At 46.0% G+C, this 143,838-nt stretch overlaps 7 protein-coding genes across 8 annotated transcripts; 5 read left to right on the top strand and 2 right to left on the bottom strand.

Moving 5' to 3' along the window:
• The first annotated feature begins 23,753 nt into the window (after positions 1-23,753).
• LOC138649332 (microtubule-associated proteins 1A/1B light chain 3A-like) lies at positions 23,754-30,652 on the top strand. The gene is made up of 4 exons (XM_069739633.1): positions 23,754-23,823; positions 25,575-25,630; positions 27,142-27,248; positions 29,755-30,652. The coding sequence occupies exons 1-4, from the start codon at positions 23,754-23,756 to the stop codon at positions 29,912-29,914; spliced, it is 393 nt and encodes a 130-aa protein (XP_069595734.1). The 3' UTR covers positions 29,915-30,652.
• A 1,860-nt stretch (positions 30,653-32,512) lies between these two features.
• ZBTB3 (zinc finger and BTB domain containing 3) lies at positions 32,513-38,314 on the bottom strand. Of its 2 annotated transcripts, none has more exons than XM_069739631.1 (3): positions 37,785-38,314; positions 37,590-37,706; positions 32,513-34,970 (listed from the first exon to the last, which is right to left on the bottom strand). In XM_069739631.1, exon 3 carries the CDS (start codon positions 34,966-34,968, stop codon positions 32,884-32,886), a length of 2,085 nt encoding a protein of 694 aa, XP_069595732.1. In that variant the 5' UTR covers positions 34,969-34,970; positions 37,590-37,706; positions 37,785-38,314; the 3' UTR covers positions 32,513-32,883. The 2 variants fall into 2 exon arrangements, with proteins under 2 accessions (XP_069595732.1, XP_069595731.1); XM_069739630.1 differs by having other exon boundaries at positions 32,666-34,970; positions 38,021-38,314.
• Positions 38,315-38,316: 2 nt separating this feature from the next.
• Positions 38,317-50,875, top strand: POLR2G (RNA polymerase II subunit G). Its single transcript, XM_069739632.1, has 8 exons — positions 38,317-38,454; positions 39,893-40,002; positions 40,639-40,798; positions 41,081-41,131; positions 43,242-43,307; positions 50,143-50,214; positions 50,410-50,443; positions 50,695-50,875. Exons 1-8 carry the CDS (start codon positions 38,443-38,445, stop codon positions 50,706-50,708), a joined length of 519 nt encoding a protein of 172 aa, XP_069595733.1. The 5' UTR covers positions 38,317-38,442; the 3' UTR covers positions 50,709-50,875.
• A 12,947-nt stretch (positions 50,876-63,822) lies between these two features.
• Positions 63,823-67,050, top strand: LOC138649823 (mRNA decay activator protein ZFP36L2-B-like). The gene is made up of 2 exons (XM_069740531.1): positions 63,823-63,900; positions 66,026-67,050. The coding sequence occupies exons 1-2, from the start codon at positions 63,877-63,879 to the stop codon at positions 66,800-66,802; spliced, it is 801 nt and encodes a 266-aa protein (XP_069596632.1). The 5' UTR covers positions 63,823-63,876; the 3' UTR covers positions 66,803-67,050.
• A 5,392-nt stretch (positions 67,051-72,442) lies between these two features.
• TAF6L (TATA-box binding protein associated factor 6 like) lies at positions 72,443-101,861 on the top strand. Its single transcript, XM_069739908.1, has 11 exons — positions 72,443-72,541; positions 75,903-76,063; positions 78,463-78,549; positions 90,604-90,754; positions 90,832-90,882; positions 90,962-91,056; positions 91,142-91,216; positions 92,414-92,631; positions 99,441-99,573; positions 99,698-99,826; positions 100,491-101,861. Exons 2-11 carry the CDS (start codon positions 75,917-75,919, stop codon positions 101,115-101,117), a joined length of 1,713 nt encoding a protein of 570 aa, XP_069596009.1. The 5' UTR covers positions 72,443-72,541; positions 75,903-75,916; the 3' UTR covers positions 101,118-101,861.
• Positions 101,862-101,901: 40 nt separating this feature from the next.
• Positions 101,902-104,625, bottom strand: TMEM223 (transmembrane protein 223). Its single transcript, XM_069739909.1, has 2 exons — positions 104,221-104,625; positions 101,902-102,243 (listed from the first exon to the last, which is right to left on the bottom strand). Exons 1-2 carry the CDS (start codon positions 104,540-104,542, stop codon positions 101,951-101,953), a joined length of 615 nt encoding a protein of 204 aa, XP_069596010.1. The 5' UTR covers positions 104,543-104,625; the 3' UTR covers positions 101,902-101,950.
• Positions 104,626-122,243: 17,618 nt separating this feature from the next.
• Positions 122,244-132,966, top strand: WDR74 (WD repeat domain 74). Its single transcript, XM_069740263.1, has 11 exons — positions 122,244-122,326; positions 122,454-122,560; positions 124,567-124,688; positions 125,331-125,394; positions 125,741-125,884; positions 128,333-128,434; positions 128,573-128,673; positions 129,899-129,954; positions 130,047-130,189; positions 130,852-130,908; positions 132,191-132,966. The coding sequence occupies exons 1-11, from the start codon at positions 122,269-122,271 to the stop codon at positions 132,377-132,379; spliced, it is 1,143 nt and encodes a 380-aa protein (XP_069596364.1). The 5' UTR covers positions 122,244-122,268; the 3' UTR covers positions 132,380-132,966.
• The last annotated feature ends 10,872 nt before the right edge of the window (positions 132,967-143,838 follow it).

Raw genomic sequence — 143,838 nt, 5'->3', positions numbered from 1 at the left:
TATTTTTCTGTCCAGCTTGCTATTTTTATTGTTGTCTTGCTTGCTGGAAGCTCTGGGACGCAGAGGGAGCGCCTCCGCACCGTGAGTCGGTGCGGAGGGTCTTTTTGCGCCCTCTGCGTGGTCTTTTTGTAGGTTTTAGTGCTGACCGCAAAGCAACCTTTCCTATCCTCAGTCTGTTCAGTAAGTCGGGCCTCGCTTTGCTAAATCTATTTCATCTCTGTGTTTGTATTTTCATCTTTGCTCACAGTCATATGTAGGGGGCTGCCTTTTCCTTTGGGGAATTTCTGTGAGGCAAGGTAGGCTTTATTTTTCTATCTTCAGGGCTAGCTAGTTCCTTAGGCTGTGCCGAGTTGCATAGGGAGCGTTAGGAGCAATCCACGGCTATTTCTAGTGTGTGTGATAGGATTAGGGATTGCGGTTAGCAGAGTTCCCACGTCCCAGAGCTCGTCCTTTATTATCAGTAACTATCAGGTCTTTCCGTGTGCTCTTAACCACCAGGTCCATTATTGTCCTGACCACCAGGTCATAACAGTACAGGTGGCCCAAAGTACTAATGCATCTCAATAGAGGGATAAGAGAAGTTCTGAGACCATTTTTTTTTCTTTGCAGTGTCTTTTGTCTCTCTTTTCCCCTTTACCTCTGAGTGGTTCAGGACACAGGTGTAAACATTGTAAGACTCATGTCGGTGTGGTAGTTGGGGGCAGGTATATCTCGCCCAGGTTTTTGTCCTATGTGAATTAGGCCACTCAGTATCTTCAGGATGCTAATGGGTTAACAAGTGCAGGAATAAAAGATGACCAGCTGGGGGTTTCCAGCGTCAGCCTGGGGCACACAGATTGCCTGTCTGTGTGAGACAAACGTGAGTGAGAGCTGTGCTCAAGAACTGTGTGTTGTTAGTTGGGTGGGAGAAGCCCCCCAGTTGTTGAGATAGCAACGTGTTGGTTTAGTTAGCGCCGGACAGGCTAGGATTTATTTTTATGTTTTTTCTATGTTGCTTTCACGTTAATAAATCTGACCTGAGGTCAGCCTGCTCAGAAAACCTGCTGTACGCCTCAGATTCAATGCACAAACCACGTGGCCTTTGACCCCAGCAAAGGCGATCCCGGAGTGTTGTCACATTGTGGTGGAGAACGCGGGCATACCGTGGCACAGGCGACAGCATGGAAGACGTGGTGAAAGCCTTAGTACAGTCCACTGCCGTACAGCAGCAGGCCACTGCCGCACAGCACGAAGCTAATCGCTTGATGGCCGCACAGCTGAAGGAGTTAGTGGACATGACGGTTGCAGACCGCCAACTTCTCCAACAGGTGGCGCAGCGCCTGGTGAGCATACCTGACGCTGACCCGGAAGCAGAGTCCAGAAGGATCCATGTGAGTCGATACTGGCAAAAGCTGACTGCAGAAGATGACGTCGAGGCATACCTGACAACGTTTGAGCGGACGGCATTGAGAGAGAAGTGGCCGAAGGCACGATGGGCCGATTTGATTGCCCCGTTTCTCTCCGGCGAGGCCCAAAAAGCTTACCATGATTTGGACCCGGAGGTCGCTCAGGACTTTGAGAAGCTGAAAGCTGAGATCCTGGCCCGGCTAGGTGTGACGACGGCTGTCCGGGCACAGAGGGTACATCAGTGGACATACCAGCAAGATAAACCGGCGCGTTCTCAGATGTTCGACCTGATCTACTTGACAAAGAAATGGCTGTAACCCGAGGTACTGACAATACCCGAAATAATCCAGCGGGTTGTCCTGGACAAGTACCTGAGAGTACTACCGCCAGCGCTGAAAAAGTGGGTAAGCCAAGGAAATCCCACGACAGCGGATCAACTTGTGGAGTTGGTCGAGCGTTATTCCGTGGCAGAAGGACTTCCCGACGACACCGCCAGCCCCCGGTCTGTGCCTCCTCCTCGTGGAACCGGTAAGACTGTTCCAGGGACCACGGGTGAAGGAACATTGCTTAAAACTGTGGGAGAGGAGCCCGGGACTGCTCGCACTCCGAGACCAAGAGTATTGGACGGTGGTCTCAGTAGGGGACCTGTTAGGTGTTTCCGCTGCCATGAGAAGGGCCATGTTTCTGCGAACTGTCCTGTTACCGCTGAACCCATGCAGTGCGACGTTATAGACTCTAAAAAACGCATGTCTTTGGTTACACGGCTAGTGAGTGTGAATGCGGGTCAAAATGATACAGCGAAACACCTGTGTGAATTATCTGTTGATGGGAAAAATGTTGTGGCATTACTAGACTCTGGAAGTGTGGTGACTCTGGTGAAAGCTAGTCTGGTGGCACTTCCATCTGGTCCGTCTGACAAGTTTTCTGTAACGTGTGTGCATGGTGACATCTGCTCGTACTTAACAGCGGTCATATGGATTTCCACTCCCTATGGGTCAGTGCAGCACAAAGTGGGACTCGTTCCCGCATTGTTACAGGATGTAATCCTGGGCAGGGATTTTCCCTATTTCTGGCAGTTGTGGGAGAATCAGTTGCTCCTTCACGGTAGCTGTACTCGTGTATCTTCTCCCATGCCATCTGGAGGTCCCGAGTCCCTAGAGGAGACCCCACAGGAAGATGTTGCTGGGGAGGTTAGTGAATCTAACCTTCAGTACCCCTTCTCCGTCATGGCGGGGGAAACGGAGGAAACTGAGGAACCTCAGCGAGAGGCGGAGGCAGACAGCCATCCGGCCCCCTGCCTGCCAGATTTGGGGGTCCAGTTGGATGACTTCCACAGCGAGCAAATGAAAGATCCTACCCTGACTCCGGCTAGGAAAAATGTAAAAATGATAGATGGGGTACCCATAGAACCTGACACTAGGCTAGCGTACCCGTATATGGTTCTTGAAAATGATTTGCTCTACCAGGTAGAAAAAAAAGGGGAAGACACAGTGCAACGGTTAGTGGTACCCAAACCTTATCGGCGGAAGGTACTGGACTTGGCCCACGGACATATAATGGGGGGACATCTGGGGGTACAGAAAACCACAGAAAGGATATCGCATTGTTTTGTGTGGCCTGGAATACATAATGATGTGCGTAACTATTGTGAGTCCTGTCCAGAGTGCCAAATCGCGGCACCGAAACCTCGGTTCCGTAGCCCTTTGGTACCCCTTCCTATCATTGGAGTCCCTTTTGAGAGAATTGGAATGGATTTGGTTGGGCCCCTTCCCCGATCCGCACGTGGGCACCAACATATCCTCGTCATCGTGGACTATGCCACTCGTTACCCGGTAGACATCCCTTTGCGTAACACAGCTACCAAGACGATCGCCAAGGAATTGGTACAAGTGTTTAGTCGGGTGGGAATTCCAAAACAGATACTCACCGACCAGGGGACTCCCTTTATGTCGAGGGTAATGAAGGAGCTCTGCAGACTCTTACAAATAGACCCGTTGCGTACGTCTGTCTATCACCCTCAAACAGATGGCCTGGTTGAGCGGTTCAACAAAACCTTAAAACAGATGCTCCGGAAGGCGATAGACAAAGATGGGAAGAACTGGGATTACTTGTTACCCTATTTGCTGTTTGCCATTATGGAAGTTCCCCAGTCTTCCACATGGTTTTCGCCTTTCGAACTGTTGTACGCCCGTCGTCCCCGGGGACTGTTGGACGTCGCAAAAGAAACCTGGGAAGGTCAAGTCACTCCCTTTAAAACGGTGATCGACCATGTAACACAAATGCAGGATCGTATTGCCGCTGTCATGCCCATTGTTAGGGACCATATGTTACAGGCCCAGGGAGCCCAGAGGCAAAGTTATGATAGAGGCGCTAAGGTCCGTACATTTGCATCCGGGGATAGGGTGTTGGTCCTAATCCCTACGGTGGATAGTAAATTTCTGGCGAAATGGCAGGGCCCATTTGAGGTCCTGGAAAGAGTTGGTGAAGTGAACTATAAAGTGTACCAGCCTGGTAAGAGAAAACCAGAACAGATTTATCATGTGAATCTGATAAAACCCTGGAAAGACCGCTCTGCCCTAACGGCGGATCTGCCCCGTCCGGTTTGTTCACCTACCGTACCGGAGACTCTCTCGGAACAACAAAAATCTGAGGTTAAGCAGTTTTTGTTACAGAACCGACAGTTTTTCTCAGAAAAACCTGGCCGGACTAAGCTAGTGAAACATGAGATTGTCACAGAGCCTGGCGTCACCGTTCATGTGAAGCCCTACCGGATTCCGGAAGCACGCCGTGAAGCCATCTCCCGGGAAGTGATGGCAATGTTGGACTTAGGAGTCATTGAGGAGTCGCACAGCGCCTGGTCCAGTCCAATCGTGTTGATACCTAAACCGGATGGCTCCATACGGTTTTGTAATGACTTTAGGAAACTGAATGCGGTTTCTAAATTTGATGCGTACCCTATGCCCCGGGTCGATGAGTTGATCGACCGGCTTGGTAAAGCCCGATACATTACGACCCTGGATTTAACAAAGGGGTACTGGCAGATCCCTCTGGCCAAGGCGGCCAGAGAGAAGACGGCATTTGCTACACCGGAAGGTCTGTTCCAGTATGTCTATATGCCGTTTGGACTTCACGGAGCTCCCGCAACGTTCCAGGGATTGATGGATCGAGTCTTGAGGCCCCACAGACAGTACGCTTCTGCCTACCTGGATGACATCGTAATTTACAGCATGGACTGGGAAACTCCCCTCCGGAAGGTACAAGCGGTGATTGATGACCTGCGAGATGCAGGCTTAACGGCAAACCCCCAAAAATGCCACATCGGGCTTGAAGAAGCCCGATACTTGGGCTACGTGATTGGCAGAGGAGTAGTTAAACCCCAGATCGACAAAATACAGGCAATTCAGGGCTGGCCACAACCAGTGAACAAAAAACAAGTACAGGCTTTCCTGGGGATTGCCGGCTATTATCGCCGGTTCATACCCAATTTTGCAGCCATGGCTACCCCCTTGACGGATCTTACCAAAGGGAGGGGTTCTGTCATGGTAAAATGGACCTCAGCTGCTGAAGAAGCCTTCCACAGCCTGAAACGGGCTTTGTGCTCTCAGCCCGTACTAGTGACTCCTGATTTCAGCAGCGAGTTTGTGGTACAAACTGATGCCTCTGATACTGGTGTCGGAGCTGTACTTTCCCAGGTGAGGGACGGAGTCGAACACCCGGTCCTCTACCTCAGTCGGAAATTGAATGTGCATGAGCAGAGGTATGCGGTGGTTGAAAGAGTGCCTAGCCATTAAATGGGCTCTCGACTCCCTAAAGTATTACCTGGCCGGTAGGAAGTTTAAACTGGTCACGGACCATGCCCCTCTCAAGTGGATGCACCTCCACAAGGACCGTAATAGTCGGGTAACCCGGTGGTTCCTTGCCCTGCAGGCTTACTCTTTTACGGTGGAGCACCGACCTGGGCTGCAGATGGGGAACGCCGATGCCCTGTCCCGAGTGCACTGTTTCAAGAGTGTTCTTGCTCGACCGGAGTGGTCTGAGCAAGGGGGGGGATATGTAAGACTCATGTCGGTGTGGTAGTTGGGGGCAGGTATATCTCGCCCAGGTTTTTGTCCTATGTGAATTAGGCCACTCAGTATCTTCAGGATGCTAATGGGTTAACAAGTGCAGGAATAAAAGATGACCAGCTGGGGGTTTCCAGCGTCAGCCTGGGGCACACAGATTGCCTGTCTGTGTGAGACAAACGTGAGTGAGAGCTGTGCTCAAGAACTGTGTGTTGTTAGCTTGGTGGGAGAAGCCCCCCAGTTGTTGAGATAGCAACGTGTTGGTTTAGTTAGCGCCGGACAGGCTAGGATTTATTTTTATGTTTTGTTTTATCTATGTTGCTTTCACGTTAATAAATCTGACGTGAGGTCAGCCTGCTCAGAAAACCTGCTGTACGCCTCAGATTCAATGCACAAACCACGTGGCCTTTGACCCCAGCAAAGGCGATCCCGGAGTGTTGTGTCACAACATGGACATTCAAGGTCTGTCCTCTTGGATGGATAATCTCACTACAAGGGTACAAAACATTCAAGATTTTGTGGTTCAGAATCCGATGTCAGAGCCTAGGATTCCAATTCCTGATTTGTTTTTTGGTGATAGATCTAAGTTCTTGAATTTCAAAAATAATTGTAAATTGTTTCTTGCCTTGAAACCTCGCTCCTCAGGTGACCCTGTTCAACAAGTAAAGATCATTATTTCTTTGTTACGTGGTGACCCTCAAGACTGGGCATTTTCCCTTGCGCCAGGAGATCCGGCATTGCGTGATGTTGATGCGTTTTTCCTGGCGCTTGGATTGCTTTATGACGAACCTAATTCAGTGGATCAGGCAGAGAAAATCTTGCTGGCTCTGTGTCAGGGTCAGGATGAAGCGGAGATATATTGTCAGAAGTTTAGAAAGTGGTCTGTGCTCACTCAGTGGAATGAATGTGCCCTGGCAGCAATCTTCAGAAAGGGTCTCTCTGAAGCCCTTAAGGATGTCATGGTGGGATTTCCCATGCCTGCTGGTCTGAATGAGTCTATGTCTTTGGCCATTCAGATCGATCGATGCTTGCGTGAGCGTAAAGCTGTGCACCATTTGGCGGTACTATCTGAGCATGGGCCTGAGCCTATGCAATGTGATAGGACTTTGACCAGAGCTGAACGGCAAGAACACAGACGTCGGAATGGGCTGTGTTTTTACTGTGGTGATTCCACTCATGCTATCTCCGATTGTCCTAAGCGCACTAAGCGGTTCGCTAGGTCTGCCACCTGTTGTGAGTTCTGTTTTTGGGCTCCCTCTGGTGGTTACTGATGGTACTGGGTGACTTGTGTTCTCTGCGGTCTCTGGTGTCCACCTGTTCCATCAGGTTATGGGAGTTTCCTATTTAACCTGGCTTTTTTGTCATTTCCTCGCCGGCTATCAATGTAATCAGCGTGTCTTTTTACCTCTGCTCCCTGCGTCTGTTATCTTCAGGACAAGCTAAGTTTTGATTTTCCTGTTCCACGTTTTGCTTAATTTTTGTCTTAGTCCAGCTTGCAGAGATGTGATTCCTTGCTGCTGGTTGCTCTAGTGGGCTGAAATTACTCCTCATGTTCCATGAGTTGGCACATGAGTTCAAGTAATTTCAGGATGGTTTTTTGAAGGGTTTTTCGCTGACCGCGCAGTTCACTTTTGTATCCTCTGCTATCTAGCTTTAGCGGGCCTCATTTTTGCTGATTCTATTTTCATAACTACGTATGTGCTTTCCTCTCATTTCACCGTTATTACATGTGGGGGGCTGCTATTTTTGTGGGGTGTTTCTCTGGAGGCAAGTGAGGTCTGTGTTTCTTCTTATAAGGGAAGTTAATCCTTCGGCTGGCGCGAGACGTCTAGGAATCATCGTAGGCACGTTCCCCGGCTACTGCTAGTTGTGTGTTTAGGTTCAGGATCGCGGTCAGCTCAGGTTCCATCACCCTAGAGCTTGTTTTGTTTTTGTGCTTGTCCTTTTGTGATCCCCTGCCATTGGGATCATGACAGCCACCATTGGTACGGTACAGTCTAAATTTCTATTGTCCGTTACTCTGATTTGCTCTTTGTCATCATATTCTGTTATGGCATTTGTGGATTCAGGCGCTGCCCTGAATTTGATGGACTTGGAGTATGCTAGGCGCTGTGGTTTTTTCTTGGAGCCCTTGCAGTATCCTATTCCATTGAGAGGAATTGATGCTAAGCCTTTGGCCAAGAATAAGCCTCAGTACTGGACTCAATTGACCATGTGCATGGCTCCTGCACATCAGGAGGATATCCGCTTTCTGGTGTTGCATAATCTGCATGATGTAGTCGTTTTCGGGTTGCCATGGCTACAGGTTCATAATCCAGTATTGGACTGGAAATCTATGTCTGTGTCCAGCTGGGGTTGCCAGGGGGTACATGGTGATGCTCCATTTTTGTCTATTTCATCTTCCACTCCTTCTGAAGTTCCAGAGTTTTTGTCGGATTATCGGGATGTATTTGATGAGCCCAAAGCCAGTGCCCTACCTCCTCATAGGGATTGCGATTGTGCAATTAATTTGATTCCTGGTAGTAAGTTTCCTAAGGGCCGATTGTTCAATATATCTGTGCCAGAACACGCCGGTATGCGGAGTTATATAAAGGAATCCTTGGAGAAAGGTCATATTCGCCCGTCATCGTCATCACCGTTGGGAGCAGGGTTCTTTTTTGTGGCCAAGAAGGATGGTTCTTTGAGACCTTGTATTGATTATCGCCTTCTTAATAAAATTACAGTCAAATTTCAGTGTCCTTTGCCGTTGCTGTCTGATTTGTTTGCTCGTATTAAAGGGGCTAGTTGGTTCACCAAGATAGATCTTCGAGGGGCGTATAATCTTATGCGTATTAAACAAGGCGATGAATGGAAAACAGCATTTAATACGCCCGAGGGCCATTTTGAGTACCTGGTTATGCCATTCGGGCTTTCCAATGCTCCATCAGTATTTCAGTCCTTTATGCATGACATCTTCCGAGAGTACCTGGATAAATTCCTGATTGTGTATTTGGATGATATTTTGGTCTTTTCGGATGATTGGGAGTCTCATGTGAAGCAGGTCAGAATGGTGTTCCAGGTCCTTCGTGCGAATTCCTTGTTTGTGAAGGGGTCAAAGTGTCTCTTTGGAGTTCAGAAGGTTTCATTTTTGGGGTTCATTTTTTCCCCTTCTACTATCGAGATGGACCCTGTTAAAGTCCAGGCCATTTACGATTGGACTCAGCCGACATCTGTGAAGAGCCTGCAAAAGTTCCTGGGCTTTGCTAATTTTTATCGGCGCTTCATCGCTAATTTTTCTAGTGTTGCTAAACCGTTGACTGATTTGACCAAGAAGGGTGCTGATGTGGTCAATTGGTCTTCTGCAGCTGTAGAGGCTTTTCAGGAGTTGAAGCGTCGTTTTTCTTCTGCCCCTGTGTTGTGCCAGCCAGATGTTTCGCTTCCGTTTCAGGTTGAGGTTGATGCTTCTGAGATTGGAGCAGGGGCTGTTTTGTCACAAAGAAGTTCTGATGGATCGGTGATGAAACCATGAGCTTTCTTTTCTAGAAAGTTTTCGCCTGCTGAGCGCAATTATGATGTTGGTAATCGAGAGTTGTTGGCCATGGAGTGGGCATTCGAGGAGTGGCGTCATTGGCTTGAAAGAGCCAAGCATCGCGTGGTGGTTTTGACAGATCACAAGAATTTGACTTATCTTGAGTCTGCCAAACGGTTGAATCCGAGACAGGCTCGATGGTCGTTGTTTTTCTCCCGTTTTGATTTTGTGGTTTCGTTCCTTCCGGGCTCTAAGAATGTGGAGGCTGATGCCCTGTCAAGGAGTTTTGTGCCTGACTCTACGGGTGTTCCTGAGCCGGCGGGTATTCTCAAAGAGGGGGTAATTTTGTCTGCCATCTCTCCTGATTTGCGGCGGGTGCTGCAAAAATTTCAGGCTGATAGACCTGACCATTGCCCAGCGGAGAAACTGTTTGTCCCTGATAGATGGACTAGTAGAGTTATCTCTGAGATTCATTGTTCAGTGTTGGCTGGGCATCCTGGAATCTTTGGTACCAGAGATTTGGTGGCTAGATCTTTTTGGTGGCCGTCTTTGTCACGGGATGTGCGTTCTTTTGTGCAGTCCTGTGGGACTTGTGCTCGGGCTAAGCCCTGCTGTTCTCGTGCCAGTGGGTTGCTTTTGCCCTTGCCGGTCCTGAAGAGGCCCTGGACGCATATTTCTATGGATTTTATTTCGGATCTCCCCGTCTCTCAAAAGATGTCGGTCATTTGGGTGGTTTGTGATCGCTTTTCTAAGATGGTCCATTTGGTACCTTTGTCTAAATTGCCTTCCTCCTCTGATTTGGTGCCATTGTTTTTCCAGCATGTGGTTCGTTTACATGGTATCCCGGAGAACATCGTTTCTGACAGAGGTTCCCAGTTTGTTTCGAGGTTTTGGCGATCCTTTTGTGCTAGAATGGGCATTGATTTGTCTTTTTCCTCGGCTTTCCATCCTCAGACAAATGGCCAAACCGAACGAACTAATCAGACTTTGGAAACCTATCTGAGATGCTTTGTTTCTGCTGATCAGGATGATTGGGTGTCCTTTTTGCCGTTGGCTGAGTTTGCCCTTAATAATCGGGCCAGCTCGGCTACTTTGGTTTCGCCGTTTTTCTGCAATTCTGGTTTCCATCCTCGTTTCTCTTCAGGGCAGGTTGAGTCTTCGGACTGTCCTGGTGTAGATACTGTGGTGGATAGGTTGCAGCAGATTTGGACTCATGTGGTGGACAATTTGACATTGTCCCAGGAGAAGGCTCAACGTTTCGCTAACCGCCGGCGCTGTGTGGGTCCCCGACTTCGTGTTGGGGATTTGGTTTGGTTGTCGTCTCGTTATGTTCCTATGAAGGTTTCCTCTCCTAAGTTTAAGCCTCGTTTCATTGGTCCGTATAAGATTTCTGAGGTTATCAATCCTGTGTCATTTCGTTTGGCCCTTCCTGCTTCTTTTGCCATCCATAATGTGTTCCATAGGTCGTTATTGCGGAGATACGTGGCGCCTGTGGTTCCATCCGTTGATCCTCCTGCCCCGGTGTTGGTTGAGGGGGAGTTGGAGTATGTGGTGGAGAAGATTTTGGATTCTCGTATTTCGAGACGGAAACTCCAGTAACTGGTCAAGTGGAAGGGTTATGGTCAGGAAGATAATTCCTGGGTTTTTGCCTCTGATGTTCATGCTGCCGATCTGGTTCGTGCCTTTCATTTGGCTCATCCTGGTCGGCCTGGGGGCTCTGGTGAGGGTTCGGTGACCCCTCCTCAAGGGGGGGGTACTGTTGTGAATTCTGTTGTCGGGCTCCCTCCTGTGGTCATGAATGGTACTTCGGCTGGTTCTATCCATGGACTTCCTCTGGTGGGTGTTTCTGAGTTTCCTTCCACAGGTGACGAGGTTAATTTGTTAGCTGGCTGCTCTATTTAACTCCACTTAGATCTTTGCTCCATGCCACCTGTCAATGTTCCAGTATTGGTCTAGTTCACTCCTGGATCATTCTTGTGACCTGTCTTCTCAGCAGAAGCTAAGTTCCTGCTTGTTTTTCTTTGGTTTGCTATTTTTCTGTCCAGCTTGCTATTTTTATTGTTGTCTTGCTTGCTGGAAGCTCTGGGACGCAGAGGGAGCGCCTCCGCACCGTGAGTCGGTGCGGAGGGTCTTTTTGCGCCCTCTGCGTGGTCTTTTTGTAGGTTTTTGTGCTGACCGCAAAGCAACCTTTCCTATCCTCAGTCTGTTCAGTAAGTCGTGCCTCGCTTTGCTAAATCTATTTCATCTCTGTGTTTGTATTTTCATCTTTGCTCACAGTCATTATATGTAGGGGGCTGCCTTTTCCTTTGGGGAATTTCTGTGAGGCAAGGTAGGCTTTATTTTTCTATCTTCAGGGCTAGCTAGTTCCTTAGGCTGTGCCGAGTTGCATAGGGAGCGTTAGGAGCAATCCACGGCTATTTCTAGTGTGTGTGATAGGATTAGGGATTGCGGTCAGCAGAGTTCCCACGTCCCAGAGCTCGTCCTTATTATCAGTAACTATCAGGTCTTTCCGTGTGCTCTTAACCACCAGGTCCATTATTGTCCTGACCGCCAGGTCATAACAGTCCTCGCCCCTCTGTATCAGTCTGTAATTGTTAGTTTGCTTACTGTAAGTGATATCTGTAATTTGTATGTAACCCCTTCTCATGTACAGCACTATGGAATCAATAGTGCTATATAAATAAATAATAATAATAATAATAAATACCGTTATACAACCCTCGGGATCGCTACAGTACAAAGGTGGCCGTATACTACCAGTTCATGTGTAGGGGATCCATTACTTTCTCCCCGACAGATGATGTCAGTGAAAATAGACTGGACATGCTCAATTTCTGGTTCCACTAGAGGTGTCTGGGAATAGGTTATACCTCTCTATATAGAAAACGCCTGGTGTGGTGTATAGTGTCATCGGAAGAAATAGCTGTTGACTAAAGAAAACCTCTGGCCAACAGTTCTTGCACATATGAGTAACCTAAGACCAGTGTGTGCTCCGTGCTAACCACCATGTCCTATCTGGTGTGAACCTGTGCTAAGCCGTTACTGCACTTCCTCACTCCAGATTACTATACAGTCGGACAGGTAATTTACCCGTAGTGAATTATTAGCTCGTACATGATAAGACCATGGTTGCCCGTCTTCTGAAAAGTGAATAAATGCTAATAACCAAAGCGTGCCCCCCTATGTATTGGACTAAGGCTACTTTCGCATTTCCGTTGGCAGTCGCCTGTCACAAAGCGTCGGCGCGATGTACCGACGGAAGACTGTTCTTTCACATTTCCTTCTGTATTCTGGGTGAGGGAAGAGAGTGAGTGCGACATTTCCTGCTGGGCATGCGCAGTCTGAAACACTGGATACAACGTACAGAAAAACGTTCCCTTGAATGTTTTTTGCAAAAGACGGGCCGTCACATTCCACAGGATCCAGTGCACAACGGACGAAACGTGTGTCCGTCGTTATACGTCGCTAATACAAGTCTATGGGAAAATGTATTTTCCAAAATCGACGTATTGCGACGGTAGAGGAAAGACGGAAATGTGAAAGTAGTGAGAAGCAGACCAGTGTCTGCACTGGAGGGGGGTGTACTATTATCAGCAGGTTGATGTCATCCAAACTGTCTGTTCTCATTAATGACCCTCCCTCCCCCACAACTCTTGGAAAACAACAGAAATCAGTGGGGAGTAATGACTGGAGATAAGAGGAGTGTTCACCCCCTGCAGTGATAAGAGCAGATGGCAGAAGACCCCCAGCTTACACATGGTAATGCGGGGTCAGCAGGTACCTGCGCTAAGCACCTGACAAGGTGCCCACCTCTAGATATGATAGGATGGTATGGTCCATGTATCTGATGGATTTTATGCATACGTTACATCTGGAGGAGACCTTTGTGTTGCACTCATTTCAATAATTTGCAGTATAATGAATCTCCTTGCATAGGATAAAGCTTTGCTAATGTAGTGATGAGATTAAAGTCATTGTCATCCAGATTGGACCATTACCACGTCCTAATTAGATTCTTATGTGGCTTTACCTAAAGGCAGGGGTGCACAATCTGCGGCATGGGGCCACTTGGTCCTCGATGCCCTTCTCTGCGGCCCTAAAGCTTCTGCTCACAGACATCATGGTCTCTGGCCACGTATATTTTACATGATACGAAGACCAGTGGTGCGTGTCACCATAGGATGGATATTTATGAATGGGGTGCAATGTGGTGATTTCTGGGGCAGCCAAATTTGGCCAAAATTGTGGAGTCCTGACTACTGTAGCACGTACAGGAGTATATGAGGTGAAGAAGTGACCATGCATGAGTGCGACATTATTTCTTGTAGTCTACAGGACAAGGGAAACGCTCGACTGTTTCAGCATCTGGTATATACTATGGGGAGAGCTGAATGCTTAATGCTCTCCCTTGGAGGACAGCAAACCATTCTGAAGGATAACTCTCTAATTTCCTGAACCCTAAAAATGGGAACGGCACCTATTGGATATATACGGCTTGTACGTTCAGTAGGCAATAATGCTAAAGCAAGTGGGGTTGGTTCGATCTGACAATGTGGCCCTTAAGGCCCCGTCACACTTAGCGACGCTAAAGCGATCCTGACAACGATACGACCTGTCAGGGATCGTTGCTGCGTCGCTATGTGGTCGCTGGTGAGATGTCAAACAGTGAGATCTTCCCAACGATGCAGCAGCGATGCGGCGACCTGTACAACGATGTCGTTGTGACCCTGTCACATGGCAGCTATTATGATGATTCAGACCTCGATGAGGGACGTCCTGTGTGACGTTGTAGTCACACAGGCGTGCATTTGCGTTGCCTTTTCTACGCCCATTCAGTTCCGATTGGTGGTCGCTACTGCGTTCTGATTGGTGGCGGCCTTGCCAAATAAATTAAGGAAAAATGAAAACGCATTTGAGACCCCAAACGATACCTACCGTGCACAAAATATAGGTGTCAGTAGAACCGTTGAAGAATAGATAAATCGAAGAGGAGTCGCAGGCCGGAGAACTCTACAACGATCTGCAAACCACCACGCGGTCAGGAACAAAGGATGGAAGCGCTACTATGTTGCCTTCTGTTGAAGGCATGACCGCCAATCAGAACGCAGTAGCGACCACCAATCGGAGCGGAGGGGTGCGGAAAAGGCAACGCAAATGCACACCTATGTGTCGGTGTCTGAGTCGTCAACGAGGTCGTTGGTAAGGTGTCAAACACAGCGATGTGTGCTACCCAGCAGGACCTCAACGATCAAAAAAAGGTCCAGGCCATTCCGACACGACCAGCGATCTCACAGCAGGGGCCTGGTCGCTGCTACGTGTCAAACATAGCGAGATCGCTACTGAGGTCGCTGTTGCTTCACAAAACTTGTGACTCAGCAGCGATCTCGCTAGCGACCTCGCTTAGTGTGAAGGTAGTCTTAGACCCAAAAATGTAGTTCACTAGTGATGTGCTTGAATAAGGTGTAATCCGAGCATGCTCGGGGGCCAAAACCTCCGACTCCGGCTTCGATTCCTCAATTTCCATGACACCGAGTCCAATTCCACCAAAATGGGCTCCGACTCTAACTCCACGACGCCGACTCCGCAGCCCTGCTATTTTTTTTTCTTTATGTTTATTTTGGAAGGAAATTGAATCCTTTGTCTCATATGAAGTACGATCATATTATTCTGCATCAAAGGTCTAGTGAAATACAGATGTAATATATTATCTGTAAACTTCATACTAATAAAACCCAAGATTTATTAAATAAACTAATTACAACGTAGACGACGTCAATACAGCAGCGTATCCATTATGTATTTGTGTAATGGATGCCCTGTGTCTTGGCGTCTTCTGTATTCTTGTAACGAGTATATTTAATAAAGCTTATGTTTTAATAGTATAAGGTTTAGATATATATGTGAGATTAGGAAATGGGAACCTCTCTGGGTGCGTGATACCATCTAGACTGCTGAATGCCCACATCAGAGCTGCCTGATAACACTGGTGAGTGCTGCAAATGGCTTTCATAAGGAACATAGAAATCCATCTTATAGCAAATCATGAGGTCCATGTGCACTTAGCTGTTGGTAGGTAAAGTATTTCTATCTGGGGGCATGAGGGTAATTGACTTCAGCCTCCATTTACACAGCCTCCCACATCCCTTTCCCTAAAGGCCCCTTCACATTAAGCGACGCTGCAGCGATACCGACAACGATCCGGATCGCTGCAGCGTCGCTGTTTGGTCGCTGGAGAGCTGTCACACAGACCGCTCTCCAGCGACCAACGATCCCGAAGTCCCCGGGTAACCAGGGTAAACATCGGGTTACTAAGCGCAGGGCCGCGCTTAGTAACCCGATGTTTACCCTGGTTACCAGCGTAAAAGTAAAAAAAAAAACAAACAGTACATACTTACCTACCGCTGTCTGTCCCCGGCGCTCTGCTTCTCTGCACTCCTCCTGTACTGGCTGTGAGCACAGCGGCCGGAAAGCAGAGCGGTGACGTCACCGCTCTGCTTTCCGGCTGACCGACGCTCACAGCCAGTACAGGAGGAGTGCAGAGCACAGCGCTGGGGACAGACAGCGGTAGGTAAGTATGTAGTGGTTGTTTTTTTTACTTTTACGCTGGTAACCAGGGTAAACATCGGGTTACTAAGCGCGGCCCTGCGCTTAGTTACCCGATGTTTACCCTGGTTACTAGTGAAGACATCGCTGGATCGGTGTCACACACGCCGATCCAGCGATGTCCACGGGAGATCCAGCGACGAAATAAAGTTCTGGACATTGTTCAGCGACCAACGATCTCCCAGCAGGGGCCTGATCGTTGGTCGCTGTCACACATAACGATTTCCTTAACGATATCGTTGCTACGTCACAAAAAGCAACGATATCGTTAACGATATCGTTATGTGTGAAGGTACCTTAAGAGGATAGCAGCTACATGGTGATTTCAGCCACGACACAGGTTGCATAGCTGTTGCGTCATGGCATTGTGCAAGTGAATAGGGTTCTGTTGGTACAGTTAAGGTACAAAGACATGCTTTGCAAAAAAGAAAAAAAAAAAAGAAAAAAAAGAGCATGAACCGCTTCAGTGAGAGCCAAAATGGGCTAGACCCCTTACTTACTTTTTGGCTCTCACTGAAGAGCTGGAGGAAGGTGAGTTTAAGTGCTCCTTTCATTTTGGTGTTGGTGCTGTGTGGCGGCCATTGTTGCTGTGGCTTTGTGCTGGAGGGGCGGCGCGGTCTGGAGTCTTGGGGACTCAGTCTTGCAGCATGGGTGCTGTGGGGCAACAGGCCGTCTGCCCTGCTGGTGCATGGCCGCTGTGGCGGTGGGCGCCGCACGGCTCCGCTCCGTTAGGGCGATAGGACCCACTACGAGGTTTTCCGTGAAGGGGCAGTGGGCTTCATACAGTCTGATCAGAATGTTAAACTGAAAACCTCATATTCAGTTATATTCATTTTTGCCTAGCGGCTTTAGATCAACGTATGATTTTAGGATGTGCGGTTCATGCTCTTTTTTTTCTTTTTTGCAAAGGTACAAAGACAGGCGAGCCTCAAAAAGTCAAAATCATTTATATTTTTTGCACCTCGATTCTCATGGAACTTTACGTGCGATGCCATTCAGATTGATTGTGCTCAGATGTATAGGGACCTTTGGCCAGGCAACCTGTCGCAGCCAAAATCGCCATGTACAGTAGACCCAACCTTATTCTGGAAAACAACTGTATTGACTTCCGCTCTATTCACACAAGCTCTAAAGAGCACTGATGCTAGAGATCAGTGGTGGGCCCAGTGGTTGGACCCCCAGTGATTAGAAAGTTATCCCTTTTGCCATGAATAAATGGTATCATGCACATGTCCTGTTCATTAGAATAGGACCTGTACACAATGCCCGCAGATCATTCACGTTTTGGCAATTGTGTGGGGTGGTAAAGTCATTGGCACGTGAAAGTGCTGGAAACTCCTTTAAAAAAACTGAATTCTAGATGTGAATTAGACTTAATTAACTTCCAGTCTCAACCAGATGGTAAATAATGATTTATTGTCCCGATACTATAGAAGGATTTCCTGGGGCAATTGGCTTCTTCCCTGTCCCTCAAGCTAGGAGGACCCTAGGCTATCCATGTTCCCCAGATTACCCCTGATGGTGGGGATGCCTGGGTCTCGTATGGGACTGAAGTGTATAGAATAACACAAACCTGACAGACAGGGGAAAACAGAGCGGGATAAAAGAGAACCACAATCCTACAAATACACTCACAAAACAGATGTGCAGAATTATTAGGCAGCTTGTTTTCCTCAGGCAAAATGGACCAAAAAAGAGATTTATCCGACTCTGAAAAGTAAAAAAAAAATTGTTACAAGTCTTACAGAGGGAAGCAGAGCTCTAGAACTTGCTAAGATATTGGGGTGTGATCACAGAACTATCAAAAGTTTTTTTTTTTTTTGCAAATTGTCAACAGAGAAGCAAAAAAAAAGTGTTGAGAAACAATCAACCGTGAAGCAACCAGGAGCCCATTACCCTCCAGAACCGCAACGTTCATGAAGGACCAGAAGTACAAGGTGTTCAGTTCTTAGAGACATGGCCAAGGTAAGGAAGGCTGAAACCTGACCACCACTCAACAAGACTCAGGAGTGGAAGCATCAAGACTGGGCAAGAAATATCTGAAGATAGATTGTTCACAGGTTTTATGGACTGATGAGATGAGACCGGATGGATGGGCCTGTGTCTGTATCAGTAGCAGGCTCAGCCCCCCACTTCAACTTGGGCGCCAGCAAGGAGGTGGAGGGGGCTCTGCTATGGGCTGGTATTAATAAAGATGAGCTAGTTGGACCTTTTCAGGTTGAATATGGACTCAAAATGAACTCCTAAACCTACTGCCAGTATTTAGAAGATACTTTGTGACAATGGCACAGGAAAAATTCTGCATCTTTCAAGAAAACCGTAATTTTAGTCAAGACAATGCTCCATCACAGCATCAAAGTCTCCACTGCTTGGCTGCCAGTAAAGGCCTTAAAGATGAAGTAATAATGTCCCGTCCCCTTCCTCACCTGACCTAAACCCTATTGAGAACTTACGGGCCCTTCTTACATGGGAGATTTATGGTGAAGAAAAACAGTCTCCTCTCTGATCAGTGTCTGGGAGGCTGTGGTTGGCGCTGCCCAAAAAGTTGATCGTCCACAGATTAAGAAACTGACGGACTCCATGGATGGAGCTTATGACTGTTATTGAAAAGAAAGGTGGCTATAATGGTCACTGCTATATTTTTTTTATGGAAATGTATTTTTGTACACTTTGAGTTTATTATTCTTACTTTTAGAGATGAAAATAGGAAAATTTACATTTTTCACTTAGTTGCATAATAATTCTGTACCCAGAGATATTCTCATAAGAAAGACAAAACTTCACTTTTTTTTTTCCTTTTTTTTCACAAAATATTCAAGTTTCAGGTTTATTAACGTTTTGTGCTGACCCACAGCACTGCAGTTATTCTAAATTAAAACTAATCATGAAAATACAAATTGCCTAATAATAGTGCACACAGTGTTTGAGATTAAATAGAATTTTAACCCAACCAAATCAAAGACAGGAGATGACATATGCAGAAAAATGATTGAGATTAAAGCGCTGCGGAATATTTTGGCGCTATATAAGGCTTTATTATTATTATTATTATTATTATCACTCTTTTTGCTGCACCATCAGTTCTATAGTTGAATAATTGTAAATAATGAGAGTAAATAGAGTGTGGATTATTTTTCTGAAGGTGCACAATGACTGCTACTAATAGTTTACTACCACTGCACATATGTCCTGCATGAAACTCACCCGCAGCATAAAAAAAGATTAGTTATCAGAATGTGGATTTTACAAGGCATCGTTGCGTTTCTATGAGGTCACACATCACAGACATTTGTAAAGAGAAAATCACCTAAGTGATGGAGTTATATTTACTAAGTCCACTGAATCCACAGGAACATGTAAACCTCGCACACGGGTTTCCAGATGTGTCTGGTCTGGATACACTTATAGTCCCAGCCCCTTTATTGCACCTCTTTATTTATTTGCAGATTTATTTGCAGTTATTTTAATGTATTTACTCTCTCTAAAGCTAGAAGTTGCTTTCATAGTTTTTTTTTGTTGCAGTGTTCGTAAAATCCGCATCGTGCGTGCTCTGAGCTGTGACATTCTATGCTGATCGCCAGATTCGGGCTTCATTAAAGTGGTTACTAATTGGTTTCTGTTTGTTTTCATGTTTACAATTGTAGGAACTAGTTTGAACAAAAAAAAAAATACTTACCCATAGTCACAAAGTATCACACTTGTGAACAAACACTTAAAGGGGTGTTCCAACAATGGATATTTATCACCTATTCACAGGATAAGTGTTAAATATCTGATGATTGGATCCCACCGTTCACTAGAAAATGCATTCTGAGACCCCGGTTTCTAATCATCCATTGAAAAGTCATCCCCTGGGATATGCCCAAAGAGCAGGATAATGTGGCCCTTTTCAATGTATATGGGCACAGTTGCATCGTATGCCTAGACAATATTGAAAAGGCTATGGACGTTTCTGCGGCACCAGTGCCACTTAATTCTGCTGATTTATAGGGGTAAAGCCAAAGACTAATACTGGTTATAGGTCAGCGAAAATTAGTGTAAGACAGTTAACCTATACTCTAAAAATATGTATAAACAATACCTATTTTATTAATTACATGAATCCATAAAACAACCACAAACATAATAACACAGACAACCGTGCTCTCTACCTAGCCCTAAGCAAAGGGCCCTAGATGACCACTACTTGTCAGCAGAGGTTGGCACCCTACACACAATCGAGATTGGCGCCCCCACTCCACGTCGGCTGACCCTGAAAGTCCCTATGAATGACTATATCAATAGGCAGGGAAAAATACATATAACTCTTATTTCATAGAAGTTGATATGTATAAAGACACAATGTGGCAGGTATACTGATAAACTGTTCTTACACAGGGGCCTCTTCTGTTTGTGTCCATCCCTGGATTAGGGTATCTGCCTAAAGGAAACATGGGGGCCATGGATTGGATGTCAGAGGAATTAGGAAGATGCATTAAAAGCAGTAAGACATGACCGGTGACCTAAACATGGCCATTTAGAAAGTGATGGTATAATACAGAGGGTTTTGTATTTAGAGGTTTATTATGATGGATGGCAAGAAGAATGAACAAATCAAGTCAGACATGTCGCTGGAAGTAAGGATCACCAAGCTACGAGTTGTCTACTTTAGACAGATCATACGAAGAGAGCAATCACTGGAGAAGGACATCATGGTGGGAAGAATAGAAGGAACAAGACGAAGAGGAAGACCAGCAACCCAATGGTTTGATACTATCAAGATAATGGCAGAAAATACCTCGCACAAGATCGATCCTCCCACAGATTGTTCATCCGTCAAGTCATCATGGCTCGAGATCAAGCCAAAGGCCATTAAAAAAAAAACAACAACCCCCCCCAAAAAAAAATAATGGGATATAAAACGAATGTATCAGAAAATCCCTTGTAACTCCTTGTCGTGTGGTAACTAAAGAGATAAATTGGGTATAGGGTAAACACTGTGGGAACAGGGTGCTCTAAAAGGTAGCGGACATTTTTGGAGGAATGTAGTCATTAGTTGAGCAGGAGGTATTAAAGTGAGAGGGGGCAGCAGGAGTGAAAGGACGGGGTCACAAGGTGCTGCAAAGTCACAGTGGGAAGGGGGAGACATCATGAGGTTAAAGTGAGAGGTATGCCGCTGCTAAGAAAAGGGCACAGAGGGAGGCCGAGACACGCGGAAAGGGACACGTACACCATGCAGGATGCCAGGGCTGAGTAGTGAGAGAAATAAAGCAGCAATATGGATGAGAGGCAATACGTGGGGGAAACGGGGCATACGTGGGGCTGACAGGCATTACATGGGGCTGACAGGCATTACATGGGGCTGATGCAAACCTAGGCTCATAGTTGATGGAAAATACCTCATATTGGAAAATATTAACTTAAAAAATGTGAGACTGCCGCTATCCGTTTCTTATTGTAATCTTAGATACTGAAGGAAATTGCAGACTGTTACATTAATGAAGACGCAGCCTGAATGCTGGAGTATAGGTTTTGTGCCAAATGTATTATATGCGTTAAACATTTTATTATTTAGACGTACTGGGCGTATAACGCAGAACTTTTGACCGATAAGTCTCCACCAGTGATGTCTGTCTGTTAGCGACTTTGTCAAAGAAAACCTAGGAGGGCTTCGGTCGAGTGAGCGTTCCTGTATATGGGAGAGATGGCCGAGATGGCTTCCAGTCGAACAATCGGCCAAGACATCTAATGTGTATGGCTGGCTTTACTGCAGGGTGGTGATTACGTGTTGCTCTATGCTATGAGCCTTGGGTGGGGCTACTTCCGAATTACCCTACTTCTAGTTGCCAGTTTAAGTTTGTAATTACCCTGCTACGCGGCTTTTATGTTCCTAGTATCCTATATTTTCTGATGCTTAGGGCTTGGCCTCAGGTTGCATTTTGACAACCCAACTGTATTATTTATTTATTTATTGCCCCTGACTTTGACCACCTGGTAATGCCTAGGCTTCACAACACCTCTCTCTGCCAGCTTGCTCCACCAGCCAGCAGTGTTATTCCTCATATATACACAGAACTGCTTGTTCTCAAAATTTACCCGAAAGCTTAGTTCAAGGACCATTTACATGAGCGGATCTTCTCCCTTTAATGAGTTCCTGTCGACTATATATACAAGTGAAACGGCTTTCATTTACTGGACTGTTTACACAGGCTGCCGAGTACTGATGTAAACAAAATGATAATGTAATTGGTCTGTCACAAGACAGCAGCATGTCCCATTTCCACGGGGTGATGCGTTGCCAATAATTGGATTATTTATGCCAGCATGAAAATCATAATCCTCCAACGAATTCATGTTTTGCTCATTGGATGGGTGATCTCTGGCATATGGAGTGATTGAGAACAAGCTTCTTATGGAAGGTCGTTTACGTTTTTTTGTCCCACATCGATGCAAATTTAATTCAGGGCACTGCAGGACCTATTGACAACTGATCAATGGGGGGGTGGAGTGTCAAACCTCTATTGATAATTAATATTAAAGTCCTGAGCAACCCCTTTAAAGTTGGCCAATCTAGCCAATATCGACAGAATTGGCCGGCCATCTAATACGTATGGACGTCTTCCGAAGCATCGGGCTGATTAAATTCAAACTTTTGGGCTGAAGTCTTCTGAAGGGGCTTATCTCATGCCCCCTTGGCATACTAGATTGATCTGTATTGGTATGTGTCTGGGGGGAGTTATCGTCTGTTGCTTGTATAACGGGCCTTACGATATTGATGGCCTATCCTTGAGATGGGAGAGGGGTATTTGGCGTGCACTCAGCCTCAATAAAGCGAAGGTGCCGGTGTAATGGACCAGAGGCCCCGATATAATGAAATAGTCAAATTCACCGCACTCTCTTTAGATAATTATGCAAAAGTTGTGCCAATTTATTAGTGTGTACTGGGAGCGCAACAGAATATTACAGTATATGCGATTAACAACGTTTCGGCTCAACCAGAGCCTTTGTCACGTATTCGCTTGTTCCAGGTACAAGATAGTATGCAGATGGGGAAAAGTCCCAGCGGTGAAATGTAAGTTCTTGGATAATGCACTAAGAATTCTATATGAGGCTCCCTTCGGGTGGTGTGGACCTGCAGTGTCAGGATCAAGAGCGGCGCTCCCGCACACGCTGCAACTGAGCACAGCGCGGGAGCGCCGCTCTTGATCCCGACACTGCAGGTCCACACCACCCGAAGGGAGCCTCATATAGAATTCTTAGTGCATTATCCAAGAACTTACATTTCACCGCTGGGACTTTTCCCCATCTGCATACTATCTTGTACCTGGAACAAGCGAATACGTGACAAAGGCTCTGGTTGAGCCGAAACGTTGTTAATCGCATATACTGTAATATTCTGTTGCGCTCCCAGTACACACTAATAAATTGGCACAACTTTTGCATAATTATCTAAAGAGAGTGCGGTGAATTTGACTATCCTTGAGATGGGTCATACATAACAGGTTGGTGGGGATCCAACATCTGGCTCCAATTATGATGTAGTGTTCTTTGTCGAGAACTGCAGATCGGACAACACACTTGACGTTCTTCTGCTCCGTTCACATTTTTGTATCCGACCGCCTCCGGAGCTGATAACAGATGATCAGTGGGTGGTGTTGAGTGTCAGGTTCCCTCATCTGATACTGATGACCTATCGTACCCCAGGAGTCAATCCTAATCAGGAAAATCTAATGGAAACCTTTATTCTTATTTATTGAATCCATAAAACCAAATGGATCATCATTTGGGTTAACAACTCAAAATGATACATACTGGGGAATCGATGGAGAACGGTTTTCAGATGCATTTAACGCTTGTTCTAACATTGCACGTACATTTATAGTACCATGTAGAAGAGATTTTCCCCCTCTATGTGATTATGAGCCCCGTAGAGGAGTGTGATATTTCAGGACCTCCAGTAAGATGTACGCCCTGCAGTTTTTCCATGATACAGAATGTACAGTCCTGTAAATCTTGGTCACGAAGTGTCACACTGGTGAAGGAGCTGAGGTCAGGTCTACAGCTGGGTGTGAGATGTGGGGGGCAATTCAAGCATTCCTGCAACTTACAGAAAGAGGGTGGGAGCTGCCAGATCTAACTGGTTCCAGCTGCTTGCTACTTATATAAAGTGGGCAAAGGGGTAGAATGACATGAGATTGCGGCCACACACCGTGACGATGCCACCTCTAGTAAATAGCACCAGCCTGGAATTAAACACAACGTCCTTCAAGCAGAGGAAACGACTAGGTAAGAGTATGGCAGACTAACATTGGGCCTGACTGGATACAATGTATATAAGAGGGAGGATAAAATAGCAATACATACATTCTTTTCAAAATTACATTCAGATTTTTTTTTTCCCTCCATGTGTACAAACGTGTCCCTGATCTGTCAGATTAGTCTGACATGTTGATAGTTGGCAAGTCACGGCCAGTTTTAGACTTCAAATTTGACATTACAACATACACCCACCAGCACTAGCTTACTAGGATGCATTTAGGGAGCTAATCACTTGACATCTGGACAATGATCTCTGTAAACATTCATTTTCCTCTGGGCTATGTAATTTAATCCCTACCAGCTGGATCTCCGCTAGGATTATCAGTATCTTCTTCCAAGGGATGCAGCAAAGGCATCTCACACAAAAAAAACCTGATCCCAACTGTGTGCTGATGAGGAGCAAAAACCCTGGAACAGTAGTTTATTAATGGGTGCTTTCTCCAAGTCACATTTCAAGACTTTATAAAGAGATAGATATTGACTCCCAGAGGCCTTAGGTCCCACATGTATCACAGAAGGGTCTTAAGCCTGAGGCAGGAGCGGACATACTATTAGTGCAACCTGTGCACCCAAGATGGAATGGAAGGTGGAATGCTGCATTCTGATCAAATATTGGGTCATATACTGTTCCTGCAAAAGGGGTCTTCTGCTGTCGGAGTTTGCCAGTGGCCTGAAGCATGTGCCTCCTATCTACTTGATGGGCTATCAATGCTAGATTGACTGACTGGGTTTGACCCCTAGGATACTCATGAGTGCAGTGCTTGGCTATGTTCATCAGTGCCATAGTCTTTGATTTGAGACACAGGGTGCAGACTCGACTGCCACTCCATTCAGACTCCTTCTACCAGCAGTCTTCCAGTTGGGGGCAATTTATTTCCCCTGTTCTGGTTATTGGTGGGTGTCCTAATCATCAGATCCCCCACCTAGGTAGCATTTATTACCTTCTAGTGAATGGGTGATAAATGTTTCAGGCTGGTTAGGACCGAAGAGAACCATGTAAGTGGCCGAGATGTGCCTTTTATAAAGCTTAGAATACAACAGGGTATGTGCACACGTTCAGTTTTTTTTTCGCGATAAAACGCATTACAAACTGCAGACATATGCATCCTATCATTTAGAATGCATTCTGCAATTTTTGTGCACATGAGGCGTTTTTTTTCCGCCAAAAAAAAACGCATTGCGGTAAAAAGCAGCATGTTCATTAATTTTGCGGATTTTTCGCGTTTTTTCGCTATTCTACGCATTGGGAAAAAAATGCATCAAAAACGCACAAAAAAACGCGAAAAAAAAACCGCATGCGGATTTCTGGCAGAAATGTTCGTTTTTTGTCAGGAAATTTCTGCTAGAAAATCCTGACGTGTGCACAAAATGTATAAAGTGGGGAACAACAAAAAAAAAGTCTAGGCTCATCAAATAGTAAAGGAAACTTAGAACAGAAGCTCGCCCCTTCTAGACACTTGTAGCCCCAACTCCCCCTCGCCCCACAATGTCTACAGTAGAACAAGCAAGTTATATTTTTGTATGGAAAAATGAAAATGTAAAACGTGCACAAAAGACAAAACTCTGTGTCCGTGCCGACGAGGCTGCCATGATTTATACACTGATTGCAAAAAATGTAATTATGTGAACCAAAAAAAATATCCAAGCACGTTACTGCATGTGTGGGAAATAAATAATCATAAAAAAATTATAATATATACATTTTTTTTTTTTTGTAGACAGTCGCATTCATGAAGTTAATAGAGTGAAGATCCGATACCCCTGCAAGATACCGGTAATGTGTTTTTGTTTTTTTTCTTTAATTCTTGTTGTTTTTAAAGGGAACCTGTCAGCAGGATTGTGCACAGTAACCTACAGACAGTGTCGGGTCGGCGCCGTTATACTGATTACAATGAAAATGAAGTATTTCTCCCCGAAAATTATTACAATAACATTTTTTGTTATACACACGTTTATTTATTTTGTGTGTATTGGAACAACACAAAAAAAAGAGGCAAATTGGACATCATTTCACACAAACCCCCCAAAATGGGCCTGACTAAATTATTGGCATCTTTCCAAAATTGTGGGTAAACAACTTTGTTTCAAGCGTGTGATGCTCGTTCAAACTCACCTGTGGCAAGTAACAAGTGTGGGCAATGTGAAAATCACACCTGAAACCAGATAACATGGGGAGAAGTGGACTCAATCTTTGCATTGTGTTAACTTTCGGCCACGCCTGTAAATATATTGTGCATAAAATGTATATGTGCCGTCTGTGTTAAAATTGGTTTACACGTGGGCTGTACACGGACCAATGTAATTCAATAGGGGTGTCCAGATGAGTGTCGGTGTGAAAAAAAAAAAAAAATCACCGCATTCACCAGTCTTTTTTTCCTACATTTTTTCGGATGAGATCTGCCCATTCAAGTCTATGAAAGAATGGATGACAAACGGATCATCTGAAATGCGATTTTTTTTATTTATTTATTTTTTTTATGGTTAAATTACTATTATTAACATGGAGAAATTTTATTTGCTTTTTTGTTAAAAAATTGATGCCCTATGGAGTTAAAAAAAACACAATTCTGGAATTACGGTACCAGTATTGTGGGTAACAACATTTTATGAAGTCTCGTTCACACGCTGTGAAGAAAATGTGCAGCATAAAAGCCGCACTGCAGATTTGCGATCCCCATTCTGTCAATTTATGTTCCCGTTAGTGCAGATTTTCCACTGTGGAAATTTCGGAACAGAAATGTCCCACGTGGACTTATCCTTAGGCCAGTTTCACACATCGATGTTTTGTAATCCGTGCCCAGACCATGATGCACAGGCTGGATCTTAGGTCTCGTGACCCAAACTCAACTAATTTGGGTCAGACCTGCAGCCGCTCCACGTCTCACGATATAGATGCAGACTGAAAAACAAAAAAGTGTGAAATTGGTCTTAAGGCTACGTTCACATTTGCGTTGCGTCGGGCACAGCAACGGCGAAGCATGCGTCATGCTCCCCTATATTTAACATGGGGGGCGCATGGACATGCGTTGTGTTGCGTTTTGTGACGCATGCGTCTTTTTTGGCGCAAGCGTCAGGGCGCAGAAGACGCTGCATGTTGCATTTTTTTAGCGCCAAAAATCATGCTAAAAATGGACGCATGCGTCACAAAACAATGCGTTTTGCATGCGTTATGCGTTGCCGACGCAACGCCCAACAACGCAAATGTGAACGTAGCCTAAGGGGTTTTTTATGTGTGGTTCTAAAATATTTCCCTTTAATTTTGATTTTTTTTTTTTTTAAATTTAGGTTATAGTAGAGAGAAGTCATCGGGAAAAAGTGCTGCCTTCCCTTCAGAAGGTGAAATTCCTTGTGCCCCCAGAAATAACAATGGGGCAGTTTGTCAGTATGATCAGGTAAGAAGTGACAGGTGAAGTGCATAGAAAATGGCTAACAGAATAAATACACGTCAATGTGGTCACGGTGCAATCTGGAACTTGCCTTGATACAGAAGTAGGAAGAAATCCAGCAAGTTTGGATTTTCTGTGTTGCGGAAACTTGCGGGAAACGACGCGACCACATTTCCTATAACTATAAGGCAACGCAGCATCGCCATCCTGTATTCTGTGATGGTATTTTCATTTTTAGGGCCGGGGAATGATGACATAATCTTCATGGTGATCGACAGAAAAAGGTCCCTGATCCCAGTGACTCCCATTGACTTATAATGGGTCCGTCAGATCTGTTTTTATTTATTGGTTACAATATGCTACACTTTACGAAGCAACTACACCTTGATGGCAGTGCGACTATAGGCTAAAGGTGGCCATACACACCAGATAAATGGTGGCTGAACCTACCAATTTAGAAGGGACCAGATAACAACCCAATATGTATGAGATTGTTCCAACTCTCTGGACAAAAATATCCAACGTGCCAAGTCTTAAAAGTTTGGTCTCACTTCTCTGCTGACCTCTGTAAACAGGAAGCCGGAATGATTGACAGCTTAGCTGTTCTGCTGGACCAAACAGTGCGATCCAGCGATCCGTCTGCTTTCGATCAGTGTTTACAGTGCTCTATATTTAGGGGAAGCCAAAAGCTGACAGCACTTAAAAGGGTTTTGCAATAACTACTTTTGTGTAGCAGATTCCAAAAGAACCCTGGCCTCCACCCTTTAACCCTCCACGGTACACCTATACACTTTTCATGATTTGTTCAGGGATCCCTGGGTTGAGTCAATGGAGTAGCTGCTGGTCGGTGGAGCGAGTGTGCAGAGACTGGTCATAGCCAGCTCCGTACCAAAAAGTCAGAATTGGAAAGATAATTATCAGGCAGTAGAACCCCAGCAGAAGTCAGAACTCAGATTAGCTAAGCAGGAAAGGAGAGCCAAGAATGAACCAGGGAAGGTGGAACTGATAACTGGCACTGGAAGCCAAGGTTTAAATGGTGTAAGGCCCTGCCCAATGGTCAGAGCAGGGAGGTAATGAGATAATAATGTGAGGATTTGACCTATAAACTCCCTGCCTCGGGGGTACCACAAATCCCAGAATGATAAACAGAACTGCTGCATTGTTGCACTGTGCTGTTACAAGCATTTTGCAATTTTAATTGTTATTGATGTTGAGACAAACCCCTACAAGGCCCAACTCACATTAGACAGTGTTGGCGGTACCGCTTACCCATCTAATATGTATAGGGGCCTCCCGACTCTACCCCGAAAGATGATCTCTGGGGAGAGACTGGAGTGTTGCATTTCATCCGCTCATCCTTTTGTGCGGTGCTAAGTTGCTGACTGGGACGAGCGTTCATGTATATGAGGAGGTTGGGGAGATGGCGGTGTAGTAGTGATGAGTGAACGTGCTCGGATACTATGTTCCAGTCCCTGCGGCTGCATGTGTCGCGGCTGTTTACCAGTTTGTTAGACAATCCCTGCATGTGTTGTGACTGTCTCATAGCCGCGAGACATGCAGCAGCGGGGACTCGGAACATAATGTCCGAGCACGCCCTAGATAGTGGAATAACACTCGAGCATGCTCAGATAACACGTGATCCGTACACGCTTGCTTATCACTACTGTCGAGTGAACAAAGATTTATCCATCAGCTATCTAATGTGTCAGTTTTATTGGGTTTGTTTGGTAAGGACAAACCACATCTAATGTTTTATGACCACCTTTAGTTCCGCTCTGAAGCCTTCACGAATTATTTATTTTATGCAGCCGCAAAAAAAAAAAAACAACTAATGAACAATAAGTTAAATGACTCGGATTCTTTCCCTGCATCTGCAAAACACTTTATAAATAATATTTTTTTTTTTTTTTTTTGAATAAAAAAAAAGTTAACAATCTTGAGGTCTATTGGAATGAGGCAGAAATTGGAAATGAACCTAATGCATAGGGCGCCATCCACAGGCTTTTGTTATTTGTTTTGTTTTGCACAGTGCATTGGGTTCCATATAGGAAAGATACTGTATATATTAGTCATTAAAGGGAATTTGTCAGCAGCATGATGTAGGGGCAGAGATTTTGATCCCAGCGGTTACTGGGTGCAGCAGTTGTGATGGTCAGTTTTCTCTGCTGCAGACCTCAGAATGCTGAGCTCTGTATAACCCCGCCCACACCGATTGGTAGCTGTGTACACTGTACATTGATAAAAAGCTGGTAATCAGTGAGGGCGTGGTTGGACTAGGAAGCACGAGACAACTAGTCCAGTAGTGATAATCCCCTGCTGATACAACAGTGATTGTATTAAAACAGCAAAACCAAGTCAAGTAAGTGACACACTGCAGGAATCAGGGTCTCTGCTTCTACATTATGGTGCCATCTGATTGCTTTTAATATCTGGACAATCTTCATCAATAATTCCCTATGTGAGAAGTCCGCTCTCATTGCATTTGTGCTAACAGCCCTTGTCCTTCACACAGGTGCAGACTCTCCTTGCCGCCATCGCATTCTCTCTGTGTAATGATCAATGAACGTCAAATGGCATGTCTGTCAATGACCATGCTGGAGGCTTACACAGGACAGCGGGACCAGGATGGCTTTCTGTATGTGTCCTACCGATCGCATGAAGTGTTCGGCTGAGGGCTTCTTTGCGCGCTCATCCAATAGCACATTGTAGAAGTCGCTTTTTGTAGACTGGCGAGTCCTGGCTGAGCGGATCTACATGGTGTCGTAACCTCTGGCGGGGACGGTGACGAGGAGCAGCGGTATTTAGGAGAGAGGAACAACAATCCTTACAGATGTGTTACTAGTCTCATACTGCGGATGCTTGTAACGGCACAAGGAGAAATGGCAAAGTTACTCCACTTTCGGCTACTTGGACAGAAGAGGAGATCTTCGTGAAAATATGGTTCTTATTTATCAGTGCAATGTATATAGAGATACTGTGAGGGTGATGCCTCTGCTTGGTTTTTTTTGGAAGGGTATTGACATTAGCAATCATTTACAGGACTTTTTATATAAAGCTAGGAGAAAAAAAGGATTTGCCAAAAAAACGGATAATCCTGACACTGTTCATAGTGAAAACCTAAGATATAAACAACAGGAGCATAAACCCTGCTGTAAAAAGTAATAGTGCATAGAAATAACATAAGGGACTTATTAAACACTGATAAAAAAAAAAGTGTGAAGGTCATCCCACCGCGTCAAGGTGCACCCAAATCGGGATGGTCCTATACTGTGTCTAGTCATAGTCGCCTAGTCCTGTCATCCTACAGGCCTGAAATATCTTCAGAATTTCTTACAAGGTGAGAAAAGCCTTCCTGTACTTGGAAAGGGTGAAGAAATGGACTTTATAAAGGTCTGGAACATTAAACTAGTATGAACCTACAGGTTTACAACTCTCTAGGTAAAGGCAGAGGGACATTTGCAATTTGTTTTTTACTCCGGTCTGGAGTATTAATCAATAACCTTGTACAGAGGAAAGTCGTTATAAACATGCAAAAACGATCAGAATGGGAAAAACAGACCTGGATACACCTCGTCCAGTAAATAGTGGCAGAAGAAGGAAATTTTTTTTTAAGTGGCTCCATCATGTGCATAATCAAAATCGGCATCTGTCAATCTAGTGATTTTGGACCAAACTTCAAAGAAAAGGGTTAATTTTTGCAAATAATCAGGGCAAGCAAATAAATCTGAGTCCATGCCGCCCGCAGCACCGGCCAGCAGCTTCTCTGTACAGGCTGATGCTGCGTAATCCAATCCTTAGGTATTACGCATAATATTTGCACAGGCCAATACCTTTTTGATATGGAGCAATACTAAGGTTTCTTTCACAACTTCTAGGAGCATTGCTACTGGGGGAACATACAATGTATTAGATGCATCATTCCACTGCAAAAAGGTGATATGCATCATGTAACAACCAGAAAACCCACAGGGCTCTTGTTTTTGAACTACGTAAACTTTCCTTAATGCCATCAATTTTGCTTTAATACATTTTACAGATTTAAACATATCGCAAAATATCTAACTTTTTAATGCTTTGATGTACAATATTAATGGTAAAAATAGAATAAAAAAATAAAGTGTTTTCCATTACATCCATGGTCATTTAGAACTTTTACATTTTGTAGATTTATTTCTAAACATTATAGATGCCCCATTCTACATCCATAAAAGTAAATGGATATAACCGGGAGTGGTTTACATTGCAGATGCAACAGTTTTCACTGTTCTGACAAGGATTTCTGCAAGATTTGGGAAATATTGTCCACCCATCCAGAAGATAATTTCTGAGATTAGACACTGATGTTGGAGGAGAGGCCGGGATAACAATCTCCGATCTCGTTCATCCTTAAGGTGTTGGATGGGGTTACGATAAGGGTTTAGTTTGGCCGGTCATTTTCTTCCTCACCAGCCCTCGCTTTGTGCAAGGGGTACAGTCATAGGGAACAAGAAAGGACCTTCTCCAAATTGTTCCCATAATGTTGGAGCAATAACCTTATCCAAAATGTCTCTTATGCTGAAGCATTAAGATTTCTCTTCACTGGAACTAAAATGATCAACCCCCCCCCCCTAAAAAAAACCTCCATAGCATTATCCCTCATTACATCTGGGACAATGCAGTCAGGTGGGTAACTATCTTCTGACATTCACCAAATCCAGACTCTCCTATCAGCCTGCCAGATAGTCGTGTAATCTATCACTGCACAGAACTCGCTTCCACTGCTCCAGGGTCCGGCTTTACACCACTCCATTTGACGCTCGGCATTGTGCTTGGTGATGTAAGGCTGTATTCAGCTGCTCAGCCATGAAGCTCCAGGTGGGGGCAGTCTTGGTGCTGATGTTATACCAGAGGAGGTTTGGACTTTGTTTATAGTCAGCAGAGCGTTGGTGACTTTTCTGCCCTCTGCTCTGTAGCATTACATGGTCTCCACTTCGTGGCTGAGTTGCTGCTGCAGCTTCAAAAATATCTCTCATAGTCGATGGGGGAAAGATTTAGGTGGTAAGAAAGGTCATGAACGGACTTGTTACACCGGTGGCTCCTGGACTAGTGTCAGTGAGCTTTGCACCACCAGCCATCGCATCACAAATAACACTAACGGCAGACGGCATGGTGAGGGGGGCCGGATTCACGAGTCTGCAGTGACAGAGTCTAAAGCAGGACAACCCCTTTAAGAGTCAACCTGGTGTATATATTTGACTTTTCCCGGAAACAATGTAACACACACACCAATCTTTTCTCATTAGGAGACACTGTTTAATGACGCATCGTCGGGTACTCGTGTAAAGGACACCACTCACAGACCAGAATATGAGCACAGAGCAGCGCACGGCATTATGCGACGGTTGCAATCTTTTTCAGAACACAATATTAATTTAAAAATCCAGTACGCTGATGTATAACAATATTTTAATAACGATCTTTCTTTCGTTACTGTAATTAGAAAGTTCCAGGCTCTGATCAGTTCTGGAAAAAAAAAAAATCCACAATATTACTGTCAACATATTAAAACGATTAAAAACTTCTGTAGGGAAATTAAAGGAGATCTGGAGTTCGCCTGGTGCACACAGGACACCGCTCTGCCAACGAGTCCAAAGCACAGTTTTTAAGGCAAGTTTGGGGGAGTAGGTTCCATGTCCCCCTTAGCTTTTTTGGCGCCAGGTTCCTGTTGACTGTGTGCCTTGCGGATATGTCTATACAAGTCTCCACTCTGTGTATAACTGCGCAAGCAGTAACGACACTCGTAGGGACGCTCTCGTGTGTGAACTGTGGCATGCCGACGAAGGGTGTATGAACAAGAGAAGGTTTTTCCGCAAGTTTTACAAGTGGGCACGTCTTCAGGGAAAAGCGGAAAACCGGGATGTCCTTCAAAATCCTGCAAGTACATGCCCTCTGGGTGCATGGAAGGAGGCAATATGCCTCCATAGCTTGGATGGTGCCCACCTGGCACGGCGATCATATGGTAAGGCACATACCCAGATTCTTCTTCACCTTCTTCCTCTTCATCATATTCGTGCCTCTTAAAAGTCGCAACTGCCCTCTCGCACTCTTCGTCAGATATTACAATGGCCTCTATCTTTACGGACACGGCAGAGCCCGGTTGGCCCTCGCTAACGGTGGAGCTACATGGGCTTGGTGCAGCTGCAATTTCCATGCCCGGCTGAGTAGTGGTGGTGACTGTCAACTCCGATTTGGTGCATTCTCTTTCTTCCTTTTTGGCAGCAGGAGACTCTGGACTATGCAAAGTATATCTTGATGTTCCTGGCAGTACTAGAGCGTTTGTAGCGGACTCTGGGCTTTGTAAAAAGCATCTTGATGTGCCGGGAGGTGCGGCTGTGCTAGCTGTTGGCTCCTGAATTTGCAAATTATATCTGCCACGCATGGGTTCTTGTAAGGCAAATCTCGACGTTATGGACTGTGCTAAACTGTTGCCTGCCAAATCCGGACTCTGAAGCGAATATCTAACCGTACCTTGCACTGCCATCGTGCTTCCACTGGACTCCTGAGTTTGCACAGCAAATCTGGAGTTTCCTACCAAAGGCAATGTCGTACCTGCTTCATCTTGTGGTTGCAACGAGTATCTAGAAGGCGGTAAGGACTGAGTGCCAATGCCGACAGATTCCTGTGCCAGGTGAGAATATCTAGAGCTTCCATTACCCTGCGTGCTTCCAGCTGGCTCTTGTCTCTTTGGGGAGTTTCTAGAAAGCCCTGTGTGCCCACCCGACCCTGTATCTTGATTCTGCGATGAGAACCTCAGATTAGACGGCATCGGTGTACTCTCTACTGCTTCCTGGACCGAGCATCTGCCAGCCTCCTCCATTTCTTCACTATTCGCCATGTCCTGTATCTCAAATCGTGAGCTCCCAGCAACCTCCTGGCCGTTCACCGTTACTTGCTGCACCTGACACTTGACGCTACCAGTGACGGCTTCACTACTACCTGCTCCCTGGTGCAGCTCAAACCTAGAACTGCCTATTACCCCCTGCCCGCTCTCTGCCATGCCCTGCACCTCAAATCTAGAAACAGCCGCTACTCTCCCTGATGCTTCAGGACCCTGACATTTTATATTTGCTAATAACTTCTGACTGTTGCCCGCCATGTCCTGCCTCTGATATCTGCTGCTCCCCGCCACTTCCTGCAAATTGTACATGATGCCCCCAGATGCCCGCTGTCCACTTCCTGACTTTTCTTGCCCGTGATACTGCAAACTTTTTTCAACCGCCTGGCCTCCCTCTAAGTCCTCATGCTTCCGATCTCCATTATTGTCCTCCAAGCCCAAGCAGCCGGTTCCACCCTCTTCTTCCCGTCGGGTGCTGTCGGCTTCGGCAGGCGCTCGGCCTTGCAGCCTCTTCTTGCACACCCTTACCACTTCGTCCATGTGCAAGTAGCTAGCAGCTGCCAGCACATCCTCAGTGGGCGCCTCTTGGAAACTGAGTCGTCCGCAGTACATAAAGCTGAGGAGCAAAGAAAACGCTGGCGCTGTGACAATTTGATTGTTGAGCGTGAGTTCTTGCATGTCTGGTCGCTCCCTGCACGACATGTGGAAAAAAGGACTGCATGATGCCAGGACTGAACGGTGGGCGAGGAAGCGAGCGGTGCCAACTGACACTTGACAATCGCAAAGAAAACCTTGGGACTGTTGGTCTCGAAGGCTGTGCAGTATGCGACGGCTGTGATCCGGGAACTCCATGGCTATGGAAAACACAAAACACTTCCAATTAGCAACTCATAATAAGGAACCAAAACTCTTTATTTTTTCTCTCCACACATGAAAAAAACTGATGCAATTCTGATCAAAGTGTGATCAGAATATTCGGACCGTTTGATGTAGAGAAAACTCATGTGACCCTACTGTAACAGAGACCATTTTTCATTTTGCAATTTTTTTCCCCTCCCCCGTTTTCCAAGAGCCATACCATTTTCTTTTTCTTGTTTTCATCAGCCTAGCGATATGAAAGCTTGTTTTAGGAGAAACAAGTTGTAGTTTTCTCCAAGTCAATGCGATTACAGTGATACATTTTTTTTTTATATTCAGTACTAAAAAAAAAAAAATGGTTTGTGTCGACATTTTCGGAGACCCATAACATAGCCGTGCCAGGGCATGTTTTCAGTGAGCGATAGTTTTTATTGGTGTAGTTTTGGGATGTATACAACATGTTTATTTTTTGTATTCATTTTTATATAATGTAGCATAGCTGGGAAGGACAGTGTAAAATCCCAGCTCTGCAGTGTCTTGATTAGATGCACGTGTAGGGTTTTGCTAAGAAGCAGGAAGTAGCTTCATGGAGATGCAGGTTCCTGGGGGAGTGTCAGTCTGCTGCTGGTGAGTGAACAGCCAAAATGTGAGCTGTACCTGAGAGAGAGAGACATCCCGGGGTCTCTCTCTGAATAGAGACTGTGCTAAGCAGTCAGTTTTTGAGAGTTGCAGAGAACGGTGTGGAATTTGCAGCCTGTTTATTGTGGACTATGCCTAGAGTTGAACACTTCTGACTGGCGCTGGAACTCAAACTGAAGGGGATACCGATTTTTGTACTTATTTTTAATAACATTCTTAGTATTTTGAATCCACATATGAGGAATGGAAGCTGCAATCATTTACACTATATGTATATTGCAACACATTTGTGTACTCCCATATATAATGATCTATGAAGCTCAGCCATAGGACTCATGCAGGCGCCCATGCAAATCAGTCCGAGATCGGACCGCAAAGCATGGACTGGCCGCTGTTGCCTTGAAACGAGCACCAGTCTGATATGTGTACGGTACAGAAAATAAAAAGATTATTAGAACGATATAGATGGGAAAAGATTCAGTACAACTTTTCATCATGGAAATCCCTGGAGTTTGTATGAATATGAGTCCAGATAGTGGCCCTACTCAGTGATAGAAAGCTAGAGAAGGGGGCGGGATCCTGTCTAATTTGAAAAATGTACTAGAATTTAAGCCAGAATCTATCAAGCTGTGTACGATACTGTGACAGCTTTGGTAAATCAAAACAGTGATTTTGTCAATACTACAGCTCACTAAGTGAACTAAGTGATTCATTGCTGGAATCAGGGTCTCTGTCCCTCTATTTCTCTGCCCTTATGGTCATTACACATTTTAAACGAAAGACGCCTGAACTTTTGGATTTCTGTAGCATCAGACGATTATTTAATGTGTATGAGATCCTAACAGATTATATTGGGGGACATAAGGATCAGGTGGTAGGAATTCAATTACCCCATCCTTTTTGTTTAATGGGGAGACTGTCAGATAATTCTCATAGAGAACACAGTAACGATTGGCACACCCCAGGGTTCTTGTGTATAGACATTTTTATTTTGGGAAGCATAAGTCTGATGAAAGTTCCCTACGGTGGGAGTCCCATAGACCAGACATATTAAGGCATCTGTAATAAACACTAACAAAATAACTGTAGCCGGCCCTATACCAGAGTTTATATGTTTCTGCAATTGTTTGATACCACATGGAGCCATCCCTGACGGCTGCAGGAGGCTCTGGGGGACATCAGGAATAATGGAGCTTCATCTCAACAAATAATGGAAACAGTCAGATCTCCCATCAGCTTGTCGTCAGAGACCCCTTTTAATGAGTACCTGGCTGCCACGGGATAATTGGACTATTTTTTCTCCGGGCAGAATGATGGCTCAGTGGTTAACACTGCAGCCTCGCAGCGCTGGGGTCCTGGGTTCTAGTCCCACCAAGGACAATATCTGCAAGGAGTTTGTATGTTCTCCCTGTGTTTGCGTGGGTTTCCTCCGGGTTCTCCGGTTTCCTCCCACATTCCAAAGACATACTGATAGGGAATTTAGATTGTGAGCGATGATAATGTGTGCAACCTGTAAAGCGCTGCGGAATATGTTAGCGCTATGTAAAAAGAAAGATTATTATTTTATTCCCTCTGCTCATCTCTTTTTTTTTTAAATCCGCCATACAGCATCAGAGATACAGGCCTATTTAACCTTTATGGTCTTACACAGAGTGGGTGTGGTCCACAGATCCTCTGGGGCGTGGCTTCCAGATCCTCTGGGGCGTGGCTTTTGACTGCTCTGCCTAGTTACCCTCTGAGCCACGCCTCCTGTAAGACCATAAAAACAAGCACTAAATATAAAGGCCCGTAACTCTGGGACACTGAGGAGGATTTAAAAAAAGAAAAGAAAAAGAGCTGGAATACTCAGGGAATAAAATCGGAGCAAAAATTGTCCAATTAGGGCCCAGAGACAGGTCCTCTTTCACCCTTGCACGCTCAGACGTCATTCCTACACGCTGACACTCCACGATGATGCATTTTACTGTGCAACTTACTTGTAAAATATCCTAAAAGCGTCAGGTGACAGATCTAATACGTCTCTCTCGCTTCCTGCACAAAGCTTCCCAAAGTGAGCGGCTGGGGGACCGGCGGCATCCTCCTGGAGAGCGAGCCTGCACACAAATACACGATATGACACGACTCATCAGGGTATAGCAGGATGCAATGGTGACACTGGAGGTGTAACCTACCTGAGGCCTACACACTCATCATCAGGAGCAGGCCATGCAATGCCATGTCTGCCCTGTGTGGCACTGCCAGCTATGGCATGGTGCCTGCAGCCCCTACACCTTGGGAGCAGCAGACCAGGCAGATTTGCATTGGATCATTATTGTTCCTTAGCTCGGTGCTCCTCAGACCTCACCTACCGATTACCGATCAGACAGGATTTCATTAGAGGTCATGTGATCTCTGCTCTGCCTCTCACCTGCACAAAGCAAAACCTTAGGAAAAACAAGTCCCGCCTCTGCCGCGATGTGATTGGACCTGGTCTCTCAACGCTGATTGGACGCTTCGACACGTGATTGATAAGCTTCCCAGCCAATCAATAACAAAACTCTCTGTGAAGTCGTCTGTACCGGTCGTGTCCGTTCTCTCGTTGTGTAAACTTCCGGTGTCCCTTTCCTCGTCTACAAACATCGCGCATAGTCCATAAGGAACACTAACAGAAACACCGGAGCGGCTGCACAACGCCGCCGCTACGTCACTTCCGGCATCATGTGACTTAACACCGGAAACTACCCGGAACGCTTTTTTTTTTTTCTTTGAATAAACTTTATTGTTTGGTTTTTCGACGCGTAGTGAACATAGACTCGTTTGTTCGGTTGTTGCGCTGGTCAGGAGGGAGCTATGTTCTATCACGTGAGTATACAAGGACGGTCTGTGATAATCTTCAGGCTTTGTTCTGCTCTGGGGTAAGGAGGACATTACTGGGGTGTCATGGCTCCTAGCGGGCTTTGTGCCTATTCCTGCACATTATCTGCCCTGTATGGGGGTATTCCAGTCTCCATACATCATGGCCCCTGCACTGGAGAGGGGTATAGTCTATAGAGCGGTGTGGGAGCCATGGCTGCATGAACTTGCTAGGACGTGTGACTGGGGGCACTTCATGGGAGAAGATGGCATACAGAATGTACATGTGCTGCCCACATCCACAGGGCTGGAATGTATGATCACTGGGGTGGTCTGAATGCCTGGACCCCAAAAACAGAGGTTCTCCTGTGAGGGGCATGCAGAGCTAGGACGTGAGGAACGGCAGAACTGGAGCGTAAGGGGCTGGGGCGTGAGGGGCATGCGGAGCTGGGGTATAAGAAGCTGGGGCGCGAGGGGCATGCGGACCTGAGGCATAAGGGGCTGGGGCCTGGAGCGCGAGGGGCATGCGGAGCTAGGACGTGAGGAATGGCAGAACTGGAGCGTGAGGGGCTGCTGCCTGGGGCGCGAGGGGCATGTGGAGCTGGGGTATAAGACGCTGCGGCCTGGGGCGCGAGGGGCATGCGGAGCTGGGGTATAAGAAGCTGCGCCCTGGGGCGCGAGGGGCATGCGGAGCTGGGGCATAAGGGGCTGCAGCCTGGGGCGCGAGGGGCATGCAGAGCTGGGGCATAAGGGGCTGCAGCCTGGGGGGCATGCGGAGCTGGGGCATAAGGGCCTGGGGCGCGAGGGGCATGTGGAGCTGGGGCATAAGGGCCTGGGGCGCGAGGGGCATGCGGAGCTGGGGCATAAGGGGCGCGTGGGGCATGCGGAGCTGGGGCGCGAGGGGCATGTGGAGCTGGGGCATAAGGGCCTGGGGCGCGAGGGGCATGCGGAGCTGGGGCATAAGGGGCTGCGGCCTGGGGCGCGAGGGGCATAGGGGGCTGCGGCCTGGGGCGCGAGGGGCATGCGGAGCTAGGCCATGAGGAACAGCAGAACTGGGGTGTGAAGAGCGGTGGAGCTGGGGCATAAGTGGCTGTGGCCTGGGGCGCGAGGGGCATGCGGAACTGGGGCGTGAGTGGCTGGGGCGCGATGGGCTGCGGAGCTGGTGCATGAGGGGCTGCTGAACTGATCACCCCACCATTTACTTCTTCTACGGGCTTACAGAGACCCCCGATTAGTGCTAGTCATCTCCTGTGGTCACACTTGTGCACTGCCACTTCATTCACAAAGGACGCTTTGGGATCCCTGGTCTTGTGATCTGTGTGATTCCAATACAGGCAGAAAGATGGCATCACCATAGTAAGGTTTATCTAGAAACATCTGACAGGTTAATAAAAGCTTGTGCCTAATACTATATATATAATTTTTTAAATGTGCTATTTCTCTGTAGATCTCCCTAGAACATGAAATTCTCCTGCACCCGAGATATTTTGGTCCAAACCTTCTTAATACAGTAAAACAAAAGCTCTTCACTGAGGTGGAAGGGACGTGTACTGGCAAGTAAGTGTCGGGGCTCGTTCACACAGGACAGTACTATACGGACGTGTGATGAGATGAGGCAGCGCAATGGCCAGTTTAATCCAGTAGGGACGGTCAGATGAGGGTTTTTTCCCAACAGGGACTGAATGTCCCAAGTGCTAAGAAATCACAGCACACACTATTCCCATCTGTACATCGGATGCGACTCTCCTATTTAAGTCTATGGGTGCACAAATAAAATTGATTTGGAACATCAGTGTATTTTTACATATACGGAAAGTCAGACCAATAGTACAGGTGGGCACCAAGGTGTAAACAGGGTTATGTTCCATACAAAATAATAGACGCCATTCGGAAACCAGATCTCATCCCCATTAGCCAATGGGATCCTTTTGCTTCAATTTACATGTATTATAAAATGAATCTCTTTTCTACATCAATCTTGTTACTAGAATGGGGCAGTGAGATGCACAGCAAAAATGCAGGTGTGAACAGCACTTACGCATGAACGTTCCATAGCGGCTCTGTAAACTGGTTTCTGGTACAAGGAATTCTGCTTTATAATCTTTTCCATGACATCTGACACTCTGCTGGTTTTTAACTTGTCAATTTCTTGTCCTGTTATTTAGCTTTCATTTTTCCTTTTTTATTTCTCAGGTATGGCTTTGTGATTGCAGTTACCACCATTGATAATATTGGTGCTGGCGTTATCCAGCCTGGCAGAGGCTTTGTGCTGTATCCTGTTAAATATAAGGCTATCGTTTTCCGACCCTTTAAAGGAGAAGTTGTAGATGCTGTTGTCACCCAAGTAAACAAGGTAAGTGTGTGTTGCACAGCAAAAGTAACCATTTTCAGTTGTCTTTTAAGTATACTGACTATAGACCGAGTAATGCCTGGTTTACACATCCGGCTTTCACGATCCGTGTAAGGACTTTGAAGTCCAGACCAGCTACAGGTCCACTGCCTCAATTAAGTTGTTAAGTTCAAGTGTGGAGACCCCCTGCAGGTCCGGACTTTGTGGTCCATACACGGACTGTCTGATATATGAATCAGACGTGTTTATACTGTTTGTCCATGTGTTGTTTTTTTCCCCTTTCAGGTTGGATTGTTCACAGAAATTGGACCTATGGCCTGTTTCATCTCTAGACATGTATGTATTTTAGTTAAATCTCTTCAGCGAAATTTCTGCAGTCTCTGTTAGTGCAGATTACTGAATCCTGGACCGTGAGCAATGTGCACAGTGTTCAAGTAGACGCTCGCATAAATACAAGTTACACGGTTTGCACAATTACAGTCACGTGCCAACTTACTTTCCATCTGCTTTTCTCAAAGGAACATTGGGAGAAGCTAGATAATTTGCATGTTGAAACATGGTCGCAATTATCCAAACTGCAATTAATAGAGCGTTTGCTCCAGCTGGCAGCATAGCAGAATCCTGTGTGACGTCACTAAAGTTACTGCTGGTCAGGCAGCCGCGTTCTCACGCTCGCCATGTTCTGTCTGGCGTGAGCGGTCACATCCCTGATGTCACCACTTACCATACCATCTGGATGTAGCTGAGTTGGGGATCGTCGTGGATCTAATGGATTCGCCATTTCTGGGGCAGCTGAGGGCTGATGATCCTAGTCTGGGAGATGAACAATATACATGGCCCCATCCCAGCCTATTAATATCTGCCCGCAGCTGTGAGCGCTATTTCCCCTTAAGAATATTAAACAGTCCTCAGCTAGTTAGGAAAATTAAGGGGAACCTCACGCCACTATTTTTTTTTTTTTAATTTAATTTTTCATTTTATATGTTCGATACACAGATGGCGGTGCTGACTACAAGTCTCATCAGCGTTGCCTGGTCCCGCTGATCGCAGGCAAACCAGGAGACAATGATAAGAACTGCATTCAGCGCCTGGGAACAGCGTGAACTGTTCTGCTTTTCCCAGGAGCCTGCACATGTCACACAGATGTGTCCCATGGATGCCACACTTATGTATCACATGGATAGTACTGGTAATATCAGGATGTGTGAAGGAGACCAAAGTTGTGGTCTCTGTTTGAGGAGGATTATTGACTTGTGTTTTAATCACCTGGTAAATAGAATACCTCTTTAAGCTGTGAAGAAATGTAAATGCTTGGAGCAGTCAGACACCTCGCCAAGGTACTAAATGCCAAAGGATTACATGATAACCCTAAAGGTACCGTCACACTTAAGGTACCGTCACACTAGACGATATCGCTAGCGATCCGTGACGTTGCAGCGTCCTCGCTAGCGATATCGTCCAGTGTGACAGGCAGCAGCGATCAGGCCCCTGCTGTGCTGTCGCTGGTCGGGGAAGAAAGTCCAGAACTTTATTTGGTCGCTGGATCTCCCGCAGACATCGCTAAATCGGCGTGTGTGACACCGATTCAGCGATGTCTTCACTGGTAACCAGGGTAAACATCGGGTAACTAAGCGCAGGGCCGCGCTTAGTAACCCGATGTTTACCCTGGATACCATCCTAAAAGTAAAAAAAAACAAACACTACATACTTACCTACAGCTGTCTGTCCTCCAGCGCTGTGCTCTGCACTCCTCCTGTACTGGCTGTGAGCGTCGGTCAGCCGGAAAGCAGAGCGGTGACGTCACCGCTCTGCTTTCCGGCCGCTGTGCTCACACAGACAGTACAGGAGGAGTGCAGAGCACAGCGCTGGAGGACAGACGGCTGTAGGTAAGTATGTAGTGTTTGTTTTTTTTTACTTTTAGGATGGTAACCAGGGTAAACATCGGGTTACTAAGCGCGGCCCTGCGCTTAGTTACCCGATGTTTACCCTGGTTACCAGTGAAGACATCGCTGAATCGGTGTCACACACGCCGATTCAGCGATGTCTGCGGGAGATCCAGCGACCAAATAAAGTTCTGGACTTTCTTCCCCGACCAGCGACAGCACAGCAGGGGCCTGATCGCTGCTGCCTGTCACACTGGACGATATCGCTAGCGAGGACGCTGCAATGTCACGGATCGCTAGCGATATCGTCTAGTGTGACGGTACCTTAATAGTTTATGGACCTCAGAGGGGCAGCAAAGAATACTAAATAGAAGACTTCACCACACCCAATTTGCATTTTGCATACAAATACGGTAGCTTTATTTCAGGTAGACAAGTCTATTACAGACTTACCAGAATAGTGATAGGAAACAGCCTGGCGCTAGGAGGGGGCTGGGGAGTTTTTAACATCAGGCCTTTTTGCCATTTTCTGTGACGTTTTTTTTTAATTTCTTTTATTTCAGTCAATCCCTTCTGAAATGGAGTTTGATCCAAATTCCAACCCACCGTGTTATAAGACTGTAGATGAGGTAAGAGCCAGATGTCTGACAACTACACAAATGCATTTCTGTTCTCTTATTTAACTACATTGTCCTTGTGTATATTTAAACCACTAAGGGTGAACCATTAAAGGGATCCTTTCAGGTCCCTAAGCGCTTTTAAACTGCCGCCATTATGTTTTTGACCTGTATTCTAGGCGTTCCATTAATGCCATATTTTCAAAGGAAAGAAATTAACTAGCTTGACATCCTACAAGAACTACAGTGGGGGAAATAAGTATCTGATACGCTGCCAATTTTGCAAGATTTCCCACCTACAAAGAATGGAGAGTTCTGTAATTTTTATCGCAGGTACACGTCACCTGTGAGAGACAGAATCTTAACATTAAAAACCAAAAAATCACATTGTATGATTTTTTACATAATTAAATTGCATGAAATAAGTTTTTGATCACCAACCAACAACAATTCTGGCTCTCACTGACCTGTTAGTTTTTCTGCTGCATATCTCACTGCTGTTCAACAGCCGCAACCCATGCAGGTATTGCCTAACAAACAGGCCATAATCCCTCCAGCCGCGGGGACTCAAACATATTTTTCGTGCACCCCGAAGTCACTCGGTTAGCACTCATGCTCGCTCAGATAACTCCTTATCCGAGCACATTCGCTCATCACTAATACTGACCAAATCCAGGCATTATGTCAAGCCAGTTATGTGAGAACAGCCCTGACCTGGCTGTCTCCAGAGTTTATAGAGGTGGGATTGTGTTGCTTTTTTTCTTTTCTTTTTGTGGGATGTTATGTTTGCTAATGACAGGTGTTATGAAGGCAATCCAGAAACACAGTGTGCTTAGCGATCAGAGCGCACACAGTGATCTGACAAATACCCAAAAATACAAGAACGAGCTCTGAGACGTGGAAACTCTGTAGACTGCACACCTGATCCTATCCTAAACACAACTAAAAGCGGCTGTGGATTGCGCCTAACAACTACCTAGGCAACTCGGCACAGCCTAAGAAACTAGCTAGCCTGAAGATAGAAAAATAGGCCTGACTTGCCCCAGAGAAATTCCCCAAAGGAAAAGGCAGCCCCCCACATATAATGACTGTGAGTAAGATGAAAAGACAAAACATAGGGATGAAATAGATTCAGCAAAGTGGGGCCCGATATTCTAGGACAGAGCGAGGACAGTAAAGCGAACTTTGCAGTCTACAAAAAACCCTAAAGCAAAACCACGCAAAGGGGGCAAAAAAACCCCACCGTGCCGAACTAACGGCACGGCGGTACACCCTTTGCGTCTCAGAGCTTCCAGCAAAACAAAAGACAAGCTGGACAGAAAAAAAGCAACAAAAAAGCAAAAAGCACTTAGCTATACAGAGCAGCAGGTCACAGGAACAATCAGGAGAAGCTCAGATCTAACACTGAAACATTGACAAGGAGCAAGGATAGCAGCATCAGGCGGAGTTAAGTAATGAAGCAGCTAACGAGCTCACCAGAACACCTGAGGGAGGAAGCTCAGAAGCTGCAGTACCACTTGTGACCACAGGAGTGAATTCAGCCACAGAATTCACAACAGTACCCCCCCCTTGAGGAGGGGTCACCGAACCCTCACCAGAGCCCCCAGGCCGACCAGGATGAGCCGCATGAAAGGCATGAACAAGATCTGGGGCGTGGACATCAGAGGCAAAAACCCAGGAATTATCTTCCTGAGCATAACCCTTCCATTTAACCAGATACTGGAGTTTCCGTCTAGAAACACGAGAATCCAAAATCTTCTCCACAATATACTCCAATTCCCCCTCCACCAAAACCGGGGCAGGAGGCTCAACAGATGGAACCATAGGTGCCACGTATCTCCGCAACAACGACCTATGGAATACATTATGTATGGAAAAGGAGTCTGGGAGGGTCAAACGAAAAGACACAGGATTGAGAACCTCAGAAATCCTATACGGACCAATAAAACGAGGTTTAAATTTAGGAGAGGAAACCTTCATAGGAATATGACGAGAAGATAACCAAACCAGATCCCCAACACGAAGTCGGGGACCCACACGGCGTCTGCGATTAGCGAAAAGTTGAGCTTTCTCCTGGGACAAGATCAAATTGTCCACCGCATGAGTCCAGATCTGCTGCAACCTGTCCACCACAGAATCCACACCAGGACAGTCCGAAGACTCAACCTGTCCTGAAGAGAAACGAGGATGGAACCCAGAATTGCAAAAAAATGGAGAAACCAAGGTAGCCGAGCTGGCCCGATTATTAAGGGCGAACTCAGCCAACGGCAAAAAGAACACCCAATCATCCTGGTCTGCAGAAACAAAACATCTCAGATATGTTTCCAAGGTCTGATTGGTTCGTTCGGTCTGGCCATTAGTCTGAGGATGGAAAGCCGAGGAAAAGGATAGGTCAATGCCCATCCTACCACAAAAGGCTCGCCAGAACCTTGAAACAAACTGGGAACCTCTGTCAGAAACAATATTCTCAGGAATGCCATGCAACCGAACCACATGCTGAAAGAACAAAGGTACCAAATCAGAGGAGGAAGGCAATTTAGCCAAGGGCACCAGATGGACCATTTTAGAAAAGCGATCACAGACCACCCAAATGACTGACATCTTTTGAGAAACGGGAAGGTCAGAAATGAAATCCATCGAAATATGTGTCCAAGGCCTCTTTGGGACCGGGAAGGGCAAAAGCAACCCACTGGCACGAGAACAGCAGGGCTTAGCCCTAGCACAAATCCCACAGGACTGCACAAAAGTACGTACATCCCGTGACAGAGATGGCCACCAGAAGGATCTAGCCACTAACTCTCTGGTACCAAAGATTCCAGGATGACCAGCCAACACCGAACAATGAAGTTCAGAGATAAGTTTATTAGTCCACCTATCAGGGACGAACAGTTTCTCTGCTGGACAACGATCAGGTTTATTCGCCTGAAATTTTTGCAGCACCCGCCGCAAATCAGGGGAGATGGCAGACACAATGACTCCTTCCTTGAGGATACCCGCTGGCTCAGATAAACCCGGAGAGTCGGGCACAAAACTCCTAGACAGAGCATCCGCCTTCACATTTTTAGAGCCCGGAAGGTACGAAATCACAAAGTCGAAGCGGGCAAAAAATAACGACCAACGGGCCTGTCTAGGATTCAAGCGCTTGGCAGACTCGAGATAAGTCAAGTTCTTATGATCAGTCAATACCACCACGCGATGCTTAGCTCCTTCAAGCCAATGACGCCACTCCTCGAATGCCCACTTCATGGCCAGCAACTCTCGATTGCCCACATCATAATTACGCTCAGCGGGCGAAAACTTCCTGGAAAAGAAAGCACATGGTTTCATCACTGAGCAATCAGAACCTCTCTGTGACAAAACCGCCCCTGCTCCAATCTCAGAAGCATCAACCTCGACCTGGAACGGAAGAGAAACATCTGGCTGACACAACACAGGGGCAGAACAAAAACGACGCTTCAACTCCTGAAAAGCTTCCACAGCAGCAGAAGACCAATTAACCAAATCAGCACCCTTCTTGGTCAAATCGGTCAATGGTTTGGCAATGCTAGAAAAATTACAGATGAAGCGACTATAAAAATTAGCAAAGCCCAGGAACTTTTGCAGACTTTTCAGAGATGTCGGCTGAATCCAATCCTGGATGGCTTGGACCTTAACTGGATCCATCTCGATAGTAGAAGGGGTAAAGATGAACCCCAAAAATGAAACTTTCTGCACACCGAAGAGACACTTTGATCCCTTCACAAACAAAGAGTTAGCACGCAGGACCTGAAAAACCATTCTGACCTGCTTCACATGAGACTCCCAATCATCTGAGAAGATCAAAATGTCATCCAAGTACACAATCAGGAATTTATCCAGATACTCACGGAAGATGTCATGCATAAAAGACTGAAACACAGATGGAGCATTGGCAAGTCCGAACGGCATCACTAGATACTCAAAATGACCCTCGGGCGTATTGAATGCAGTTTTCCATTCATCTCCTTGCCTGATTCTCACCAGATTATACGCACCACGAAGATCAATCTTAGTGAACCAACTAGCCCCCTTAATCCGAGCAAACAAGTCAGATAACAATGGCAAGGGATACTGAAATTTAACAGTGATCTTATTAAGAAGGCGGTAATCAATACACGGTCTCAGCGAACCATCCTTCTTGGCTACAAAGAAGAACCCTGCTCCCAGTGGTGATGACGATGGGCGAATATGTCCCTTCTCCAGGGAGGATTCCTTCACATAACTGCGCATAGCGGCGTGTTCGGGCACGGATAAATTAAATAATCGACCTTTAGGGAATTTACTACCAGGAATCAAATTGATAGCACAATCACAATCCCTATGCGGAGGTAGAGCATCGGACTTGGGCTCTTCAAATACATCCTGATAATCAGACAAGAACTCTGGGACCTCAGAAGGGGTGGATGACGAAATCGACAAAAATGGAACATCACCATGTACCCCCTGACAACCCCAGCTGGATACCGACATGGAATTCCAATCCAATACTGGATTATGGGTTTGTAGCCATGGCAACCCCAACACGACCACATCATGCAGATTATGCAACACCAGAAAGCGAATAACTTCCTGATGTGCAGGAGCCATGCACATGGTCAGCTGGGCCCAGTATTGAGGTTTATTCTTGGCCAAAGGTGTAGCATCAATTCCTCTCAATGGAATAGGACACCGCAAAGGCTCCAAGAAAAACCCACAACGTTTAGCATAATCCAAATCCATCAGATTCAGGGCAGCGCCCGAATCCACAAACGCCATGACAGAAAACGACGACAAAGAGCATATCAAGGTAATGGACAGAAGGAATTTGGACTGTACAGTACCAATGACGGCAGACCTAGCGGACCGCTTAGTGCGCTTAGGACAATCAGAAATAGCATGAGTGGAATCACCACAGTAGAAACACAGACCATTCAGACGTCTGTATTCCTGCCGTTCAACTCTAGTCATAGTCCTATCGCACTGCATAGGCTCAGGTTTAACCTCAGGCAGTACCGCCAAATGGTGCACAGATTTACGCTCGCGCAAGCGTCGACCGATCTGAATGGCCAAAGACAAAGACTCATTCAAACCAGCAGGCATAGGAAATCCCACCATGACATCCTTAAGAGCCTCAGAGAGACCCTTTCTGAACAAAGCTGCCAGCGCAGATTCATTCCACTGAGTGAGTACTGACCATTTCCTAAATTTCTGACAATATACTTCTATATCATCCTGACCCTGGCACAAAGCCAGCAAATTTTTCTCAGCCTGATCCACTGAATTAGGCTCATCGTACAGCAATCCGAGCGCCAGGAAAAACGCATCGACACTACTCAATGCAGGGTCTCCTGGCGCAAGAGAAAATGCCCAGTCTTGAGGGTCGCCGCGCAAAAAAGAAATAATAATCAAAACCTGTTGAATAGGATTACCAGAAGAATGAGGTTTCAAGGCCAGAAATAGCTTACAATTATTTTTGAAACTTAGAAACTTAGTTCTATCTCCAAAAAACAAATCAGGAATAGGAATTCTTTGTTCTAACATAGATTTCTGATCAATAGTATCTTGAATTTTTTGTACATTTATAACGAGATTATCCATTGAAGAGCACAGACCCTGAATATCCATGTCCACACCTGTGTCCAGAATCACCCAAATGTCTAGGGGAAAAAAAAAAAAAAGTGAACACAGAGCAGAAAAAAAAAAAAATGATGTCAGAACTTTTTCTTTCCCTCTATTGAGAATCATTAGTTTGGGCTCCTTGTACTGTTATGTTTGCTAATGACAGGTGTTATGAAGGCAATCCAGAAACACAGTGTGCTTAGCGATCAGAGCGCACACAGTGATCTGACAAATACCCAAAAATACAAGAACGAGCTCTGAGACGTGGAAACTCTGTAGACTGCACACCTGATCCTATCCTAAACACAACTAAAAGCGGCTGTGGATTGCGCCTAACAACTACCTAGGCAACTCGGCACAGCCTAAGAAACTAGCTAGCCTGAAGATAGAAAAATAGGCCTGACTTGCCCCAGAGAAATTCCCCAAAGGAAAAGGCAGCCCCCCACATATAATGACTGTGAGTAAGATGAAAAGACAAAACATAGGGATGAAATAGATTCAGCAAAGTGGGGCCCGATATTCTAGGACAGAGCGAGGACAGTAAAGCGAACTTTGCAGTCTACAAAAAACCCTAAAGCAAAACCACGCAAAGGGGGCAAAAAAACCCCACCGTGCCGAACTAACGGCACGGCGGTACACCCTTTGCGTCTCAGAGCTTCCAGCAAAACAAAAGACAAGCTGGACAGAAAAAAAGCAACAAAAAGCAAAAAGCACTTAGCTATACAGAGCAGCAGGTCACAGGAACAATCAGGAGAAGCTCAGATCCAACACTGAAACATTGTCAAGGAGCAAGGATAGCAGCATCAGGCGGAGTTAAGTAATGAAGCAGTTAACGAGCTCACCAGAACACCTGAGGGAGGAAGCTCAGAAGCTGCAGTACCACTTGTGACCACAGGAGTGAATTCAGCCACAGAATTCACAACAGTGGGAGTAATAAATTGAAGTTATTTAACCTTCGTCAGGCTGCATAATTTTACAACGTTAACAGGCTGCAGAGGTACAATTGTACCTTCATATATATTTTATTGAAATTTGGCCAATATATTCTGGACCAAAACTGTAGAGATGTCACAAAATTTCAGCCCTCTACGGCTTTTCGAATAAAAGAAAAAAAAAGTTATTGCAATTTTAAAACGGAATAGTTACAATTGTACCTACTCAGCCGGACGAAGGTTAAATAAGGTAGTACTAATTATTTTGACTTTTTTTTTTTTTATGTACTTTTTTTTAGGATGTAGTTATTCAGCAGGATGATGAAATTCGACTTAAAATTGTTGGAACCAGAGTGGATAAGAATGACATAGTAAGTGCGATTTTAGATTTTATCCAGATGACAGCTAATATGGGAGTGGAAACTAAGAATGGAGAAATGAAACGTTCTCTTTATGGAGCAGAATTGGGTTGCTCTCCACGAGTCCCCAGGCCAAGCTGCATTACCATATACATGGTCGCACATATCGCATTCAGACTGGAGTCTAACGCTCTTCTTTCTTTACAGTTTGCGATCGGCTCTCTGATGGATGATTATTTGGGTAAGTGTTACGTCACTAACGAGATTTCGACTTACCGAAACAATAAGATTTGGTTCTTGTATTAAGTTTCTCGTTTATTTAGAATGCATCATTTTAAACTCCGAACAATCAGATTCCATTTCCGTCCTCACCTCCTACTTTGAGAGCGAGCATGCCTGTGGCTTTAGTGGTGGTTTGTCTCCCACTGTTGTTGCATTTACAATCCATTTACGATGTGTCTTTGACTTTTTTTTTTCTTTTGTCTCCTACAGGTCTGGTCAGCTGAAGCCTTCGCCTGCACCAAGTCGTTTTACGTTCTGTATATTGTTTTTGTGTATTTTGGCTGCTTTTAACACTTTGTGATAATGCAGCCGGGATTGATGCTGTATCTGATTTAGATATTGGAGGGCTGTCTTAAAATAATCTTATTTTTATTAAAGAAAAGAAATTAGATGACGGTGTTTTTTTCTTTATTAATTTTTTGTAAAGCATCGATTCTAGAAGTCTAATAAAAACTAAAAATCAAACATTATAAGGTGTTCATATTCTGCAGATAGTGTTCCTGTGGATGCACTCCGTACCTTCACTGCAATGTGGTGTTTTGTGTGCATAAAAAAAATAAAATAATTGTAGGTTTTTCAGAAATGTTATAAAGTGCAATAATTGCCAGAAAGCATCGAGCGCTTGAACTAACATATAGCAAGTAAATCAGCCACTTGGAAATCCAACAGGAGTGGGAGAATGGGGTGGGGAGAGTGCCGGATTACCTCCAATCTACCCCATCTACCTTGGCTGTTTCCATAAAGTTGAAGGGGCAGGTGCGGGAATCATTGATCCAGTATTGTTTGTTTGTTTGTTTTTTTGTATTCTGCTGAGACCTGATATAATTTGCCAGTAACGCCAATTGTGGATAATAACTTCATGGTGATTAATTTGGACAGTGAAATATTCCTTGTGTTGTTCATGATCCGGTATCCGACGTCATTGTAATGTTTAATGGACTAATCATTAAACTAAACCACTTTTATAAATTTTTACATTCACAAAACAAGGGGAAAAAAAATACATGTTTTTTTTCCTTTTAAGTTGTGGTAATTTTAACCAGTGAGATATTTCAGGGTTTGTGCACACAGATGGGTTTGGAGTGGGTCTGCCTCAAAATGACAGTATTTTTTTTTTCCTAACAAAATGCCCAAATGATTAAATGTATGCATTGCTATGTAAAATCCACTTGCTGTTCATATATGTTCAGGCTTTTTAGTATCTTTTGAAGAAGCACTCCTCCTCCTCTGATCAGTTTGTATCTTGTTACTATATTGCAGTCATCCTATTATCATATAGCACTGTGTGCTTTACAATTGCTCATTTTTCCTTTCTGCCCAGTTAATTCTTCTCTTTTCTTTATGGAGAAGCAGGAAATCTCTCTCCCCTGAATTTCATTCCCCTCTTCAACTTCTGACCCAGCTGCTCCCTCCTCTTGCTACCAGCGTCTTTGCAGTGACTCGGAATCCGTCGATGAATCCAAATTTGCCATATTGGTACCCTATCCGTGCTGAATTTTATGTTTGAAAATCGTTTCCGAACATACCGTACTCGCTCGTTTCTACTCCCATTGACTCCAATGGCATTCAGCAAATATTGCAAATACAATATTCGCCGGCGATTGTAATCCGAACTGAATATTTAAAAATTCACTGAACTCTACTCATTACTCACACAGTGAAAATTGACCTCCTGTTTCTACATAGAGCTTAGAAGGATTCATCTTGTCACTTTTTAATCACGTGATGTCACAGACCTAATGGAAAAGAGAAGAATTAGCTGAGTAGAAAGAGAAAATGAGCAATTGTAAGTACACAGTGCTATAGAATATGATGAGTGCAATATATTAAGGGGATAAAAACTGTCAGAGGAGATGGAGGAATGACCTAACAACATATACTTTACAACAATGGGAAGGAAACAAAGAAGCTCAAGTGCGGTATTTTCATTGTTGAATGAAGTTAAAAGAGAAAAACATGCAGAAAATGCAAGTACAAAATACACTAATAAAACTTCTGCTGGTCAAAAAGTGCAACCTGTAAAGCGCTGCGGAATATGTTAGCGCTATATAAAAATAAAGATTATTATTATTAAGTGCTCAGGAAACCACCAAAAAACATAGAAAAAGCTTCTGATCCTTTGCATAGGATATAATTTTAGTTGCCCGTTGTTGCCACTAGAGGGAGTATACAATTTGGAAATTGAGCTCAATAATGTCCAAGCTCCCCCTTGTGGTGACTGTAAGCAACTAAAACATTTATTTATATTGGATTAGTTTATCTTTAAAACTGGGGGGAAAAAAAACAGTTTTAGTTTCACCTATGATTCGTACTGTTGATCCAGAAGAAAGCAGAGCAACCTCCATGAGGAACTTTCCTGTGGTCGTTCTATTCGTGAGGGTTGGAGGGGGCGGCGTGAATCCTTCCTGACTATGGACTACATTCATAGATCAATGACACAGTAATCTTGTACTGAAATGGTAAAAAGCATGAAGGAAAAGAAGAGCTCTCACCGTCCGTACAAAAGGTCCGTTCTTTATTGATTTATGGCTTCACCGTAAAATAGCAGGACATGGCAGGGAGAAACAATGGAGAAGGACGACGGCCGTTTCGCGCTTCTACGTTAACCTTGTACTGATACATTTTTACTATTTTTTTTTTTAATTCAAGAAAAGCATATCTTTAACCCCCCACCCCCCAAAAAAAAAAAAAAAAAAAATAGCCATCAGAATCCTAGGTAAAAGAGCCCTTCCTGTAGATTCAAGCACGTTGTCTGCCGCCTAACCCCATGTTCATAGCAAACAACAGTCTTCCACTTCTTAGGACTATGTTTTCCAGCATTCTCTGAAAAACTACCAGTCCTAGGACTCTCAACTCTGTAGATGATTCTCTTCCCTGAAACTATTCATTCCCTGTTCTCCGGAGCCTTTTTAATAATCTTATCATAAGATGAATGGAGGCCAAGTTACGCAAGGACTTCAATAACCCGTTTCATGAAGGACTTTTCATGCATATCAGACAAAATTGACCATATTTCGTCAGTGAGCTGAACATTTTTTTTTATCCCTTGTCCTATTATCAATTTTTCTCATATACCAAAGAAAAAAAAATCTTCACATTAAATAGTAAGAAAACTCTGATAGCACACAGATGGGATCCTTGTGCTGTCTATTATTGTCACCGAGCCGTTGATTTGAATAGGCAGTGTTCTTGTTAGCAGAATCAATCTTGGCGATTGCCCATTAATAGAGCCGACTTATGCTGCGGTTGTATCCCGATCGCGCGCCCCCCCCCCCCCCAAAAAAAAAAAAAAAAAAACCTGCACCACAGCTGTACGTAGTCCCTGCATTTAATCGTGCAGTTTCAGGCCCCAGTGGTTTTCCACATATGCAAAAAAAAGAATGAGTGTGATCTCTGTTTTGGATCCTAGTGTGATCAATGTCAATATTTACAATCGGTGATTGTCACAATAGATAAATAAATGACAGAGTAGCACTGATGCCATCCGTGCTCTGTCCCTGATTTTCACGGACCCATAGATGTGATTTTTATCTGTGGTGCTGATAAAAAAGACACAGTAACCTCTAAAACGTGTGGAAATTGTGTATTTTGATGAGCTATTGGGCTGCAAACGCCTCATATTGTTCTGGCACAGAACTAACACTCGTGTTGGCCACTGCCGTAAGAGTAGGTTCACACAAACCAATAAAAAAATTGTTCAGTTTCATCCAGAAATTGTTATCTTCACTTGTCACAATGTCACTGGAGACACTGGGCTGGGGCATAAACATATCTGGAGACACGGCTGGAAAATATACATCTCTGGAGACGCTGGGCTGGGGCATATGCATCTCTGGAGACGCTGGGCTGGGGCATAAACATATCTGGAGACGCTGGGCTGGGGCATATGCATCTCTGGAGACGCTGGGCTGGGGCATATGCATCTCTGGAGACGCTGGGCTGGGGCATAAACATATCTGGAGACACGGCTGGAAAATATACATCTCTGGAGACGCTGGGCTGGGGCAGGGGTGGATTAAGAGTAGCCAGGGCCCCGGGGTGTTCAGACACTGTGGCCCCCCCCCGGGTCATGTGACGGGGGTTATGATATACCCGAACTAGATTATTCCAGAAAAATGGCCGGGCCCTACTCTACTGTAACCTATTAAATATTTGTTAAAATCTGCAATACAATTTAGGTATATCTTGACCAATAATATCACATACAAGGAACAAATACAACCGCACCGTGACCAGACCACAAATTACAACCACAGTGATCGAATAATATCACATACAAGGAACAAATACCACCGCACCATGTCAAGACCACATATTACCACCACTTGGTGACCAAATATCAAGGGACAAATACCACAACACCATTTCCAGACCACATATTACCACCACATAGTGACTGAATACTACAATACTGATCAGTAAAAAACAACAACACAATACTATCACCATAAGTGCCAGTATTCACAGGAGATCTGTACTTAGTATGCAGTGTCTGTGTAGAGGTAATACAGTGATCACTGGTGACATTGTACACAGGAGCTCTGTATATAGTATACAGTGTATAGTGTCAGTGTATAGGTAACACTGACTCACCAGTGACGTCTCTAGGTGAAGTCCTTCATCTTTTATCCAGCACAGACCGCCATCATTTCTTCCAGCCAGGACTCGTTTCTGCAGGAAATAACACCGTTATCTCGAGCTCCGTTTGCAGAACACATTACTTAATTTTTCACAACTTCTACATTACACCACATGAAGGAAAAAAAGGCGATATAGTGTCACTCTGCACAGTAACAGGACCGACCCCCATTTAAAACAGTATACTCAAAAAATAAAATAAATACATCACTGCAGTAACAATATCCCTTAATTAGCCCCTATGGTAATAATATTCCACATCCTGGCCCCGTGTGTCTCATTCCTGGCTCCAGCCATATGTTCTCGCATCCTGCCCTCATGAGTATCCATTCTACCCCATATGATCTCCACATCCTGCCCCATCTGTCTCCATCGTATCCATCCTGCCCCATGATCCAATCCTGCCCCATGTCTTTCATTCTGCCCCGTGTCTCCAATCATGCCCCGTGTCTACATTCTGCCCATGCCTCCAGTCCTGCCCCCAGTGTGTCCAGCAATCTGCCCCAGTATGTCCAGCATATTGCCCCAGTGTCCAGCAATCTGCCCCAGTGTCTCCAGCATATTGCCCCCAGTGTGTCCAGCATTGCCCCCAGACAGTGTGTCCAGCAATCTGCCCCAGTGTGTCCAGCATATTGCCCCAGTGTCCAGCAATCTGCCCCAGTGTCTCCAGCAATCTGCCCCAGTATGTCCAGCATATTGCCCCAGTGTCTCCAGTAATCTGCCCCAGTGTCTCCAGCAATCTGCCCCAGTGTCCTCCAGCATTGCCCCAGTGTCCTCCAGCAATCTGCCCCAGTGTCCTCCAGCAATCTGCCCCAGTATCTCCAGCAATCTGCCCCAGTGTCCTCCAGCATTGCCCCAGTGTCCTCCAGCATTGCCCCAGTGTCCTCCAGCATTGCCCCAGTGTCCTCCAGCAATCTGCCCCAGTGTCCTCCAGCAATCTGCCCCAGTGTCCTCCAGCAATCTGCCCCAGTGTCCTCCAGCAATCTGCCCCAGCGTCCTCCAGCATTGCCCCAGTGTCCTCCAGCATTGCCCCAGTGTCCTCCAGCAATCTGCCCCAGTGTCCTCCAGCAATCTGCCCCAGTATGTCCAGCATATTGCCCCAGTGTCTCCAGTAATCTGCCCCAGTGTCTCCAGCAATCTGCCCCAGTGTCCTCCAGCATTGCCCCAGTGTCCTCCAGCAATCTGCCCCAGTGTCCTCCAGCAATCTGCCCCAGTATCTCCAGCAATCTGCCCCAGTGTCCTCCAGCATTGCCCCAGTGTCCTCCAGCATTGCCCCAGTGTCCTCCAGCATTGCCCCAGTGTCCCAGCAATCTGCCCCAGTGTCCTCCAGCAATCTGCCCCAGTGTCCTCCAGCAATCTGCCCCAGTGTCCTCCAGCAATCTGCCCCAGCGTCCTCCAGCATTGCCCCAGTGTCCTCCAGCATTGCCCCAGTGTCCTCCAGCAATCTGCCCCAGTGTCCTCCAGCAATCTGCCCCAGTATCTCCAGCAATCTGCCCCAGTGTCCTCCAGCATTGCCCCAGTGTCCTCCAGCATTGCCCCAGTGTCCTCCAGCATTGCCCCAGTGTCCTCCAGCAATCTGCCCCAGTGTCCTCCAGCAATCTGCCCCAGTGTCCTCCAGCAATCTGCCCCAGTGTCCTCCAGCAATCTGCCCCAGCGTCCTCCAGCAATCTGCCCCAGTGTCCTCCAGCATTGCCCCAGTGTCCTCCAGCAATCTGCCCCAGTGTCCTCCAGCATTGCCCCAGTGTCCTCCAGCATTGCCCCAGTGTCCTCCAGCATTGCCCCAGTGTCCTCCAGCATTGCCCCAGTGTCCTCCAGCAATCTGCCCCAGTGTCCTCCAGCAATCTGCCCCAGTATCTCCAGCAATCTGCCCCAGTGTCCTCCAGCATTGCCCCAGTGTCCTCCAGCATTGCCCCAGTGTCCTCCAGCATTGCCCCAGTGTCCTCCAGCAATCTGCCCCAGTGTCCTCCAGCATTGCCCCAGTGTCCTCCAGCATTGCCCCAGTGTCCTCCAGCAATCTGCCCCAGTGTCCTCCAGCAATCTGCCCCAGTGTCCTCCAGCATTGCCCCAGTGTCCTCCAGCAATCTGCCCCAGTGTCCTCCAGCAATCTGCCCCAGTGTCCTCCAGCAATCTTCCCCAGCGTCCTCCAGCATTGCCGCAGGCATTCACAGATGATTATCAGAGGGGCAATCTGTGCGATAGCCCAGGGCCCCCCCAGACCACTGGGCCCTGGGCTACCGCCCATATTGACCCTCTGATAATCCGCCCCTGGGCTGGGGTATATACATCTCTGGAGACGCTGGGCTGGGGCATATACATCTCTGGAGACGCTGGGCTGGGGCATATACATCTCTGGAGACGCTGGGCTGGGGCATATACATCTCGAGATGCTGGGCTGGGGTATATACATCTCTGGAGATGCTGGGCTGGGGTATATACATCTCTGGAGACGCTGGGCTGGGGTATGAACATCTCTGGAGATGCTGGGCTGGGACATATACAGTTAGGGCCAGAAATATTTGGACAGTGACACAAGTTTTGTTATTTTAGCTGTTTACAAAAACATGTTCAGAAATACAATTATATATATAATATGGGCTGAAAGTGCACACTCCCAGCTGCAATATGATAGTTTCCACATCCAAATCGGAGAAAGGGTTTAGGAATCATAGCTCTGTAATGCATAGCGTCCTCTTTTTCAAGGGACCAAAAGTAATTGGACAATGGACTCTAAGGGCTGCAATTAACTCTGAAGGCGTCTCCCTCGTTAACCTGTAATCAATGAAGTAGTTAAAAGGTCAGGGGTGGATTCCAGGTGTGTGGTTTTGCATTTGGAAGCTGTTGCTGTGAGCAGACAACATGCGGTCAAAGGAACTCTCAATTGAGGTGAAGCAGAACATCCTGAGGCTGAAAAAAAAGAAAAAATCCATCAGAGAGATAGCAGACATGCTTGGAGTAGCAAAATCAACAGTTGGGTACATTCTGAGAAAAAAGGAATTGACTGGTGAGCTTGGGAACTCAAAAAGGCCTGGGCGTCCACGGATGACAACAGTGGTGGATGATCGCCGCATACTTAATTTGGTGAAGAAGAACCCGTTCACAACATCAACTGAAGTCCAGAACACTCTCAGTGAAGTAGGTGTATCTGTCTCTAAGTCAACAGTAAAGAGAAGACTCCATGACAGTAAATACAAAGGGTTCACAGCTAGATGCAAACCATTCATCAATACCAAAAATAGACAGGCCAGAGTTACATTTGCAGAAAAACACCTCAAGAAGCCAGCTCAGTTCTGGAAAAGTATTCTATGGACAGATGAGACAAAGATCAACCTGTACCAGAATGATGGGAAGAAAAAAGTTTGGAGAAGAAAGGGAACGGCACATGATCCAAGGCACACCACATCCTCTGTAAAACATGGTGGAGGCAACGTGATGGCATGGGCATGCATGGCTTTCAATGGCACTGGGTCACTTGTGTTTATTGATGACATAAGAGCAGACAAGAGTAGCCGGATGAATTCTGAAGTGTACCGGGATATACTTTCAGCCCAGATTCAGCCAAATGCTGCAAAGTTGATTGGACGGCGCTTCATAGTACAGATGGACAATGACCCCAAGCATACATCCAAAGCTACCCAGGAGTTCATGAGTGCCAAAAAGTGGAACATTCTGCAATGGCCAAGTCAATCTCCAGATCTAAACCCAATTGAGCATGCATTTCACTTGCTCAAATCCAGACTTAAGACGGAAAGACCCACAAACAAGCAAGACCTGAAGGCTGCGGCTGTAAAGGCCTGGCAAAGCATTAAGAAGGAGGAAACCCAGCGTTTGGTGATGTCCATGGGTTCCAGACTTAAGGCAGTGATTGCCTCCAAAGGATTTGCAACAAAATATTGAAAATAAAAATATTTTGTTTGGGTTATGTTTATTTGCCCAATTACTTTTGACCTCCTAAAATGTGGAGTGTTTGTAAAGAAATGTGTACAATTCCTACATTTTCTATCAGATATTTTTGTTCAACCCTTCAAATTAAACGTTACAATCTGCACTTGAATTCTGTTGTAGAGGTTTCATTTCAAATCCAATGTGGTGGCATGCAGAGCCCAACTCGCGAAAATTGTGTCATTGTCCAAATATTTCTGGCCCTAACTGTACATCTCTGGAGACGCTGGGCTGGGGCATATACATCTCTGGAGATGCTGGGCTGGGGCATATACATCTCTGGAGATGCTGGGCTGGGGCATATACATCTCTGGAGACGCTGGGCTGGGGCATATACATCTCTGGAGATGCTGGGCTGGGGTATATACATCTCTGGAGACACGGCTGGAAAATATACATCTCTGGAGACGCTGGGCTGGAGTATATACATCTCTAGAGACGCTGGGCTGGGGTATATACATTTCTGGAGACGCTGGGCTGGGGCATATACATCTCTGGAGACACTGGGCTGGGGCATATACATCTCTGGAGACGCTGGGCTGGGGCATATACATCTCTGGACACGCTGGGCTGGAGCATATACATCTCTGGAGACGCTGGGCTGGGGTATATACATCTCTGGAGACGCTGGGCTGGAAAATATACATCTCTGGAGACGCTGGGCTGGAGTATATACATCTCTGGAGACACTGGGCTGGGGTATATACATCTCTGGAGATGCTGGGCTGGGGCATATACATCTCTGGAGACACTGGGCTGGGGTATATACATCTCTGGAGACACTGGGCTGGGGCATATACATCTCTGGAGACACTGGGCTGGGGCATATACATCTCTGGAGACACTGGGCTGGGGCATATACATCTCTGGAGATGCTGGGCTGGAGTATATACATCTCTGGAGGCACGGCTGGAAAATATACATCTCTGGAGACGCTGGGCTAGGGCATAAACATATCTGGAGACGCTGGGCTGGGGCATATACATCTCTGGAGACGCTGGGCTGGAAAATATACATCTCTGGAGACGCTGGGCTGGAGTATATACATCTCTGGAGACGCTGGGCTGGAGTATATACATCTCTGGAGACACTGGGCTGGGGTATATACATCTCTGGAGATGCTGGGCTGGGGCATATACATCTCTGGAGACGCTGGGCTGGGGCATATACATCTCTGGAGACACGGCTGGAAAATTTACATCTCTAGAGACGCTGGGCTGGGGCATAAACATATCTGGAGACGCTGGGCTGGGGCATATACATCTGGAGATGCTGGGCCGGGGCATATACATCTGGAGATTCTGGGCAGGGGCATATACTGTACATCTGGAGATTCTGGGCAGGGGCATATACATCTGGAGATGCTGGGCTGGGGCATATACTGTACATCTGGAGATTCTGGGCAGGGGCATATACATCTGGAGATGCTGGGCCGGGGCATATACATCTGGAGACACTGGGCAGGGGCATATACTGTACATCTGGAGATTCTGGGCAGGGGCATATACATTTGGAGATGCTGGGCTGGGGCATATACATTTGGAGATGCTGGGCTGGGGCATATACATTTGGAGACACTGGGCTGGGGCATATACATCTGGAGATGCTGGGCCGGGGCATATACTGTACATCTGGAGATTCTGGGCTGGGCATATACATTGGTGGAGGTCTGACCTATGAGATCAGCAGAACCTGGAGTTTGTCTCCCTATTAGGATGCAGCATTCAGCGCACAGAGAGGATGAATACAGCATAGAGGATGAGTACAGCGCACACAGAGGATGAGTGCAGCACAGAGGATGAGTGCGGCACAGAGGATGAGTGCAGTACACAGAGGATGAGTACAGCGCACACAGAGGATGAGTACAGCAGAGGATGAATGCAGCAGAGGATTAGTGCAGCACAGAGGATTAGTGCAGCACGCAGAGGATTAGTGCAGCAGAGGATGAATGCAGCGCACAGAGGATGAGTGCAGCACAAAGGATGAGTACAGCACACACAGAGGATGAGTGCAGCAGAGGATGAATGCAGCACAGAGGATGAATGCAGCGTACAGAGGATGAGTGCAGCACGCAGAGGATGAGTGCAGCAGAGGATGAATGCAGCACAGAGGATTAGTGCAGCACGCAGGGGATTAGTGCAGTACACAGAGGATGAGTGCAGCAGAGGATGAATGCAGCGCACAGAGGATGAGTGCAGCACGCAGAGGATGAGTGCAGCACGCAGAGGATGAGTGCAGCACACAGAGGATGCGTGCAGCAGAGGATGAGTGCAGCACAGAGGATGAATGCAGCGCAGAGGATGAGTGCAGCACAGAGGATGAGTACAGCGCACACAGAGGATGCGTGCAGCAGAGGATGAGTGCAGCACACAGAGGATGCGTGCAGCAGAGGATGAGTGCAGCACAGAGGATGAATGCAGTACACAGAGGATGAGTGCAGCACACAGAGGATGAATGCAGCGCACAGAGGATGAATGCAGTGCACAGAGGATGAATGCAACACACAGAGGATGAATGCAGCACAGAGGATGAATGCAGCACAGAGGATGAATGCAGTACACAGAGAATGAGTGCAGTACACAGAGGATGAATGCAGCGCACAGAGGATGAATGCAGCACAGAGGATGAATGCAGCACAGAGGATGAGTGCAGCACACAGAGGATGCGTGCAGCAGAGGATGAGTGCAGCACAGAGGATGAGTGCAGTACACAGAGGATGAGTACAGCGCACACAGAGGATGAGTACAGCAGAGGATGAATGCAGCAGAGGATTAGTGCAGCACAGAGGATTAGTGCAGCACGCAGAGGATTAGTGCAGCAGAGGATGAATGCAGCGCACAGAGGATGAGTGCAGCACAAAGGATGAGTACAGCACACACAGAGGATGAGTGCAGCAGAGGATGAATGCAGCACAGAGGATGAATGCAGCGTACAGAGGATGAGTGCAGCACGCAGAGGATGAGTGCAGCAGAGGATGAATGCAGCACAGAGGATTAGTGCAGCACGCAGGGGATTAGTGTAGTACACAGAGGATGAGTGCAGCAGAGGATGAATGCAGCGCACAGAGGATGAGTGCAGCACGCAGAGGATGAGTGCAGCACACAGAGGATGCGTGCAGCAGAGGATGAGTGCAGCACAGAGGATGAATGCAGCGCAGAGGATGAGTGCAGCACAGAGGATGAGTACAGCGCACACAGAGGATGCGTGCAGCAAAGGATGAGTGCAGCACACAGAGGATGCGTGCAGCAGAGGATGAGTGCAGCACACAGAGGATGCGTGCAGCAGAGGATGAGTGCAGCACAGAGGATGAATGCAGTACACAGAGGATGAGTGCATTACACAGAGGATGAATGCAGCGCACAGAGGATGAATGCAGTTCACAGAGGATGAATGCAGCACAGAGAATGAGTGCAGTACACAGAGGATGAGTGCAACGCACAGAGGATGAATGCAGCGCACAGAGGATGAATGCAGCACAGAGGATGAATGCAGCACAGAGGATGAGTGCAGCACACAGAGGATGCGTGCAGCAGAGGATGAGTGGAGCACAGAGGATGAATGCAGTACACAGAGGATGAGTGCAGCACACAGAGGATGAATGCAGCGCACAGAGGATGAATGCAGCGCACAGAGGATGAATGCAGCGCACAGAGGATGAATGCAGCGCACAGAGGATGAATGCAGTACACAGAGGATGAGTGCAGCACACAGAGGATGAGTGCAGCGCACAGAGGATGAATGCAGCACAGAGGATGAATGCAGCACAGAGGATGAGTGCAGCACACAGAGGATGAGTGCAGCGCACAGAGGATGAATGCAGCGCACAGAGGATGAATGCAGCACAGAGGATGAGTGCAGTACACAGAGGATGAGTGCAGTACACAGAGGATGAGTGCAGCACACAGAGGATGAGTGCAGCGCACAGAGGATGAATGCAGCACAGAGGATGAGTGCAGCACACAGAGGATGAGTGCAGTACACAGAGGATGAGTGCAGCACACAGAGGATGAGTGCAGCGCACAGAGGATGAATGCAGCACAGAGGATGAGTGCAGCACACAGAGGATGAGTGCAGCGCACAGAGGATGAGTGCAGCGCACAGAGGATGAATGCAGCGCACAGAGGATGAATGCAGCACAGAGGATGAGTGCAGCACACAGAGGATGAGTGCAGCACACAGAGGATGAGTGCAGTACACAGAGGATGAATGCAGCGCACAGAGGATGAGTGCAGTACACAGAGGATGAGTGCAGCGCACAGAGGATGAGTGCAGCGCCAGTTGTGCATCATTATAATGGTGATAAAATTGCCCATTTCCGACAATCTGTGCAGACCCCAGCAATCAGACTCCTACTATAAATTATTGGGTGATAACTGATTTTCACAACCCCTTTATGTTAACTCTCATTCTCATGCTGCTAATTTTACATGCATATAATCTGCACCCAAAACGCAGTGTGTGAACCAGCAAGGATCCGGCAGGAACCGGACCGGACTGGCGCCTTCTCATCTCTGCTCCTCTATAATGTGCTGTCTGTGTAGGGTCACTGTGGTCGGGGCTGGGTGAGGAGGAAGATTACGACATGCCGTTAGGCAGGACGCAGCAGTGACGGCCGGGTCCAGCGCTGGTTCTGCGGCGCATCCCGCACACAGGTGACGGAAATTAAATTTCCCGCCTTCACTCCAGCCAATCAGCTACTTGTTTTCCTCTAAACCACGCCTCTCCCCTGTTTTCTGATTGGAGGATCGTTTGTATTAAATATCTGGGAGCAGCCGGACTGGTCAGAGAGTGACCGATCATCCAGACTGGTGCAAGATGGACCTGAAGGAGGAGGCCAAGGTGAGAGCGGTATAGCGTGACCGGTGACCCCATTATAGCGCAGCGGCTGTCCTCACCTACTGCCGTGCCAGGAAGAACTGTCATGGGGGCACTGTTGTAGATGCGTGTTGTGCTTATACAGCGGAGTTTCCTGTACACGTTTCTAGCTGTAACTGTAGAATGTGAGGCTTAATGTAACACAGCAGGTCTGTGCCCTGTGCTATCTATGGGCTCTGCTGTGACTATGTATCCTACATAGGAAGGAGGCCTCCAATCAGATCATTTGGCTAAATAACTTTTATTGGAACACAATTTGATTAAAAAAAAATGGATATAAACATCCCAGACAGGAAATGGGATCAAACAAACACTGGGCAGATGGTGAGGTTATATCCAATATAAATAACTCAAATGGACAAATGCATGAGGTGAACAATAATATCTTAATGTGCAAAGTGTGAACCATTAAAGTACAGAGGATACAAACAAACTGGACAATGCTGGGCTCTGGCGTCTACTAATGAGATTTACAATGCATGTCTAATAATTAGTAAATCTCATTAGGAGACAGATCCCAGCACTGTCCAGTTTGTTTCCTTTGTACTTTAATTGTTTACACTTTGCACCTTAAGATTATTATTCTCCACCTCATGCACTTTGAATTAGTTTATATTGGATATAACCTCACCATCTGTCCAGTGTTTGCTTGATTCCATTTCCTGTATGATCTGTTTACATGTCCACATTTTTCTTCTAATTTTTTCCAATAAATTGCTCATCATATGATCTATGCTTGGAGGACTCCTCCTTTTCTGCATAGGTTTTGTTGCATTGTGGTCCTCTGTGTTTATGTAGATTCCTCTCTGTTCTGTATTGTACATGTGACATAAGGGGCTTGGTGCTGTGGCTGGTAATGCATCTCTTTAATTCTCCAAGACTTATCCCTATTTTTGGGAGTTCCTTCCTACATAGTTCTATAGTGGTGGTCACCTGACAGCTATACTTGGCTCCTTCTGGCTGTCCCTAGGTCGGCAGGGGTCTTATTTATGAATGTACGGATCCCCGTTTATCACCAATAATGTAAACTTAAAGATGAGTAACCCTTCATAATTTTTTGCCAATTCTCAAGTGGTCTCTAAGGGTGGGGGCTGCAAACTCAATAGGATGACTGTGCAATGAAAATGTAAGTTCTCCAGAGACTTAAAGGGGTCAGAAATAAACTGACAAACCAATACTCACAAGCACCAACGGGATCCGGCACAGGCCACACCACGGCTTGCACTGAGGCAGGAGGGGATATAACCACTGCACTAGCAGTAAAGGGACCACCCTGGCCATTGATGTGTAGTTTGTCACATGACTGCTGCAGCCAATCACTGGCCATAATGATCCTGGTGAAGGTGGTGTCTCCTTCTTCCTCTGGCATCCTGTGCTGGATTCCGATAGTTGCCTGTAGCTGAGTATTGATTAGACCTCATTCACAAGTCTACTTTTCACAGAACACACCCTTTATTTTTATTTTTTTTTTCACCTGGAAAATGGATGACCACCCAAAAAAAAAAAAACAGGTAAATACAAAACCCGAGTAATTGAGCTGAAACAATTTCTAAATATTTTACCTCAACTTGTCAGCAAAGGAAGGTCTAAAACTTGTGAACAAGAACGTAGTTATTTTGATCAATTTGTAAAAGCCCACTGCCACTTTGCTGGTGCAATAATGATGCCCAACAACCCCCATGGTAACCTAGTAAGGCCGAAAAAATACATTTGTCCATCCAGTTCAGCCTATATTCCATCATAATAAATCCCCAGATCTACGTCCTTCTACAGAACCTAATAATTGTATGATACAATATTGTTCTGCTCCAGGAGTGGTGCCTGCACTCTGCTTTATGTAGTTTAATATCCCACATAGTGCTTGGCCAATGTTGATCCTCTTGCATGTACCCTGAGATGTCTGGTCCAACACTGAATTTTTTTTTTTTTATATATAAAGGTTTGTCTTTTGTCCATTAAATGCAAGGAACATGAGGTTATATTAGGTGTAATATGTAGTGCAGGCCTCTGCAACGTGTCTGATGTAAGAAATGCTCTTGTCTTGATGCATCCTTCTGTATTTGACTTTTTTTTTTTTTTTTCTTGACAGATGTTTCTGGAGTTCTCGGACAGGCTGGATATCTTCTCCTCCATGAGCCCACCTTTGGGTGACGCTCTGTTTCCTTCCTCCTGCACTGCGCCCAAAGGCATGGGACTTTCCTCCTTGCGCTACAAGACTGAGCTTTGCAATCGATATGCTGAAAACGGTTTTTGTGCTTATAAAAATCGCTGCCAATTTGCCCATGGCCTGAGCGATCTCCGACCACCGTTCCAGCACCCAAAATATAAGACTGAGCTCTGTCGCTCTTTCCACATCCTTGGGACCTGCAGCTATGGTCCGCGTTGCCTGTTCGTTCACAGCCATAGCGAGCGGAGGGAAGTACCGGACACGATTCGTCTCCGGCAGCGTCGCCCCACGCCATTCTACAGTAAGAAGCAGTGCCGCCTCTGGCGCTCGCCTGCAGGTTGCCCTTATGGCTCAAATTGCCTCTTCCAGCACCCAAATTCTGTTCGCGACGTATGCCGTCACTTTGCAGCCCTCGGGGTCTGTCCCTACGGTGTCCACTGCCTGTTTAAGCACACCCCACCTCCAGACCGCTGGGGAGCGGGAAGTAATGCTGGAAGTGGCTCCCTTTCACCGTCAGAATCGGACGCCGATACCGGGAACGACGTCTTCAGTGAGTCGGCCAACAATGCCTTTAACTTTTCCAACTTGCTCTTACCACTTGCACTGAAGCTCCAGATCCTGGGGGAAGAAAACCTCACGGTAAATGGTCCGAACCTCTCCGAGGAGGAGAACTCGCAGGATTGCCATGTGTTTGGCTAGTTAAGACTAATGTTCTGGGGTCCTTGCACTGATCATAAATTCTTCACATTGTACCCAAGATGGATCGGATCAGCTTTTATCCCTACCCCCACCCCTCAACATATGGCGCTTATGTACATAAATGTTTAAGTTATTTCCTTTTAACCCTAAATGTAGATGTAAATTTTAATATTCCTAATGGACCCTATTTGGGTGACTTATGATTTTATATGACAAGATGTGTTTATATCACTAATTAAAACTTGACTTTATTTCTTTTAATAACGTGTAAGTATCTTCTTCCTTGGTGTCAGTTTACCTGGTTCATCCAACAGAGCCGCTAAATGACAAAATTACGTTGGCGTTTTAACTTCCTATTTACACACAGACCATGGTAAACGTGTCCCGAACAATCTAATCGCTGCATAGGTTCACACCGGACAATGCACCGCACAAAAGATTAATTTATCACCTGAATATTTTGCTCATCCAGCTGTTTTTCATAAAAAAAAAAAAATGGAAACATGAGCTTTCTAAAGAGCCGTAGATCATGATTAGCTGCATTTACAACAGAAGTTGATTAAGAAATGTAAAAAATTATATAAACTTTTTTTTTTCTGCTCCAAGTCACTTGCCATACAGACCTTCTGCTGCAGGTGGATGAGATTTGTTCGAACATCTTACATGTGACTGATATAAAATGCTCTGGTTTTTGTTTCTATTGTGGGAATTATTACAATTATAAGGGGATTTTTTATTTATTTTTTTTAAGTAACATATGAGAAGGGTGGAAAATTCTGGGAAGGGACTAAGGAAGAGAATGGGAAAAGAGAACTGAAAAGAAAATGATATATGGTAAACTGAGAATATTCAAACGCTAAAAAAAAAAAAAAAATGTTGCATGGTTAACAAAAGGTTAAACAGTAACATCTAGTCCATAGAACCATCCCTAGATAATGCAAGCAGTGCTACCTTACCTTCAAGGTCAGGAAGCGCCTACATGATTCACCTCAGCTACTATAAAGAAAGCTAATAAATGTGCCACCTGTAATGTTACGTTTCTGGGGTACTACAACAAAAGCTAGTTATACCAAGGGATTTAAAGTCTCATTTTCCTTTGACCCATAAGAAATCAAAGTATGGGAAGAAATCCTAAAGGTTGACATATCGGTAGCCAGAGTTGCTAGGAAAACCTCCCAATTCCTTTCGAAGACTTGTAGTCTTAAGGATCCACTGGATAAGAGATCAGAAGACCTCATTTAAAAAAACATGGGAATCCTCCTCGGCCATCATTAAGACAAATAGAGCTGCCACTTTGGTGGCCAGGTCAAAGAGTCTCTGGGTATAGAAGTTGGAAAATCACAAAGGGCAAAACCCCTAGCGAAGAAATTGAGATCACTGTCCTTGCTGAAGATGGCAACTGATTTCATGGCAGACGGTTCAGGTTTGCGGCAAGGAACAGTGCAATATCCAGTGCTGCAAGACTGGCTCCATGGCTGAAAACACGGTCAGGAGATACCCCCTAAAAAAATAAAATAAAAACAAACAATGCTCCATTCCCCTTTTCAGGCTTTCAGGTGTTTGGGCTGACGTGGATGAGCTGCCAGAGAAGGTTTCAGATACTAAAAAAAAGGGCTTCCTAAAGGACTGAAGAAGATGCCTTCCTTTTGGAAAAATCACTCTCATCCCAGGCAAGACTAAATAGGCAAAGGGAAATCAGGCAGATGGAGCTATCCCAAAAGTGGTAAAGGAAGAGGCTCCTTTCACAACCTGGGATCTGGCACTGGGAGACAATGATGTCAGGGGAGGCTTCAATACTCCTTAGAGGGTTGGCAAAGAATATCCGAGAATCAATGGATGCTGCAGTCTCTAAGAGACACAGAATAGAATTCACTCATACGCTTCCCAAAATATTCTGCCTAACACCTGCCCAGTCTCCAAGGGTCCATCAAAAACTCCTAAAAGACGTAAAAACACCTCATAGACTTAGAAGTGTTGGTTTACGTGCCACAATCCCAACAATATCAGGGTCATTATTCAAGTCTGTTCTCCATGAAAAAGCCAGGAGGAGAATACTGAACGATCAAGTTAAAACCACTAAATCTGTAGGTTCTCTACAAACAATTCAAGATGGAATCGTTGTAATCAATCATACCCCTAAAGTTACGTTAAAATCTAGCACCCCATTGTTGTGAAATTCTCAAGTTTGATGTTTCACACGACCCTTCTCCCATTGGAAAAAATAAAGTTGGATTCAAAATAGCCACCATGGTCACCACCCATCTTGAAAAGTATCCCCCTCCCATATACTAATGTGCCACAAACACAAAGAGGAAGTTGATCTCACCAACCATTCCCCTTTTTTTTTTTTTATAGCTGTATCCATATACATGGCCCACCATGTAGTCTGTGATGAGTTTGGGGTCATTAACGAAAAGATCTTTATCAGCGCGTTTCTATCTAAGGTGTGTGCGCATTAAAGGGGTTTTTCCACTTTTAGAAAAGTGGTCCCCAATCAATTCGAGTAATTTAAAATAAGAACATGAGCTAGTATTAATCCTCCCCAGGTCCCGCTCTCTGCTGCTGCTCTGGACTCTGCGCTGACTGTAGCACATCACCGCTGCAGGCAATCAACTTTGTACTGTCTACATTAGCAGGGCTGACGGATTCAGTGACTGTCTGCAGCAGTGACGTACGCTCTCGACATGATTTTATGGTTGTAGTCACTATGTAGCGGCTGGGCGCTGGATTCGGGGAGTGTGGGTACAATCATTGTCTTTGTTGTTTTAGATTACTAGAATCGGTTGTCCAAAAAAAAAGTAGAAAACCCCTTTGTCTATGGGTGCAAAAAAATCTACTATATAATTGTCTAAAGGTCACTTCCGTCTGTCTCTGTCCTTCTGTCACGGTTATTCATTCGCTGATTGGTCTCGGCAGCTGCCTGTCATGGCTGCCGCAACCAATCAGCGACGGGCACAGTCTGGAAGAAAATGGCCGCTCCTTACTCCCCACAGTCAGTGCCTGTCGCCCGCATACTCCCCTCCAGTCACCGCTAACACATACTGCACAGCCACGTAATATACAGCATAGAGCCACGCACTATATTGCCCAGTCACGTAGTATATTGCCCAGTCACGTAGTATATTGCACAGCGACATACCATCCGAAGAGCCCGTTGTAGTTCTGGCGCTTGTGTGCGGTGTCCGGTCCCAGGGTTGGTATGAGCACAGGACCTTCCATGACGTCGCGGTCACATGACCGTGACGTCATGGAAGGTCCTTCTCCCATAGCATCTTTGGAAGCGGAACCTGCCGCTTGCAGTGCCGAGAAGAGGACGCGACAGCGGAAGGTGAGAATAAGGTTTTTTTTTTATTATTATTTTTAACACTAGATGGTGGCCCGATTCTAACGCATCGGGTATTCTAGAATATGCATGTCCTTGTAGTATATTGCCAGCCACGTAGTATATTGCCCAGCCACGTAGTATACTGCACAGCCACGTAGTATATTGCCCAGCCACGTACTATATTGCCCAGTCACATAGTATATTGCCCAGCCACGTACTATATTGCCCAGTCACGTAGTATATTGCCCAGCCACGTAGTATATTGCACAGCCACGTAATATACAGCCACGTAATATACAGCTCATGTGACCATGACGTCATGGAAGGTCCTGCGCTCATACCAATCCTGGGACCAGACACCGCACACAAGCGCCAGAACTACAACGGGCTCTTCGGATGGTATGTTTCTTCTTTCTTTTTTAACCTGTTACATATGTGACTGGGCAATATATTACCTGACTGGGCAATATACTACGTGTCTGTGCTGTATACTACGTGACTGGGCAATATACTACGTGGCTCTGTGCTGCATACTATGTCGCTGTGCAATATACTACGTCGCTGGGCAATATACTACGTGGCTCTGTGCTGTATACTACGTGACTGGGCAATATACTACGTGGCTGGGCAATATACTACGTGGCTGGGCAATATACTACGTGACTGGCCAATATACTACGTGGCTGGCCAATATACTACGTGACTGGTCAATATACTACGTGACTGGCCAATATACTACGTGGCTGGGCAATATACTACGTGGCTGGGCAATATACTACGTGGCTGGGCAATATACTACGTGACTGGCCAATATACTACGTGGCTGTGCAATATACTACGTGGCTGTGCAATATACTACGTGGCTGGGCAATATACTACGTGACTGGCCAATATACTACGTGGCTGTGCAATATACTACGTGGCTGTGCAATATACTACGTGACTGTGCAATATACTACATGGCTGGGCAATATACTACGTTACTGGGCAATATACTACTTGGCTGGGCAATATACTACGTGGCTGGGCAATATACTACGTGACTGGCCAATATACTACGTGGCTGGGCAATATACTACGTGGCTGTGCAATATACTACGTCGCTGGGCAATATACTACGTGGCTGGGCAATATACTACGTGACTGGCCAATATACTACGTGGCTGGGCAATATACTACGTGGCTGTGCAATATACTACGTGACTGGGCAATATACTACGTGGCTGGGCAATATACTACGTGGCTGGACAATATACTACGTCGCTGGGCAATATACTACGTGGCTGGGCAATATACTACGTGGCTGGGCAATATACTACGTGGCTGGGCAATATACTACGTGGCTGGGCAATATATTACGTGGCTGGGCAATATATTACGTGACTGGCCAATATACTACGTGGCTGGACAATATACTACGCGGCTGGGCAATATACTACGCGGCTGGGCAATATACTACGCGGCTGGGCAATATACTACGTGGCTGGGCAATATACTACGCGGCTGGGCAATATACTACGCGGCTGGGCAATATACTACGCCGCTGGGCAATATACTACGTGACTGGGCAATATACTACGTGGCTGGGCAATGTACTACGTGACTGGGCAATGTACTACGTGACTGGGCAATGTACTACGTGGCTGGGCAATATACTACGTGGCTGGGCAATGTACTACGTGGCTGGGCAATATACTACGTGGCTGGGCAATATACTACGTGACTGGGCAATATACTACGTGACTGGGCAATATACTACGTGACTGGGCAATATACTACGTGACTGGGCAATGTACTACGTGGCTGGGCAATATACTACGTGGCTGGGCAATGTACTACGTGGCTGGGCAATATACTACGTGGCTGGGCAATATACTACGTGGCTGGGCAATATACTACGTGGCTGGGCAATATAGTACGTGGCTGGGCAATATACTATGTGACTGGGCAATATACTACGTGGCTGGGCAATATACTACGTGGCTGGGCAATATACTACGTGGCTGGGCAATATACTACGTGGCTGGGCAATATACTACGTGGCTGGGCAATATAGTACGTGGCTGGGCAATATACTACGTGGCTGGGCAATATACTACGTGGACATGCATATTCTAGAATACCCGATGCGTTAGAATCGGGCCACCATCTAATAAATAAATAAAACCTCAGGGAGTGTTTCTGTTTTGCGGGGTACATAAGAGTCCCCTTTAAGGACCGGCCAGCCATGTTGGTAGTCACTGGGCGCCTCACAAAGCGATCATCACGTGACCAAGCTGCAGGCGACGCGTTCTGCTCATGTGATTGACGTCCACGTCCACCAATGAGCGCAGTCTCCGCCCACCAGGCCGTGCACAGACGATTGTGGTGAGGAATGCGGCCTCTGTAGTGCGCACCCGGCGGCGCCGATTCTGGTGAGTTTGTGGGTGGTTTTTTTTTTTTACCGGCAGCTGAGGTGAGTGGCCGCATTACAGGGAACGAGAAGCCGCAGCACTCCCGAGCGACACGGAGCGGTGCTGCGCACCCAGGGAGTGTTGCATGCTGGGAGTGAGGACATTGGTGACGTCATAAGGAGGCAAACCACACTAGAATCCCAGTAGTGAGCTGGTCCCGGCTGGTGCCCGCTGTGGGGTGTGAGCCCCGGTGTCCCACCGACCTGCAGATCACACGGACCATCACTATCAAGCCTTGCACTGAGCTGTAGCCCCAGAAATCTGCTGCAACAAATGGACCGGGCATGTGCTCCTTGGCGTCTAGGGAAGGGTTAATCTAAGATGGCCCCAGGTTTTCGGGGCACAGATTAAAGATGTTTATAGGGATTGTCCACTTTTGGGGTCAATGTTTATATTTTTATTAAAATGCAAATATTTGAGGCTAAAAATATATATTTTTTGTAAATAGGTTGCAGTAAAAATTGTGTTTTTTGGGGGGGTTTTGAAGGCTCCCCCTCCCCCGGCAGCTTTGCCTGGTCATTGATCGGGTGAGAGGCTCCCATAAAACATCTAAAGACTGAATGAGCTCGCTGACAGATCCTCGGTGGCAGATCCTCGGTGGCAGATCCTCAGTGACAGATCCTCAGTGACAGATGCTCAGTGGCAGATCCTCGGTGGCAGATCCTCGGTGGCAGATCCTCAGTGACAGATCCTCAGTGACAGATCCTCAGTGACAGATGCTCAGTGGCAGATCCTCGGTGGCAGATCCTCAGTGACAGATCCTCAGTGACAGATCCTCAGTGACAGATCCTCAGTGACAGATGCTCAGTGGCAGATCCTCAGTGACAGATCCTCAGTGGCAGATCCTCAGTGACCGATGCTCAGTGACAGATCCTCGGTGGCAGATCCTCAGTGACAGATGCTCAGTGACAGATGCTCAGTGACAGATCCTCAGTGACAGATGCTCAGTGGCAGATCCTCAGTGACAGATCCTCGGTGACAAATCCTCAGTGACAGATGCTCAGTGGCAGATCCTCAGTGACAGATCCTCGGTGACAAATCCTCAGTGACAGATGCTCAGTGGCAGATCCTCAGTGACAGATCCTCGGTGACAAATCCTCGGTGGCAGATCCTCGGTGGCAGATCCTCAGTGACAGATCCTCGGTGACAGATCCTCGGTGACAGATCCTCGGTGGCAGATCCTCGGTGGCAGATCCTCGGTGACAGATCCTCAGTGGCAGATCCTCAGTGAGCTCACTCTGCAGCCAGCGATATACATAGTACAACACCGTGTCTATAGAAGGCAAACGGCGCCACATTGCTAACTAAACCCAATAGCAAAAAATATTTTCACCCCCAAACACATGCATTTAATAAAAAAATGTTCTCGTGAGCAGTAATTCTGCATTTTTAGCATGTGAGACTTTACAGGCTTCTCCTATTATGCTTTTTATGTGTGTTTATTTGTGATTTGTATGTGATGCCGCTCTTTTTTTGTGCAGAAAATAATAATAATAATTCTGCACTTAAAAAATTGTAATTGAATTTTTTTCACAGGCTCTTCTTTCAGGCTTCTGTTAGTTTAAAAAGAAAAACAAAACACCAAAATTACTCAGTTTTCAGCATCTTTAATCACACTGAGGACATGGGTTTTCAGGGAGTCCCATTTCCCGCACTTAAAAAAAAAAAAAAAAACGCAGTGGAAAACAAAATGCAATGTTTATGGTTTTCATTCATATTGCCATCCGCGTGTTATTATTATTATTTTATATATATATATATATACATACACACCATACTTTTCTTATACATCAACATTGTAAAATTGACTTGTTCAAAAACAGTTTTCAATGCTAATATTAGAATTGGGTCCATTAAAAAAAAATGGACCCCATAGACATGAATGGACAAGTCTCACCAGACATACCGAAGACAATAGAATAGGCAGCGATTTTTTTTTCTCATTATTATTATTATTATTATTATTTATCTTTTATTAATTGTTTATTAATTTATTATTTCTTGGTCAGTGTGCTGTCCAGTCGCGTTACTTCAGGCGTCCGCAACATTTTTTGGTCCAAGGACCGCATTGTCACGCTGAACCAATCCAGGGGGCTGTGTGCATATTGCCTTAGCATATGTGCACGTATTGAGTATTTGCAGCAGATTTTTCAACCAGAATGTTGGCAGGAAAACCGCTGCTTAAAATGTTTTGTTTGGTAATTTTTTTTTTCCATTCATTTGAATAAGTGAAAAACTTTGAAAGAATTGACATGCTTTGAAGGGTAAAATCTGCAAGAAAAAAAACCAAGCATTGTGCACAGGAGATATTCAAAATCTCATTCACTTTGCTCTAACTGTTTATCTGCTGCAAAAACACACACAAAAAACCACGTGTGACTTAAGGTACCGTCACATTTAGCGACGCTGCAGCGATCTAGACAACGATGCCGATCGCTGCAGCGTCGCTGGAGAGCTGTCACACAGACAGCTCTCCAGCGACCAACTATGCGAAGTCCCCGGGTAACCAGGGTAAACATCGGGTTACTAAGCGCAGGGCCGTGCTTAGTAACCCGATATTTACCCTGGTTACCAGTGTAAATGCAAAAAAAAAAAACAAACACTACATACTTACATTCCAGTGTCTGTCGCGTCCCCCGGCGTTCTGCTTCCCTGCACTGTAAGCACTGGCCGCCGTAAAGCAGAGCGGTGATGTCACCGCTGTGCTCTGCTTTACGGCCAGCCGGCGCTCACAGTCAGTGCAGGGAAGCAGAACGCCGGGGGACGCGACAGACACCGGAATGTAAGTATGTAGTGTTTTTTTTTTTTACATTTACACTGGTAACCAGGGTAAATATCGGGTTACTAAGCGCGGCCCTGCGCTTAGTAACCCGATGTTTACCCTGGTTACAAGTGAAGACATCGCTGGATCGGCGTCACACACGCCGATTCAGCGATGTCAGCGGGTGATCCAGTGACGAAATAAAGTTCTGGCCTTCTAGCTCCGACCAGCGATGTCACAGCAGGATCCTGATCGCTGCTGCGTGTCAAACACAACGATATCGCTATCCAGGACGCTGCAACGTCACGGATCGCTAGCGATATCATTGTTAAGTTGTTCAGTGTGAAGGTACCTTAAGAAAACTGCTGTGAGGGCAGTGATTGGCTGCAGCAGTCACTGAGACAGCAACACTGCAGCCCTGTAAAACTGATAATGTCCAGGAACAGCAGAGAGATGGAATGCTTTTTTATTTGTTATTTTACATTATTACCTTTAGTCTGAAATCAGACAACCTTTTCAAAGGGTTAAAAGGTAAAATAAACCCACCATCATGTTTTGCAGCACGCAGTGTCGGGATGTCTCACACCGAGGATCGACGCTATGTGGAGCTGTGTCAGGATTCAGTCCGTCTGAGTGCAGAAAGTGTGGGGTTAGAGATCACTGATGAGGTCGCCGCTCTGCTGGCTGAGGACGTGTGTTACAGGCTCCGAGAAATTACACAGGTATTTATCATGTCTGCTTTAGGCCATGTTCACACAGTGCGTTTTTTACCGCGGAACCGCGGCGGTTTTGCCGCTGCGGTTCCGCAGCTGTTTTCCATGCAGGGTACAGTACACTGTACCCTATGGAAAACAGGACACACTGTGCACATGGTCCGGAAATTGTAAAAAAAAAGACGCGCTGAATAGCTCCCGGAAAAAAGAAGGAGCATGTCAATTCTTTTTCCGGAGCCGCAGCGGTTCTGCACCCATAGACCTCCATTGTGAGGTCCAAACCGCAGTAAAACCCGCAGATCAAAAATATATCTGCGGGTTTTACTGCGGTTTGATGTGCAGAACCGCTGCAGCAGGAAGTGCGGGGAGCGGGCGGAAGTGCGTGGGCGGAGTGTGGCTGCCCCCCCCGTGTTCCGATCCCGCCCCCCCGTGCTCCGATGCCTCCCCCCAGTGCTCCGATGCCCCCCCCCAGTGCTCTGATGCCCCCCCCGTGCCCTAATCTCCCCCCCTTATACTCACCCGGCGTCCCGGTGTCCGTCCGGCCGTCTTCTCCCTGGGCGCCGCCATCTTGCAAAATGGCGGGCGCATGCGCAGTGCGCCCGCCGAATCTGCCGGCCGGCAGATTCGTTCCAAAGTGCATTTTGATCACTGAGATATAACCTATCTCAGTGATCAAAATAAAAAAATAGTAAATGACACCCCCCCCCCACTTTGTCACCCCCATAGGTAGGGACAATAAAAAAAATAAAGAATTTTTTTTTTTTTTTTTTTTCACTAAGGTTAGAATAGGGGTAGGGGTAGGGTTAGGGTTAGGGGTAGGGTTAGGGGTAGGGTTAGGGGTAGGGTTAGGGGTAGGGGTAGGGGTAGGGTTAGGGTATTTTCAGCCATTTTAACCCTAAAAAAATTCCTAGAAAACACACAGACTCTGGCTAGAAAACTGCATCAAAAAAACGCATCAAAAAACGCATCAAAAAACGCATCAAAAACGGACCAAAAAAGGACCAAAAAAAGGACCTGCGTTTTCTGCCAAGAGCTGCAGTTTTTTAAAAAACAGTCAGGAAAAAAAAAGGATGGAAATCCTGAACGTGTGAACATACCCTTATTCTCCCAGAATTGTTTTTAAATACTGTTTTGTATTTGAGGATCTGTCTGCTTCCCAGGAATTCTCGTTCTAGTAAATACTCGTATTTCCCGTGAAATAACAATAATGGAGCACTTAGGATTGTGCTGCCCTGCTGTTTATTACTGCTGTAAAAATGTGTGGACAGCTGGGTCTGACCATTCCCTCTGTCATTGTCGGTACTTGCCGCACTGGAATCTGAAACCTGAACCCCATAGAAATCAATGGGGACCTGAACTTTGGTGCTGGAAAATGGTTCTTTCTTTCTTATCTATCTATCTTTCTTTTCTTTCTCTCTTTTTATTTTCTTTTTCATTTTTCTTTTCTTTCTCTTTTTTTCTTTCTTTGTCTCATTCTCTCGCTCTCTCGTTCTCGCTCTCTCGGTCTCGCTCTCTCGATCTCGCTCTCTCTCTCGGTCTCGCTCTCTCTCTCGGTCTCGCTCTCTCTCTCGGTCTCGCTCTCTCTCTCGGTCTCGCTCTCTCTCTCGGTCTCGCTCTCTCTCTCGGTCTCGCTCTCTCTCTCGGTCTCGCTCTCTCTCTCGGTCTCGCTCTCTCGTTCTCGCTCTCTCGTTCTCTCTTATTTTCTCGTTCTCTTTTTCTCTCTCTTATTCGCTCTCACCCCCTGAACTCCACCACCCCCCCACACTGTAAACCGTGTTCGGAGTTCAGCACCTGACACTACTAATATGGCACAGCTAATAGTGACTGCAGAATCCGAGGAGTTTAGAATTGGGATGGGGCTTCCTTTGTTACCCCATTAAAACCACCATGATGCGATTGCTGGTCGCTGGTGGATTGGGATGGCTGCTGTGAGCCTAAGGGTAGGTGCACACATTCAGGATTTGCAGCAGAAAATCCTGCTGTGTTGGCAGTAAAAATGCTGTGTAAAATAGGCAAATTTTTGTTGTGGTTTTTTCTACATGCATTTTGTTGCAGATTTTTCTCTGTTCATTAGTATTGGTGAAATCTGCAGCAAAATGGCTGAAAAAATTGACATGCTGCAGATTGCCATCTGCACGTGACAAATAAGCAACGTGTGCATGAGAGTTCGGGATTCTCATTCACTTTTCTGGCATCAAGAGACTGTTCAGGTTTGTGACAAAAAAAACACAACAAAAACGCACTGTGTGCCCACACCTTACGTGGGGTCTCTGTGCCTGCCTTCTGTATATTGCCCATTTAGTCACAAAGATGATAGCACACGTCCAAGTTATACAGGCGTCTGTACGAGCCCTCATCCTTATACTCTGCGTTCTAATGTATATTTCTATATGTATTTGTTTCCTCAGTTCAGCGCTCAATGTCTCAGACACTCTCGGAGGCGAAGACTTACAGTAGAGGACTTCAACCGAGCATTGCGCTGGAACAATGTGGAGGTAGTGTGATAATGCAGCATATTGGTAATCAAATAGATCATTGTTACAGACTTAAAGGGGTTATTCCAATTTCAGCCATTTGTGCTGTGCCCAAGTCTACAAGACGGGTTCATGACTCAGTTGTTTGTGTATCGGCTGTGAGAGGCTGAGATGGAAATAACCCTGTAACCCCCTTCTTGACGTGTAAACTAAATGAGCACATATTATGGGTGTATGGAGCCTTGGGAGCCATAGGCGGGTGTATGGAGCCTTGGGAGCCATAGGCGGGTGTATGGAGCCTTGGGAGCCACAGGCGGGTGTATGGAGCCTTGGGAACCACAGGCGGGTGTATGGAGCCTTGGGAACCACAGGCGGGTGTATGGAGCCTTGGGAACCACAGGCGGGTGTATGGAGCCTTGGGAACCACAGGCGGGTGTATGGAGCCTTGGGAGCCATAGGCGGGTGTATATGGAGCCTTGGGAGCCATAGGCGGGTGTATATGGAGCCTTGGGAGCCATAGGCGGGTGTATATGGAGCCTTGGGAGCCATAGGCGGGTGTATATGGAGCCTTGGGAGCCATAGGCGGGTGTATATGGAGCCTTGGGAGCCATAGGCGGGTGTATATGGAGCCTTGGGAGCCATAGGCGGGTGTATATGGAGCCTTGGGAGCCATAGGCGGGTGTATATGGAGCCTTGGGAGCCATAGGCGGGTGTATATGGAGCCTTGGGAGCCATAGGCGGGTGTATATGGAGCCTTGGGAGCCATAGGCGGGTGTATATGGAACGTTGGGAGCCATAGGCGGGTGTATGGAGCCTTGGGAACCACAGGCGGGTGTATGGAGCCTTGGGAGCCATAGGCGGGTATATGGAGCCTTGGGAGCCACAGGCGGGTGTATGGAGCCTTGGGAGCCACAGGCGGGTGTATGGAGCCTTGGGAGCCACAGGCGGGTGTATGGAGCCTTGGGAGCCACAGGCGGCATGCTGTGATCTGGAAAGATGCGCCGCATGTCCGTTTCTGTAGGAAAGCCGCGGGTGCCGATGCACACATAGTGGAGATGGGATTTCTTGAAATCCCATCCACTATGCTGTAACATCTGGCTGCAATGGATGTATGCAGAGTCCAACCCTCAGCGTTTACTGACCGTGGGAACATACCCTTAGGTGCCACAGATGGATGTATGGAGCCTTTGGAGCCATAGTTGTGTGTTCAGAGCCATAGGCAAGTGTATGGAGCCTTGGAAGCCACAGGTGGGAGTATTGAGTTGTAGTAGCTGAGCCTTTTACATACATAGAGGGTGACAGCTGTGTTATACAGCCAGCATCTGCCTCTACTAGCAGCGATTGGAGCTAGCTCTGATCACTGCTGTTATAGAGAACCTGTCAGCAGGATTGTGCACAGTAACCTACAGGCAGTGTCAGGTTGGCGCTATTAGGCCGGGGTCACACTAGCGTATTGCATCTGATGCGAGAGCATCGGATGCGATATGCTAATGACCCTTGGCTCCTGCTCTGCTGTCAGCAGGAGCTGAGTGTCATGCGTCTGTGCTCCGAGCCTCTCGCAAAGAGCGGATCGGAGCACAGCTGCGGAGGAGGCAGAGAAATGAATTTCTCCATCTCCTCCATTGCCGGGGTCAGCATATATCGCACCACACTCGGATGATATGAGTGATGTGCGTTGGCTCACTCGCATCCATAGGCTTATATGGGTGCGAGTGAGCCGAGACTATGCCTGTGCTCCGGGGAACCTGTGGGGGTCTTCATCTGGTGCTCTGATTATATATTCATAATGCAGCCTGCTGACAGATCACCGATTCCTCACTGACCCGCCCCCTAGTTTACATAAGGAATATACTAATGTGTCTATAGAGATCCGATAGCTGCTTTGGCGCAATTTTTTTTCTTCTCAAGCAGCTATCTGATCTCTACAGACCGATGGCTGCTACTGCGCAGGCGCAATTTTCAAATTTATTATTTTCTCTAGTAACCCCCCACGACAGCACACCTGGAGTTTATCCATGGAGGATGTTACCCCTTTCCTAATAGGGACAGGAAATGACAAGAGGTTAAATAACCCCTCCCTCATCCTCCCCTCAGTGTTCTTTCCTGTCCCTACTAGGGATGAAGAGGTCATCCCAGGTGCACTGTGCCGGCAGCGGTCACCGGGGGGAATACAGATAATCTGGCCGGGCAGCTGGGATCAGACTTACGTCCATTCCCTGTCGCTGCTCCCGTCTCCTCCGACTCGGGACTCCTTCGCCACCATTCCGCGCCTGCGGGTAAGGTCTGGGGCGTTCTTCGGCTGGAGGCCTCTCGGAGCTCTCCAGCCCTTCTCCTCCTCCGCACCGCGCGCGCGTGTGTGGGTACTTCCGGTCTGAAGCCGGCGGCCGGATGTGACGTCAGACGCCGGCCGGCTTCTCTGAATCAGGAAGTTCCTCGTGCGTTCCAGCCAGGAACGCTAGGAGATAGCATGGAAGACGTCGGCGTTCTCCCCCCACGTACTTCCGGACACCGGAGGAGGAGGTCCTCATCCAGGAGGACAGGTGCTGCGTCCGGTCGCCTATATATTCAGGCCCTGGACAGGAAGACATCGCAGGTAGGATCACTGTGTGGTGAAGACTATGGAGATGTCTGCTTCCTCGCGCTCTGCACCTGCAGAACACAGCACCATCCCGGCCCCAGGGGACAAGGAATCCACATCAGGAAGCAAAACAAAAACTACCCGCAAATGCGCAGTTTGTATGAAGAAGCTGTCCTCTTCATACAAGAAATCATTGTGCAAAGAATGCACAGACAAAATTATCAGCGAGGAACGGCCATCCCTGATAGAGGAGATTAAAACCTTAATCCAGCAGGAGATTAAAACATCTCTGGCCACTCTTTCCCAGCCTACACCATCTCCTAGTGCCCCTCCTGAGGCTAAGAAAAGGAAACTTAATCCACAGGAGGAAGAGCAGGAGGACTCTCAGGGAGAGACGTCGGACGAACCCCCAGAGGAGGGTGAATTATCCCTGGACTCTGAAACTGTCCAGCAAGAGAGATACTACTTCTCTTCATCTTATATAGAAGAACTCCTTACGGCTGTAAGGAAAACTATGGAGGTTGAGGAAGAGAAGACGGCACAGTCAGTGCAAGAAGAGATGTTTGGAGGACTTCGTTCTAGGAAGCGTCAGGTGTTTCCTATTCACCAAAACATCCGAGATTTAGTTCTGGACGAGTGGGAATCCCCAGAAAAGAAGCTGACTACTCCAGCGGAAATTAAAGACAGATTTCCTGTGGATGCCGAGACAGCGTCATGCTGGTCAGAAGTCCCAAAAGTGGACGTCCAGATTGCCAGAGTAGCCAAAAAGACCACGCTACCATTCGAGGATGCCTCCCAACTGAGAGACCCTCTGGAACGTAAGATGGACGGACTACTAAGGAAGTCGTGGGAAACGTCAGCATCTTTACTGAACATCAATTCAGTATCCACTTGCGTGGCTAGATCGATGCATCGCTGGCTGGGGCAGCTAGAGGAGCCCTTGTCCTCAGGTACTCCGAGAGAAGATATTCTGGCCTCCTTGCCTATCTTCCAGAAAGCAACAGGCTTTTTAGCAGATGCTTCTGCAGAATCCGTGAGAGTGACGGCGAGATCATCCGCACTGTCAAACTCGGTAAGGCGTGCACTCTGGCTAAGATCCTGGTCTGGGGATATGACTTCCAAGATGAGGCTGTGTTCTATTCCCTTTAAAGGAAAGTATATGTTTGGACCAGCCTTGGATGACCTTTTGGAGAAGGCTTCAGACAAGAAAAAGACCTTACCAGAACCTAGAAACCCTAGGAAAAGACCCTTCCGCACTCAGCAGGAGCATACTCCTCAATACAGAGGAAAGGGTAAAACAGGTCGCTGGAGCTATCCGAAAGGAGGGAAAGACAGGAATCTTTTTCTTTCACAACCCCAAAACCAGAGAAAGCAATGACGCCGTCATAGTGGGGGGTCGGATTTCGAACTTCCTCCCAGTCTGGCAAGAGATCGGTGTGGATCAGTGGACCTTAAGATTGGTCAAAGAGGGGATGAAAATAGAGTTTACATCATATCCCCAAAAAAGAATGAAAACTACAACGTTATCAACACCGAAGCTACAGTCCACCCTGATAACTGGGATAGAAGATCTCTTAATCAACAAGGTGATCTCCACAGTCCCAAAAGACGAAAGAAACAAGGGCCATTATTCCAGCCTATTTCTGATAAGGAAACCAAACGGAACCCATCGGATGATAATCAATCTGAAACCGCTGAATCAATATGTAACCTACAGAAGATTCAGAATGGAGTCCGTCAGATCGACAGTACCCTTAATAGGGCAAGACTTCGTCATGGCAACCATCGACTTACAGGACGCATATTATCACGTCCCAGTCCATCCAACCTATCGGAAATTTCTAAGGTTTGCAGTCACCAGAGGAGAAGTTATAGACCACTTCCAGTTCAATGTCCTCCCATTCGGACTATCATCAGCTCCAAGGATCTTTACAAAGGTCATGTCCGAGGTCATGGCGTACATCAGAAGTCGACGGATATGCATAATCCCATACCTCGACGACCTCTTGGTAGTGGCTCCCACGGTTCCAATTCTACAGGAACATCTTCAAACAACAGTCCAGATCCTGTCATCTCTGGGTTGGGTGATAAACCCCAAAAAATCGGATATGGTTCCGTCCACAACGAAGATCTTTTTAGGGGTCTTATTAGACTCCCACAGACAAACATCTTTCTTGCCCGAACAAAAACGGTCCCTGCTTACATCAAGGATAAGAACATTGCGGGACAAGAAGAGAGTATCTCTAAGATGGGCCATGTCGGTTCTAGGTACCATGACATCTTGCATACAGATGGTGGCATGGGCTCAAGCCCACACCAGGATACTTCAGACTCATATTCTGTCAAGCTGGGACGGATCCCCAGGTTCTCTAGACAAAAAGATCCGGATACCACTGCATGTAAAGTCCTCATTAACATGGTGGCTACAAAAAGAGAACTTAATGAGAGGAGTTCCCTGGTTGCAGGTCCCAGCAGTGACCATAACAGTAGATGCCAGTGGAAAAGGTTGGGGAGCTACGGTAGACCAGCACATATTCCAGGGATTCTGGTCAGCCGAAATAACACAACAATCCTCGAATTACAAAGAGCTAAAAGCAGTAGAAGAAGTTCTCAAAGCGGCGGTAACTCTTGTACAAAATTCCCACTTAAAAATATACTCAGACAACATGACAACAGTTGCCCACCTTCGCCACCAGGGAAGTACAAGACACGAAGATCTAAAAAGAATATCAGCAAGAATATTTTCGTGGGCCGAAGAACATGTTCTCTCCATATCCGCCCTACACATAAAAGGGGAGATAAACGTACAAGCCGACTTCCTGAGCAGAACAGAGGTCCATCCAGGAGAATGGAGCCTAAACCCAGAAGTCTTTCAGATACTAGTCAAAAGATGGGGACAGCCAGAAGTGGACTTGTTCGCGAACAGTCAGAACGCAAAGGTAGACCAGTTCTTCTCGCTAGATCCGATGAATCCGGGGTTAGCTGTGGACGCATTGGTCCAGCCATGGACATTCTCGCTAGCATACGCGTTCCCGCCATTGCCGATCCTACCAAAAGTCCTGCAGAAAATAAGGGCAGAAAAACTCAAGGTGATCCTAGTGGCTCCACTTTGGCCCAAAAGAGGTTGGTTTGGGGCCCTCATCAGTCTAAAGATAGATGGGCCAATAGCACTTCCACCGGTCAAAGACCTTCTCTACCAGGGGCCAATACTGCATCCAGATCCCGAGAGGCTACACCTAAATGCCTGGCTTCTGAATTCTCAATTCTGAGAACTAGAGGACTATCAAAGAGAGTAATTGAAACATTACAAAAAAGTCGCAAAACGGTAACTAATTCTATTTACCAAAAGATCTGGAAGACGTTCATCACGTGGTGTGCTCCTGAGCAACCTAACCCAGAGAAACCAAACCTAGCCAAGATCCTGGATTTTCTACAAGATGGGCTGGAGAAGGGTCTCAGACCCAGCACCCTCAAGGTACAAGTTGACCAGTCTTTAGCCAACCATAGATGGGTAAGAAGATTCATGACGGCGGCATCCCGCATATCTCCAAGACCCATAAATATAGTTCCTTCCTGGGACCTGAATATAGTCCTGAAAGGACTTACACTGCCACCATTTGAACCCTTATCTTCCATAACCATGGATAAACTCGCTTGGAAAACCACCTTCCTGGTAGCTATAACAACAGCCAGAAGAGTGGGTGAACTACAAGCCCTATCAATCAACGAGCCCTACATGAAGATTCTTCAGGACAGGCTTATCCTACGATTAGACCCATCCTTTCTCCCAAAGGTCGTCTCCGATTTCCACAAATCGCAGGAGATAATTCTTCCATCATTCTATCAAGAACCAAAGAATGAGGAAGAGGAACATTTCCATACTTTGGATGTTCGAAGAATGGTACTCTATTATCTTCATGCATCAGAAAAGATTAGAAAAGATCAAAATCTGTTTATTCATCTTCTCGGCCAGAATAAGGGGAAGAAGACTTCCAGATCCACAATTGCAAATTGGATCAAAAGAGCAATCCTGGAGGCTTATCAAATTCAAGGCCTTCCACCACCAGGAAAGCTTACAGCCCATTCTACTAGACCAACAGCTGTCTCCTGGGCCGAGAAAGCCAGTGCTTCCATCGAGCAAATATGCAGAGCGGCCACGTGGTCCTCGGTCCATACGTTCTCCAAACATTACAGGCTTGACCTGATGTCAAAAGAAGACTTAGCCTTCGGAGAAAAAGTCCTTAGTGCTGTAGTCCCTCCCTAAAAATTACTCTTGGGTACTGCTCCAGGTGTGCTGTCGTGGGGGGTTACTAGAGAAAATAGAATTATTCTTACCGTTAATTCGGTTTCTAGTAACCCACCACGACAGCAGGAGTAATCCCTCCCTTTGCTTAATATACGTTCTGAAAAGAATAAATATAATTTGAAGCATTCATTCTCCTGTGGTCCTTTATAATAACACTGAGGGGAGGATGAGGGAGGGGTTATTTAACCTCTTGTCATTTCCTGTCCCTATTAGGAAAGGGGTAACATCCTCCATGGATAAACTCCAGGTGTGCTGTCGTGGTGGGTTACTAGAAACCGAATTAACGGTAAGAATAATTCTATTTTTTTTACTTGATCAATAACATGAGGAACAGTGATTACTAGGACACTAAACATGCGATTATGCTGCAGCGCAGGTCCACGGCCAGCACCTGCCTGCAGAAGGTTTTTTTTTTTTTTTTCTTCAGTATGTACAGGCATTCATTATGTAAACTAGGGGGCAGGTCACAGAGAGATCAGTATGAATACCTAATCCGAGCACCACATGCAAACAACCACAGGCCGCCCCGGAGCACAAGCATATCATTAACTCAAAACTGAAAATAAAGATTGCACATCAACCACAAGATGGATTTCATCACCAGGTATCAGTGTAATCAGTATAAGGCCGGCTTCACACTCAGCGTATGAAAATACGGTCCGTATATTACGGCCGTAATACGCTGAAAAGTCCCGAAAATAGTGGTCCGTAGCTCCTCCGTAGGCAGGGTGTGTCAGCGTTTTTTGCGCATGGCATCCTCCGTATGTAATCCGTATGGCATCCGTACTGCGTGGTTTTCTCGCAGGCTTGCAAAACCAACATACCGCTATAGAAGTGATCCATGTGTCCCAAAAAGAAAAAAAAATATATATATACTGTATATATATATATATATATATATATATATATATATATATATATATATATATATATATATATATATATATATATATATATATACAGGGTGGAGCGCGGTAATTTGCTGATTTGGGAATGAAATAAAAAAATTATGATCATTAGAAAAATTTATTTTATATTTTAATTATACTGAACAGTAATGGAATTTTTAAATTACATGGTTTTAAATAGTGTATCTGGCAAATGTCGACCTTCGCTATCCACACACTGCTGCATACGTTTTCTGAAGTTTTCATGAACTCTAACAAGCATGTCCACTGGTATTCTGCCAATTTCAGCTTCAATATTGTTCCTTAGGTCTTCCAAGGTGTTGGGACGGTTGATATACACCTTAGACTTCAGGTAACCCCAAAGGAAAAAATCGCATGGGGCTAAATCTGGTGAGCGTGCTGGCCAGTTCACATCTCCCCTCAAAGAGATAAGCCATCCAGGAAACATTTGCCTCAAACAATTCATGGTAACCCTCGCTGTGTGTGCAGTGGCACCATCCTGTTGGAACCATGTATCCTCTAGTTCCATTGCCTCAAGAGCCGGCTGAAAATAATCCTGTATCATAGACAAGTACCGTTCGGAGTTCACAGTTATGGCACGACCATTATCCTGAAAAAAGTAAGGACCAATGATGCCTACTCGTGATATGGCGCACCACACAGTGACGCGGTCCGAATGCAGAGGTCTCTCGTGAACTTCTCTGGGGTTTGTTTCACTCCAGTAACGCATATTTTGTTTGTTTACACACCCACTGAGGTGAAAATGTGCCTCATCAGAAACATGCATTCACCCAATTTACAATTGATTGCCGTCCAGGAACACGTCCGCGTGGAGGAACAGCGAATTGTAAACGAAAAGCACTGCAATGATCGAGTGGGCATTTGAAAAATACGCTTCAACACAAAATGACCTCTCCTCACGTGTCCACTGCATGATGGCAACTGAAAGGCAGAGGAATACAAATCTCCCATCAGCCACTGTAAGCCACACCCACTCTCCCCTCTCTTCGACCGACAGTGCCGCCACAGCATGCAGTGCAAAAAAGCAAATTACAGCTTGAAAGCCGGTAATTCAATTACCGGCTTTTTCTTTCTCCTTCCTAAAACCCGACATGATTTGAGACATGGTTTACATACAGTAAACCATGTCTTCTCTCCTTTTTTTTGCAGATTCCACACTACTAATGTCAGTAGTGTGTATCTGCAAAATTTGGCCGTTCTAGCTAATAAATTAAAGGGTTAAATGGCGGAAAAAATTGGCGTGGGCTCCCGCACAATTTTCTCCGCCAGAGTAGTAAAGCCAGTGACTGAGGGCAGATATTAATAGCCTGGAGAGGGTCCATGGTTATTGGCCCCCCCCTGGCTAAAAACATCTGCCCCCTGCCACCCCAGAAAAGGCACATCTGGAAGATGCGCCTATTCTGGCACTTGGCCACTCTCTTCCCATTCCCGTGTAGCGGTGGGATATGGGATAATGAAGGGTTAATGCCACCTTGATATTGTAAGGTGACATTAAGCCAAATTAATAATGGAGAGGTGTCAATTATGACACCTATCCATTATTAATCCAATTGTAGTAAAGGGTTAAATAAAACACAAACACATTATTTAAAATTATTTTAATGAAATAAAAACAATGGTTGTTGGAGTATTTTATTCTACGCCCAATCCAGTCACTGAAGACCCTCGTTCTGTAAGTAAAAAAACATAATAAACCAACAATATCCTTACCCTCCGCAGATCTGTAACGTCCAACGATGTAAATCCTTCTGAAGGGGTTAAAACATTTTGCAGCAAGGAGTTCCGCTAATGCAGGCTGCTCCTTGCTGCAAAACCCCGGGGAATGAGGCTAAATATAGATCAATGATCTATATTTAGCTTCATTTGCGGTGAGGCGCCCTCTGCTGGATGTTCATAGATCGTGGGAACTTTCCTAGAAAGCCTGGGAGCTGGGAGCCTGGGAGCTTTCTAGGTAAGTTCCCACGATCTATGAACAGCCAGCAGAGGGCGCCTCACCGCAAATGAAGCTAAATATAGATCATTGATCTATATTTAGCCTCATTCCCCGGGGTTTTGCAGCAAGGAGCAGCCTGCATTAGCGGAACTCCTTGGTGCAAAATGTTTTAACCCCTTCAGAAGGATTTACATCGTTGGACGTTACAGATCTGCGGAGGGTAAGGATATTGTTGGTTTATTATGTTTTTTTACTTACAGAACGAGGGTCTTCAGTGACTGGATTGGGCGTAGAATAAAATACTTCAACAACCATTGTTTTTATTTCATTAAAATAATTTTAAATAATGTGTTTGTGTTTTATTTAACCCTTTACTACAATTGGATTAATAATGGATAGGTGTCATAATTGACGCCTCTCCATTATTAATTAGGCTTAATGTCACCTTACAATAGCAAGGTGGCATTAACCCTTCATTACCCCATATCCCACCGCTACACGGGAATGGGAAGAGAGTGGCCAAGTGCCAGAATAGGCGCATCTTCCAGATGTGCCTTTTCTGGGGTGGCTGGGGGCAGGTGTTTTTAGCCAGGGGGGGGGCCAATAACCGTGGACCCTCTCCAGGCTATTAATATCTGCCCTCAGTCACTGGCTTTACTACTCTGGCGGAGAAAATTGCGCGGGAGCCCACGCCAATTTTTTCCGCCATTTAACCCTTTATTTTAAGAGCTAGAACGGCCAAATTTTGCAGATACACACTACTGACATTAGTAGTGTGGAATCTGCAGAAAAAATGGAGAGAAGACATGGTTTACTGTATGTAAACCATGTCTCAAATCATGTCGGGTTTAGGAAGGAGAAAGAAAAAGCCGGTAATTGAATTACCGGCTTTCAAGCTGTATAGCGCTGGAATAAATATTAATATATATACATATATGTGTCTCACTGACATATATATATATACATACCTATTCTATGTGTACACATTTATTCTACCTATTGGACTGTAAGCTGTCAGTGTGATTTTACTGTACACCGCACTGAATTGCCGGCTTTTCTCTCTAACACCGCTGCGTATTTCTCGCAAGTCACACTGCTTGTCCGTGTGTAATCCGTATTTTTCACGCTTCCATAGACTTTCATTGGCGTATTTCTTGCGCAGTACGGTGACAAACGCAGCATGCTGCGATTTTGTACGGCCGTAGAAAGCCGTATAATACTGATCAGTAAAATACGGCAGATAGGAGCAGGGGCATAGAGAATAATTGTGCCGTATTTTTTGCGAGTTTTACGGACGTAGTTTCTGCGCTCTTACGTCCATAAAACTCGCAAGTGTGAAGCCGGCCTAACAGTGTAATCAGTATAATGATGGCGACCTGACACTGTCTGTAGGTTACTGAGCACAATCCTGCTGACAGGTTCCCTTTAATCATGTAAGTGCCGCTGTCATTCTCTTGACAGCAGCATTTAATGGGAGTGATTGCATCATGCGACTGTTTTGGCGCCTGACAGGTGTAGTTGGATTGCATGGCAGCCAGGAAAGGCCCTCATCGCTGCCATCTTTTTACTTAACAGGATTGGCTTTATAGGTGATTGTCATTTCTTCTATATAGTAAAATACTGAATTATTGCAGTATTTAGAGCAAGAGATCAAAAGATCGCAGGTTCAGGTCCTCAAAAGGGAATAAAAAAATGTGAAAGTGAAGGAAAAAAGTTATAAAGAAAATGTAAAAGTTTAAATCATTCCCCCTTCCTTTTTTTCCCACAATTCAAAAATTATAATGAATAAACATATTTGGTTATTGACGCATCCATAACAGTCCGATCTATGACAATATAAAATGAATGAACCTGTCTGGTCAAATGCCGTAAAGAGAAAAAAAAAATCAAAACAGAAATGTTGTTTTTTGGTCTCTGCATGTACCCTAAAACTGCATCGAAAAAAAGTCACCGTTCAGGTAAACTAAGTCCTTGTACAGGTCCGTCGATGGGAAAAACAAGTTCCAGATCACTAAAATGTTGTTGTTTGTGCAATAAGCAGACGCTGATACGGGAGAAAAGTAGAGAAGTTATGGCTCTTGGAAGAAGGGGGAGAGGAAACAAAATACCAAAAAATAAAAAAAAATGCTAATTGGGGAAGGTTATGACTTAGTTTTTGCCATTAGGGGGTTCTTTTGTGTTGCCTTTTTCCTTCGCACCGCCATGTATTATTGGTGGCTATATTGCTATATGGGTGATCAGGTCACGATCATGAAAGATAGCGCTGGACACATCTGATGATTTTGAGATTACGCAGGATGTCACTTTTGTGTATCACTTTATGTTCTAGCCGATATATGGTCACGGATCCCCAGACCCAGTCTCGTTCCGCAGTGTTAGAGATGGCGACTGTCATTGCGCTGAAGACCGTGAGATAAATTTGGTGGATCTGGCATTAGCCACGAACATTCCCAAGGGAACCGCGGAGACCGCCGTGAGAGGTAAGAGGCCGACTTCTCCTGCTTCAGCATGTTTTGTTTGCTGCTGGATGTTGCAAAATTTTCTTTGCTTTTTCCAGTTCACGTGTCTTATCTGGACAGTAAAGGAAACCTGGAGCCCCAGGGGACTGGTAAGTGTTCACATGCTACGTACTTATCACTCCACATAAACTCTTTCGGCTGTTGATTTTTCATATTCTCTCCGTCCAGTTCCTGCCGCCGTCTCGATGCTTGCAGATGACCTGCTGAAATATTACCAGCGTGTGACAAGGGCAGTGCTGGGAGACGACCTGCACCTTATGAAGGTCTCTTTGTTATGTAACCAACACCACCAACCCAACACTTCACTAAATTAGGAATTAACTTTATTCTTATCCTGATTTATCCTAGGTGGCACTTCAAGATTTACAGACAAACTCAAAGATTGGGGCGTTGTTGCCATATTTTGTGTACGTTGTGAGTGGGGTGAGTATATCGTTGCCAATGTTGTAGCAATGTAGAATCTGGTCATACGCATTAGATCATTTCCAACTGGTGTTAACGGGACCCGATGACTATCTAATGTGAATGAGGGCATAATCATTGTTCCTGGTGCCAGCTAAGTTTTTCTTCTAGCGTTTTGCTCCCATGTGCAGCACACGGATGACATTTTGTAAAGCCCCGTCTGCTTTATGGTTGATTTTCTATCCATAAAATCCGTTGCGTTTATGTGCAAATAACTTTATTGTACATTTTGTGTTTTTTTTTTTAATCAAAACTGAAAAAAAGAAACCTTACACATTTACATGGAGAGTCTTGACAGCGGAGGATGCCGTCATTTCATGTATTTTTTTATGTCATTGGTAGTTATAGATTAAAGGACTTGCAAAATGTACAGCAGTTTAAGAGCCTGTGCACACATTGCAGATTTGTCACGTTTTTTTTCGGCCCAGATTTGTCACAAAACCTGAAGGGTTTCCTGATGCCAGCAAAGTGAATGAGAATCCTGAAGTCTCATGCACACACTGCTTATTTTTTTGCTGCAGATTTCACTGTAACTGAGCAGGAGAAAAATCTGCAGCAAAATCGCATGTAAAAAAGGTGCCAATTGTAAGCAGAGTTTTCTCTGCCATGAGATGCATGTGCACATACCCTAATGTTGTATTTGCCTGGTTTAGATCATGACCTAATAAATCCGGATCTGAACGGTATAGATCAGATTTCCAGAGGTGAGAGCTGCATGTATTAAAGGGGTTGTTCGTGCTAAATACAATGTTGGATTCTCTAAAAATGACAAACTCCTACACTCACTTGCTTTCACCCTCCCTACGTGGATCTAGAGCAGACCGCTCCATGGACTACGACAGCACCAGAAGTGATATCACTAATCACCGCTGCGGCCTGTGATTGGCTGCAGTGGCCAGATGACTTCGATAGCATATGATCAGATGCTAATCAAGCCACCTGACCACTGCAGCCGATCATAGGCCTTTGACTAGTAACACCATCACTTGCGGTGCCGTCATAGCCCACTGAGTGGTCTGCACTGGATCCGGGGGGAGTGATTATAGGAAGTGTGCTATTTTCAGAGCAGTACCACAGGCCGTGGCCTCAAGCTTTGTGACAGCTCACCTTAATCTCTTCTGTTCCGCCGCCTTACACCTTTTCTTTTTTTATTTCTAGGTGAAGTCAGTGAGCCATGATCTGGAGCAGTTGAGCCGCTTGTTACAATTAGTCCGGTCTCTCCTGTCCAATCCTTACTTGTATCTGGGAAGCTATGGCTGCAGCCTCATGCAGAGCGTATTGTACTGTGTCACCGAGCCCCTCGCCGCCTCCATAAACCCCCTGAATGATCACTGGACTCTGCGAGACTATGGAGCAGGATTACTCAGTTGCATATGGTAGGAAGGAAGAAGAAGACAAATAATGTAATCTTTTTTTTTTTGTTGTTGTTTATTATACAAGAGATTGATCAGCGCTTGTCGTGATCCTGAAAATAAGTGAAATCTTCTCATTATTAAAGGGAACCTGTCACCCCCAAAATCGTATATGAGCAGGCACAGACTGGGGCTGAATTTCAGCCCTGGCATTTGAAATCACACAGGCCCATGTTGTCCCCGTCCCCAAGAACCAGATGGGATATATTATTAAAATTACCCTGGATGGAGGAAATCAAGATTTGCTGCAAGACCAATATTTCTAATGATACCCATGACCTGCTGGGGTAAATGACGGAGTCAGCGATTTTGTGCTCCGTCACAACTCTTAACAGTATGGGTGTCTTAAGAACACTGTTTCTACTAACGACGTAGCAGACAAGGCGGCTCACAACCAGACAGGCCCTTCTGGCATTTTTCAGAATTGCCAGATGGCCAGTCCAAGGTGTATTTTCTTGGCAAAAATGGCATTGTCTATGGAGAATCTGAGCATATATTATCCAACCTTTTTATCTCCTCAAAGCCCCAGGTTTTTGCTTGGGTTTCCCCATTATTTTTCTATACAAGTACTGGCTGCTATAAATGAGTGGGAGCTCCCAGTGCACAAAGCGTCTGCTTACTCCAGATACTCGCCATAGGTTTGGATGCATTCTGTCTCCAGATACTTCCTGTGTATTTCCTTTTGGAATTTGCAGTTTAGGTCTCATTTACACGTCGTCTTTTCGGCAAGGTTTTTCACTATCAAATTGTTTTCTAGGATGCTATTCACATCTTTTTTTTCTTCTTCCTAATCCATGCTCTAAATATAAAAAAAAAAAGAGTGTTGTTTTACTTTGGTTCGATTTTCAGCCCAAACTGCACATCTGATTATCGCTGGCTTAAAAGGGATGACACTCGGATGCTAAAAACAGACATGGCCCAAAAACAACCTATAAAAATTGGATCCAGAAAATTGAAATTTAGCCTTTTTTTTTTTTTTGCAAATGACTAAAAGAAATTATTGATGATGGAAGAGAAATCGAAAAGTTCAGCAGTTTAGGAAAATGCAATAATAACAAGATAATTTCATGAGAGTCTGCGGGTGATGGCTATCACTGTATGCCAGTTTAGTAGCATCCATTAACCCCTTCATGACCCAGCCTATTTTGACCTTAAAGACCTTGCCGTTTTTTGCAATTCTGACCAGTGTCCCTTCATGAGGTAATAACTCAGGAACGCTTCAATGGATCCTAGCGGTTCTGAGATTGTTTTTTCGTGACATATTGGGCTTCATGTTAGTGGTAAATTTAGGTCAATAAATTCTGTGTTTATTTGTGATAAAAACGGAAATTTGGCGAAAATTTTGAAAATTTCGCAATTTTCACATTTTGAATTTTTATTCTGTTAAACCAGAGAGTTATGTGACACAAAATAGTTAATAAATAACATTTCCCACACGTCTACTTTACATCAGCACAATTTTGGAAACAAAATTTTTTTTTGCTAGGAAGTTATAAGGGTTAAAATTTGACCAGCGATTTCTCATTTTTACAACGAAATTTACAAAACCATTTTTTTTAGGGACCACCTCACATTTGAAGTCAGTTTGAGGGGTCTATATGGCTGAAAATACCCAAAAGTGACACCATTCTAAAAACTGCACCCCTCAAGGTGCACAAAACCACATTCAAGAAGTTTATTAACCCTTCAGGTGCTTCACAGCAGCAGAAGCAACATGGAAGGAAAAAATGAACATTTAACTTTTTAGTCACAAAAATGATTTTTCAGCAACAATTTTTTTATTTTCCCAATGGTAAAAGGAGAAACTGAACCACGTACGTTGTTGTCCAATTTGTCCTGAGTACGCCGATACCTCATATGTGGGGGTAAACCACTGTTCGGGCGCACGGCAGGGCTTGGAAGGGAAGGAGCGCCATTTGACTTTTTGAATGAAAAATTGGCTGCACTCTTTAGCGGACACCATGTCACATTTGGAGAGCCCCCGTGTGCCTAAAAATTGGAGCTCCCCCACAAGTGACCCCATTTTGGAAACTAGACGCCCCAAGGAACTTATCTAGATGCATAGTGAGCCCTTTAAACCCCCAGGTGCTTCACAAATTGATCCGTAAAAATGAAAAAGTACTTTTTTTTCACAAAAAAATTCTTTTAGCCTCAATTTTTTCATTTTCACATGGACAACAGGATAAAATGGATCCTAAAATTTGTTTGGCAATTTCTCCTGAGTACACCGATACTTCACATGTGGGGGTAAACCACTGTTTGGGCACATGGTAAGGCTCGGAAGGGAAGGAGCGCCATTTGACTTTTTGAATGAAAAATTATCTCCATCGATAGCGGACACCATGTCGCGTTTGGAGAGACCCTGTGTGCTTAAACATTGGAGCTCCCCCACAAGTGACCCCATTTTGGAAACTGGACCCCCCAAGGAACTTATCTAGATGCCTAGTGAGCACTTTAAACCCTCAGGTGCTTCACAAATTGATCCGTAAAAATGAAAAAGTACTTTTTTTTCACAAAAAATTTATTTTCGCCTCAATTTTTTCATTTTCACATGGGCAATAGGATAAAATGGATCCTAAAATTTGTTGAGCAATTTCTCCCGAGTACGCCGATACCTCATATGTGGGGGTAAACCACTGTTTGGGCACACGGCAGGGCTCGGAAGGGAAGGCGCGCCTTTTAACTTTTTGAATGGAAAATTAGCTCCAATTGTTAGCGGACACCATGTCGCATTTGGAGAGCCCCTGTGTGCCTATGCAATGGAGCTCCCCCACAAGTGACCCCATTTTGGAAACTAGACCCCCCAAGGAACTTATCTAGATGCATACTGAGCACTTTAAACCCCCAGGTGCTTCACAGAAGTTTATAATGCAGAGCCATGAAAATAAAAAATAATTTTTCTTTTCTCAAAAATGATTTTTTAGCCTGGAATTTCCTATTTTGCCAATGGTAATAGGAGAAATTGGACCACAAATGTTGTTGTCCAGTTTGTCCTGAGTATGCAGATACCCCATATGTGGGGGTAAACCACTGTTTGGGCGCACGGCAGGGCTCAGAAGGGAAGGCACGCCATTTGGCTTTTTAAATGGAAAATTAGCTCCAATCATTAGCGGACACCATGTCGCGTTTGGAGAGCCCCTGTGTGCCTAAACATTGGAGATCCCCCACAAATTACCCCATTTTGGAAACTAGACCCCCAAAGGAACTAATCTAGATGTGTAGTGAGCACTTTGAACCCTCAAGTGCTTCACAGAAGTTTATAACGCAGAGCCATGAAAATAAAAAAAAAAAATTATTTTCTCAAAAATGAATTTTAGCCCGCAATTTTTTATTTTCCCAAGGGTAACAGGAGAAATTTGACCCCAAAAGTTGTTGTCCAGTTTCTCCTGAGTACGCTGATACCCCATATGTGGGGGTAAACCACTGTTTAGGCACATGCTGGGGCTCGGAAGTGAAGTAGTGACGTTTTGAAATGCAGACTTTGATGGAATGCTCTGCGGGCGTCACGTTGCGTTTGCAGAGCCCCTGATGTGGCTAAACAGTAGAAACCCCCCACAAGTGACCCCATTTTGGAAACTAGACCCCGAAAGGAACTTATCTAGATGTGAGGTGAGCACTTTGAACCCCCAAGTGCTTCACAGAAGTTCATAACACAGAGCAGTGAAAATAATAAATACGTTTTCTTTCCTCAAAAATAATTTTTTAGCCCAGAATTTTTTATTTTCCCAAGGGTTACAGGAGAAATTGGACCACAAAAGTTGTTGTCCAGTTTCTCCTGAGTACGCTGATACCCCATGTGTGGGGGTAAACCACTGTTTGGGCACACGTGGGGGCTCAGAAGGGAAGTAGTGACTTTTGAAATGCAGACTTTGATGGAATGGTCTGCGGGCGTCACATTGCGTTTGCAGAGCCCCTGGTGTGCCTAAACAGTAGAAACCCCCCACAAGTGACCCCATTTTGGAAACTAGACCCCCAAAGGAAATTATCTAGATATGTGGTGAGCACTTTCAACCCCCAAGTGCTTTACAGAAGTTTATAACGCAGAGCCGTGAAAATAATAAATACGTTTTCTTTCCTCAAAAATAATTTTTTAGCCCAGAATTTTTTATTTTCCTAAGGGTTACAGGAGAAATTGGACCACAAAAGTTGTTGTCCAGTTTCTCCTGAGTACGCTGATGCCCCATGTGTGGGGGTAAACCACTGTTTGGGCACACGTGGGGGCTCAGAAGGGAAGTAGTGACTTTTGAAATGCAGACTTTGATGGAATGGTCTGCGGGCGTCATGTTGCGTTTGCAGAGCCCCTGGTGTGCCTAAACAGTAGAAACCCCCCACAAGTGACCCCATTTTGGAAACTAGACCCCCCAAGGAACTTATCTAGATATGTGGTGAGCACTTTGAACCCCCAAGTGCTTCACAGACGTTTACAACGCAGAGCCGTGAAAATAAAAAATCATTTTTCTTTCCTCAAAAATGATGTTTTAGCAAGCAATTTTTTATTTTCTCAAGGGTAACAGGAGAAGTTGGACCCCAGTAATTGTTGCGCAGTTTGTCCTGAGTATGCTGGTACCCCATATGTGGGGGTAAACCACTGTTTGGGCACACGTCGGGGTTCGGAAGTGAGGGAGCACCATTTGAATTTTTGAATACAAGATTGGCTGGAATCAATGGTGGCGCCATGTTGCGTTTGGAGACCCCCTGAAGTGCCTAAACAGTGGAAACCCCTCAATTCTACCTCCAACACACCCCTAACCCTTATCCCAACTGTAGCCGTAACCCTAATCACAACCCTAACCCCAACACACCCCTAACCACAACCCTAACCCCAACACACCCCTAACCCTAACCACAACCCTAATTCCAACCCAACTCTAAGGCTATGTGCCAACGTTGCGGATTCGTATGAGATTTTTCAGCATCATTTTTGAAAAATCCGCGGGTAAAAGGCACTGCGTTTTACCTGTGGATTTACCGTGGATTTCCAGTGTTTTTTGTGCGGATTTCACCTGTGGATTCCTATTGAGGAACAGGTGTAAAACGCTGCGGAATCCGCACAAAGAATTGGCATGCTGCGGAAAATACAACGCAGCGTTCCCGCGCGGTATTTTCTGCACCATGGGCACAGCGGATTTGGTTTTCCATATGTTTACATGGTACTGTAAACCTGATGGAACACTGCTGCGAATCCGCAGCGGCCAATCCGCACCGTGTGCACATGGCCTAATTCTAAAGGTATGTGCACACGCTGCGGAAAACGCTGCGGATCCGCAGCAGTTTCCCATGAGTGTACAGTTCAATGTGAACCTATGGGAACCAAAAATCGCTGTACACATGCTGCGGAAAAACTGCACGGAAACGCAGCGGTTTACATTCCGCAGCATGTCACTTCTTTCTGCGGATTCCGCAGCGGTTTTAGAACTGCTCCAATAGAAAATCGCAGTTGTAAAACCGCAGTGAAATGCGCAGAAAAACCGCGGTAAATCCACGATAAATCGGCAGCGGTTTAGCACTGTGGATTTTTCAAATCCGCTGCGGAAAAATCCGCATAGGACCAGAATACGTGTGCACATACCGAAACCCTAACCCTAGCCCTAACCCTACCCTAACCCTAACCCTAGCCCTAACCCTACCCCTACCCCTAACCCTAGCCCTAACCCTACCCCTACCCCTAACCCTACCCCTAACCCTACCCCTAACCCTACCCCTAACCCTAACCCTAGTTCTTACCCCAACCTTAGTGAAAAAAAAAAAAATTCTTTATTTTTTTTATTGTCCCTATCTATGGGGGTGACAAAGGGGGGGGTCATTTACTATTTTTTTTATTTTGATCACTGAGATAGGATATATCTCAGTGATCAAAATTCACTCTGGAACGAATCTGCCGGCCGGCAGATTCGGCGGGCGCACTGCACATGCGCCCGCCATTTTGGAAGATGGCGGCGCCCAGGAAAGAAGACGGACGGACCTCGGGCGGCCAGGTAAGTATAAGGGGGGGAGATCAGGGCACGGGGGGGGCGTCGGAGCACGGGGGGGTGGATCGGATCATGGGGGGGGGTGGATCGGAACACGGGAGGGAGGATTGGAGCACGGGGAAGGATTGGAGCACGGGGTGAGGGATCGCTGTGCGGGGGGGGTGGATCGGAGCACGGGGGGGGGGGTCGCTGTGTGCGGGGGGGGGATCGGAGTGCGGGGGGGTTTGATTGCAGCACAGGGGGTGTGATTGGTGCACGGGGAAGCGGACAGGAGGACGGGGGAGCGGAGCACAGGACGGAGGGGAGCGGACCACAGATCGGGGGGGTGGGGGGGCGATCGGAGGGGTGGGGTGGGTGCACATAAGTGTTTCCAGCCATGGCCGATGATATTGCAGCATCGGCCATGGCTGGATTGTAATATTTCACCAGTTTTTTAGGTGAAATATTACAAATCGCTCTGATTGGCAGTTTCACTTTCAACAGCCAATCAGAGCGATCGTAGCCACGAGGGGGTGAAGCCACCCCCCCTGGGCTAAACTACCACTCCCCCTGTCCCTGCAGATCGGGTGAAATGGGAGTTAACCCTTTCACCCGGCCTGCAGGGACGCGATCTTTCCATGACGCATATGCTGCGTCATGGGTCGGAATGGCACCGACTTTCATGACGCAGCGTATGCGTCAAAGGTCGGGAAGGGGTTAAATCCTTTAGACTTATACCTCTGGTGCACCCTGAAAACTGTGTGAATAGACCCTTAGGCAGTAGAGCAGTCGTGACTACTTTACTGATTATCTTTTATTTTTCAGGACACATCGGGATTTGGAAGGGTCGCTGTATACACAGGTTTTGCAATCTCTGCAAAAAGTTTTGGGAGACCCTGTCCGCCCTCTGTGCTCCCATTATGGAGCGGTGGTTGGTCTCCATGCCCTAGGCTGGAAGGTAAGTTTCCAGCCATGTTTAGCGACCTCATCCTATCAGCAGGATGGAACCGTATTTTACAAAAATAACAGAACGTAAGCTACTAAACCGGTCAGGACTTCTACTAGGCCATTTTTCATTTCAGGCAGTGGAACAGGTGTTGTATCCTTTGCTCCCAACTTACTGGGCTGGATTGCAAACAGTACTAGATGATCACTCCATGTCCAATGCTCAGGTCAAGGCAGACGGCCATAAGGTCTATGGAGCCATTCTGGTAAGTGGGCAAAAGTGAACTAAAGGAACCTTTCTTCATGCTATCACCCACCTTACCGCAGACAGAATATGTGCGCTCTGTCACCTTTGGACAGCTTGATGGCATTTATTTCTACTAACGAATGAGAAGATGAGCAGTTTATCATCCCAATGTCTAATCTAATCATAACTTAGATGTCTTTGGTGGTCTGCAGGGACTATATACATTCTCACCCTCTTTTGGCCAAGTTTGTTAGTATACTTCAGAATGAAGTATGAAATCTATTAAACGGATACTATACGATTTCATGAGTGATGGACACCACTGTATAGTATCTACTTAATGAATGAATGCATCACAAACTTTTCAAAAAAAAATTTAATGACGTATTAAACAGAAACCTAAAGGGGATGTATGGATTAAATGGATGTTTAATAGGGTTCCTCATCGCTCGTCGGATACAATGGAATCTGGTTAAATATACTTCAGACGATGTATCCGATGAACCATTATAACCAGTGAGTAACGGAGTCCACTATTGGGCATCTGTGAGTGTCTATGAAATGTATGGGTGGGGAGTTTTTCCAAGCATATACATAAGACGGAGGCCATTAACGTGATGCAAATATGACCGAGCACATAAGAGGTCACATATCGGCATGACTGACTTTTTACAACCCCTTAGGTGGCTGTGGAACGCCTTCTGAAGATGAAAGCGAGATACCGCGAGAAAGACGCCAGTCCCTCACCCCATGACTCGTATTCTACGTTGCCTCCTGCTCCCACTGTGTCTCTGCTCGAGATGTACAATGAGCTGTATTGTTTTTTCGGAGACAGCTTAGCTGTTCGCTTTGGGACTGGAGGAACGCCATCACAACCAGGAACCATTTCTAGAGGCCAACAGGAGCCTAAAAAGGAGTGTTCTGTGGATGGGGCAAGGAAAATGCCACAGCTGACAGCTCATGGAGAGGAAGAAGTGACAAACCCCGGCCGACAGCTTCAACGACCTCCGACATCATCATCACGCCCTCGCGGAGCTTCACGGCAGGGACAGAGGGGGCAAGGAGTAAGAGAAGCATTTCAGAGGAGTAGACTTGCACCACGTGGGTCTCCACGCTTCACCTTCCTTATTGGAGGTAGACAAGCGGGTCGTGGGGGTAATGGCCGGAGGTTTCAGAGTGTCTTCCAGCTGCACACTGGCCCAACGGCTACAGCTAGTCGCTATGCCCAAAAGTTGCCAATGATTGGAAGAATGACGAAGCCTGGACGCAGGGGCGCGCAAGCAGAACTTTCACTTTATTTACCTTTGTGATGGAGACTGTACTTGGGGTTTCACCAAGATGGACTTTTGCATTAAACACTGCAGTAAATTACTATCTTGAAGCCTAGAGTGCTCCTGAGCTTATTCGTCATGCCTAAGTGATTGGCACTTCCAGCTTCCAGTACTGCCCATATAATAGATACAGTTGGTTGTATATGTGGGGTGTTGGAATGAATACTAAAACACATGATCTTAAAGAGGTTGGACATTATGGCATACCCACAGGATGCACCATAAATGTCTGACAGATGCATGTCCCGTAATTGTGACCCACATCTATGTTGAAAAGACCCAACGGGCATACACATCATTCTTTATACACCTGTAATTGTGAAAATTGCCAGTCGTGATTCTCGAGATGCCAGTACCATAGTTTGGGACCCACATTTATCTGAAGTACCATAGTTCCCTGCCAGTCTGATACTGATGACTTGTCCAATGGTATTCCATCCAACACCCCCACTGATCAGCTGTTACAGGTGCAGGAGATCACATCTGTCACACTGTATCGTGGTCACTGCTTCACATCGATCCTATTACTCGATTGTATATCCAATGCTGATTTATGCTTAAATACCAGTCTAATGACAAGAACTGACGCCATCATAGGTCCTGATGATGCTGTGAATCTAAAACTTGTGCCCGGTGATGCCTTTGTCCAAATATTTGGTTTGTCGGATGTAAATGTTATGACATTTGCACTAGGTTTTGATTATTAAAATAAGCGTTAATGCTGTAACTGTTGTTCCTCGTCCGGCACACATACAGACGACAGTGGGCTTTAACAAGTTTATTTCTACATATATACAGGAGATGTGTGAAGGTCATAGTGTACGATACGCTCCCACGGTGAGATCAAACAACTTGGCGTTGGAAACCTGTCCTTGCTTGTCTAACAAGTAGTAGAGCGGTCGACCTTTAACCTTCAAGGGTATCATAGCTGGAACCTCGGAGCGGTGGGCCATGCAAGACACGTGCCTCAAGGGGATGTTGAAGGACGAGCCAAGGCCAAACACTCCGGCTGTGGCAATGGTCACTCTCTGTCCTCCTGCATGTAGAGTCACCGCATTCACAGATCGGCGGGAGAACAGCAGACCGGCAATTACCACAAGGGAACCTAGCAAGAGAAGTAAACCAAAAGTTACTACTAACGCCTCCTGACCCACAGGCGATGTCACGGAGTGGTAGCAGAATGATACATAGTTTTGTGGGAGAAAGTCCATTTCAAGTTGTATTTCATTCATTCAGACACCGACACTAAACCCGATTTATGTCACTTTAATGTGAACCTGTCTCTTTGAACATGGTGTCAGATCGACAGGCGGGCGGCCATAATGCCTGATCTAGTTCTCTGGGAAGATATTCTACATGAGGCCTCATTCGGAAGTCTGATTTTTGCGTGCGAGGGCCATCTGTGATTTTCTCAGATACTCTTTGGGGCTGTTCACATGTCTGATTTTTTTTTTTCTCCTCGAATCGAGTGTTCTGCAGAGCAAAGTGGGAGACACGTTCAATTTTGATCTGAGGGTCGGATCAAAATCAGCAATGAAAGTCAATGGGTCTTTGAAAAAAAAAAAAAAAAATCAAACCGCACTTGGATGACTTAAGCGTACCGTCCGATTTTCAAGGACTGTCAGAATGGAGATTTTTTATTTATTTAAATTTATTTCTCCATTTTTTTTTAAAAATTTTTAATAATTTATTTCTCCAATTACGAGAAAATCGTCTGACACTTGGACCACATTCTGATCACAATAATTTGTCTGAATTTCTCATACATTGAATGAGGCCTGACTTGTATTCTATAGTTCACAGGTGTCAAACTGCATTCCTCGAGGGCTGCAAACAGGTCATGTTTTCAGGATTTCCTTGTGTTGCACAGGTGATAATTTAATCACCTGCACAGAATGATTGCATCACCTGTGCAATACTAAGGAAATCCTGAAAACACGACCTGTTTGCAGCCCTCGAGGAATGCAGTTTGACACCTCTGCTATAGCTTATAAATCCCTGCCCATTTTCAGCTTAGGAGTCTGGATACGGTTCTGGTCACGAGTCTGTTCGGACATTCCATCTGTGTATTTTGCAATAAATAATCCAGTGCATTAATGATGTAAACTGAAGCACTGCCTGTTAGGGCTCATTCAGATGGCAGTTTTTCGCACACGAGTGCCTTCCATGTTTTTCACGGCCAGCACTCCTGCCTATAATAGTGAACGGGGTCTTACACATGTACGTGATTGTTTGCAGAATGGACGTTACATGCAAATTTCGAAGCCCTGTCCAGTGTTCATCTGAGCGTCGGAACAAAATTGGTCGTGCAAGTCTATGGGTCAGTGAGAATTTTTATTTTTTTTTTAAATTGGACGGCACTCGGATCACATTTACTGGAAAAAGAAACTAAAGCTCCTCTGAGAAAAACCGATGGAACTCCAAACTCTGATGGTGACAACTGACACTGACCAAACTCGGACTGTGTTTTAGGAACGGACACGAGACCTAGGTTAGGGATGAAGTTTGGTTCGAGTACCAGAACCTGACCACCATAGAAATCAAATCTCAACCCAAACTTTGGAACTGGAAACTCAATTTCTCACTCCCCAAAAATTCAAACCTGCGTCTTTGCTAAGAGAAACCACAATTAAAAGGTTTTTTTTTTTTGTTGTTTTTTTTTTTTTTTTTTTTGGGGGGGGGGGGGGGAGGCGGGGGGAAAGGCGTCTCCCCCACCAATGCTGCAATTTGTTAGTTTCTTAATCCGCAAGCTGAGCTTTAGTCATCCTCCCCTGGTCCTGCGCTGCTCCGGATGTCTGTTATTGTCAGCAGCGCTGATGTCCTGTTGCAAGCGCTGCAGCTAATCACTGAACTCAGCAGTTGATGGTGAGTGGCTGCAGCGTTAACAACAGGACACAAGCGCTGCAGACAATTACAGACACTGAGAGCAGCAGTGAACCAGGGGAGGGTGAGTAAAGAACAGTTTGTTGATGCTATGGGACCCCTTTAAGTCCATTGCAGCACACAGCGCAGCCTCAGATGACTGCAGGTCCTCTCCTCCCCAGGCTCTGCCCTCGCCTCCCTGGAGGTCACAGCCACCTACCCACAGACAGGCAGCCGGCGGTGAACACCGTCCTCCACAAGGGGGAGCCCATGTTCCTTCCTCCTTTCACGTCCTTCTCCTCGGAGTCATTCGGTCTTATGTCCCGCAGTGACGTGTAACCGAAATGAGCCAAGTAAGCCCAGAAGCCGGCCTGAGCCGCACAGAAGAAGCCGAGCAGCGGGAAGAAGCGCGGCCTCTGGTGCTGGAACAGCAGCACATCTCGGGGCACCGGGTCTGCCTGGAAAGAACGAGTGAGAAGAACGGCTCGGGATCGGTGTACCAAGAAGGAGCGAACGTCTCCTAGCAACCGCAGGAGACCCATGCCAAGTCTATTATCCCACCACCCCCACCCCGAGAAACGCTGACACCCGGAGGCGCGAAGTGATGACGTCCGCACCAGGGCGGGATCACTTCTAGCGCGTGCGCAGAAGCGCAACTGAGAGCACAAAGATGGCGTCACCCATGAGCGTGGGCCGGGAGTAGAAAGATGGCGTCACCCATAAGTGTGGGCCAAGATTCGACGCCTGTTATGAGTTGCTCTTCAGGTCTTACTGAATGGGGGGTGGAATGTGATGCCTGCTCACTGGTCCGTGCTAAGGGAATGAGGAGAGGTTACAGCGACATGTCTTCCACCACATAAACCCTGAAACCAAAACATAGCTGGGCCTCCTCCATAACTGTGTACATGTGTGTCAGAGAGACAAGCAAAATGCTACAGGCAAGAAGTCACCACATTAAATGGTGCTGTAAGCAAAAAAGTGGCCCTAATTACAGGCAAGAAATAATATAAATGGCGGCACCTGGAGAAATAGATCCAGACACCAATGCGTTGACGAGGCTGAAGTTGGTTTCTTATTCGTCAGTTTCTTATTCGGAGCTGAAGTTGGTTTCTTATTCGTCAGTTTCTTATTCGGAGCTGAAGTTGGTTTCTTATTCGTCAGATTCTTATTCGGCAATTTTTTCTTTTCCGTTTTTTTTTAGGTTTAACAACAAAAAATAATCATCATAATAATAAAAGACAATGCAGTGAGGAGCCGTGATGTGAATACGCTTAAAAACGGCAACAAAAACTATAAAACTGGCACAAAAATGGGCATCAAAGTGGGCACCAAAGAGCGCTGAAGAAAGGGTTAAATGCCTTTGGGCCACTGATCTCACACTGCAGACATATAGAACAGGACGCCCACATCAAAACCAGTTATTTCCAGCCTGGCCCAAATGGGTTCTGGGCATCAGAACTGGCATCAAAGTAGGCAGACAGTCAATTTTGGACATATGAATAAGTAACTGATGTTTTTAAGGGGTTAAATGCCTTTGGGCCACTGATACGACACTTAAAATTCACAGACAGTGATGCCCTGCATCAAACCCAGGTCCCATCAACCCGGCCCAAATGGGTTCTGGGCACCAGAACTGGCATCAAAGTGGGCAAACAGCCCATTTTCACAGATTTGAATAAGTAACTGATGTTTTTAAGGGGTTAAATGCCTTTGGGCCACTGATACAACACTTAAAATTCACAGACAGTGATGCCCTGCATCAAACCCAGGTCCCTTCAGCCTGGCCCAAATGGGTTCTGGGCACCAGAACTGGCATCAAAGTGGGCAAACAGCCTATTTTCACATATTTGAATAAGTAACTGATGTTTTTAAGGGGTTAAATGCCTTTGGGCCACTGATCTGATGCACAAAATACATAGACAGTGATGCCCTGCATCAAATCCACATCCCTTCAGCCTGGCCCAAATGGGTTCTGGGCACCAGAACTGGCATCAAAGTGGGCAAACAGCCCATTTCCACAGATTTTAATAAGTAACTGATGTTTTTAAGGGGTTAAATGCCTTTGGGCCACTAATACAACACTTCAAATTCACAGACAGTGATGCCCTGCATCAAACCCAGGTCCCTTCAGCCTGGCCCAAATGGGTTCTGGGCACCAGAACTGGCATCAAAGTGGGCAAACAGCCCATTTTCACATATTTGAATAAGTAACTGATGTTTTTAAGGGGTTAAATGCCTTTGGGCCACTGATACGACACTTAAAATACATAGACATTGATGCCCTGCATCAAACCCAGGTCCCTTCAGCCTGGCCCAAATGGGTTCTGGTCATCAGAACTGGCATCAAAGTGGGCAAACAGCCCATTTTCTCAGATTTGGATAAGTAACTGATGTTTTTAAGGGGTTAAATGCCTTTGGGCCACTGATCTGACACTTAAAATATACAGATTGTGATGCCCTGCATCAAATCCACGTCCCTCCAGCCTGGCCCAAATGGGTTCTGGGCACCAGAACTGGTGTCAAAGTGGGCAAACAGCCCATTTTCTTAGATTTGAATAAGTAACTGATGTTTTTAAGGGGTTAAATGCCTTTGGGCCACTGATCTGACACTTAAAATACACAGAGAGCGATGCCCTGCATCAAAACCAGGTCCCTTCAGCCTGGCCCAAATGGGTTCTGGGCACCAGAACTGGCATCAAAGTGGGCAAACAGCCCATTTTCACAGATTTGAATAAGTAACTGATGTTTTTAAGGGGTTAAATGCCTTTGGGCCACTGATCTGACACTTAAAATATACAGATTGTGATGCCCTGCATCAAATCCACGTCCCTCCAGCCTGGCCCAAATGGGTTCTGGGCACCAGAACTGGTGTCAAAGTGGGCAAACAGCCCATTTTCTTAGATTTGAATAAGTAACTGATGTTTTTAAGGGGTTAAATGCCTTTGGGCCACTGATCTGATGCACAAAATACATAGACAGTGATGCCCTGCATCAAATCCACGTCCCTTCAGCCTGGCCCAAATGGGTTCTGGGCACCAGAACTGGCATCAAAGTGGGCAAACAGCCCATTTCCACAGATTTGAATAAGTAACTGATGTTTTTAAGGGGTTAAATGCGTTTGGGCCCCTCATGTAGTACTGAAAAAAATTTTTTTTTTACTGTTTTTACAAAATTTTTACAGCATGCTTTTTAATATTTTTGAAAGTGTGCAAAAAAGGACCCATGCTAGGCAAATGCAAAACCGCGAAAAATGCTGTCCACTGCAAGAGTTGGGCCTCAGGATGCATTGGTTGTCGTGATTGCATAACTCTGTGTACGCAACCTCATCTTCATCCTCCTCCTCTGCTGAGCTAGTTAGCTGCATGCCTCGGGGTTTACAACATGTGTGAGCTACTACATCATCGTCATCCTCTCTGTTCTCCCATTCATCACCCTGAGAGGCACCCTCCTCCTCTTACTGCCTTGACAGCACAGTACAGTCTGTGGACGCCTCAAATATCTGAGTCTTGTCACAAATGGATCACCTTCACCCAATGGATTTAACGTCTGTTCAAGAGGGTTTGGTTTATGCTCTGAATAAAATTTGTCAGGCCATAGATCTAAGTGTGAAAATATGTGCCCATTGGTTCAGATTATTTAATAAACTTGACTCTGTGAATGTTTAGAGCAGCCATATGATACCTATGGAATATAGTGTGTGAACAGCTCTGCAGAATCGTCCATCTGTGGTTCCCCACAGTCAGTTGGGAGCTTGGAGAGTTGTGATGTTGGGGAAAAAAGTTTAGTTGGAGTGTCACCACTGAGGACTATACTGTGTGTGATGTTAAAGTGGAGGAAGAAGAGCAGAGGCCACTTGATGCAGCGGTTGCCATATATTGGAGCACATGTTCTTTCTGGCCCTCATCTACAAAGCGTACCATTGTACGGCTGGCAAAGAAAGTGAGAGGAGCTACCCATCCAGTAACAGAAGTAGTAAAAATTCTGTTGAAATTATGAAGGAAGCAAAACCAACCGCCTCCTCAGCCCTCATATCATACCTGTCTCACAACCCTAAACAGCTATTCAGTCATTTCAATTCTTTTCTGCGTTCACCAGTTCCCCCACACTTTCCTCTCACCTGAATACTTTGCCTCACCACCTGTGAACGTGACACAATAACATCCCACCTCATTCCAAACTTTACCACAGTCTTCATCACAAGCCTAACCCACCTCTTCAACCTGTCACTAATAACTTGTGTCTTCTCTCCTGATTGACACATATCTCAATCACACCCATCCTCAAAAAGCACGCCCTTGACCCATCCTCTGTGATCACCTATTGCCCCATATTTCTCCCCTAGGCCACGAAACTACTGGAGCATGTTCATTTTAAACTAATCCCACCTCTCCACTTCCTCCCTCTTTGACCAAGTACAATCTGGCTTCAGACCGCACCATTCCACTGCAACTGCCCTGACTAAAGTCATCAACAACCTACTGCCAAATAAAAGCAACGCGAGTTTGTCCTCCTCCTGTATCTGCCATCTGTCTTTGATACAGTGGACCATTCCCTCTTACTACAGACGTTCTGATCTGTTGACATTACAGATTTGGCCTTTAGTTGGATCTCCTCATACCTAAAGGTACCGTCACACTTAGCGACGCTGCAGCATCGCTGTTTCATCGCTGTGTGGTCGCTGGAGAGCTGTCACACAGACAGCTCTCCAGCGACCAACGAATCCGAAGTCCCCGGGTAACCAGGGTAAACATCGGGTTACTAAGCGCAGGGCCACGCTTAGTAACCCGATGTTTACCCTGGTTATCATTGTAAAAGTTAAAAAAAACAAACACTATATACTTACATTCCGGTGTCCGTCAGGTCCCTTGCCATCTGCTTCCCGCACTCACTGACTGACTGCCGTAAAGTGAAAGCACAGCACAGCGGTGACGTCACCGCTGTGCTCTGCTTTCACTTTACGGCCGGCAGTCAGTGCTGGAAGCAGACGGCGGGGGACCTGACTGACACCGGAATGTAAGTATGTAGTGTTTGTTTTTGTTTTTTTACATTTACGATGGTAACCAGGGTAAACATCGGGTTACTAAGCGAGGCCCTGCGCTTAGTAACCCGATATTTACCCTGGTTACAAGCGAACGCATCGCTGGATCGGTGTCACACACACCGATCCAGCGATGACAGCGCGAGATCTAGCGACAAAAGAAAGTTCCAAACGATCTGCTGCGACGTACGATTCTCAGCAGGGGCCCTGATCGCTGCTGCGTGTCAGACACAGCGAGATCGTATGGATATCGCTGGAACGTCACGGATCGTACTGTCGTAGCGACAAAAGTGCCATTGTGAGACGGTACCCTTAGAAGGAGACCCAGCCAACATGATTTTTGTTTCTTATACTACAAACATTGTTTTTAGATGTTTTTAATTTTTTTTTTTTTTTTGTTCTTGTACACCCAAATAAAATTTACTTTTTAAGATATTATCTATAGATTTGTTGGTCCCTACTTTATGACATGTCTCTTCTATATTCTTTTGAAAGTAGACCCAACCAGGAGCATACACATTTACAACAATTAGTGGCAGACACCAACAAAGTGGCATCAATTGCTGTAAAGTATAATTAGTATAGCGGGGACCGACACCTCTTACACTACAGCCAACACAGCAGATTGAGACTGTAATGGGCAAGGTGGTGGAATCACTGTTCCGTATCTCTCTGAAAGCCTGGAAGGGGTGTAACTAGGTGGCCTACCAAATCCCTACTCGGACAAGTGGCAGCAGGGGAAAACTGTGACCCAAGGAGGTACAAAGAGGTGGCACCAGGTGCTACTCCATAGCTGACCTACAGAATGTGGCAGCTGACCCCCTAGAGCTGTTAAGTTGATAAGGCCCAATGAATTGATGAAAAATGCAGTCAGGCACTGTAGGGACTCTGGAACCACGGGTGCAGATGTGACTGGCTGAGGAACAGAAAAGTACTGGCAGGTGCGCTCTGGACTGGGAGTTAGGACAGATGGGTGCTGGCAGGTGCGATCTGGCCCGGCTGATGGACAGAAGAGCGCAGACAGGTATGAGCAGTAGGGCACAGACAGGTAATAGCAGATGGGTACAGGGTAGACAAGCAGACAGACTGACCTGAGGAACCTGACAACTATCAAGCATGCAAGGAAAACTAACACTGTAGCTCTGGCACCTCCATATTCAAGGAGAAGCCCTTTAAATAGAAGGTGTCACCCAGCTGTAGGTAGGGAATACCTTAGGTTGAGGTGTGTGATCACATTAATAAGGAGAGGGTGACCTCTAAGCAAAGTTCACAGTCAAACAACTAAACCTTGGTGGAAACTGACACATAGGGGGCGAGATGAGGAGGTGGTGTGTGAGTGGGAGTTACTGAATGTCCTGTCTGTTAGGTATGAGGAGATCCAACTAAAGGCCAAATCTGTAACGTCAACAGATCAGAACGTCTGTAGTAAGAGGGAATGGTCCACTGTATCAAAGACAGATGGCAGATACAGGAGGAGGACAAACTCGTGTTGCTTTTATTTGGCAGTAAGGCTACGTTCACATTTGCGGTGCGTCTGGCGCAACCGCGGCGACGCATGCGCCATGCGCCCCTATATTTAATATGGGGGGGCACATGGACATGCGTTTTGTTGCGTTTTGTGACACATGCGTTTTTTGGGCGCAAGCATCAGGGCGCAGAGGACGCAGCTTGTTGTATTTTTTTGCGCTATAAAAATGAACGCATGCGTCACAAAACGCAGCGTTTTGCTGCGTTTTGCATGCGTTTTTGCGTGCGTTGTGTGTTGCGTCGCCGACGCAGCACACAACAACGCAAATGTGAACGTAGCCTTAGTAGGTTGTTGATGACTTTAGTCAGGGCAGTTGCAGTGGAATGGTGCGGTCTGAAGCCAGATTGTACTTGGTCAAAGAGGGAGGAAGTGGAGAGGTGGGATTAGTTTAAAATGAACATGCTCCAGTAGTTTCGTGGCCTAGGGGAGAAATATGGGGCAATAGGTGATCACAGAGGATGGGTCAAGGGCGTGCTTTTTGAGGATGGGTGTGATTGAGATATGTGTCAATCAGGAGAGAAGACACAAGTTATTAGTGACAGGTTGAAGAGGTGGGTTAGGCTTGTGATGAAGACTGGTAAAGTTTGGAATGAGGTGGGATGTTATTGTGTCACGTTCACAGGTGGTGAGGCAAAGTATTCAGGTGAGAGGAAAGTGTGGGGGAACTGGTGAACGCAGAAAAGAATTGAAATGACTGAATAGCTGTTTAGGGTTGTGAGACAGGTATGATATGAGGGCTGAGGAGGCGGTTGGTTTTGCTTCCTTCATAATTTCAACAGAATTTTTACTACTTCTGTTACTGGATGGGTAGCTCCTCTCACTTTCTTTGCCAGCCGTACAATGGTACGCTTTGTAGATGAGGGCCAGAAAGAACATGTGCTCCAATATATGGCAACCGCTGCATCAAGTGGCCTCTGCTCTTCTTCCTCCACTTTAACATCACACACAGTATAGTCCTCAGTGGTGACACTCCAACTAAACTTTTTTCCCCAACATCACAACTCTCCAAGCTCCCAACTGACTGTGGGGAACCATAGATGGACGATTCTGCAGAGCTGTTCACACACTATATTCCATAGGTATCATATGGCTGCTCTAAACATTCACAGAGTCAAGTTTATTAAATAATCTGAACCAATGGGCACATATTTTCACACTTAGATCTATGGCCTGACAAATTTTATTCAGAGCATAAACCAAACCCTCTTGAACAGACGTTAAATCCATTGGGTGAAGGTGATCCATTTGTGACAAGACTCAGATATTTGAGGCGTCCACAGACTGTACTGTGCTGTCAAGGCAGTAAGAGGAGGAGGGTGCCTCTCAGGGTGAGGAATGGGAGAACAGAGAGGATGACGATGATGTAGTAGCTCACACATGTTGTAAACCCCGAGGCATGCAGCTAACTAGCTCAGCAGAGGAGGAGGATGAAGATGAGGTTGCGTACACAGAATTATGCAATCACGACAACCAATGCATCCTGAGGCCCAACTCTTGCAGTGGACAGCATTTTTCGCGGTTTTGCATTTGCCTAGCATGGGTCCTTTTTTGCACACTTTCAAAAATATTAAAAAGCATGCTGTAAAAATTTTGTAAAAACAGTAAAAAAAAATTTTTTTCAGTACTACATGAGGGGCCCAAATGCATTTAACCCCTTAAAAACATCAGTTACTTATTCAAATCTGTGGAAATGGGCTGTTTGCCCACATTGATGCCAGTTCTGGTGCCCAGAACCCATTTGGGCCAGGCTGGAGGGACGTGGATTTGATGCAGGGCATTACTGTCTGTGTATTTTGTGCATCAGATCAGTGGCCCAAAGGCATTTAACCCCTTAAAAACATCAGTTACTTATTCAAATCTGTGGAAATGGGATGTTTGCCCACTTTGATGCCAGTTCTGGTGCCCAGAACCCGTTTGGGCCAGGCTGAAGGGACCTGGGTTTGATGCAGGGCATCACTGTCTGTGAATTTTAAGTGTCGTATCAGTGGCCCAAAGGCATTTAACCCCTTAAAAACATCAGTTACTTATTCAAATCTGTGAAAATGGGCTGTTTGCCCACTTTGATGCCAGTTCTGGTGCCCAGAACCCATTTGGGCCAGGCTGAAGGGACGTGGATTTGATGCAGGGCATCACTGTCTGTGTATTTTGTGCATCAGATCAGTGGCCCAAAGGCATTTAACCCCTTAAAAACATCAGTTACTTATTCAAATCTGTGAAAATGGGCTGTTTGCCCACTTTGATGCCAGTTCTGGTGCCCAGAACCCATTTGGGCCAGGCTGAAGGGACCTGGGTTTGATGCAGGGCATCACTGTCTGTGAATTTTAAGTGTTGTATTAGTGGCCCAAAGGCATTTAACCCCTTAAAAACATCAGTTACTTATTCAAATCTGTGGAAATGGGCTGTTTGCCCACTTTGATGCCAGTTCTGGTGCCCAGAACCCATTTGGGCCAGGCTGGAGGGACGTGGATTTGATGCAGGGCATTACTGTCTGTGTATTTTGTGCATCAGATCAGTGGCCCAAAGGCATTTAACCCCTTAAAAACATCAGTTACTTATTCAAATCTGTGAAAATGGGCTGTTTGCCCACTTTGATGCCAGTTCTGGTGCCCAGAACCCATTTGGGCCAGGCTGAAGGGACCTGGGTTTGATGCAGGGCATCACTGTCTATGTATTTTAAGTGTCGTATCAGTGGCCCAAAGGCATTTAACCCCTTAAAAACATCAGTTACTTATTCAAATCTGTGAAAATGGGCTGTTTGCCCACTTTGATGCCAGTTCTGGTGCCCAGAACCCATTTGGGCCAGGCTGAAGGGACCTGGGTTTGATGCAGGGCATCACTGTCTGTGAATTTTAAGTGTTGTATCAGTGGCCCAAAGGCATTTAACCCCTTAAAAAAATCAGTTACTTATTCAAATCTGTGGAAATGGGCTGTTTGCCCACTTTGATGCCAGTTCTGGTGCCCACAACCCATTTGGGCCAGGCTGAAGGGACCTGGGTTTGATGCAGGGCATCACTGTCTGTGAATTTTAAGTGTCGTATCAGTGGCCCAAAGGCATTTAACCCCTTAAAAACATCAGTTACTTATTCAAATCTAAGAAAATTGGATGTTTGCCCACTTTGATGCCAGTTCTGGTGGCCAGAACCCATTTGGGCCAGGCTGAAGGGACCTGGGTTTGATGCAGGGCATCACTGTCTGTGAATTTTAAGTGTTGTATCAGTGGCCCAAAGGCATTTAACCCCTTAAAAAAATCAGTTACTTATTCAAATCTGTGGAAATGGGCTGTTTGCCCACTTTGATGCCAGTTCTGGTGCCCAGAACCCGTTTGGGCCAGGCTGAAGGGACCCGGGTTTGATGCAGGGCATCACTGTCTGTGAATTTTAAGTGTTGTATCAGTGGCCCAAAGGCATTTAACCCCTTAAAAACATCAGTTACTTATTCAAATCTGTGGAAATGGGCTGTTTGCCCACTTTGATGCCAGTTCTGGTGCCCAGAACCCATTTGGGCCAGGCTGGAGGGACGTGGATTTGATGCAGGGCATCACTGTCTGTGTATTTTGTGCATCAGATCAGTGGCCCAAAGGCATTTAACCCCTTAAAAACATCAGTTACTTATTCAAATCTAAGAAAATGGGCTATTTGCCCACTTTGATGCCAGTTCTGGTGCCCAGAACCCATTTGGGCCAGGCTGAAGGGACCTGGGTTTGATGCAAGGCATCACTGTCTGTGAATTGTAAGTGTTGTATCAGTGGCCCAAAGGCATTTAACCCCTTAAAAACATCAGTTACTTATTCAAATCTGTGAAAATGGGCTGTTTGCCCACTTTGATGCCAGTTCTGGTGCCCAGAACCCATTTGGGCCAGGCTGAAGGGACGTGGATTTGATGCAGGGCATCACTGTCTGTGTATTTTGTGCATCAGATCAGTGGCCCAAAGGCATTTAACCCCTTAAAAACATCAGTTACTTATTCAAATCTGTGAAAATGGGCTGTTTGCCCACTTTGATGCCAGTTCTGGTGCCCAGAACCCATTTGGGCCAGGCTGAAGGTACCTGGGTTTGATGCAGGGCATCACTGTCTGTGTATTTTGTGCATCAGATCAGTGGCCCAAAGGCATTTAACCCCTTAAAAACATCAGTTACTTATTCAAATCTGTGGAAATGGGCTGTTTGCCCACTTTGATGCCAGTTCTGGTGCCCAGAACCCTTTTGGGCCAGGCTGAAGGGACCTGGGTTTGATTCAGGGCATCACTGTCTGTGAATTTTAAGTGTTGTATCAGTGGCCCAAAGGCATTTAACCCCTTAAAAACATCAGTTACTTATTCAAATCTGTGAAAATGGGCTGTTTGCCCACTTTGATGCCAGTTCTGGTGCCCAGAACCCATTTGGGCCAGGCTGAGGGACCTGGGTTTGATGCAGGGCATCACTGTCTGTGAATTTTAAGTGTTGTATTAGTGGCCCAAAGGCATTTAACCCCTTAAAAACATCAGTTACTTATTCAAATCTGTGGAAATGGGCTGTTTGCCCACTTTGATGCCAGTTCTGGTGCCCAGAACCCATTTGGGCCAGGCTGGAGGGACGTGGATTTGATGCAGGGCATTACTGTCTGTGTATTTTGTGCATCAGATCAGTGGCCCAAAGGCATTTAACCCCTTAAAAACATCAGTTACTTATTCAAATCTGTGAAAATGGGCTGTTTGCCCACTTTGATGCCAGTTCTGGTGCCCAGAACCCATTTGGGCCAGGCTGAAGGGACCTGGGTTTGATGCAGGGCATCACTGTCTATGTATTTTAAGTGTCGTATCAGTGGCCCAAAGGCATTTAACCCCTTAAAAACATCAGTTACTTATTCAAATCTGTGAAAATGGGCTGTTTGCCCACTTTGATGCCAGTTCTGGTGCCCAGAACCCATTTGGGCCAGGCTGAAGGGACCTGGGTTTGATGCAGGGCATCACTGTCTGTGAATTTTAAGTGTTGTATCAGTGGCCCAAAGGCATTTAACCCCTTAAAAAAATCAGTTACTTATTCAAATCTGTGGAAATGGGCTGTTTGCCCACTTTGATGCCAGTTCTGGTGCCCACAACCCATTTGGGCCAGGCTGAAGGGACCTGGGTTTGATGCAGGGCATCACTGTCTGTGAATTTTAAGTGTCGTATCAGTGGCCCAAAGGCATTTAACCCCTTAAAAACATCAGTTACTTATTCAAATCTAAGAAAATTGGATGTTTGCCCACTTTGATGCCAGTTCTGGTGGCCAGAACCCATTTGGGCCAGGCTGAAGGGACCTGGGTTTGATGCAGGGCATCACTGTCTGTGAATTTTAAGTGTTGTATCAGTGGCCCAAAGGCATTTAACCCCTTAAAAAAATCAGTTACTTATTCAAATCTGTGGAAATGGGCTGTTTGCCCACTTTGATGCCAGTTCTGGTGCCCAGAACCCGTTTGGGCCAGGCTGAAGGGACCCGGGTTTGATGCAGGGCATCACTGTCTGTGAATTTTAAGTGTTGTATCAGTGGCCCAAAGGCATTTAACCCCTTAAAAACATCAGTTACTTATTCAAATCTGTGGAAATGGGCTGTTTGCCCACTTTGATGCCAGTTCTGGTGCCCAGAACCCATTTGGGCCAGGCTGGAGGGACGTGGATTTGATGCAGGGCATCACTGTCTGTGTATTTTGTGCATCAGATCAATGGCCCAAAGGCATTTAACCCCTTAAAAACATCAGTTACTTATTCAAATCTAAGAAAATGGGCTATTTGCCCACTTTGATGCCAGTTCTGGTGCCCAGAACCCATTTGGGCCAGGCTGAAGGGACCTGGGTTTGATGCAAGGCATCACTGTCTGTGAATTGTAAGTGTTGTATCAGTGGCCCAAAGGCATTTAACCCCTTAAAAACATCAGTTACTTATTCAAATCTGTGAAAATGGGCTGTTTGCCCACTTTGATGCCAGTTCTGGTGCCCAGAACCCATTTGGGCCAGGCTGAAGGGACGTTGATTTGATGCAGGGCATCACTGTCTGTGTATTTTGTGCATCAGATCAGTGGCCCAAAGGCATTTAACCCCTTAAAAACATCAGTTACTTATTCAAATCTGTGAAAATGGGCTGTTTGCCCACTTTGATGCCAGTTCTGGTGCCCAGAACCCATTTGGGCCAGGCTGAAGGTACCTGGGTTTGATGCAGGGCATCACTGTCTGTGTATTTTGTGCATCAGATCAGTGGCCCAAAGGCATTTAACCCCTTAAAAACATCAGTTACTTATTCAAATCTGTGGAAATGGGCTGTTTGCCCACTTTGATGCCAGTTCTGGTGCCCAGAACCCTTTTGGGCCAGGCTGAAGGGACCTGGGTTTGATTCAGGGCATCACTGTCTGTGAATTTTAAGTGTTGTATCAGTGGCCCAAAGGCATTTAACCCCTTAAAAACATCAGTTACTTATTCAAATCTGTGAAAATGGGCTGTTTGCCCACTTTGATGCCAGTTCTGGTGCCCAGAACCCATTTGGGCCAGGCTGAAGGGACCTGGGTTTGATGCAGGGCATCACTGTCTGTGAATTTGAAGTGTTGTATTAGTGGCCCAAAGGCATTTAACCCCTTAAAAACATCAGTTACTTATTCAAATCTGTGAAAATGGGCTGGTTGCCCACTTTGATGCCAGTTCTGGTGCCCAGAACCCATTTGGGCCAGGTTGATGGGACCTGGGTTTGATGCAGGGCATCACTGTCTGTGAATTTTAAGTGTCGTATCAGTGGCCCAAAGGCATTTAACCCCTTAAAAACATCAGTTACTTATTCATATGTCCAAAATTGACTGTCTGCCTACTTTGATGCCAGTTCTGATGCCCAGAACCCATTTGGGCCAGGCTGGAAATAACTGGTTTTGATGTGGGGCGTCCTGTTCTATATGTCTGCAGTGTGAGATCAGTGGCCCAAAGGCATTTAATCCTTTCTTCAGCGCTCTTTGGTGCCCACTTTGATGCCCATTTTTGTGCCAGTTTTATAGTTTTTGTTGCCGTTTTTAAGCGTATTCACATCACGGCTCCTCACTGCATTGTCTTTTATTATTATGATGATTATTTTTTGTTGTTAAACCTAAAAAAAACGGAAAAGAAAAAATTGCCGAATAAGAAACTGACGAATAAGAAACCAACTTCAGCTCCGAATAAGAAACTGACGAATAAGAAACCAACTTCAGCCTCGTAATGCGTTGCCTCATTCAGACATCAATTTTAGAGTACAAGTTTGCTGTTTTACACAGCACGCTCACATAGCTAAGCCAGTTCTCCTGCTCTGTACTGATGAGGGACAAACACCCTGAAACACGTTTCTGCAAATGGGGGTTGTGGTTTGGCTTCTGGCCCTAAGGGCTTATTCAGAGTAATGTTTTTTGCGTATGAGTGCTAGCCGTGTATTTCACAGATAACACTCATGGCAATGATAGTCTATGGGGCTGCTGTACACAGGGTATGCAGCGATTCTTCCTCAGATCGGCTCAGTCCGTGGGAAAAATCTGAAATTTTTACAACCCATAGAATAACTTTAGTCTAAGTGTGATGCAATGTTCTGTCGGATGGCACTTAGACCAAAAATACAGACATGTGCACGAACCCTACCACTTTATTCATTTTTTTTGCCTCAATTTTCAGAAAATGTGGATGCATTTTGCTGATATTCCCTTGATTTTGCTTCAGTTTGGTGCCCATTTTCTCTCCATTATAATCAAGGTTTCCTACATTTGCGCTACATTTGGGAAAAATAAGATTTTCTATTGGGTTCAGGTCTGGAGACTGGCTAGGCCACTCTAGGCTCTTGAAATGCTTCTTATGGAGCCATTCCTTAGTTGCCCGGGCTGTGTGCTTCGGGTCATTGTCATGCTGGAAGACCCAGTCACGACCCATCTTCATTGCTCTTTCTGAGGGAAGGAGGTTGTTGGCTAAAATCTTGCGATACATGACCCCATCCATCCTACCTCCAATACGGTGCAGTCGTCCTGTCTCCTTCACAGAAAAGCACCCCCAAAGTATGAGGTTTTCCTTGCCATGCTTCACGGTTGGCACGGTCTTCCTGGGGTTGTATTCATCCTTCTCTTCCTCCAAACACGGCGAGTGGAGTTGATATCAAGTTCTATTTTGGTGTCTTCTGACCACATGCCTGCGAAAATATCCGATAACTCACTTTTCTAGTCACCTGACCAATCACCGTGGTCTTGTTAACATCCGGACTGGGCAAACTTTTGATTTCAGAACTGGCGCTGGTCTCCAGAGCTGATTGCACGGATGCACCTCCTCTTGTTCTTTTGAAAAAATCCATGCCCATAATAATATAATCTATGCCTAAATCATTAGCCTCTCACCTAGTTCGCATGCTTTGCACTGATGAGGGCCAACAGCCCGAAACACTGTGTCTGCGAATTGAGATGCTGATTTGGCTATTTATCCTAAGTCATATTGCAAGGCTCATTAAAGGGTTGATTGTGACTAGTAGGATCGCTACTTCCAATAGGTGGCGCAATAGAGTTCAAGTCCTCTTTTTCTCTGAAGAGGCAATTTGCATATTAAATCATTATGTATAGCAAACATGCAAGGGGGTCCACAGGCGGTTTCATTACAATGAGGGTATGTGCACACGTTGCAGATTTGCCAGTGGAATTTTCTGTACAGATTCTGCATCTCTTGGCAGAAAACGCAAGTAAAAATCCGCTCGGATTTGATGCGTTTTTGACGCGGATTTTCATGCATTTATTTCATGCGGATTTGTGTGCATTTTTGTAATCTAAATGAAGACCTATTAGTTAACAAAAAAAGAATTGTGATGTCATTTCTTGTCCAACCTCTTCATTTACATACTCCATTGAAGAATAATGTTCACACACACAGACAGATAGATCTATCGATAGATGATGGATAGATATATCTATAGATAGATAATACCAAGCCCGATGTTTTGTAATAAACATAAAATGGTACATAATGAGTTAAATAAAGACACACACACAAAATCTGTGTTAGGCCGGCGTCCCACTTGCGAGAGACTCGCACGAGTCTTGCACCTCAGTACCCGGCACTGCTGCCGGCACTCAAACCGGAGCGTTCAGCTACATAGAAATTCATACAGCCGCACACTCCGGTCCCGAGTGCCGGTGGCAGTGGCGGATATTGATGCGAGAGACTCATGCGAGTGTGACCCCGGCCTTAAACGCAATATGTTTAATTTAAAAAGAGATTTGAAAAAAAATGGCGTTGCCTCCCGCACAATTGTCTACACCAGAGAGGGAAAGCCAGCGACTGTGGGCCGATGTTTATAGCCTGGGAAGGGGTTAATACCCATGGATCTTCCCAGGCTATGAATCTCAGCCCGCAGCTATATGCTTTTAATGGCTATTAAAATAGGGGGACCCCCCAAAAAATGACATGGGGTCCCCCTATAATTAATAGCCAGAAAAGGCTATGCAGACAGCTGCGGGCTGATATTCATAGCCTAGGAAGGGTCCATGGTTATTGCCCCCCGGGCTATAAACACCAACTCACAGCCACCCCATAAATGGCGCATCTCTAAGATGCGCCATTTCCGGCACTTAGCCTCTCTCTTCCCACTGCCCTGTAGTGGTGGCATATGGGGTAATAGGGGGTTAATGTCACCTTTGAATTGTAAGGTGACATCAAGCCGGCTTAGTAATGGAGAGACGTCAATAAGACACCTATCCATTACTAATCCTATAGTTGTGAAAGGGTTAAATAAACAAAGACCCAACCAGAATAAAGTATTTTAATGAAATAAAACACTACACAGTTTTGCCATCTTTATTGTTCTGCCAATCCATGCGACACCCTCGATCTCCTAAAAAAAAAATGAAAATAATAAACCAACACATATACAGTACTCCCTGATCCGATGCAGTCCATTTAATAACGAGTGTCCCAGGATGATCTCCCCTATAGAGCAGTCACATCAGGAGATGTGACACCTCTATAGGCCTTCAGTGACACCCTGACAGGAGACAATGGGTTCATTTTCTCACTTTATGGCAATGCTGTGTTAGAATTTTCCCTCGCAGCGGTGCCGCAAGTGACAGTATGAACTGTACTGAACTCCCGGTGGCGGAGTGATACAGTGCGGATGATTACCTCCTGTCACTGTATCACCGGTGCCCCAGGAGAGCGGTCGCATCTGCCGATGTGACAGCCCTCCACGGGAGATCATCGTGGGACACTTGTTATTAAATGGATTACATCGGATCAGGGAGTATACTGCTGGTTTATTATTTTATTCTTTTTACAGGTGATCGAGGGCTTCGGGGACTAGGTGATTGGTGAGTATGTACTGTATGTTGTATGTACCGCATGTGTATATATGTGTGTGGTTTTTTTTTTACACTTGAACACAGTAGCCGGATGATGGGACTACTGCTGTCCCATCATCCGGCTAGCTGTCACTGTAGTAGGCATAGCTGGATGGGACTAGTAGTCCCATCGGACGATGCCTGCCTACACACACACACAGCCGCGCACACACACACAGCTACGCACACACACAGCCGCGCACACACACAGCCCCGCACACACACACGCGCACAGACACACACAAACACCGGCACACAGACACACACATCTTCACACACACACAGTCTCCGCCCACACACTTTTCCTCCTGATCTGCAGCGTTTCTCACACCCACATCCGCAGCAAAACCGCACATCTTTTTTACACCTGCGATTTTCCTGCGGATGTGCCTGACTCAATGGGTACAGAAACGCTGCAGGTCGGATGAAAATCAGCAATGTAAGTCTATGGGTCTGTGAAAAAAACGCACAGTGCAAGGATGACCAGGATTTTCACAGACCGTCACATCGGAGGAGGTGGAACTTTTTAAAATATTTTTCTCCTTGTATGAGAATAACAGATGACACTTGGATCACACGCTGATCAAAATATTACGTCCGTAGTCTGGCCGCGATTCATCACTTGCCCTTTAAAAAAAAAAGCAAGTTTCTTTTTTTTTGTCTTGTTAGTTGCCGTTTTGCTGCGGTAAATTCATCAAACTAGGAAAAGCGGTTCGTTAAATGTGCGCAAATTCAAAAATGGTCTTTATTTGGCTCTGAACTTTATCTGCAAATCCTTAACTTTAAATCAGACGTTTTGCAAACGCTCAGACAAAAAAAAAAAATCCAGCATGTACATTAAATGTCTCATGGGGGAAGGGACTGGAGCACATTAGTGCAAAAATATTGCAACAAGTGATGAATCGGATGGAAAAGCCTGAACCAACTGGCCAAAATGGTGTAAAAACAAAACAGGCGAACACGTAAAAAAATGACTATGAAATAGTCGCTTATAAAAAATAATGAATATGGCGCAAAGAAAAGGCGCAATGTAACGATGACTCAGCTCCTGTGTGGTTGCCTACGGCCTCAATGTGGAGCAAACCGCATGTGTCTTTCCTCTGTGTGTGAACACTGCCACACCTCACAGATCCAGAATGGAGGCGGATTAATGGCTGTGCACTACAGACCAGAAAACCCCAGGACCTAAATAAATGAGGATTTTAGCAACTGGATTGCAAAGAGGGAAAAATCTGCAACAATTCCGCAGTGAATGTGCACGAGCAGAAGCGGCTGTGCCTCTATCACTGTCAGGCAGCGCAGACTACATTTCCCATCAGCCTCCTCGGCCCAACAGGAAGTCGCAAGGCGGAAGTTGCCCTTACCCGACTGGTAAACATGGCGGCGCCTGCACAGAACCACGTGTGGGTCGGTACCGAAACTGGGATTCTGAAGGGTGAGGAGTTGAGCCTTGTGTTGTGAGCCCCCTTGTGTCTGTGTGTGAGGGGCGGCAGACACCACAGAGGTGGTCCCGGGCTGTGTACGTGTCCTGTGCCGTTATACTTTACTATTCACATCTACAGGCATCAACCTGGTGAAGAAGCAGGCGGCCAACTACACGGAGGTGTCCTCACTGGACCGCAGCCAGGAGATCAGCGTCATGTGCTATGGAGACCCCCAGGAGTGTGAGGTGAGAGGGACTGCATTTGGTGTATGGGCCCTGGTCTGTGAGAGCCAGTGCCGTCAGTGGGGGCGCTGGTCTGTGGGGGCACACGCCGGTGCAGTATGTGGGGGCGCTGGTCTATGGGGGCACACGCCGGTGCAGTATGGGAGCGCTGGTCTATGGGGGTACACGCTGGTGCAGTATGGGGGCGCTGGTCTATGGGGGCACACGCCGGTGCAGTATGTGGGGGCGTTGGTCTATGGGGGCACACGCCGGTGCAGTATGTGGGGGTGCTGGTCTGTGGGGGCCCTGGTCTATGGGGGCACACGCTGGTGCAGTATGTGGGGGTGCTGGTCTATGGGGGCACACGCTGGTGCAGTATGTGGGGGCCCTGGTCTATGGGGGCACACGCTGGTCCTGTATGTCGGGGCGCTGGTCTGTGGGGGTGCTGGTCTATGGGGGCGCTGGTCTATGGGGGCACACGCCGGTGCAGTATGTGGGGGTGCTGGTCTATGGGGGCACACGCCGGGGCAGTATGGGGGCGCTGGTCTATGGGGGCACACGCCGGTGCAGTATGTGGGGGTGCTGGTCTATGGGGGCACGCTGGTGCAGTATGTGGGGGTGCTGGTCTATGAGAGCACACGCCGGTGCTGTATGGGGGCGCTGGTCTATGGGGGTACACGCTGGTGCAGTATGGGGGCGCTGGTCTATGGGGGCACACGCTGGTGCAGTATGGGGGCGCTGGTCTATGGGGGCACACGCTGGTGCAGTATGGGGGCGCTGATCTGTGGGGGCACACGCCGGTGCAGTATGTGGGGGTGCTGGTCTATGGGGGCACACGCTGGTGCAGTATGTGGGGGCGCTGGTCTATGGGGGCACACGCTGGTGCAGTATGGGGGCGCTGGTCTATGGGGGCACACGCTGGTGCAGTATGGGGGCGCTGGTCTATGGGGGCACACGCTGGTGCAGTATGGGGGCGCTGGTCTATGGGGGCACACGCTGGTGCAGTATGGGGGCGCTGATCTGTGGGGGCACACGCCGGTGCAGTATGCGGGGGTGCTGGTCTATGGGGGCACACGCTGGTGCTGTATGTGGGGGTGCTGGTCTATGAGAGCACACGCCGGTGCTGTATGGGGGCGCTGGTCTATGGGGGCACACGCTGGTGCAGTATGGGGGCGCTGGTCTATGAGAGCACACGCCGGTGCTGTATGGGGGCGCTGGTCTATGGGGGTACACGCTGGTGCAGTATGTGGGGGCGCTGGTCTATGGGGGCACACGCTGGTGCAGTATGGGGGCGCTGGTCTATGGGGGTACACGCTGGTGCAGTATGGGGGCGCTGGTCTATGGGGGTACATGCTGGTGCAGTATGGGGGCGCTGGTCTATGGGGGCACACGCCGGTGCAGTATGTGGGGGCGCTGATCTGTGGGGGCACACGCCGGTGCAGTATGTGGGGGTGCTGGTCTATGGGGGCACACGCTGGTGCAGTATGTGGGGGTGCTGGTCTATGAGAGCACACGCCGGTGCAGTATGTGGGGGCGCTGGTCTGTGGGGGCACACGCCGGTGCAGTATGTGTGGGCGCTGGTCTATGGGGGCACACGCCGGTGCAGTATGTGGGGGCGCTGGTCTATGGGGGCACACGCCGGTGCAGTATGTGGGGGCGCTGGTCTATGGGGGCACACGCCGGTGCAGTATGTGGGGGCGCTGGTCTATGGGGGCACACGCCGGTGCAGTATGTGGGGGCGCTGGTCTATGGGGGCACACGCCGGTGCAGTATGTGGGGGCGCTGGTCTATGGGGGCACACGCCGGTGCAGTATGAGGGGGCGCTCGTCTATGGGGGCACACGCCGGTGCAGTATGTGGGGGGCGCTGGTCTATGGGGGCACACGCTGGTGCAGTATGTGAGGGTTTTGGTCTGTGGGGGCCGGTGCCGGTTATGATCCAATCTCTTCTTTATATAATTTTTTTTAACGTATGATATATTATACGTATGATATTGCAATGAACATTTGTTTCACTTCCATGTTATTTCAGGTGCTGCTGGGCTGCCGAGATGGGACTGTACGAGTCTTCAACACTGAAAAATCAAAATTTACTGAATTTCATGAGTGCAGAGGCGGCGAGGGATTATTTAGGGGTCTTGGTGTGCTTGACAAGTAAGTAGCTACTATATATTGACACTTATTAGGTGTGGAAATAGGGTTGTTGTAGTGCAGGAAGATTTACATAATAGGGAATCTAGATTGTGAACTCCAGTGAGGACGGTACCGATGTCTGTAAAGCACTGTGACATTAATGGCGCCATATAAGTGAGTAAAAGAAACGCACTTTTTATATCATTCTGCCACCCTGCTCCTCATCGATCAATATCATAACAGTGGGGGTGCGAAACCAAGCACCCGCACAGATCAATTGTCACTCATGCCATTGACATTACTTAAACAGTATGTTTAAAGAAAAAAAAAAATTAACAGTATGGGATTTCTGAAATCTCATCCACTTTGCTGGTACTGTGAAATACTGCCTTTTTCATGTTTACAAAAGCAAAATGACATGTGAATAAGTCCTAAATTTGCAGCTTATTCACTTTGAGAGCATAGCCAGATGTGACTCCAAGGCAAAAGATGTGGCAATGCTTGTTAGAAAGTAATGGAAATCTTCTGGTGCATTGCTCTAAAAACTATCATAGTAGTTAATTATTCTGTTATAAGAAAAGTACGGCCTGCTATTAAAGCCATGGCTTGGCACTCTGGATTCTTTGCATTGCTGATCATTGGGAATCTTTTTTTCTTTTTCAGTGCTCTTGTAACGTGTGTGGAGTCCGGACTGCTAAAGGTGTGGAAAGAAGGATCAAACGAAAATGTGAGTTGAGACTGAATAAAGTATATGATTTTCCAGGTGCTTTTCCTTGTATAATATGGTTTGTCGTCATTATATTTTGGTACAGTGTAACGGTGTTACCTGCAAATAAACAGACCTCAGTAAATGAGGGACCACGTCGCTGGCCCAACCTGCCTTTGTATGCAGAAGTGGGCAGAGGCAGAATACCCACTTAGTGTTAGGGCTCCTAGTCTAGGGAGGCTGCCAAAATTGGTTGTCGTGCAGGGGATTGACTGTATTAATGTACCAAACATACAGGCAAAAGCAGATATTGCCCTGTTGTGCGAAAAATTTGTGTAATATTTGTGCACTTATGTATGTTTTCCAGCTGGAAGTGCAAGTTGGTGCTGCGGTAGAGAAAATGCGTCTGTGTGATACTCAGCGTCACAAAGTAGGAACTGGAGGCAAAGAGAATGACCTAAAAATCTGGGATCTGCAGAGACCGGAAGAGCCGATCTTCAGAGCCAAAAATGTAAGTTGTAAGGGACGTTTTGGGATATTTGTAAAGTTTTACTAGTATGAAGGGATTAAAGGACATTCCATTCAAAAGTAAGAATACCTCTTTATTCGAGAGTCCGAAATGTAAAGGAAAATGGCAATGGCTGACGCTGCTTTGCCACAACGTGATGGAAGCAGGCTTGTCCTTGCAGCCACTTACTTGGTTCAGTCTGCAGCGGGTATCCAATCTTCTTGCTTTTTCTATTGGTTTGTAGCTGATGTTCTCATACAGTGGGGAAAAATTTATCAAATGTACATTATGTTCCACAGACGTGAACAAAAAGCTAATTGGAGTTAAATTAACAGAAGGACACTTCCTAAAAACTTGTCACCCGTTCATGTGCCAGTAAATTAAATCTGTGCCAGTTATAAGAAAATCTGTCGCCTGGTCTGGATTTCTAATTTCATTTACTACAGCTTCTAGTTAGAGTTGGTGTGAATCAATTATCAGGACCGGCTTCATCTGCTTAATCAGTCATTTGTGGTAGTTGGCTGCGGCCTGGCGCGGTGGCATTATTGCAGCATATAACGCCCATGTGGCATTGTGTCAGGTCGCTAATCAACAGAGCTTCGGATAATTGGAGGTCCGTTGTCAGGGCTCCCATCCAAATGTCACAGATAACTAATGCAGAGGGTCCTGCTAATTGATTCGCACCAAGTGTTTCTGGTGTAAATTATAGTAGACTTGCCAGGCAGCAATGGGCCATGTTCCGCCCTGCTAAGCCTTACCTATAAAATTTTTGTTTTTTTTTCTTGTGAAAAGGTGAAGTTGTGTACAAAAAAAAAAAAAATTCAAACATTTGTAGGTTTACCTGTTTTCCCCACCAGAAAACTGGCGTACATGCATATTATGTAGTGTTGGAATCAATTTTTTTTTCTCTTAACATTATACGAAGGGCGATCCAAAAGTAATGATAATCAATACTAAACACAATGAATATAGTCAAAAAAAAGTTTTATTTTTCTACATAGTCTCCTAACAAGTCTATACATTTAGTCCATCTCTTTTCTAAACTTAGAATTCCCTTCAAAAAAAATTCTTGATCTTGACCCTCAAAAAAATCCCCAACAGTGGTTATCACGTCGCTATTGTCATCAAATTTCTTGCCCCGGAGGTGTTCCTTGAGCCGAGGAAAGAGAAAGAAGTCACTGGGGGCTAGATCTGGTGAATAGGGGGGGTGTTCCACCAGTTCAAAGCCCGCTTCTTGAATGGTAGCCATGGCAACTGCAGCTTTGTGAGCCGGCGCGTTATCTTGGTGAGACAACACTCCAGCCCGCAGTTTGCCGCCCCTTTTCTCCTTGATAGCCTCCCACAATCTTCTTATTTGTTCTGCGTAGTAGGAGCCCGTAATAGTGGCTCCCTTCTCCAAATAGTCCACCATAATAATTCCTTCAGCGTCCCAAAAAACGGACGCCATAACCTTCCCTGCTGAGCTTGACACTTTGAATTTCTTCGGCGTCGGTTCGTCGGCTCGTTTCCATGTCATCGATTGTTGTTTAGTTTCGGGATCAAAGTGGTGGATCCAGGTCTCGTCCATGGTCAAAAAACGTGACAAAAAATTTACCTTGTCTGCTTGGAACTTTTCGAGATTTGCTACTGAAATGTCAACTCGTTTCTTCTTTTGCTCGTCGGTTAACATTTTTGGCACCCAACGCGCGGAGACCTTTCTCATATGCGATTCTTTTGCAAGGATTCGTTGAATACTGCCATATGAGATCCCTGGGACCTCAGCTACATGCCTGATAGTCACTCTTCGATCTGCCAATACAACTTCTTCAACTTTTTTCACGTTTTCTTCATTGAGGGACGTGGATGGGCGTCCTTCACGATGTTCATCTTCCGTCGATGTTCTTCCCAGCTTAAATTCCTTGGCCCAGCGTGCAACTGTGGAATATGGAGGAGAAGAGTCCCCCAATGTTTCCACCAAGTCGCTGTGTATGTCTTTGGTAGTCATTTTTTTCAAGCAGAGGTATTTGATGACAGCTCTGAGCTCGTTTTTTTTCCATTTTGATGTTCACTCCTCGGCAGTTCATATTCAAATGAATGTAGCTCCCGGGAATCGTGGTCTATTTAAGTGATTTTGTTTTCCTGGACTAGTGGGTACCTAAGAGAGAAGAAAACATTTTATTTTAATTTGTGTGTGCAATAGAAATAACTGATTATCATTACTTTTGGATCACCCCTCGTAGAAGCTTATTCTCAGATAAATAAATGATCGAGACATAATTCTCCCAACAAATTGTTCTATTCCGGGGCTTCACAAAATGTAATTGTTTACATTATCCCTCTGCTGCAGTCACTAAGACTAGCACTGAGTTACTGCACCGTTCTGCACTCGACATGCACAGGCTTTGTAATTTGTCATGTTTTTTTATTTTCATATATTAAATTCCATATTGCATCATGTTTATCTTCCTCCAGGTCAGGAATGACTGGTTAGATCTCCGGGTGCCTGTTTGGATACGTGACCTGGATTTTATTCCAGAGTCAGATAAAATAGTGACGTGCACGAGTCATCATCAGGTGAGTGTGAAGTTTTTGCTGTCACTATTGTTATGGATAGTACAAAATTATATGAAACTTGCTTTTTAGCATTAATTAAAAATCTAATTGCTTGTTTTGAAGCGTGGAGTCATAACTGACTGAATTGCCTCTTGGCAGGTAAGAATATATGATCCCAGCTCCACACAGAAACGGCCGGTTCTGGAGGTTCTTTTTGGGGAAGATCCATTGACTGCTTTGAGCATCACTCCAGATGGCAGGTAATCTTGTGACCAGACAATGTGTGCGCATTTAGCTAAACTGTGACGGTGCAGTAACAGAACCGGTTTCTATTCACCGTTGTGACATTTGAATGCGGAGGGCATATTTCGACAGGTGGCATTTTGTTAAATCTCATCCACACAGAACAGAGGAAAAACTGCATCATAAACTGAGCAGATCTGCTACCCCTTTTTTTTTTATATACTGTAGCTTTCACCATTTGCAATGTTTTCCTTTAATAAGCCCGGGGCTACACTAAAATGAGCTGTCTGTTCAGAATTGCTGTAAAATTGCTTCGTTACGACCGTGCAACAAGTCTTTGGAATATTAGTCCTGTTCTGATAATTATGATAAAATGGTAAAATATTTCACTGTAACTTGTGGGGTGACCTAAAGTTGCTGCGTAGCTGTAATGGAAGGGAAAAAAACCTTACGTGTAATTTTAGGTTAAAGCCTGGTTCAGATGGCCGTATTTCAGTCTACAAACGGACCCCAATGCACAGATTGAGTAAAGACTAGTGATGAGCGAATATACTCATTACTCGAGATTTCCCGAGCATGCTCTGGTGTCCTCCGAGTATTTTTTTTTTTTCTGATTGCTCAGGGATTTAGTTTTTAATGCCGCAGCTGAATGATTTACATTTGTTAGCCAGCATAAGTACATGTGGGGGTTGCCTGGTTGCTAGGGAATCCCCACATGTAGTTATGCTGGCTAATAGCTGTAAATCATTCAGCTGCGGCGAAGAAAACTAAATCTCCGAGCACTAAAAAATACTCTGAGGACACCCGAACATGCTCGGAAAATCTTGAGTAACAAGTATATTCATCACTAGTAAAGACATCTGTGGTCAATCTCGCAGCCTCATATATGCCTATTAGGCTGTAAGTAAATGGGGAGACCCACAGTCAGTTGTTGTGCGTAGCAGTGTATATATGGACTTTGAAGAATGACTGTCTTAACTTGGGCTAGATTTAAGCATCTGTATTTCAAAGCCCACAATACCCAGATCAAGCGCTGGACTCCTGGTCAGAGTGAATGGCTTCATTGGCGTATATGAAGCTGTGTGTTGGGGTCAGTAGACCTGCGGTTGGACCAGGCATCAATTTGGATTCAGGGCAATGCTGTATTCATGGTCTTGTAAAATAACACTGCAGTAGAGTAAAAATATCTCTACTAAGTACAGGAAAATAACAGTACTCGCAACCATTTCCTTTCCTGTACAGGTCTGTAGTGGTTGGAAACTCTCATGGTCACATGGGTGTGATTGATCTGAGGAAAGGTAAGTCGTACTCTAGTCATAGTAACCTATTGAATCTTGAGTTTGTAAAAAATATATATATAATTTTTTTTTTTTTTTTGTCATAATTTCAGGTCGCCTGATGTGTGCACTTAAAGGAAATGCAGGCTCTGTGCGATCCATCCAGTGTCACAAGTCTCTGCCTGTGGTGGCTTCCTGCGGTTTGGACAGATTCATGAGACTTCATAGCTTAAATGACAAGAAGCTTTTGCATAAGGTTTGCGGTTCAGTATTATTTCTTCTAAGTATGTCGCAGTTGCATATTCTACATTGCGGTACAGTTTGTCAGTAGCCATAAGTCTCTTTCCCCCAGTAGGACTCGGCATAATTATCCTTGCTTGAGAACACATACATATACGAGAAAACCAATAAGATTATTACCTGCTTCACGCCTACTACAGGGTTTCTTTTAAAGTGGTCGTCTCTTGATGACAACTCCGGTCCATTTGTCTTCATAGTTTATATGGATGTTGTTTGGCGTACAAACTAGACCTGTCATCTGATAACTGCCTATAATCAAGTGTTCGAGAACTGGACCTAGAGCACTCGGGTTCCTTTTAATATGAAGCACCTGTAATCTGTAACTAGCCTAAAAGATAATTTTTAAAAAAAATATTATTGCAGTAGTTTTGTGTCTTAGAAATAACCAATTACTACTAATTAACTCTGCCCCATTGTTGGAACACTTCACCGTCCATGATCCAAAGTCTTTCACGTAAATTTTTACTAAACACATGAACATATTCTGTCCAGTGCAAAGCTGCAAATAACTTACAATAAAATGAACGCTGTGTCGCCCTTTCTAACAACACTTGGATGTTCGCTCAGCAGTTTACTTCGCAGCCTTGCGTTACTTAGTCATCTGTTTGCCTTCTTCAGGTATATCTAAAGTCACGGCTGAACTGCCTACTGCTAACGTCACGAGACAAGTGGGAGGTAAGCTTTTCAGTTTGCACAATTTCAGTGAAAGACACCATGATCAATAGCGATTGGACTCAGTTCACACTTGCGTTCGGGCATTTAACCCCTTTCTACCATTGGACGTACTATTCCGTCCATGTGGGGTGGGCGCTACTTCCCAAAGACTGAATAGTAGGTCCAGCGCGATCAGTCGCGCTCACGGGGGGAGCGCGGCCGGGTGTCGGCTGACATCCGGCATTATGTGCCAGGAGCGGTCACGGACCGCCGCCGGCACATTAACCCCCGTCACACTGCAATCAAACATGATCGCAGTGTTCCGGCGGTATAGGGAAGCATTGCGAAGGGAGGGGGATCCCTGCGTGCTTCCCTGAGACCCTCGGAGCAACACGATGTGATCGCGTTGCTCTGAGGGTCGATTACCTCCTCCTCCCTGCAGGCCCGGATCCAAAATGGCCGCATCCGGGTCCTGCAGGGAGGTGGCTTGTCTGCGCAGAGCAGGCGTCGGGAAGCCTCCAGGAGTTCACGTCAGATCGCTGATCTGACACAGTGCACAGCAAAGTCTCAAATCAGCGATCTTACACTATAACATGTATTTTGTGTGACATATCTTTTGTGATTTAATTGCATAAAAATTCAAAGTTGGAAAATTGTGAAATTTTCGTAAAATTTCCGTTTTTTTTTCACAAATAAACGCAGGTAATATCAAAGAAATTTTACCACTATTATGAAGTACAATATGTCACGAGAAAACAATGTCAGAATCACCGGGATCCGTTGAAGCGTTCCAGAGTTATAACCTCATAAAGGGACAGTGGTCAGAATTGTAAAAATTGGCCCGGTCATTAACATGCAAACCACTCTTTGGGGTAAAGGGGTTAATTTTTAAGATGGAGTAACCAAATTAATGCCTGAAATGGATCTATCGCATAAAGGAAGCAGAGGGACTGCACTCGTTATGGGGTCTGCCTGGGGTCTGTTATGCTTCTGGTTTTTAGAATGGAACAACGTGCATCGTGCAGAACTCTTCTTTCTCTGTTCCTAAAACAGGACACTTAACAGAATCCATACAGACCCCATAATAATCATCACTGGGATCACTCTGCTTCTAGTTACATCAGTAATTCAACAAATCCATTTTTGTCTTTTCCAAAAAAAAAAGACATGGGTGAATTCCACAATAATAGTAGAGATGTTACTTATTAGTATATAAGCAAACCTAGGATCTTTTATTTACAGCTAAAACACAAGTTTTAGACATATATTCTGGTAACATTTAATTTCACTTACAAATCTTCAGGATGAAGAATTGATCCCGGCCGAAGCAGAAGATGTAAAAGACGAAGAAAAGGATGAGGTCTGGAACAACATGGACACGATTGTAGACAAAACCAGTTCCAAAAGAAGAAAAGAAGCACAGGAGCCAAGTGTGGTGGCTGAATCAACAGAAAACGACAAAAAGAAGAAGAAAAAGAAGAAATCAGTTTAATTTTTATTTCAGACTGTTTATACTTCGCTGATAAGCGGTGCGCAATGCAAAAGGATTTTGCACTTCTTGTTCTACACACAATAACACACAATATTGTCTCATTTATATTTACAGGGTTATTTAAAAAATAAGTTATCCCGTATCCATAAGATAAGGCATAACTTACTGATTGCTGGGGGTCCCACCACTCAGACTTCGAGAGATTTTGGATGGAGCAGAAGTGCGCATGTACACCCCTCCATTTATTGTTTACGGTCCTGCTGGAGAAAGCAGAGTACAGCACTTGGCTTTTTCTGGCAGTCACATAGGTAATTGATGCAGTGGAGGTAAAGTGTGGGGCTTTGTAAGGAACGCCATTCCTGTTGTTCCACAGCACGATCTCGGGAATGTTGGGGACTCTCCGTAATTATTAAGTTATACCCTATACTAGAACTATGAGATAATGTAATAATTTGGGAATAACTCTTTTAAAAGAATTTGCCTTACAACAGAGGCATGAGATCTGTAAGACAGGGATAACAACCTAGCCCAAATTATCATATGATCCGCTACTTTGACATTGTACATAAATTCATAATAACCAGTTATCGGCTTGTGTAACTCTGGTTAATCAAATGATGACTGTGGAAGGTTGTACTGCTGCTCTCTACGACAAGAATTAAAAACACTGGAGCTATACATGCAGTTCCATGTGCAAAAACCCCAGTCCAAAGCTGTCGTAGTGCAGATTCTTGCATAACTAGTACATGGTAGTTAGACTGAGCCTAGCTTATGTATATCTATTAGTGATGAGCGAGCTTGCTGGGATAAGGTGTTATCTGAGCATGCTCGTGTGCGAATAGAGTATCTTCTGAGTGCTTAACTGATATGATCAAGTCCCTGTGGCTGTTCGACAGATGCAACACAGGCTATCCCTGGAGGTGTTGAGGCTGTTGAACATACGCGAAACATGCAGCCACGGTGACTTGAGCATATTATTCAAGCACGCCAAAGTCACTGTATTAGCAACTGAGCATGCTCACTCATCACTAATATCCATACATTAACCCCTTTCACACCTTAGATGTATGGTTTTGTCTAAGGTGGGCTGCCCCTGTTTGCTTCTAGCTCCGGCGATGAGCTGCAGCCCCGCTCTATGTTGCACAAGCAATCAAAAGATTGCAGCTTCTATTCTCCCATGGAAACTATAGAAACAAGAGTAAAGTTAAAAAAATATATATTTCTCTAGTTACTTTCCACGACTGTGGTACAGGAGGATGTCTCCCCGCCCTAATGGGAGACAGGAAACACAAGAGGTTAAATACCCTCCCCGCCACCTCCAGTGTTTTTCCTGTCCCCTATGGGGCATGAAGAGGTCCTGCTGTGTGCTGCCGTGGCTGGTGTTAGGAGCACGCAGTTCAACTTACTGTTAGCCGGGCAGCTGGGCTCGGGTGCGATGCTCTCCTCCGTTTGCGGCTGCTCCCGTCTCCAGGTTGATTCCTGGACTCAGGACCCCTATCCCTCCCCTCCGGGGGTAAAGCGGGGCGGGGACGTGCGGCCGGGGTCCCCTCGCGACTCCCTGGCTTTCCTCCTCTCCTGTCTGCGCTGGATTCTGGAGCACGCGCACATCGGAAGTGACGCGCCTGTACTTCCGGTTCACTCTCTGTGCGTTCCAGGGCGGAACGCACGCGTGCCCAGCACAGCCGCTGGTGCTTCAGATTCGGCAGCCATGTGGGGTGTTCCCGCCTGGGTCCTTCCCCCTCCCCCCTGCGGACCTGGGAGAGGAGGAGCACGATATTTCGGACGCCAGACCTCGGTTATTTAACCCTGGTCAGGGTTCTCCACCAGGTAAGACCCACTGTCTGTCTGACTGTGGTTGGGCTATGGACGGTTACAAAACCCCCCTCTCTGCATCTGTTGAGCCTGGCGTCCTCCCTCCTACTGTGAGTAGCGGACGAAGGTCCTTTTTTACTTCTGGGTGGAATTAGACTTAGTCCGCTTCTCTCTCTTTTAGGGAGACAAGGCTCCTGCCCCCAAGAGAGACAAAACATCCAGAAAAGCGGAAGACCGCAAGTGTGGTGTGTGTGCATCCAAGCTTCCTTCATCATGCAAGAAGAAGCTTTGCCAGTCCTGTACAGATGAGGTGTTACGCACCGAACAACCATCTCTCCTCGAAAGCATTAAATCCCTCATTAAGCAAGAAGTGCAGTAGTCAGTATCGGCCCTTTCCCAGTCCCTATTACTGCAGCCTCCTCCAGAAAAGAGGAAAATATCTGTGGCAGAGTCTGACTCAGACTCCAGTGAATTATGTTCTTCTGATTCGGAAGACGTGGGAGAATGAGGGCTCCACTTCTATCCCCAAAGAGGAAAATACAAAAATATTATTTCTCCTCTGAGGACATACGAGAATTAATTAGTATGGTCAGGGGGACAATGGGTGGTGAGGAAGAAGAGGTAAAACAGTCAGTGCAGGACGAAATGTTTGGGGGCTTAAAACCTAGAAAACTAAAGGGGTTTCCAGTCCATGAGAATGTGCAGAGTTTCATTCTGCATGAATGGGAGTCCCCCAAGAAGGGGCTTTGTATACCATCGGCGTTAAAAAACGCTTCCCTTTCAGACGGGGACACCTCTCTGTGGGACACTCCAAAAGTAGACGTCCAGAGTGACAAAAAAGACAGCCCTTCCATTTGAAGACTCGTCTCAGGTCAGGGACCCCATGGATAGGAAAATGGAAAGCCTGCTTAGGAGATCTTGGGATACCTCCACTAACCTTAGTTCAAACATAGCTTCTAATCGTGTGGCTAGATCTCTGTTTCGGTGGCTACGCACTATAGAGGATCACCTTACCCAGGGAACATTGAGAGAAGTGATTCTTGATTCCCTTCCCCTTCTTCAGAAGGCTACGGGGTTTCTTGCTGACTCCTCGGCAGAATCTGTTAGAGTGGCAGCCAAATCTGCGGTCCTTTCCAACTCTGCCAGGAGAGCTCTGTGGCTGAAGTCCTGGAGTGGCGACATCATATCCAAAGCAAAACTTTGTGCCATTCCTTTTCAGGGTCGCTATTTGGTCAGGCCCTTGATGATATATTCGACAAAGCCACAGATAAAAAGGCACTTCCCGAACAGAGGAATCCGAAGAAGAGGTTTTTTTCGTCCCTCAAAAGATCAAGCCCCTCAAAGCGATTTCTAAGGCAAGGGCAAGTCAGGTCGCTGGAGCTATCCTAAAGGGGGAAAGGGAAGAAATATCCTCGTTCCCCAAACCCAGCAGGCCCCTGATAAACACGTCCTTGAGGACGGCGTTTTCTCCAAAGATCTAGCATTGGCCTTGGTAGTTCCTGAACCTATGATTTCTACCTTCTACCTGCTCCCGAAAATTCATAAAAATTCTGCCACACCACATGGTAGACCAATTATCTCTGGGGTTGGTAATTTCTTGGAAAATGTCAACAAATGAATCGATTACTACCTTCAACCTCTGGTCTCGGGCCTCCCTTCCTTCCTCAAGGATACAGGGGACCTCTTGCGCAGGGTCAACGGACTGCATCTCGAGGGTGATACTCTGATGGTTTCAGCGGATGTCGAGTCCCTCTATACAAATATTAAACATACTGACTGCTTAGCAGCTGTGAAATTCTTTTTGGAAACTTCATCTTTGTCCACTGGGATTCGTACATTTCTGCTGGAGCTATTGGATTTCACCCTTACAATTTTTTTGTTTTTAAGGGGTGCTTCTACCTGCAGCTCCAGGGTACCGCCATGGGGGCAGCCTTTGCGCCGTGCTATGCCGGTCTCTTCCTGGGGCTGTGGGAGAAGGACCGCTTCCTGTCTGACAAATTGGGGTCTATGGAGCGTGTCCCTTTCTGGACACGCTACATAGACGATATCTTTTTTTTGTCTGGCAGGGCACTCCGATCGACCATGCGCATTTATTTGAGGCTTTAAATAGCAAAGACCTTAATATTCATTTAACTTTTTGTTATAGTGGGGTGTTTTTAGATTTTCTGGATGTGACTATAAGGAGGGACCCCTCGGGCATGTTGCAGACTCATGTCTTCAGAAAAGAAACGGCCACAAACACTCTTTTACACGCTACATCTGGTCATCCACGACATGATTAGGTCGGTCCCAACCGGACAATTCCTCCGCATCCGTAGAATTTGCTCTTTAGATGCTGATTTCGAACGTAGAGCGGAGGAACTGAAGGAACGGTTCCTTTCTAGAGGATATAGTCGGAGGGTGATCAAGAAAGAATACCATAGGGCTAAATACTCTTCCCGTCAGGAGCTACTATATAATCATTCACGGTCCAGATCCTCTGCCACTAAGCAGGTGACAAGATTTGTCACCACATATAACTCCCAGTCTGATAGGGTTCGTTCCACTATTGAGAATGCCTGGCCAATACTTGTGGACACTGTCCTTGCTAAATTTATCTCTGATAGACCGTCTATAGCTTACAGACGTGCCAAAAATCTAAGGGACCATCTCATCTCCAGCCACTACAACAACTATCATAAAACTACATTTTTGGATAAATTTCCAAGGAGGGTTGGCTGTGTTCCGTGTGGGGGATACGTCGCCTGCCCTAACATTGATCGTACTGATACGTTTACTAACTCTGATGGTACCAAGAGCTATAAAATTAAGCAACACATTACGTGTACAACTAGGTATGTGGTATACTACGCCACTTGTCCATGTGGTTATATATATGTTGGACTTACCTCCCGGCAGCTTAAGGTCCGCATCAGAGAACATGTTTTGGGGATTGAGGCGGCGGTCGGCCACACGGAGACAGCCACCCTAAAAAACAATTCCTCGCCATTTAAGGAGTTCCATAAATGTGACAGTACCCTTTTGAGAGTACGTGGTATAGATGCCATCAAAATTAATATCCGTGGTGGCAATCTGTCCAAACGTCTAAGTAGGTTGGAGGCGAGATGGATCTGGCAGTTGAATACGGTCCACCCCCATGGCTTAAATTAATGTCTTTCATTTGCTCCCTTCCTCTAAATTGGCTGATTTCTGGGTATCCTATAATTGTAAGCCTCTGTATGGTTTAATATTTTTTATTTTATGTATTTTAACTATCACTTTTTCATCCCTTGTAGTACTTTATCGCCGTTGGTCATGACATCCATTTGCAGAATGTAATACTACCATCTAGCTATTGGAGTGATGCAAGATCGTTTATTCCATATCTATCTATACATCCAGACATGAATTTCCCTTTTTTTTTCGGAAATATGTTTATGTGCTCCATATAGTCATTATAGTTCGATGTTCTTTATGTCTATTGTTACCTATTTTTTGCCGCTGTTTTTCTGGTGTATTTGTTAATACATGTTCATTATTATGTATAATTTTTAATTTGTATAATGTACATAATTGTAGGCACAATGTGATTAGCATATTTGGGGGTTTATTTGTATAATATCATGCATGTGACAAGTGGTGTACGTATTTAATAGCCTATATGACTTTCTCTGTATCCAGATATTTTGCTATGAATATTATTATATTTTGTACCTCTATATGTGCACATGCAAGTGCGTATATTTATACATGTATCTGTCATTTTGTTTCCCCGGTTACCTGTGGTGATTGAGTGACTTGCCGTTTGGTTAGGCTAGCCTATGCTGTTCCCATTTCCAAAATGGCCACGTATGTACTTCCGCTCATGCGCAGTTTCCATCTAAGTCTCCTTCGCTTCCGGTTCATTGCCTGGCGCCGGATTGCATGGGCCCGTGCTTTCTGGTGCCGGTCTATGCGCCGTGCTGAGTGTATTTAGATTGTGAGCCCCATCGGGGACAGTTATGATAATGTGTGCAAAACTGTAAAGCGCTGCGGAATATGTTAGCGCTATATAAAAATAAAGATTATTATTATTATTATTATTATTAAGGCAGCTTTTTATTGGCTAAAGTCTATTTGCGGCGGCCATAAATAAAATGGTCTGATGGGTCATGACACGCCCCCTGAAGGAATACTCCGAAACGCGCATCGGGGTGGGTTGGAGTGGACACGTTCCCCACATCATATCACTAGTATGTTATTCATCTGGGCCACTGTCTTCGGGCATTGCTGTGCGCATATTCTTATTACTTTCACCCGTATGCTCCTGGTTTAATACTATGTACTGGCACTATGATGGAGCATGCATGGGTGTTATTATTGATTAAGCTTTCCAGTATGATTGACTCAGTTGTTGGTGTGGGGTACTATGTCTGACTCCATGCATTTCATGCACTGTTTGCAATTTTTAACCCGCTACTGTCTTGGTACCTTGTGTTTTATATATTTATATTTAATAAAGCTATTTAATATTATCCTTTGGACTTTATTGCACCATTTTTTCAGTGGTTTATCCCTGATAAACAGTGACTACTCTCGGGGAGTCGGGGGTCGGCTCTCGAACTTTATCAGCCAATGGGAATCCATCTCCTCAAACCCGTGGGTACTCAATACCATCCAAGATGGGCTAAAATTAGAGTTCGAGAGCCCTCCCCCTTGCCGCCTAAGGGTCACCCCTTTACAAAATCTCCATCCTCGGGATGCATTTTCTTGGGGCCCTCAGGAATTACTCCGGTCAGGAGTCATTTCCCCAGTACCTCAACAAGAGATAGGCAGAGGTCACTATTCTCGCCTATTTCTAATCAAAACACCTTCAGAGAAGCACAGGATAATTATCAATCTGAAACCCTTAAATCGGGTAATCACATACAGAAGATTCAAGATGGAATCGATAAGATCTGCAATTCCCCTGATAGGTCAGAACTGGGTGACAGCTACAGTGGATTTAACGGATGCATATTACCACGTCCCCATCCATCAGAAATTCAGAAAATTCCAAAGGTTTGCAATTTCCCAAGACCAGCTGATCACACATTATCAGTTCAATGCCCTCCCCTTCGGAATCTCGTCGGCAACTCGTGTGTTCACAAAGATCATGATGGAGGCAGTGATTTTCATATGTCTTCAGGGGATTTGCATTATACCATATCTAGACGACCTACTTATTGTCACTCCATCTGCCTCCCGTTTAAACACGGATGTGGCGAAGACCCTAGAAATCCTGGAATCCTTGGGGTGGATCCCGAACCGAGAGAAATCGGACCTGCTTCTGTCCTCAAAGAAGAAATTCTTAGGGGTACTTCGGAATTCGGAGTTAAGGAAATCTTTTCTGCCCAAAGAGCGACAGCGGGATCTGGTGCAGAGGATAGCGAAATTCAGAACCCTGAAGGCTCCCACTCTGAGACATTCCATGTCCATTCTGTGGTCCCTAACATCTTGTATCCAGATGGTATCATGGGACCAGGCCCACACAGGAATTCTTCAGACACATGTATTGTCATCTTTGGACAGGCAGCAGAGCTCCCTATCCAAGAAAGTTCTCCCCAACCATGTCAGAACATCTCTGGCATGGTGGCTGTGTCACCGGAACCTTCAACAGGGGGTCAGCTGGGACCAAATCCCACTGAAGATACTTACATCAGATGCCAGTCGGAGGGGTTGGGGAGCTATAGTAGAGAAATCTCACTTCCAGGGCATATGGTCTCCAGACACCAGAGCCTGCTCATCAAACTTCAGAGAACTGAAAGCGGTGGAAGAGGCCTTAAAGGCCGCATCGGCTCTTCTCCAAGGTCAGCATGTCAAAATATACTCCGACAACATGACAACGGTAGCGTACCTCCATCATCAAGGGGGCACGAGATTCGAAAAATTAAAATCTCTGGCTGCAAGAATTTTTTCTTGGGCAGAACGACACCTCTTATCCATCATGGCAGTCCATCTAAGGGGGTCTGCCAAAACCTAGGCAACTTTCTCAGCAGAAGGGATATACATCCAGGAGAATGGGGCCTGGATCAGGAAGTCTTCCTCTCCCTAGTTGCTCGATGGGGGATCCCGGATGTAGACTTATTCGCCAGCAGCCAGTATACCAAACTACAAACATATTTTTCCCTAAACATGATAAACAGAGCACTGGGCATGGATGCTTTCTCACACCCTTGGGAGTTAAACCTCCCTCATGCTTTCCCTCCTATCCTGGTTCTGTCAAAAACGCTTCAGAAATGAGCGGGTCATTACAATCCTGATTGCCCCCATGTGGCCGGGAAGGAATTGGTACAGCACGCTGTTGGATATGGCTCAAGAGGGTCCAATACTGTTACCTCAGGAGAGCAACCTTCTTCATCAGGGCCCTTTATTACATCCGAACCTACACAGGTTGAACCTCGTGGCATGGCTACTGAAGCTGAAATACTAAGAGCGAGAGGTCTTTCCTATGAAGTAATTCAGACTCTTCAGAGAAGTAGGAAACCTGTAACCAACGCCATTTATGGCAAAGTCTGGAAGAAATTCTGTTCATGGTGTTCTCCGAATACTCCGGACCCTTTCCATCCGAATGTTGCCCAGATCTTAAACTTCCTCCAGAGAGGTCTAGAGTTAGGGCTTAGACCTAGTACCTTAAAGGTTCAAGTCTCAACGCTTAGTTCATTCTTTGACCAGAACTTAGACAACCACTGTTGGATAAAGCATTTCATGACTTCAGCCAGTAGAATCCATCCCAGAGGTCGTAACTGTGTTCCCCCTTGGGATCTAAATTTGGTACTATATAGTCTAACACAATGTCCATTTGAACCTTTATCAGAAACTTGTTCAAAAGGTTCTCACCCTCAAAACTATCTTTCTAGTGGCGATTACCTCTGCTAGACGGATATGGGAACTACAACCACTATCCATGCAAGAGCCTTATTTAAGGGTAACAACAGACAGTATTATCCTTCGTCTAGACCCTACAATTTCACCTAAGGTCACATCAGATTTTCATAGTGGTCAGGACATAGTGCTGCCCTCATTCTGCCCAGATCCTTCCAAAAGGAAGGAAGAGTCCTTCCATACCCTGTACGTCCGAAGGGCCGTTCTTTATTATCTTCAACAGACCGAGAGTTGGAGAATTGATCGAAGTTTGTTTATCCAACACTCGGGAAAGAACAAGGGCAAAAAGGCGGCAAAGAACACAATTGCCAATTGGATAAAGCAAGCCATAGCTCTCGCATACTCATCTCAGAACCTCTCTCTCACTTCATCACTGAAGGTCCACTCTACACGGTCAGTGTCAACGTCATGGGCAGAGAGAGGAGACGCATCTACGGAGCAGATATGCAGAGCCGCAACCTGGTCATCGGTTCACATGTTCACAAGACACTACAGACTAGACTTTAACAGGGATTTAACATTCAGCAGAAGAGTTCTGCAGGCTGTTGTCCCGCCCTAAGAAATTATTTGTTGGTACTACTCCTGTACCGCTGTCGTGGAAGGTAACTAGAGAAAACAGAATTAGTCTTACCGGTAATTCGGTTTCTAGGAACCTTCCACAACAGCAATAATTTCCCTCCCTATAGATGATACTTATTGAATGGTTCCTGCACCTAAGTGGTAACTATACATACTACTGGTCCAGAAAAAACACTGGAGGTGGCAGTAAGGGGAGGGTATTTAACCTCTTTTGTGTTTCCTGTCCCCCATTAGGGCGGGGAGACATCCTCCTGTACCGCTGTCGTGGAAGGTTCCTAGAAACCGAATTACCGGTAGGACTAATTCTATTTTTTTAAAATAAAGTTCTAAACACCCCCCATTCAAACTAAAATAATAAAAAAATACATATATTTGGTATCGCCCGATCTATCAAGATATAGCAAAAATCCAATTGGTATACGGTGTAATGAGAAAAAATTCAAACACCCCAATGTTTTGGGTTTTTTTGCCGCAACATTGCATTAAAATGCAATAATGGGCAATCAAATGATTGTAGCTACACCAAGATTGTATCAATGTAAATGTCAGCGCAGTGCGCTATAAATAAGCCCTTGCCCAACCCCAGATCATGAAAATTGGAGACACTGCATGTCTCGGAAAATGGCGACTTTTTTGTTTTTAGAAACTTTAGAATTTTTCACCACTTAAATAGATAAAAAACCTAGACATGTTTGGTGTCTATGAACTCGTACTGACCTTTAGGGTACGTGCACACACAGGTTGGATCTCTGCTGATTTTTCCGTACATGTTTTTGTAAATCCGCAGGTAAACCGCCATGACTCAAGGTTTCCAAACAGAATATTGCCTTCTTCATGTTACTTCTTCCTGGTGCCATCTCTGTTCTAGATATACAATCCACACATAACATGGTCCAGTTCTGATGATCTTGCACCCATTGCAGGCAGTTTTGGTAATGGCCAGGAGTCAGCATGGTGACTTTAACCATTCTGTGACTACATAGCCCCACTATGCACCAATATCCAATTACAAAAATACAAAATCAGCATTGATAAGATCATTACTCTCTCTTGACAAGTAATGAAGGACGGAATGAAAGCCTATCTTCAGCGATGAAGACCACTTTTTTATTGGACACAATGATAGCTGGATACTTGTCTGGAGACCACGTGGACAACATCATGATACGTCACACCATTCCTACTCCTGGGATTATGGTGTTGGGTGTGCATAATGCTGGTCCCATCTAGTCTTCATTCCAGGTGCACCAACAGCTCAGCGTCACATTGATTTGGTGGTGAAACCCATGGTGCAACCGTTTCTCTAAAGTGTCTCAAGAGCAGTTTTTAACACAACGCCAGGCTTCATGTTGTTTGTGCTACTGTGAGAAACTTGTCTGGCCTAAACCTGCTACCATGGCCTGCAACGTCTCCGGATTTGTCTTCCATTTAGCACATCTGGTTGCAAGACGCCCGCGGCCACGGGGCTGCCGAGCCTGGGACAGGAGGCCCACAGCCATGGGGCTGTCAAGCCCGGGTCAGGAGGTCCACCGCAATGGGGCTGCAGAGCCCGGGTCAGGGGGTCCACGGCCATGGGGCTGCCGAGCCCGGGTCAGGAGGTCCGTGGCCATAGGGCTGCCGAGCCCAGGTCAGGAGGTCCACGGCCATGGGGCTTCCGAGCCCAGGTCAGGAGGACCACGGCCGAGGGGCTGCCGAGCCCAGATCACGAGGTCCACAGCCGATCCATGCATCATTGCCTGGGTACTCGGATTATGAAACACAGCTGTGTGTCTAAGGCCAGGATCTTATCTTCTGGTCTCCTTATCTGCACGTACCGCCTCATATACGTCTACGAGGCTGAGTTGAGGTCTGAAGCTCCACAGTCAGTCCGGGCATTGTGATCTATATACAGACCATGAAATATGGCTGTGTGACCCCCACCTACATATCTATTGGGTCATTTTTGTATTGTCCTTCCCCACGTATTACAGCTGATTTCAGAGCACCCAGCAGCTACCCCGCCATGGTCAGGATACAGGCTGCACTCCCTGCTTCCCTGGCCGCCGGGGTCCCATTATGGTTGTGGCTAAATCCAAGTCGGCTAAAGGCCCAGGTCCTTCTGTGCACTGGGATTTAGCTTTCTCACAGAGTCGGCTATTTCCTAGTTGGCAGAGGGACGCTCTATATAAGAATGCTAAATCCCAGTA

This window comes from Ranitomeya imitator, chromosome 9, assembly GCF_032444005.1.
Source record: "Ranitomeya imitator isolate aRanImi1 chromosome 9, aRanImi1.pri, whole genome shotgun sequence".
NCBI classification, from domain to species: Eukaryota; Metazoa; Chordata; class Amphibia; order Anura; family Dendrobatidae; genus Ranitomeya; species Ranitomeya imitator.
The sequence above is the reverse complement of the archived record's forward strand: the minus strand, read 5'-3'. Positions and strand labels throughout refer to the sequence as shown.

Coding starts and splice junctions, on each gene's coding strand:
- LOC138649332 (XM_069739633.1), top strand. CDS start 23,754: ATGCCACCTCTAGTAAATAGCACCAGCCTGGAATTAAACACAACGTCC. Junction 25,631..27,141: donor GATACCCCTGCAAGATACCG/GTAATGTGTTTT, acceptor TTTTAAATTTAG/GTTATAGTAGAGAGAAGTCA. Junction 27,249..29,754: donor CAGTTTGTCAGTATGATCAG/GTAAGAAGTGAC, acceptor TCCTTCACACAG/GTGCAGACTCTCCTTGCCGC.
- ZBTB3 (XM_069739631.1), bottom strand. CDS start 34,968: ATGGAGTTCCCGGATCACAGCCGTCGCATACTGCACAGCCTTCGAGAC.
- POLR2G (XM_069739632.1), top strand. Junction 40,003..40,638: donor GAAGGGACGTGTACTGGCAA/GTAAGTGTCGGG, acceptor TTTATTTCTCAG/GTATGGCTTTGTGATTGCAG. Junction 41,132..43,241: donor CCTGTTTCATCTCTAGACAT/GTATGTATTTTA, acceptor CTTTTATTTCAG/TCAATCCCTTCTGAAATGGA.
- LOC138649823 (XM_069740531.1), top strand. CDS start 63,877: ATGGACCTGAAGGAGGAGGCCAAG. Junction 63,901..66,025: donor ACCTGAAGGAGGAGGCCAAG/GTGAGAGCGGTA, acceptor TTTTCTTGACAG/ATGTTTCTGGAGTTCTCGGA.
- TAF6L (XM_069739908.1), top strand. CDS start 75,917: ATGTCTCACACCGAGGATCGACGCTATGTGGAGCTGTGTCAGGATTCA. Junction 78,550..90,603: donor TGCGCTGGAACAATGTGGAG/GTAGTGTGATAA, acceptor TTTATGTTCTAG/CCGATATATGGTCACGGATC. Junction 91,217..92,413: donor TTGTGTACGTTGTGAGTGGG/GTGAGTATATCG, acceptor TTTTATTTCTAG/GTGAAGTCAGTGAGCCATGA.
- TMEM223 (XM_069739909.1), bottom strand. CDS start 104,542: ATGGGTCTCCTGCGGTTGCTAGGAGACGTTCGCTCCTTCTTGGTACAC. Junction 102,244..104,220: donor CGCCGGCTGCCTGTCTGTGG/GTAGGTGGCTGT, acceptor TTCTCTTGCTAG/GTTCCCTTGTGGTAATTGCC.
- WDR74 (XM_069740263.1), top strand. CDS start 122,269: ATGGCGGCGCCTGCACAGAACCACGTGTGGGTCGGTACCGAAACTGGG. Junction 122,327..122,453: donor CGAAACTGGGATTCTGAAGG/GTGAGGAGTTGA, acceptor TCACATCTACAG/GCATCAACCTGGTGAAGAAG. Junction 130,909..132,190: donor CGTCACGAGACAAGTGGGAG/GTAAGCTTTTCA, acceptor ACAAATCTTCAG/GATGAAGAATTGATCCCGGC.